This window comes from Mirounga leonina, unplaced genomic scaffold, assembly GCF_011800145.1.
Source record: "Mirounga leonina isolate KUSES-001 unplaced genomic scaffold, KU_Mleo_1.0 Mir_91, whole genome shotgun sequence".
Lineage (NCBI taxonomy): Eukaryota > Metazoa > Chordata > Mammalia > Carnivora > Phocidae > Mirounga > Mirounga leonina.
The window spans coordinates 39,299,416-39,440,832 of record NW_023270839.1 but is presented as its reverse complement, the minus strand read 5'-3'; the positions used below and the strand labels follow the sequence as shown (position 1 = coordinate 39,440,832).

Sequence of the window (141,417 nt, the reverse complement as noted above, 5' to 3'; positions counted from 1 at the left end):
ACCAGACTCTACATTTAGTTCTGATGTAAACATGAATTCTTGACATGAAACATCACATGCTTTTATTTCAGGGTTAACCTCCATTTCAGCTAATCATGGGAGAGATTAAAGTCTCTCCTGATTATAACTGGTTTAGAAGTACAGTTCCCCTTAAAAAGGTATGTATGGTTTTACTACACCTCTTATTTGCAAAATCTTGTGTTGTTTTTGTTTGTGACTGAGATGTTATGCCTTAGTAGTGTTTGAGAGTAAAGGTTATTGCCAAGTATCATGACTGTGGGTTGCAGAGCATAAAGTTCACCTCTTTGTCAAGTGCAATCAATTTTTGAGACTCATTCAAGAGTAAAAGTGGGTATAACTATACTCATTATTTTATAATTGCTTTTCTGTATCCAAGCAAGCAGGAATATGTGTACTCTGTTTAGTGGAAAGCTTGCAGTAACAGCAATTACATAGTAAGTGCAGTCAGATTCTGTTATAAAGCCTTTTCCTGTTCCTCGGATTTAAGATTTACATTGGGCCACGTTATAGGTCCTCTGTTTGCAATGGTAGTCATCTTCAGGAAACCTTATTTGCCTGGGATGTCCAAAACCCTAAGCACTTGTATTGAAGTTTGACTGTTGACTCTGAGTCCCTAATTAATTGCAAATGTTTGGGGATCACACTAGACAAAAGCTAGTTAAGCCACAGAGCAAAATCTTTGCTGGTCCCTTTGCAGAAGTATGAGAGTACTATGATCTGAAAATCTTCTATGTCTCTGTTATTACCATTTTGTCAGAGTAGACATCTGTGGAAGTACCATGCAGGTTTGAATTAATAACAGAACTATTCTCCATATAGAATTTGAGATACAGTTCTCCAAGTATACACACAATATCTGCTATGTAACTGGCAGTGTTGTAGGAAGTCCCCAGATACCTTATTTAATTCTTCCAACGGATTAATAAAGTGGGTAGTAATGCCCATTTCACAAATGAGAAAACCGAGGTCCAGAGAGGTTAACATGTTAAAGGTCACACAGCCTAGTGGGATCTGGATTATAATCAAATTAATCTGGCTTCAAAACCAGAAGTACTTGACTGCTTACCAAAAGGAGCCTCCCTTCCTTCTTGTTCCCTGGGAAACACTGCCCATGCTAAAAGATAATTGGCTCCGGGGATCCCTCTACCTTGTCCCATCTCCTCAAGTAACTCATGTGAGCTCCTCTTGACGCGCTCACTTTCTCAGCAAGCTGATCACCAGACCCAAAACAACCCAAACTTATCGAAATGTTCTTAGAAGTAGTTACAGCAAGTAGTTTCATTGATGTAACTTTCTCCAGCGGTCAGGTCTGGTGCCGGAGTCATGATAAGTTTGCTTGAAATTTTGTGGTGCTAGATTTTAAATTATCAAAGAGATACTGTGTCTTCAAAATTATCAAATAGAATTTTGACATTTGCCATTCAGAGAACTCTGAGAATATTGAAGTGATAAACTTATTCCAAATGGATTATTGAAATAATTTCCTAGAAAATTTTAGAGATCTGAATATCTTATCTCATATGAATGTTATTACTACAAGATTGGGATTTACTGTGTGTACTGTCAAAAGCCATTAAGAGATTTTTACCACAATCATAGCAAAAACAAACAAACAACCCCAAAAAACAATGAAAAGCAAAGTTGTGAGTGGCAAAATACAAAGGGCAAAAACGTGAGTGTGAGATATTATCGTCATCATCCGTGACCTGGGGAAGGCCAAAAGGGAATTGTTAGGGTCCTCTGGACTTTACCTTGCCCCATTTGTCTGCTCCCAGTGATGCCCATGATCCCAGTGTGTTGCCATCTGCAGTGATACATGGGCCCACAGCACTGCCAGCTAGGAACCCTCAGAAAATAGAACCTGGAGGCCTTGAATTTTGTAATGTAAAAGTAGGATAAATATTGATTTGCATTGGCAAAAGTTCAGGCAGTTAATGGACTTTTTCAAATCCCACCAAAAAGTCAGCCAAAGAAAACAAAAAGTAAACGATCATGCAGTGAATAATACTAATATCTAACACTCACTGAACACAAAATATCTGTCAGACTCAGCGCTGAGCACTTGACTTGTCTCAGCTCATTTAATGCTCTTTTTTTTTTCCCTGTTGGGTTAAGAACCACTAGTTCAGGAAGGTTTCTGAGGACCTTCCTGCTCCCTACTGTCTTTTCCCAAGAAAGCCAGTTTTTCCCTGTGCCCACCCCCCCCACCCCTGACTGGTTTGAAACATTCTTTCAGGACAGGGACACCTATGGCTGCCGAGTCCTTCCTCTCTAGCAGAAGTCTCCCCCTTAGAGGCGTGGTCTGGATCAGGTTCCAGAAGCATCTCCTGAGTGGTACCGTCTTTCCCTAGTTTGTCCGAGAGCCTGGAGTCTTTCCCCTCTGGACAGTGCTGGAGAATGACTCTGCAGATGGCCTCCTCCCCACACACAGCCAGACATATGGGGGAGAAATAAGATGCCATATACAGAGTTTACTGTTTAATGGTAAACAAAATAGGCTTCATAGAATCATGGATGGAAAAGAAAATTAAAACCTGATTTAAAAAAAAAAAAAAAAAGCAGCTCTTTGGAAGAGTATGAAGCAATTCTGTGTAATATGTTAGCACTGAAGAGGGAAAAAGAGACCAAGGCAGTTTATTATACATGCTAGTCTGGTGTGATCCCCAGGGTACCCTGTAACACAACCAAGGCAGTGGCATTAAAATTGTCAGAGAAATTATAGTGTAAAGTAACAATATAAAACCAAATCCATAAGGTTTTCCATTTTTTTTCTTACAACTTTCCCTCCAGATTATCGTGGATGATGATGATAGTAAAATATGGTCGCTGTATGATGCAGGCCCCAGAAATATCAGGTGTCCTCTGATATTTCTTCCCCCTGTCAGTGGAACTGCAGATGTATTTTTCCGGCAGATTTTGGCTTTGACTGGATGGGGTTACCGGGTTATAGCTGTAAGTATTATTGATTCAGTATGACAGTTTGAGTCCACATCTCGTGGGGGTTTTTGTATGTGTGTGCTTCTGTTTCTGATTAACTATAGTAATGGCTTTTTTTTTTTTTTTAATTGAAGGAAGATACTGTTTTCCTTTTTTTGAATGTGAAATGAAACCTTTTGAAGGAGGGCGGCACAGTACACGGACATACAGAGAAGCAGAGGGGACAGACCTCTGTGGAAACCTCTGTGCCCCGCTTTTATGTACATTCTATTTAAGTCTGAACAGTAGGAAGCACTGGCCTTGTTTACAGATAAGGAAATGGAGGTCCAGGCCATTTGGGGGATCGTGGCGGGTCATGGCCACGAGGTGGTGGACGGAGAACAGGCCTGAGTCTTCTGACTCCATTTCCCTTCCTAGTTCATTACTCCGATGCCTCCAGGGGAGCTGAATGTGCACTATTTACCCAGCAAAGGGGTCTGCTAACCCTCAGGTGACTGAAAGCTTGCTTTAATGTAAGTCTTCAACAGTTGAGATGAGGTTTATTAATTATAATGCCCATACGCTCAGCACTTGGTTAAGAAGTTTTTTGTTTCTAATTGTTATTTTATTACTGAGTTTGAACTACATCTAGTTTCCCGTTGATCATTCTCGAGTCTCTTCTGGGAGAACAGTGTAGGCGAGGAAGGCACTGTTTTGACTAGTTTTGTGGCATACTCCGACTGTGTAACAGTGAAGGCTGGTCTCCTAACTTCCCAGGAAGGAGAGACTCTTTGGCTTTGAGCTGGCAGTTGTTTCTGGAAGCTGGAATAGTAACACCTAAACAGGTCTCCCTGTGGGAGTATTGCTGTTACTATTTTATTTACTGTCTGAAGGAGAGAAAACTCGGACCAGATCTCTTCTCTTGGAAGGTAACTGAGAATTCTACTGGGTTTACCACCAACTAGGGCCACACAAAACAAATCCCAGTTCTTCCTCCGGACAGCCCTTTGGAGAAAACTAGCTATGATCAGCACCGCCTGCTGCCTTCCCCCAAGGTCTTTTCTTCTCTGGCAAAATTCTCCACATTCTTTCATCATTCCTCATGGTGTGTTTTGAGTCTCTGCAACATAATCCTGCCTTGTTCTGGGTTTTTATAAATTCCTCTTGATGGACAGCATTTCAGGAGAGCAAAATGGCAACCACACTCATCCCAGTCCTCTGCAGCCTAGGACACGATAGTACCTTTCCTGGTGGCCACTGTTAATCAGCCGGGCACAGGGAGACTGAGTGGCCACAGGCGTCTCTCCCACTGGAGAGCACTGTCTGAAGCTGACTATGCTTATTACTCCAAACTGGAAGGTCATGATGGCTTGGCCTTTGGGATGGAAATTCTTCTTGCCCTCAAGCTGCTTGACGTGGGATTTCCTAATTTCATTAGCTAGAGAATGAATAAAGAAAAGGCCAGGTGTGCCTGGCTGGCTCAGTCAGTGGAGCGTGTGACTCTTGATATCGGGGTTGTGGGTTGAGCCCCATGCTGGGTGTAGAGATTACTTAAAAATAAAATCTTTAAAAAAATGAAGGGCGCCTGGGTGGCTCAGATGGTTAAGCATCTGCCTTTCAGCTCAGGTTTTAGTCCCAGGATCGAGCCCCATGTCGGCCTCTCAGCTCAGCAGGGAGTCTGCTTCTCCCTCTCCCTCTGCCTCTTCCCCTACTTGTGCTCACTCTCTCTCAAATAAATAAATAATCTTAAAAAAAATTTTTTTAAATGAAATAAAGTAGAAAAGGCCAATAGTGTCTTCAAAGTTATTTTGTCCTTATGCGCCTAACTCCATGAAATTTTAAAACTTATTAGATACTTGTTAGTATCTCACAGTTAAAAGGCTTAGGCCCTTTTCTCATTTAAATTTTTATTGTGATAACTATAGATTCACATGCAGTTGTCAAAAAATAATACAGAGATATCCCTTTTATTCTTTGCCCAGTTTCTCCCAGTGGTAACATTTTACAAAACTATAGTAGGATATCATAACCAGGGTATTCATATTAATACAATCCACTGATCTTATTCAGATTTCCAGTTTTACTTGTACTCAGTTGTATATGTATGTGTGTGTGTCTGTGTGTTAAGTGGTATACAATTTTATCACCTATCTAGGGCATAGATATCTGTAAATTAAAGGCTTCATAAAAATATCTTCTTGGGGCACCTGGGTGGCTCAGTCGCTAAGCATCTGTCTTTGGCTCAGGTCATGATCTGTGAGTCCTGGGATCAAGCCCCATATGGGTATGGGGCTCCGTGCTCCGCATTGACTGGGGAGTCTGCTTCTCCCTCTCCCTCTGCATGCTTTTCCCCCTGCTTGTGCTCTCTCTGTGTCAAATAAATATAAAAAAAATCTTAAATAAATAAATTTAAAATAAAATTGAAAAATATAGCATCTTCTTTCTTTTCTATCATCTGACTCAAATTCTCAAATTTTCTGCTAGGGAGAGGCTGTTGTTCTCCATCCTGTCAGAATAGTGGAATCTTATCCACAAATGAAATTTTTAATAGTAAAAGTAACATAATTACATCAAATCTAAAATTATGCTATTATATACATGGCAGTATCTATTCCAGCGATTTGTTAATGACAAAATGAATCTAAGTGCTTAAAACAACCAGCCTGTCAGGCAGCTTTTACTTATTATTAAAGAGAGGGGAATTCTTAGGTGACAAGCTAGAATCCCCTCAAAAGGAGTTAGTGACTTGCGTTTCTTTTTCTCCTCTTCATCAGCATTCATAGGCTACTTAGGGTCAAGCACCATACTTTTTTGGTCACAAATAAAAGTACAAGAAATCAGATAGAATGACTACTAAGTCAATTAAAAAAGAAGAACAATTTTATTGAACACTCCCTTCAAGTCATGCTGCCAAAAAGAGAGGGAATTCTCCCTAGACAGAATTTTATTTAGAGCCATAATTTATAATTAAGTTGGATTTAAGGGCAAACAGTATTTCTTTACTTGGAAGGGTTCGGCCCTATTCATCCATGAACCTCAGAGTTTCTTAGCTATTTGGAAAGGAAATAGATGTGAATTGAAATTGTTATTCACATAATATCACTAGTATGCTATTCTTTTTTTAAATTGGTCTGTTAGGTAAAATGTGAATTTTAAAGTTTAGAAGAAGGTGAGAGCTTATTTTCACATAGTTTGAATAAGGAGCAGAGCTTGAGCAAATGAGAAATGCTATTATGGGAGTCCTAAATTTTTCATATATATATTGTTATTAATTGATTGTTATTATTTCAGTTGCAGTATCCAGTTTATTGGGACCATCTCGAATTCTGTGACGGATTCAGAAAACTTTTAGACCATTTACAACTGGATAAAGTGAGTCCCCTAAAACTAATTATTTAAATGTGATTTTAAGGCAACATTTACATTGTAAAGGCTGGTGTTGTCTTTTTGTTTTTTAAAAGATAGTTTTTTGGAGATATAATTCACATACCATACAATTTACCCTTTTAAAGTGTGTGAGTATGGTTTTTAATATATTCACAGATAGGTGCAACCATCACCACAGTCAACTTTAGGACATTTTTTTTCACCGCAAAAAGAAACCCCATTTCGTTAGCAGTCACTCCTCACCCTTCCTCCCACTGGCCTTGGCAACTTACTCTGCTTTCTGCCTGTGTGAATGTACCCTTTCTGGGTATTTTATATAAATGGAATCATGCAATATTCATCTTTTCTAACTGACTAATTTAGTGTAATGTTTGCATGGATCATCTAAGTAGTAGCCTCTATCAGTACTTCGTGTTCCTCTTTATGGTCTGATACTATCCCATTGTATAGGTGTACCACATTTTATTTAGCCATTTGTCAGTTGATGCACGTTTGGATTGTTGCCATTGTTTGGCTATTAGAAATAACACTGCTCTGAACATTCATGTACAAGTTTTTGTGTGGACATACGTTTTTGGTTCTCTTGCGTATGTACCTAGGAGTAGAATTACCAAATCATAGTTTTCTTAAACATAAATTATGGGACACTTGGGTGGCTCAGTTGGTTAAGCATCTGCCTTCGGCTCAGGTCATGATCCCGGGGTCCTGGGATCAAGCCCCATATCGGCTGCCTGTTCAGCGGGGATCCTGCTTCTCCCTCTCCCTCTGCCTGCCGTTCCCCCTGCTTGTGCGCGCTCGCTCTCTGACAAATAAATAAATAAAATCTTAAAAAAAATTCTTCAAAAAAAAAATTAAGTGGTTTCATTTTCTAGTGCAATCTGTAGATAATATTTTTTTTATTAAAGATTTTATTTATTTGACAGAGCGAGAGAGAGGGAACACAAGCAGGGAAAGTGGGAGACGGAAAGGCAGACTCCCCGCCGAGCAGGGATCCCAGTGTGGGGCTTGATCCCAGGACCCTGAGATTATGACCTGAGCCAAAGGCAGACGCTTAACGACTGAGCCACCTAGGCACCCTGATAATATTTTTTTTTAACTTGTATTTGTATACACAAATTGTTTTCTTGACAGGATGTATATAAATTGTATTTAATTACAATATTTCCTATATGTTGAACTGCTGTAGATACTTCATCTAATGACTAGTGATGACATTATATTCTGTGGTTGGTGATAACTAAAACAACTTTTTGGGGGGGTATTTATGTTCAGGATTGATTATTTTAGTATCCTTCTTATATGTGTTTGCAATTAGGTTCATCTTTTTGGGGCTTCTTTGGGAGGCTTTTTGGCTCAGAAATTTGCTGAGTATACACACAAATCTCCCAGAGTCCATTCCCTCATCCTCTGCAATTCCTTCAGTGACACCTCTATCTTCAACCAAACTTGGACTGCAAACAGGTAAGAATGTAAACATTTGGTCAAAATTATGATTTTTGCTTTGTGGAATTTTTAAAATGTTGACTTTTGGGGTTTTTTTTGTTGTTGCGCTAAGGAGCAGGGGGTAGGGGTTATATCTGCTTCTATCTTCTGAAACTACCCTGGCTTTTAAAATTAGAAACAATCAGGGGCGCCTGGGTGGCTCAGTTGGTTAAGCGGCTGCCTTCGGCTCAGGTTATGATCCCAGATTCCTGGGATGGAGCCCCACATCGGGCTCCCTGCTCCGTGGGGAGCCTGCTTCTCCCTCTGCCTCTGTCTCTCTCTCTCTCTCTGTCTCTCATGAATAAATAAATAAAATCTTTAAAAAAAAAAAAAGAACATTTAGTCTGTCAGCAGACGTTTTGCACATCATGACACGTTAACAGTAGTCAGCTTCCAGAATGATGGAAATGGTGGAACGCTCTGTGGGGCAGCCAGTGGGGTGCTTGTTTCCTTTGAGCCATCCTCTCATTGAAGATACCATTTTAAGTAGTTCGATCAGTATCTAATAGTACCTTAAAGCTGACTTAATGTGGTTTCTTTCATTGCTAGCGAGGCTAGGCCCTACCCTAAAATATAGGATAAACATGAGTAAACATACCTGTATGATCAAGCTGATTTTCACAGAATGCTATAGGTAAACATTGTTGCCATGGTTTTCACATCTCTTTAAAATTGTAGGGGCACTTGGCTGGCTCATTTGATAAACCGTGCGACTCTTTATTTCTGGGTCATGAGTTTGAGCCCCACATTGGGCGTATAGCTTACTTAAAAAAAAAAAAAATTGTACTCTGTTCTTTTTAAACGCTTCTCCTGATGTTCCCTCAGTAGTTTGCTGAGCAATTGTGCAACAATACATTAGCTACAAATAGTTCATGTCCAGACAAGGCACTAAAGCTCATTGATTATTTTTGATGATTTTAATGTTGTTTTAATTGTCAGAAGCCAAGACTGCTCCTACTTTGTGCTCCTCCTGCATGTGAGCTGCATTTTCCCAGTTATCTGAGTGCTTGCTACATGCCACACATTGAGGCTGCAGGGGCAGGCAAAGCCAGCAGGGTCTGCCTGTTGGCTACAGAGGGTACCTCGGCGGCATCACCTTGAGAAGACAGGGAAGCTGTAGGGGGCGGGATGGAGAAAAGTAATGAAAGGTGACCAGCTGTCCTTGTGAGGGAAGCTCAACTTCCAACAAACATCCCGTGGAGAACACGCATCAGAAGGTAGTCTGCTCCTTTTATAAGTCATTTTCAGCATAGGTTTAGAGAAAGTAGTTTTTACCCTACATAATGGCTCTCAACATTTGTAATTAATGGAATAAATACCAACTAAAAATCACATATAGAAATTCATAGATTGAATTGCTTTGAATTAGCCCAGTTGAATCTACTAGTAGCAAACTTTGGGAGGTACGATAACTCTTTCATTTTGCTGTTTTGAAATATCAGTCATTCAAAGGTGATATAAACCTGAAGGTTGACAACATCTTAAGTTTTCAGTTTTCTTTCTTTCTTTCTTTTTTTAAGATTTATTTACTTATTTTAGAGGGCAGGGAGGGGGAGAGGGAGAAGGAGAATCTCCAGCAGACTCCCTGCTGAGCACAGAGCCCAAGGCGGGGCTGGATCCCACAACCCTGAGATTGTGACCTGAGCCAAAATCAAGAGCTGGCCACTTAACTGACTGAGCCACACAGGTGCCCCAAGTTTTCAGTTTTCTAAAGGAAATAGTTTAGCCATTGGAAATAAGGCCAGTTGGGGTGCCTGGGTGGCTCAGTCGTTAAGCGTCTGCCTTCGGCTCAGATCGTGATCCCACGGTCCTGGGATCGAGCCCCAAATCAGGCTCCCTGCTTGGCGGGAAGCCTGCTTCTCCCTCTCCCACTCCCCCCCTCCTTGTGTTCCCTCTCTCGCTGTGTCTCTGTCAAATAAATAAATAAATAAAATTAAAAAAAAAAAAGGAAATAAGGCCAGTTAGTTAAAAAAAAAAAAAATCTTAGAATTATCAAAATGTCTACCTTGGTAAAGATATTTGAAATACTGCTTTATAATTATTCTAAATTCTCAAATAAAACACTAATCATATTAAACCATAACTCTTTGGGAGCACGGGAAAATATATATAAAAACAAGATGCTTCAAGAACAGCTTTTTGAAAGAAGAGACTAGGTCTTTTTATCTTTAGATCCTAAGTACCAGCTAATACAAAGCTTCAGTATCAAATGAATATTCGCTATTTTTGTGTAGTCTTACAGATTTAAACGATCAGGTCTTTGTTTTACAGCTTTTGGCTGATGCCATCATTTATGCTCAAAAAAATTGTTCTCGGAAACTTTTCATCTGGCCCAGTGGACCCTATGATGGCTGATGCTATTGATTTTATGGTGGACAGGGTAAGGATCATGGCATTGGAATGGGGACACCTTGTACTAGGAATTTTCATGTCTCCTTGGTTCCTGATGATATATCTGTCTCATTGAGTATGTATTAGAGATGTTTGTTAAGATGTTTCCATATTTACTTTAATATGCCCAACAGATGTTACTGCTGGTAAGTAATTCATCAGAATCACTTAGGGGGAGCTTTTAAAAATACAGATTCCAGGAACACCTGGCTGGCTCAGCTGGTAGAACGTATGACTCTTAATCTCGGGGTCATGAGTTCAAGCCCCACGTTGGGAGCAGAGCCTACATTAAAAAAAAAAAATACGGATTCCAAGCCCTCACCAGCTCATTGAACTGGAATCCCTGGGCATTGGGTATGGGTATTCGTATTTTTACTCTACAGACTTCCCTCTCCTTCTCCCCGAGGGGAGTCTGAAGTAGCAGGTCTGCAGACTTACATTTAGGGGCAATGGGACTAGATGATTTTTTCGAGGTCTCTTTCAGCTCCAGAATCTCTTAAAATGTTGATCTGTCGCTGTGGGGCTTTGGGAAGTGGCTTGCTGCCCACAGGCACCTGGTTGAAGAGGCAGCTCAGGGTGAGGGCTATTGAATGCCCCAGAAAAGAACAACGCCACCAGCTGGGAGGCCCAGTGCTAGGCTCTCAGATACATTGTATTTCCTCACTGGTGATCTGGCCCACCACACATGCCACTTTTATAAGTGCAGATATTATCTGTGGATTTAATATAAATGTGAGGCACAAAATGAACTCGTGAACTTTGCCTTTGTTTTTTCCTGCAGCTGGAAAGTTTGGGTCAGAGTGAACTGGCTTCAAGACTTACCCTGAACTGTCAAAATTCTTACGTGGAACCTCATAAGATTCGGGACATCCCTGTGACCATTATGGATGTAAGCTTCCTTTTAAGTAAAATAGATGCTTTACCTTTTTAAATGTATATTTCAAGAGCTTCCTCATAATTATTATAAAATTTTTCAGTGCGCCTCTTCAAATGCTGCCTTGGATTTTTTTTTTTTTTTACAGCCGCTCCCCCCTCCGCCCAGCTTTTTCAGTTCTAAAACAATCAGTTTATTGCTTGTCCCATATTTTCCCTGGTAGGAATAACACCATTGAAATCAGAATAAACATAAACAGGGCGCCTGGGTGGCTCAGTTGGTTAAGCAACTGCCTTCGGCTCAGGTCATGATCCTGGAGTCCCGGGATCGAGTCCCGCATCGGGCTCCCTGCTTGGCAGGGAGTCTGCTTCTCCCTCTGACCCTCCCGCCTCTCATGCTCTCTGTCTCTCATTCTCTCTCTCGCAAATAAATGAATAAAATCTTAAAAAAAAAAAACAGAATAAACATAAACAAACATGGTAGTCCTCATCCATTTTGATGTATTTTGCTATTGTCATCACCAGAGATTGCACTTTAGCTATTACACAGCTGTGCAGCAAAGAAAAGTTGCCTCACGGGGGGCAGAGAATCAAGAATTCCATAAAGTCTAATTAGCACAGAAGCTTGCTGCTTATATTTTTGAGTTGTGGTAAAATACACATAACAAAATTTACCATTTTAACCATATCTCAGTGTACAGCTCAGTGGCATGAAGTACATTTACAGTGTTGTGAAACTGTCACCACCATCCATTTCCAGAACTTTCCATCATCCCAGCCTGAAACTCTGTACCCATTAAACCCTAGCTCACCAGTCCCTCCTCCTCCCAGACCCTGGTGACCAACATTATACTTTCTGTCTCCATGTATTTGACTATTCTATGCACCTCATGTCAGTGGAATCCCATAATATTTGTACGTCTGTGTCTGGCTTATTTCACTTAGCAGAATGTCTTCAAAGTTTATTCATGTTGTAGCATGTATTAAAGGCTGACTGATATTCTGTTATAGTGCATACCACATTTTATTTATCCAGTAATCTGTTGATGGGCATTTGGGTTATTCCACCTTTTGGCTATTATGAATCATTCTGCTCTGAGTATTGGTGTACAGATACCTGTTTGAGTATCCACTTTCACTTCTTTTGGGTCCATACCTAGAAGGGAAATTGCCGAGCCATATGGTGATTCTGTGTTTGACTTTTTGCAGAACCAGATAGCATCTTCCACAGCAGCTGTACCATTTTACGTTCCCACCAGCAGTGCCCGAGGGTTCCAGTCATTCCGTATCCTCCCCAACACTTGTTATTTCCTGTTTGTTGACAATGGCCATTCTAACGGATGCACAGTGGTATTTCATTGTGGTTTTGGCTTATTTTTTTAAATCATATAACTATTTTGCCTCATAAATGGATGTATTGCTAAAATCAACATATTTTTAAGAATTGATTTTTGTCAGGAAATTATCCATTACAAGCACGTAAATAATAACTTCTCATCCTCCACTGTAATCTCTCTACATTTCGACATTTACCATGACACAGAACGAGCTTTTCAGTGCTCCTGGTAAAATATTTGGTCCTCACAGTGCATTTGCACTGCTTGCCCATCTTTCAAAGCTGAGCGCACCACTTGGGTACATGGTCACTGAAAACTGTGTATAAGCTTTAGCACGTTGGAGATGCTTTTTGTGTGTGTGTGTGTGTGCTTCGTTTTAAAAATTACTTTTTGTAAACTTGTTTGTATGTGTGCAAACATAAGTTTATGTGGGCATTAAAAGATGTCTAGAATTATATACTCCAAACTGCTAACAGTGGCTCCCGCAGGGAAGGATCTGGACTTTTTCTTACACTCTTGAAAAGTTTTTTTTGGATTTTTTTTTTCACTGAGCATATACCACTTACGTAACTGTTTTTAAGTAATAATAAAATGTAAAAAAATAAATAAAAGTTCTTTTGGGATTTCAGTGATTTTTTTTTAATTAATTGGCATTCATTATTAATATTCTTTTAATTTAGTTAGCTATGTTTGAGGAGAAAAAATTCATGATAGACTTTGTCCCCTAGTGAATGCAAGAGACATTTGACAACAAAATCCGTAGCTTATGTTGGAGTTAGAAGTCACCAGGATGAGCAGGAGATGGCCCAGGCCGGCCAGGGGCTCAGCGGTGTCTCTTCACAAGCAAGAAATGCTTTGGGAGGCCCTTTCCACAATGTGCAAAGAACAGATTAAAATACCGGTAGGCTTCAGCTTTGTGTTTTTTTTAAAGGTATTTGACCAGAGTGCACTTTCAACTGAAGCTAAAGAAGAAATGTACAAACTGTATCCTAATGCCCGGAGGGCTCACCTTAAAACAGGAGGCAATTTCCCATACCTGTGCAGAAGTGCAGAGGTGAATCTTTATGTACAGGTAAGTCCCAGCTTGGAAGCCAGAGCACTTTGAACCCGAAGTGTACGGTTTGAAACATAAAGCTGCTTTTTTTTTTTTTTTTTGGTGGTGGAATAAGAGACCTACAGAATTCTCTGTAGGAATGAGGCCTTCACTTGAAAAAGATGGTTTACGTTAATAATTTATAGCAGAATTCAAGTGGGTATATTAGAGACAGTCAAGTGACTCTGTGCCTACCATCTCTTTTCTAAGAACAGCAGGCCCACACCCGAACGTACTGAAGTAGCCACGTCCTGTGATGTGACCTTGCCTCCTGGATACAGTGAATTCAATCAGAGCAGGACACCTTCATGAAGCAACTTCCTGATCCATTTTTAATGCATTAAAAAACACATGCAGGGGCAGGCACCTGGCTGGCTCGGTCAGAAGAGCATGCAACTCCCGATCTTGGGGTTGTGAGTTCAAGCCCATGTCGAGTATAGAGATTACTTAAATAAATAAAACTTAAAAAAAAAAAAAAAAAGCACACACACACGCAAAAACTAACAAAAACTGCCACTTCATCCTCTACCCAAATGGATATTAAAATAGCAGTGAGAGGGGCACCTGGGTGGCTCAGGCGTTAAGCGTCTGCCTTCGGCTCGGGTCATGATCCCAGAGTCCTGGGATCGAGCCCCGCATCGGGCTCCCTGCTCGGCAGGAAGCCTGCTTCTCCCTCTCCCGCTCCCCCTGCTTGTGTTCCCTCTCTCACTGTGTCTCTCTCTATCAAATAAATAAAATCTTTAAAAAAATAAAATTAGGGCGCCTGGGTGGCTCAGTTGGTTAAGCGACTGCCTTCGGCTCAGGTCATGATCCTGGAGTCCCGGGATCGAGTCCCGCATCGGGCTCCCTGCTCGGCGGGGAGTCTGCTTCTCCCTCTGACCCTCCTCCCTCTCATGCTCTCTGTCTCTCATTCTCTCTCTCGCAAATAAATAAATAAAATCTTTAAAAAAAAATTAAATTAAATTAAATTAAAAAAAATAAAATAGCAGTGAGAAATTATTGCTTTGGCAGTTTGGCAAGAAGTATCAAGAGCTTCAAAAACCAGTCACGTCCTTTGGTCCTGCCATCCGTTTGTGGCAGTGATCCTAAGGAGAGGACCCTAAATTCAAAAAAACTTGATGCAGGGAGACAGTCATCATGGTCTCACTCAGAACCGCAGAGGATGGGAAGGACCTGAGTCGCAGCAGCAAAGCAGGAGGGTAAACACCTACTCACAGAGCAGCATGCCTCCCTTTAAGATGTTCATGAAGAGTTTGTACGAACTTGGAGAGACCTGTCACACAGTAAATAGGGAGCAAAGATCCCAAATTGTGGTTTTTCAAAATACTTCTTTGGCTTTCCTGTGTTTTCCAGTTTTTCTCTAATCAGTCTGTGTCACTCTGTAATTTTAGAAGTATAAAACATTTATATGCTGTCGTGGCATTTAAAATAACGACTCTGTGTTTCTGCAGATCCATTTGCTACAATTCCATGGAACCAAATACGCGGCCATTGACCCGTCGATGGTCAGCGCTGAGGAACTGGAGGTGCAGAAAGGCAGCCTCAGCATCAGTCAGGAGGAGCAGTAGCTGAGGCGTTGCCTGTTGATAACGAGCGGGCCAGAGAGTTCTTGTCCAGTCAGCAGCGTGAGCGCCCGCCCGGCGGCCCCTCTGCTCCGTTGTCGGGTTCACCGGTTATCACTGTGTTTGGAAGTAGGACTGATTGTCATCTCTGTGACAGGCGGCAGCTCTTCTGAACCAGTGTAACTGTTCCCCCTTCGGTTTTTTTTTTTAGCTTTCGAATTTGAGGAAGTACTTTTGAAGACTCCCATTTTAAGAATTGTGAAAATTTTGCTACCAAAAGTCTTCTCACCACTGTGTTCTTAAGAGAATGTTGATTTCTGAGGTTTGGGATTTTGTGGGGGTTTTTTTTTTTTTTTCCTTTTCTTTCCTCCTTTCTTTCTTGTTACGTTATTTGCTGTAAATGCTGCACATCCAGATTGTGTATCAGAAGGACATTGGTTATGTTGATGCTTTCTTGGTTGTAACTGTTACCAAGTGCCAAGGCTGTCTGTCACCCCACCGTTTGCTCTCCTGCAAAATCAACTACTTCTAATTTCTGGGTAAGCAGATCATTTTCAGTTTTATCTGTTGTCTTTCTAGCCATTACAGTCATTTGGAATAAAAACTCAATTTCAGTGAGTGGCTTTGGTGATTATTGTAGTTGCCCAACTGGGCTACATAGACATAGGACTTTCTGAGAAGCAGACCATGGTGTCGTTGGCCAATTCTTTGTGACATTAGGTAAGTTACTTAATCTCACTAAAGTGCAGTTTGCTCCTTGTAAAGTAACAGTAGCTCTTATTTATTGAGCTGTTAGTATGTGCCAAGCACTTTTCATACCTTCTTGTCTCCCCCTCAGTGGGAATATCTCTTAAATCTCTTTTAAACTGTAAATTCCTATTTTTTTTTTCTTGCCATTAATTTGTTGAAGAAACAGGCTCATTTGCTCTACAGAATTCCCCACAGTCTGGATTTGGCTGATTGCAGCCTCACAGTGTCCTTTAACTTGTTTCTATGTCCCTGGTATTTCCCATAAACTGGTAGTTACATCTGGAGGTCAGTCAGGTTCAAATTCAGTCTTTTGGGTGAGAACACTTCATAGGCAGAGCTGTGTGCTTCCCACTGGGTCAGCTTGGGAGGCACGTAACATCTGGTTGTCCCTGAATCGTGAAGATGGCTGGGTGGGGTCAGGCACTGTCAGCCAGATCCAGCCAGTGCTGATCTCTGCACAGATGCACTGTGTCCTTAGAGGGTGCAGAGCAGTGACAGTAACTCTAATTTTTATCATTCCATTTATTAACTAGAGTTCTCTGATTTTTTTTTTTTAAGTCTTCCCCTCCCCAACTATTTGGTTTCTCTGAGGTACAGTTTAGACCAAAAAATCAGCATCAATGCTTCTTTCCCTTTAAGTTTTCAGAACATTGAGTTAGCCATGCTCTTTCTGATTTCATCCCCACCACAGCCCTGATTAAGCTGATTTTACAGGGGAGGTCATGGAGGCTGGGAGCGGCCAAGAGGGGAAGGGCGGAGCTGGGATGCCAACTTGAGTCTGACCATCCCTAAAAGCAGCAGGGGTCTTTCCACATAGGCCAGTGTCTGCTCTGACTGCCTTGTGCCTCAAGAACAGTCGGGAGTTATGGAAACACCTGGAAGCCGTGAAGGTAGAGCTTAATGTTTTTAACTGTTAGCATCTGAGGCTACTTCTCAACCAATGGGGAGCTCCTGTGGGCTGGGCCGGGCTGCACATGGTCAGCAGCCCCTTCTTCACCTGGCACAGCAATGGACTGTGGGACTGCCCTCTGCTTTCTCTTCACATTCTCCCTGTGTGAGCCACTTCCCCCTGACAGCTTGAACTACTCCCTGGCTCTATGCCCCGATGACTGCCATTTCCAGCCCCGACTGATTTTTCAGCTGCCCTTGAATGCCTAACAGGCCTATCAGGCCAGCCTTCCACAGGCACACCTATGTCCCCACTGCCCAAACCTGCCCCTTCTCTCCTAAACCGTCATCTCTGTTCCCAGGATCACTGTTCCCCAGATTCCTCAGCTAGAAACTCAGCCATCTTGGACCCCACCCCCATCCCCACATCTCAGGCTGAAGCAGGTACCGAGATGAAACTTTGGGAGCAAGGTGGTTATTTAGGATCAAAGGAAAGAGGTTGTGGAAGGAAGCCGATTGGGCATGGGAGAAGCTGAGCTATGACAGGCCTGACCAAGCACCAGCGGACCATGTAGCGGGCTCTGGAGCTAGGAGTGCCCGTTGGAATAGTCTCATCGGAGGCTGAAAGAGCGAGGCCCTCCTGCCCCTCCAGCTCATCTCTCCTCCTCCTTGCATGCTTCCTTCGTTCCAATCACACCATTCCCCAAACAGATCCATCTCCACACCACTGTGCATTGCACAGACTGTGCTTTTTGCTTGGAATGTGCTTTCCCCACTTCTGTCTTCTCTCTGAGCTTCTCAGACCTTCCTTCCCTTCCTCTTTCCCTTCCTCCTTCCCCTCCCCAAGGAAGAACAAATCCCACAGTTCTCGGTACACACCCATCCTAGCACCAACCACATGACAGTACCTTATTGGTGTCCCAGTTCCTCCGCCCCCCAACATCACAAGCTCCCAGAGGGCAGGAACTGTGGCTACTCAGCTCTGTACCCCGGCTCCCAGCAGACTACCTGGCACAGAAGACACTCAGGAAATACGGACTGGCCATGGTGAGTTGAGTGGTACGGTTACACAGAACCAATCCACAACAGCTTGTCTGACTTGAAATTTTGCCATACGTCTCCCAAACGAAACAAATATTGAATGCAAAAGATGAATTTCAGCATTTCAATTTTATTTAAGAACTTGCTTTTTTTGTCTCAAAAAAAATACAAAATTAACTTTGCAGAATTCATCCAAATAAATGGTCTAAGTCCCATGTGGTACAAAATACATTTCCTAAATGGAATAAATGGAAGAGAAGTTTCTCCCCCCACTCCACAAAGCACATGCAAGGGTGCCTGGGTGGCTCAGTCAGTTGAGCATCCGACTCTTGATCTCAGCCCAGGTCTTGATCTCAGGTCATGACTTCAAGCCCCACTCTGGGCATGGAGCCTACTTAAGAAAATGAAAAACAAAAAATACAAAACCACAGCATATGCAGAGAAAGGGCACGGAGGTCTGCGTGCTGCACTGGGGGTCTGAATCTGGCTGTGAACGCTGAGGCCTCAGGCCTACCTACAGGTTACTGCCTGTAAAACAGGTTCGTTTCAAAGCCTCCTTTTCTTTCTTTTCATAAGTTCTAGGTGGTTTCTAAAAATTATTAATAGGAACAGTTAAAAAAAAAACCTCTGAGCAGATAGCACAGAGTTCTCGTGCACCCCTCTGCACCCCTCTGCACGACACGGTTTCTGCTACATTTATTTGCATTCGTATTAGTATGGCGTTTGCAGGTTTATCTGCAGGATAAATTCCTCCTGGTGGGACTGCTGGGTCAGAGGGCAAATGCATTTGTCATTTGGGCAGACGGAATGGCAGCTGCCTTTCAGAGGACTGCACCACCGTCAGCTCCCCCCGGCCCTGTGTGATGGCTGAAGCCCCTTTCAGCTCTAACAGCTTTTATTCTGTCCGCCTCCCAGGACTCAGGCCCAGCGGGTAACTCTGTAGGGAGTTTTTCTAAGACATGGGCTCCTAAACTGGCCACAGAGAGCTGTGCCACATGCGGGAGAGCTCAAATTAGAGCTTGGGGGCAGAACGTCCAGGCTATTATCCTGCGCAGATAGCCACCACATCTGTGAAACCACAGGGAAGCTTCCAGAGTCGCAGCTTCCTGGAGCCACGCTCTCGCCAGCGCAGCCGAGCCCTGGAGCAGCCCGTGCTGACCTAGCACCCGAAAGCAAAGCTCCACACCAGCTGAGCAGCCCAGTATGCTTGCCCCTTGCCACAGAAGCCTATTTAACTTTTTTTTTTCTTTTTAAAGATTTTATTTACTTATTTGACACAGAGAGACACAGCGAGAGAGGGAACACAAGCAGGGGGAGTGGGAGAGGGAGAAGCAGGCTTTCCGCCGAGCAGGGAGCCTGATGCGGGGCTCGATCCCAGGACCCTGGGACCATGACCTGAGCCGAAGGCAGACGCTTAATGACTGAGCCACCCAGGTGCCCCAACTTATTTAAATTTCTAATCATTCAAATTAAACTACACATTTGGTTCCTCGGTCCCACTAGCCACACTTCAAGTACCCAGCAGCCAGAGGTGGCTAGGGGTAAATGTATTGGATAGCACAGATCGGGAACATTCCCATCACCACAGAAAGTTCTGTCAGATGGTGCTGTTTTGGAGAGGTGACCCTCTGTATGGGGCTAGTAAAACGAAGAATGACAACTAAATGTAAGGTGTGTGGTCCTGGACTGGATCCTGGTCCAGAAAAAGGACTCGGATGAACGGCTCAACTGACAAAATCGGAATCAGGTCTGAAGAGCAGTTAAGAGTACGGTATCAGTGTTAACTTCCTGGTCTTGAAAATTAGGCTGTGATTGTGTAAGATGTTAGTATTTGGGGAAGCTGTATGGTGAAGCGTATTCAGAAATTCTTTGTACTGGTTCCGCAATGTTTAAGTCTGAAAGGATTTCAAAATAAAATTTTTAAAATTGAAAAAAAAAATCCTAAAACAAGAGAGGAAAAAACAGTGTGTGCCTCCTGGAACTGTCACGGCGTACAAATAAGCTTGGGGACAGAAAGAGCTGTGGAGTGAGCGCAGCGCTCATTAAAAGCCAGTGAGTGGGTGACGGGCGGGCGGTTTGGTCAGTGCCGCTGGAGAGACAGGAGTGCGGGGTTTGGCACCTGACCGCAACAGCCGATTGGCTGCTTTATCCATCCTGGGCCTCAGCGTCCTCTTTGAAGAGATGGCCCTTGCATCTCAGGGGACTGCTGTGAGGCTCTGAGAGCTGTAAAGGACCCCACCTGTGGGAAGGGATTACCTGCAAAACCCAGACCGACCCTTGGGGAAGAGACCGCAAGCAGCGGGAGGTCTGTTACGGCGATTTTTTTTTTTTTAAAGATTTTATTTATTTATTCGAGAGAGAGAGTGAGAGAGAGAAAGAGCACAAGAGGGGGGAGTGGGAGAAGCAGACTCCCCGCCGAGCAGGGAGCCCGATGCGGGACTCGATCCAGGGACTCCAGGATCATGACCTGAGCTGAAGGCAGTCGCTTAACCAACTGAGCCACCCAGGCGCCCCGGCGATTTTTTTTTTAAAAAGCCCTTAAGTGGTGGTCGTCTTCTGTTCAGTGGCCCCCACTCTGAGGCCCCATGCCCCTGAAGGTCTGGCCCCTCTGGTTACATGGCCGTGCACCTGCTGGGGGCCCTCGGGTCAGCATTTGCTTTCTTCCTGACGCTTTCTGCAAGAGAGAAGAATCCTATTGCTTCGTGTTGCCGTGGTTCTGCCTCACCGGGCTGGTTTTTTGTTTTAATTGCCTGCCAGTGTTTGTGCTAGAAGAAGATAGAATGATATTTAAGACCATTTTGGAAAAAGAAAAAAGTCCCTGATTCCTCCCCTGTGAAATGAGTGTTTTCCCACCTTCCCTGCAGCAGCTGTGAGTTCCCCACCACACAGGGGCTCGCCTTCCTCCTCTCTAGGACATGCTAGCCACGTTTTCACGGTTAGTGCCACAGAGCCTTCATTACTACTGCTGACCACCTGAGACCCTGTCCTGTGCCCCATAATGCACCACGCCAGTGGACGTCACAGTATTTAAGCCTCTTTCAGCATGAGCTGATTTTGTTTTTAATGAGGGAATCGTACTGAACGTTTTATCTCGCTTGCCTGATAGTTCCACAGGGTGCTCAGAATCTCAAACCAGGCTTTTGGAATGGACAGACTCAAAAGGTTGTGATGGCCTCAGAAATGTGATTTATTTGCCAGATCGAACTGGTTCAACTCCTATTAAGCCAGTTCTAGCCCATATGTCTTACTGTTTGTGGAAAAGAAGTCTGCAGGCTGTTCCAGCCTTATTCCAAGCTAGGAAAAAAAAAAAAAAGAAGAATCAAAGTACAGAGGGCCAGCAAGGAGAAGACAACAGCATCAGTGGCTTTGTGGCTGTGAAGGCTGTAGGATCACCTGGGCCAGCACCCTCAGGGCACAGGTGGGGAAATGGGGGCCAGGAGGCACTGGTTTGCCCAGGGCTCTGCCCAAATTCCAGTAGACAAGGCTAGGACCAGGAACCTGGAAGGTTCAGAGCCAGCACCACAGCATTGTGGTCTGAGCAGACCTTCAGGGGCTCTGTCACATTCCAGGGGGGCCAGTGCTGCCCTGAGCAGGGGACACTTACCAGCTAGGTCCCTCCTGTCAATGGCCACGAGGCTCTCAAACAGTGCTTTGCTGGGGTTCTCACCGGCTGTGGCCACACCATGCAGCCAGATGAGCAGCATCCGGTGGCCGTGCTCCTGGTAGCTCTTGGTGCCTGAGGACCACGAGGGGAGAAAGAGAAGGAGCCAACCGAGCCCACCTTGGCAGAGTCAGCTCTAAGCTGCCCTGCACCACCTCCTGCACATGCCCAGGTGGGAAAGAGCCAGGCCCTTCTCCAAGGTGCTGTGGAGCTCAGCCCAGAGATAGGGAGAGGAGGGAAGGGACAGGCTCGGATGGGGTTGGGGTGGAGGTTTTGTGTTGGGGACTCTAGAACTTCCCCTGCCCCAGGCTTTCTCCTGAGCATCCACCATGCATCCTGTTGGTGTTGCTCTGAAGACAGAATTGGCACTCACTGTTGTGATCCCATGTCGCACAGGACTATTCCCTGCATCTCTGGCTACTCACAATAATCTGTGCCTTGCCTGCTAGTGGTCCTATTTTACAGATGAGAAAACCGGCTTAGTGCACAACAGAAGTGGTCATGTTCTTTCCCCTGCGCCGGTGGTTCTCAGCTGTAAGTGCTCACTGGAAACCCCCGGGAAGCCGTCCAAAAAATACTGACACCTGGGTCCCATTCCCTCCCTAGAGATTCCAACCTACTTGGGTCTGGGCGCAGCCTGCGCACTGAGCGGTGTTAAGGCTTCCCAGGTGATTCCAACGTACGGCCATGATCTTCAGTGTGGGAGGAGGGGTGAACTTGTTACTACACTCCTAGGTAGGTCTCCTCTCCCAGCCACTGCGTCCTCTGACTTTCTGGCCCCCTCCGGGCCCTCAGCAGGCACTTCCTCATGGGGCTGCCCTTGGCAGAGCGGTTTCATTTGGCCCATTTATTCACTGTCCCTTGCCTCCAGCCCCGTAATTTACCCGTGCTCCTTTGTCCTCTCTGAAAGTTCTTATCTGACACAGAGGTTACGTTTGGAGTCCCTGCTCTATTCCACTAACTGGTGTACATATTTTTCTGCCAGGTATCTCTCTATGCTAATTATTTGAGCTTTATAAAAGGTTGAGTCTGGTTGGATTAGATCCTCTTCACTTTCCCCCGCAGAATATTCATTTAAATAGTCCCCCTTTGGGGTGCCTGGGTGGCTCAATCAGTTAAGTGGCTGCCTTCAGCTCAGGTCATGGTCTGGGGTCCTGGGATCGAGTCCAGCATCAGGCTCCCTGCTCAGCGGGGAGTCTGCTTCTTCCTCTCCCTCTGCCCCCCAACCCCAGCTCATGCTGTCTCTCTCGTGCTCTCTCATATGCGCTCTCTCTCAAGTAAATAAAATCTTTAAACATTCCCTCTTTATTCTTTCAAGTGAACTCTAGAATCCTTTAGTCAAGTTTCAAAAATCTGTTTTGATTTGATTAAAACCGAACCAGGGGCACCTGGGGTGGCTCAGTCAGTTAAGCATCCAACTCTTGGTTTCGGCTCAGGTCATGATCTCAGGGTCATGATCTTGGGGTTGTAGGATCGAGCCCAACGTTGGGCTCCAAGCTCAGTGAGGAGTCTGCTTGGGATTCTCTCTCCCTCTCACCCTGCCTGCCACTTGTTCTCTCTCTCTAAAATAAATCTTTTTTTTTTTTGAAGATTTTATTTATTTGACAGAGAGACAACAAGAGAGAGAACACAAGCAGGGGGGAGTAGGAGAGGGAGAAGCAGGCTTCCCGCCGAGCAGAGAGCCCGATGCGGGGCTCGATCCCAGGACCCTGGGATCATGACCTGAGCTGAAGGCAGACGCTTAACGACTGAGGCACCCAGGCGCCCCCTAAAATAAATAAAATAAATAAATAAATAATCTTTTTAAAAAATCAAATTTTTAAACTAGTTTGGGAAAAACCAATGTCTACCTGACACTTTTTCTAGCCAGGAATATAGAATGTCATTCCACCTACCCAAGTCTTTTTTTTAGAGTTGAATTTTTATTTTATTCATATGCCATTCATATTTTTTAGAAACTATTGCAAATGGAATAGCTTTTCAAAAAGCTATTGATGGTACACAAGAATACCATGGTATCTGTATATTTTATCATATTTAGCCATTTCACTGAATTATTGAGTTTTTCAGTTGATTCTTCTGGACTTCCTGTGTATAGGATTATAGCATCTGAAGTTAATAAATCTCTCTCTTCCTTTCTAATATTTACAGTCCTTATTTCTGTTTCTGTTTTCTGCCTTAGTACCAGGGACCTTTTTTTTTTTAATTTTATTTATTTGAGAGGAGAGAGAGAGAGCATAAGCATGGGGGGCGGGGGGCAGAGGGAGAGAGTGAAGCAGATTCCCTGCAAGCAGGGAGCCCGATGTGAGCCTCGATCCAAGATCCCACCCTGGGACCATGACCTGAGCTGAAGGCAGATGCTTAACCGACGGGGCCAACATTTCCAAGCAGATACTAAATAATGGTGGCAATAGAGGGTCCTCTCCTTTTTATAGGGAGTGCCTTTAGTTTGGTGTGTGAATGATTGGTATCAGCTTGGGCTAATTCATGAAGAATGTGAAGTTTACAGGTCACTGGGGAGGGAGAGGCAGAGGGCACGGCCTGAGCAAAGGCCTGGAAGGATGGAGAGGCATGTGGGATGTTGCCGATGGCATGTGGCTTGCTGTGATCAGGCTGTGGGTTGCAGGGCTTTCCCCCCAGAAACACAGAAAGCCTAATATACAGTGGCCCCACCTCTCCACCCACTGGTCGCTCTGGGGTGGGGAGAGGCAGGGCGGTACCTGTCCACGGCTGCTCGATGGCGTGGACGTGGGCCTCAGTGAACTCCCAACAATATGCGAGCTTCTTCCACTCATGAGGCCGCAGGTCCCTTGAGGCCAGTCGCCACAGCACACAGGAGAATTGCCGCCCTTCCTGCCGATGGTCCTGCTTAAAGGTCAAGTTCTTCCCACAGCAATCCCTGGGGTCCCTGAGCCAGAGGTGATCCTGTGGAACAGATCCCCAAAGTGCAGCTGCCGCCTGGGGGGAAATCCCTGCCAGGCTCTCCCTTGGGAGTCTGGATGGGGCTCTGGCAGGCATCCAGGCCTGGGGCTTCATGTCTGCTACTCTGGTTTCTCACTCTGTGCCTTGCTTGGACTTCCGGAACCCCAGCAGCTCACACTCCACCTAGATTGCCTTTTCTCACCTGCCTGTCCCTCAACCCCATTGCCACAGTCCAAAGATCACCCACAGGCCACCTCTTCCAGGAAGGCTTCCCAATTCCTCTCTTTTCTCTGTGTTCTTACAGCGCAAGTGTCAGCAGAAGGACTCAGCGGCTCTGGCTAACACCAGTCAAGCCAAGGATCAGGCACTAACTAGATTTGCTGAATCCCAACAAGTAGTGAAGGGCAGGATTACAGAATTTCTATGCAAAGCAGGTGATAAAATGAGAAGTTACAAAAGAATTATGTGATAGCATAAGTTAAACCCACAAAAGCCTAAGTAAGCCCCTCTAAAGAATGTGGATACAGAGTTCTGGGTCTTAAAAAAGCTCGGGTGAGTTCTGGCATCCGCAGCTGCAAATCTTACATCCTGGTCAACAGTGTCTGGCTGATCACCTTGATGTGATGACCAGGGAGACTGGCTCTCACCTGGGGAGGTTCCCCAACAGTGTTCCCAGCTGCATCTGTATATTGGGATCATCTGGGAGCTTTAAGAACCACCGATGCTTGGGGCACCTGGCTGGCTCAGTTGGTAGAGCATGAGACTCTTGATCTTGGGGGTGTGAGTTTGAGCCCCTCATTGGGTGTAGAGATTAATTTAAAAAATAAAATCTTTAAAAAAAATCTTTAAAAATAGAATCTTTAAGGCACCTCGGTGGCTCAGTTGGTTAAGCCTCTGCCTTTGGCTCAGGTCATGATCTCAGGGTCCTGGGATCGAGCCCCACATCGGGCTCCTTGCTCAGGGTGGAGTCTGCTTCTCCCTCTCCCTCTGCCTGTGCTTTCTCTCTTTCTCTCTCTGTCAAATAAATAAAATCTTTAAAAAATAAGTAAAAATAAAAAACAAGGGGCGCCTGGGTGGCTCAGTCGTTAAGAGTTTGCCTTCAGCTCAGGTCATGATCCCAGGGTCCTGGGATCGAGCCCCGCATCGGGCTCCCTGCTCGGCAGGAAGCCTGCTTCTCCCTCTCCCACTCCCCCGCTTGTGTTCCCTCTCTTTCTCTCTGTCAAATAAATAAATTTTTAAAAAAATAAATAAAAAACAAAACTACCAATGCTTGGATCCGTACACCAGAGATTTGGATTGAATTAGCCTGGGGATGGGAGGGAGGTTTGTGATTCTAACTGCGCCGCTGCCTTAGCGTTGAGAACTTTTAAAGTCTGAGGTGTTAGAATTAAGCACAGAGATGAATCAGTTCATCAAGTTCTTGGTATTAATATTTTCGGGTTACATTTAGGAGTAACCTGTTGTATGCAAAGGAGCTGTAATGTTTCTGCGAATCTAGCATGTCCGTGAAAGAGCAGATCTTATGATTCCTATTGAAATTTGTAATTAATCAATTGATTTTGAAATAGTGATTTTTTTGAGCGGTACCAGAGAAGCTTACTAAGTTTGCAAACAATATTGGAATGTTTAAGATATTTGAGATTCACTTTATAGGTTTAATTTACCAGATTTTACTAGGATAGTTTAAGAATTTACGGGGCGCCTGGGTGGCTCAGTCAGTTAAGCGTCCAACTGTTGACTTGGGCTCAAGTCATGATCTTAGGGTTGTGGGATCGAGCCCAGTGGCCTGCTTGAGATTCTCTCTCTTCCTCTCCCTCTGCCCCCACCTCCCTCTTAAAAAAAAAAAAAAGGAAGGAACGTGCTTAAAAAAACTATCAAATTTAATTATTCAGTTTAAAATGTCTAAGATAGTTCAAACATGGGTCCAAAGATTAATTAAAAGGCTTCCTTGAAAGTGGAAATTCCTAAGATTCCTAAAAAAATACCAGTTGTCTAAATGGGATAAGGTTTATAAAATGAATTTATAAGTTTAAGGAAAACTAGGTGGTTTTTTTTAAAGATTTTATTTATTTAAGAGAGTGAGCAAGAGAGAGAGAGAGCACATGCACGAGCAGGGGCAGAGGGAGAGGGAGAAGCAGACTCCCCACTGAGCAGGGAGCCTGATGCGGGGTTCAATCCCAGGACCCTAGGATCATGGATCGTGACCCCAGCGGAAGGCAGACACTTAACCGACTGAGCCACCCAGGTGCCCCAAGGAAAAGTAGGTTTTAAAATTTGTAATAAATTATTTTTAAAACTGAAGTAAATGCAAAAATTATTTTCTGTGTATAAAAACAACCTCAAAGACATCAAAAAACTCCCCACCGACCCCCATTTGCTGACGATTGGAATAGTATGGCCTTACATCTGCTTCTCTTCCTCCCCAATTCCTCAGCAAGCATCACTAATCAATCCCAGCACAGTTTCCTTCTGGGCTCAGAAAGTTGCCTGAATACAACACCCCCAGCAGCAATTCCAGTCACCTGGAGACGGCAGTAAGCTGAAACCAACTTGCCATCTCTTTCTTCATGCACGCAGGCATGCACCCATGCATCCATCAACCAGGAGCTCTAACAGCATCCCGTACTATGTCCACAATGGCATGGACTCCGGGCTGCCTTGCTGCAGTGTGGCTGGGTGCTCACTCATCTCTAGATGCTCACAGACAAGCCTCGTGGTAGGTAAGGCACGGATTATCACCCCGTTGGAAAGTGGGCGGGGCTGAATTGGTCAGGGCTGGGGTTCAAAGCCAGCCCCACCCCTAGCCAAGGCCACTGCCTCTGCAACACGGACAGACCTCGTGCAGGGTGTCAGTACCTTCTCCCACGTGTAGAGGCGATCAGCCTTTATGATCATGTCCACCAGGCTGATGTGGTTGCTGCGAGCGGCCACCGCCAGGGCAGTTTTCCCTTGCTGCAAGGAAGAAGTAAGAAGGGTGGCCTCTAGCATCAGCTGCAAACGCTCCTGCCCCCAAGAAAGCGGTTTCCAGCAGTCTACACTGGAGAGCAGAAAGGTTTTTCTGGGCATGACGAGGGGCGTGGGAGGCACAGGTAGAATGAGGCAATAATTCCAGCAACCGCCTCTTGTTTAGAATTTAGGAAGTCTTAGAGCGTATGAAGCCCAGCCTGCATAACTCAACAACACCTGTGAAATAGCAAGACATGGCCTGCTTCTCAGATGAAACCAGAGCCCAGAGAAGGGGACTGGGTTCATCAGGTCATGTCTGCCCACCCCACCCAGGCCCTTTGCTCCAGGCCTCCCGCACAGGGCTGGCCTTAATCCCCAGGCACGTGCAGGGAGTTAGGAAGTTCCTCTTTGCACCTGGCCGGCTGCCCTGGGGCCCAGGTCAAGGCAGGGAGCCCCTCCCAGGTCTAGTCTCAGGGCCTATTCCTGCCCTCAACTCTTCCACACACCATCCCAAGGACTGGGCCACATGTCCAAGCCCCTTCCCCTCATGAGCCTGTGACCTCCTTAGCCTTATTCCAAGTCCTCAGGTCATCTGGACTCTCCGGCCACCTGAGGGAGTAGCCACCCCAGAGGCACAAAGAGCCGGGAAGCTTCCCCACCCCTGACCCACAAGTAGGGGGCTGTGGGACAGTGATGTACCGCTCCTCGACTCCTTCTCCCCCTGGCCACCTGGCGACTCAAGGAGCTCGAAGTCTGAGGGACCATGAAACAGAAGGCAACCACCTCACAGTTCTAGACCAGCAGGAGGGCAGGCCAAGTCCTAAGGGACCTGAGGGGAGGAAGGGGAAGGTGATGGAGGGGCAGGAAGGCTTCCTGGTGGAGGCTGCATCTGAGCTAGTATACACAGGCTGGGAAGCCTTGAACAGTCTGAGAGCAGGAGACTTGTAGTAGGGTCTCTGGCAAAGAGGGAGCCATGAAAACTTGAAAGGGAGGCTGGTTGGGAGGTACCTTATCTCTCAGGTTTAAGTTAACCCCCGCGATGAGGAGCATCTCCGCTATGTCCTGCCTGGCGTGCTCAGCAGCAAGGTGGAGGGGTGTCTGCTGCCTCTGGGGAAGAAGCCAAGGGGTCAGGGGAGTAGAAAAGCATGTACAAGTGTCCCAAGGCTCAAAGCCAGGACAGGTCCAAGGTGGGTCCACTCCTAACTGGGCCTTAACAAGTTTATCTAAAAGTTATGGAAGAGAGTAAGCTGGGTTTAGTCATAAACACAATACCAGAGAAAACTTGGTAAAAACAAAAAAGCAGAAAGAACAAAGGAAAAAAATACCACTTGCTAGCTAAGTCAACCTCTGTAACAATCCTAATATATTTCTTCTAGTCATTAATGTAGAGTGCTTTTGATTTGTTGGTTTTACAGGAGATCTTCCCATATATACATTTTGCATCCATTTTTTCTACCTAACATGTCCATATATTACGACAAACACCATTTTTCACAGCTCCATAGTAATCTACGTCTAGCCCATAAGCTACCTGATCACTTCTTTATTATTAAATATTTGGGCCATTTGCAAATTGAAGATTGATAAGCAATGCTGCAATAAATATCTTTGTGCATGAGCTTTTAATGTAGTTCTTGAGGCTCAATGCATTAAAGTGCAAAGTGATCATTTTGAAGGTATATGCTGTATCCTGCCAAGTTGCTTTCCACCACTCGTGGTTGTAGGTACGGGCACTGAGGGCTCTGTGGTCAAGGGGAGGATTGTGGGGATGGGGAATTCAAAGGGCTCCTGACTGAGCACAACTGCAGGACTCAGAGGCTTCTTGTGACACAAGACTGCCCCACTCACCCCTGTCCTGGGAATTTTCCTAAAGGAAAAGAAAAATCAATGAAAGGAAACGGTGGAATGTAGGAAGATGTTTACTGCAGTGTTATCCGGACCATGGTAACAACCTGGAAACCACCAAAATGTTCAAAATAGAGGAATGGTTGGTAAAATGATGTTACCTTCAACGAATATTCACACAGCTTTTTTATAAACTAAAAAAGTAATTTCTCAACTCCGAGCCATGCTAGGAGATGGCAGCCAAGCCCTGCCAGCCTGGGAGGGTGCCCAGAGGTTCCCTGGGGCCCAGACGGTTTCTGCAACCACTTACATTGTCGGTGGCATCCAGGTCACTGCCGGCGTTGATGAGAAGCTGGACCAAGGCAGGGAAGTGGTGCTTCACAGCCAGGTGCAGAGGAGAGGCGCCCTGCTGGGGGAGGAGATACATGGATCATTCACTGGGTCCCTCCCAGGACTGCCCAGAACAGGTTGGTAGGTTGGTGCTGGGGGATGGACGTAGGGAGGTGTATGGAGATATAGTGCTTCTAGGTTTGGCCCTTTTCTTTTTTTTAAGATTTTATTTATTTGAGAGAGAGAGCGAGCACAAGCAGGGGGAGCGGCAGGCAGAGGGAGAGGGAGAAGCAGGCTCCCCGCTGAGCAGGGAGCGTGATGCGGGGCTCGATCCCAGGACCCTGGGGTCATGACCCGAGCCTTCTGCCTTCGGGTCATGATTTAAGTGTCAGTTAGACACTTAACTGACTGAGCCACCCAGGTGCCCCAAGTTTGGCCCTTCTTGCTCTTCAGAGGACATGGGTGGCTCGAGGAATCTATAACCCCGAAGGCTGAAACCCTGGAGTTTCTGTATCCTCAAGGTGGTTGGAAGCCTGAGACCCAAGTTTGAGACCTTGCTATCCCAGGAACTATGTGACTGTGGGCAAGTCATTTCCCTTCTCTGCTACTCTTCATCTAATAAGTGATGTTTCCTGAGGTCCCTTCTAGTAACACTTTAAAATTCTCTAATATCTCATTGAATCCACACATGAACCTAGGTAGGGTATATAGGAATGGTGTTATTAGTATTTTCATCTTACAAACAGGAACACTGAGGTTCAGAAGACAGAAGGGACTTGCCCGGTAGCTAATAAGAACCTTGTGTTATTGGGAGTTTCTCCCCTGAGCACCTAGGCAGGTGCCTGATTACTGTTTATGCATGAAAAGAATAAATGAGAATCAGCCGGGACCAGAACAGAGACCTCACAAGTCCAACACACAACCAAGGCCTCGCTCAAGGCTGGAAGACTCCTTCATCAATGGTCCCCTCATAAACCCCCTTGGCCACCTGACAAAGTGGAGATACTGCTACAGCATCCTTCTCACTTGGTGATACAGTGACACAAATATAGTGGAATAGTACAAAGTCAATAAAATCAATGGTGGAAAAACACCCTCATATATTGAGTATAAAAAGATTACAGAATACACACACACAACAAAAATGTCTTCTACCAATGTCTATTAGTTTGGGCCAGAAAATTTAAAAAATAAATAAAAAGGTGTATGATATTGGAAAAGAAGATTTAAACTATATGATTATTTGTAGGCAATGTGATCGTATATCTAGACAGGTTAAAAAAGTTATTACCCCCCCCAAAAAAAACCCTAGTAAAATTAATTAAAAGTCATATAGAAGATAAAACCCAAGTCAATAGCATTGTTGTTTTGAATGTCTACAAGAAATGACATATTTTTTATTTTATTTTATTTTTTAAAGATTTTTATTTATTTGACAGAGAGAGAGACAGCGAGAGAGGGAACACAAGCAGGGGGAGTGGGAGAGGGAGAAGCGGACTCCCTGCTGAGCAGGGAGCCTGATGCGGGGCTCGATCCCAGGACCCTGGGATCATGACCTGAGCCGAAGGCAGATGCTTAATGACTGAGCCACCCAGGTGCCCCAAAATGACATATTTTTTAAAAGATATCCTCTTCGTGACAGTCAAAATTATAAAGTATCTATGAAGAGTATAATTGTTAATGGACATATCAAAGGCAAACTAAAAGCCATATAACATCACTGAGGGATGGAAAAGAAGACAAAGAAATAGACTTCATGCTCCTAGTGAAAAATTAGTATAAAGATGACCATTTTCTCCTACATTATTTACAAGTTTAATGTAATCCCAAACCCAAATTTCTATAAATGCCAAAAAGGATTCTGAAACACATCCAGAAAAAAATTTTTAAACCCAGGGAAAACTACCCTAAGAATTTCAACAGAGTCCTCAGATCAGTGCTGGACGACTGTGAAATCAAAATCCGGCCAGGAAAAGGTGTGCTGTGCCAGTGAATGGGGAGAGACTGAAAATGGCTCAAACGCATGACTCAGGTGAGCCTGGAAACTTGTCAGAACTACAAGGACCGTCTTTCCAGAAAGAAAGCAGCAGGCTATGGAGATAAAATAAGCGAACACACTGGATCTAGCCTCGGTCGTCCTGGAAACACATCTGGGGGAATGTGGTCAGAAAGGGGAGTGGAAAGAGAGCAAGTATGGCTTTTAGTTGTTTTACATTTTATTTATAAAAACCAAAAGAACCAAAAAGTACACAAGGTACCTAGTGAAAAGCCTTCTTCCACCCCCATCACCCATCTGCTCATATTCCCCACTGCTAAACCCCACTGGTAATCTTTTTTTCTTTAAGATTTTATTTATTTATTTATTTATTTATTTATTTATTTATTTGTCAGAGAGAGAGAATAAGCAGCGGGAGTGGCAGGCAGAGGGAGAAGCAGGCTCCCCGCTGAGCAGGGGGGCCCCGATGTGGGACTCAATCCCAGGACCCTGGGATGAGGACCTGAGCCAAAGGCAGAGGCTTAACCAACTGAACCACCCAGGTGCTGCCCACCCCACCCCCCCACCACTGACACTGGTAATCTTGACTGTTGCTATTATGTGTATCCTTCCAGGGATGCTTAAATTTTTTTTTAAAGAAGAACCTTAAATTAAAGTTTTATTTTGAGGTAATTATAGGCTCACATGCAGTTAAAAAATAATGCAGAGAGCTCTGGTGTATCCTTTACCCACTTCCCCCCAGGGGTAACATCTTACAAAACCCTGGTACAGGGGCACCTGGGTGGTGCAGTAGGTGAAGCATCCCACTCTTGATTTCTGCTCAGGTCATGATCTCAGGATCCTGGGATCGAGCCCCGAGTTGGGCTCCATGCTCAGTGCAGAGTTTGCTTCTCTCTCCCCACTCTGTCCCTCTCCCCTGCAGGCTCGCCCTATCTCTCTCTCTAAAATAAAATAAATAAATCTTAAAAACAACAACAACCCTGGTAAAATATCCCAAGCAGGATAATGACTCTGATAACATCCACTGTCTTATCCCGATCCCCCCAGCTTCACTTGTCGTCGTTTGTACACGTGTGTGTTTAGTTCTATGCCATTTTATCACATGTGCATGTTCGTGTACCCACTGCACAGCAAAGATACAGAACCGTTCCCTCACGAGGATCCCTTGTGTTGTTTTTTTATAATTCTCTCCTCTCTCCACGTCCCTATCACTAACCCCCAGCAAACACTAATCTGCTCTCCCTCTCTATTGTGTCATTTCGAGAATGTTCTATAAGCAGAACCATACAATATGTAACTTCACAGACTGGTTTTTTCACTCAACATTATTCCCTTGAGATTCATCCAAGTTGTTGCATGCACCAGTAGTTTCTTCTCATTGCTGAGTTGTATGAGTTGGATGTACCACAGTTTCTCTTACCATTCACGTTTCAAAGGACATCTGGGTTGTTTCCAGGTTTGGCCTATTATGAATAAAGGTGCTATGAAAATTCAGGTACAGGTTTTTGTGCGAATGGATGTTCTCACTTCTCTGGGGGAAAAGGCCGAGAGTGCAATTGCTAGGTCACAGGGTAACTGCATGTTCAGTTTTTCGAATAACTCCAAAGCTGTTTTCCAGAATGGTTGTACCATTTTATATTCGCACCAGCAATGTAAGAGTGATCCAGTTTCTCCACAACCTTGCCAACACCTGGTGTCATCCCTATTTTTTATTTTAATCATTCTGATAGGCGTGTAGTGATATCTCTTTGTGGTTTTAACTTGCACTTCCCTAATGGCTAATGATGTTGAATGTCTTTTCATACCCTTATTTGTCATCTGTATATTCTCGTCAGTGAAATGTCTATTCAGGTGTTTTCTCCATTTTCTAATTTTTTTTTTACTGTAGAGCTTTGAGGTGAGGTTTTTTTTTTTAATCTATTCTGCGGTGAATTTTATTGAATTCATAGGGCGCATTCCTTCATGAAAAATAATTTTTAAAAAAAGTTGTACAGGCATGCTTTGTGAGACAAACCGGTGAGATGAAGCCTGCTCAGACCGGACCAGAGCAGACACCAGCCCACACCACAGCCCACATGATGGTGCTTTTATTCAATACAAACAAACAGCAACAATGATAATAGGATGAGACCATAAATGCATGGAAACTTTCTGGGACTCCTGGCTAGGCTCTGACCAATCTATCATTCTTTTCTTACCAGCCAGGTAAACAACCGAGCTCATCTGCTAAGGCCAAAAATTTCAAAGCTCTTAATCCAGTTAGAAATGACTACAACTGAGGACCTTTTCTCTGGCTAGCTGGCTTCCCCAATTCAGAGTTGTTAGCAGGTCAATTTCAGCATCACAGAAAGTCTCCTCCAGCTGGCTGTACCACGTACTGGTGACAAGGAGAGCTTTAACGTGTTCTGTGCTCAGGCTGCTGGGCCTCCGGACAGCTTGTGTCCTTCTGTGCACCTTGGTTCTGAGCATTCTGAGACTTGGTCAGCTACAGATAAAAGGGACCTACCAGCCCGTTCAGAGGCATGTTGTCAACAAGATAATCCATCACATCATCTAAATACTCCATTTTCTGCAGCCTGCCCCTTGTGGGAAGTGAGGAGGCCATCAAACACTTCCTTAAAGGAGGCAGTATTGCAGAACCCTGAGTAGATGTCACCAGCCATCACCCCCAAGGGACTGGCCTGATCTTGGATGTTCTGCAGTAACCTTTGGACATTGGACAGCAGAGTGTGGCACGTGGTCTGCAGCTGCTGAGTCAGGTGGCGGGCAATAGCAAGAGGACGTGACTCAAAGTGCTCAGCACAGTGGGACTCATCTGTATCATCATAGCCAATGCTCTTCCACTCCACCCAGGAGAGACAGAACATATCCTGAGCACCTTGAATTTTCTGGTTGGCACTTTGCACATTCTTCCTGGCAAATTCGATCGGATTAGCAGTGGAATGGAGCTGAGAAATGGTCTCTTGGCTTTTTTGCTTGGCTTCTTTAACCTTGCTGAGAGCCTGCTGGTAGACACATGAGCAGAGCTTGGTAGACAGGGATCCCAGTCTAATGTAATAACTTGGCTTCTGAACTGTATCAAATCCTTCAACTTTTTTTGCTTCTTTTTCTATTCTTTCTCAGTGAGAGGGAGGTACTGGTCCACCAACAACTCTGATTTGGTGAGCGCATTTTCTACTCCACTGCTCACCATCTGCACCATTCGACCTCCCAAGACTGTGTTAATGCTGCCATTGACCATAGACTTGGTCTTCTCCATGCTGCCTGTCACCACTCCTTTGGTCTTGTCCATCACCCCAGTGATGGTGCTGGCCATGGAATCCTTGGCCCCGGTCACAGTAGTGTCACAGTATCTTTTGCCCCGGTCATAACACCTCTGGCATTGGCAACAACTTTGTTTGTTGGCTGATTCAGAATAGGCAGTTTCTCCTCAACCCTGTCTAGCCCCTTACAAGCATAGGTATTGGCAACCTCAATTTGTGGCTCTAGCTTCTGGATGATGGGCAGAGCACTGGTCACAGCCACGGAAGTGATGGTCTTCACACCCTTCTTTGCCATCTTGCACACCAACTTCAAGAGTAGATTTAGTTTGTAAGAAACTGCGAGACTGTCTTCCAAAGTGGCTGTACCATTTTGCATTCTATTCCCAGCAGCAATGAATGAGAGTTCCTGCTGCTCTGCATCCTCATCAGTATTTGGTGTTGTCTGTGTTTTGGCTTTTGGCCATTCTAATAGGTGTGTACATCATGGTGTTTTTATGGAGACCTTCTTTACTTTGTGTCATTGCAAGATACTCCAGATTCCTCCTATATATTTCCTGCCCCAGTCCTAGAAGTTTCTCCAAGAGCCCTGGTACTTTTGGTGGAGAATGCTCATCTTGTTTTTTTCACATAACTACAGCATTAAGATCTATTCATATATTTGTTTAAAAACTTCCCCAATTTGGAACTCTCTTGTACTGTTGGTGGGAATGCAAACTGGTGCAGCCACGTAGAAAACAGTATGGAGGTTCCTTAAAAAATTAAAAATGGAACTGCCCTACAACCCAGCAATTGTACTACTAGGTATTTACCCAAAGAATACAAAAATACTAATTCAAAGGGATACATGCACCCTGATATTTATAGCAGCATTATCTACAATAGCCAAATTATGGAAGTAGCCCATGTCCATCGATTGATGAATGGATAAACTATATATATATATATATATATATATATATACATATATACATATATATCTCACATCTTCTATATAAAATGGAATACTACTCAGCCATAAGAAAGAATGAAATCTTGCCTCAGCAATGACATGGATGGAGCTAGAGAGTATTAAGTTAAACAAAATAAGTCTGTCAGAGAAAGACAAATATCATGACTCCTAGAAGTAGATTTGCTTCGTCAAAGGGCCCATGCATTTGCACTTTGTTATACATATTGCGAAAATTGCTCTGTTGTATGGTTGTACCAATTTATGCTGGCTCCAGTAATATATGATGGTGCCTACTTCCCCACAGCTTTGTCAACACATTTGGCAAAACTTTGGGATTTGTACCAATCTGATGAGTGGATGTATGTCCAGGTAGTATCAATTCACATTTCTCTTAAGAGTCATCTGTATTTCTTTTCTATAAAAATGTCTGTTCATATCCTTTGGCCATTTTTCTCGTGGGTTGTTTTTTATGTTGTAATAATTTGCACAAACTCTTATATATTAGAAAGACTCAGTTCTTTATCTTTGAATCTGGTTTGTCATTTACCTTTTGACTTGGCTTATAGTCTCTTTTGCCAGGCAAAATGTTTTTATTATTTATATAATCAAGTTTAGCAGTCTTTTATGGTATGTGGATTTAGGACAACTCCCGTACCCCTTTTCTCTTTCAGAGTGTTCTTAGCTATTTTGAACTTCAATTGTTTAAGAAAAAAAAAAAAGATAAATGGGGCACCAGGCTGGCTCAATTGGTAGAGCATGCAACTCAATCTTAGAGTCGTGAGTTTGAGCCCCATGTTGGGTGTAGAGCTCACTTTAAAAAAGATAAATAGATAAAACAAAAAACCTGTTTTTATTACACCTATGAGCCACACCTTGCAGCAATCTGAAAGGACAAAGGAGTGCAGGGCATCTGCACAAATTTTAGGTTTGTTCTAGCTCTGTGAAAAAGGGCTCTTGGTACTTTGATACAGATTGCATTAAATCTGTAGATTGCTTTGTGTACTATGGACATTTTAATATTTGTTCTTCCAACCCATGAGCATGGGATGTCTTTCCATTTCTTTGCATCATCTTGAACTTCTTTCATCAGTGTTCTATAGTTTTCAGAGTACAGGTCTTTCACCTCTTTGGTTAAGTTTATTCCTAGATAATTTTATTGTTTTTGGTGCAATTGTAGATGGGATTTTTTTTCTTTCTTTTTTAAGATTTCATTTATTTATTTGAGAGAAAGAGAGAGCGAGCATGGGAAGAGGCAGAGGGAGAAGGAGAAGCAGACTCTCCGCTGAACAGGGAGCCGGATGTGAGGCTCCATCCCAGGACCCTGAGATCATGACCTGAGCTGAAGGCAGATGCTTAACTGACTGAGCCACCCAGGTGCCCCTGGGATTGTTTTCTTAATTTCACTTTCTGCTGTTTCATTATTAGTGTATAGGAATGCAACAGATTTCTGTACATCAGTTTTATATCCTGCAACTTTACTGAATTCATGTATCAGTTCTAGTGGTTTTTTGGTGGAATCTTTAGGGTTTTCTATATATAATATTATGTCATCTGCAAATAATGACAGCTTTACTTCTTCCTTACCAATTTGGATGCCTTTTATTTCTTTATGCTCTCTAATTGCTGTGGCTAGGACTTCCAGTACTGTGTTGAATAAAAGTGGTGAGAGTGGACATCCTTGTCTTGTTCCTGATCTTAGTGGAAAAGCTCTCAGTTTTTCTCCATTGAGTATGATGTTGGCTGTGGGTTTTTCATATAAAGCCTTTATTATGTTGAGATATGTTCCCTCTAGACCTACTCTGCAGAGGGTTTTTATCATGAATGGATGTTGTAGTTTATCAAATGCTTTTTCCACATCTATTGAAATAATCATATGGTTTTTATCCTTTCTCTTATTGATGTGATGTGAGATTGTTCTCTTAACTTCACTTTCTGCTGTTTCATTATTAGTATACAGGAATGCACAAGATTTCTGTACATTGATTTTGTATCCTTAAGTTGATTTTTTAATTAAAAAAAATACTTTAAATTTCAGCTGGAAAAATAAACATGTGAGAATATAAAAGGATAAAAGATTATACTAACAGACTAGGATATTTAAGAAGACTAGCTTTATATGACTTTAAAACAAATTACAAGGCAACAATAATTAAAATAATATGGTACTAGCTCAAGATTAGACATAAAACTTACTGAAAGAGAATCACTTGCCCAGACATAGAGCACATCATATACCAAAATGTGAATATGTGATAAAGGAAAGAATGAAAAAGTACTTAAGAGAAGTTATAATTATTTAATAAATGCACTTGACATAGAAATATTTAAAATATTGGGGGGAATCTATTGAGTAATATATCACACCATATACAAAAAAATATACTGTAGGAGGATTAAAGAGTTAAACATCAAAAATCAAATTGTAACTAGAAGATTCCTAAATTAAAATTCAAAATTTGCATCAATACCTGTGATTACACATTTACATCTTTAGCATGTTGAAAAGTTCTAAGAGTAAGCAACATATATTATGATCCAAGAGTAATAACCTCAAAGAAACTGGTTAAGGAAAAACCACATCAACGTAGACAAAGGATAGGAAGAAATAACTCACAATAGAAGAACCTCAACTAGAAAAATTATTGGGAAAATTTCAGGGTCAATAGTAATCAAAGAGATTGAAAATAAAACAATAACAAAGAATCATTTAACTATAAAATTTATAGAAAATGTTAATACGTAATATTGGTGAAAGGTCACTCATAAATTACTGGGGGCTATCATAAAAATGTTTTTACCACCTGACCCAGAAATCCTCTTTGGAGAATTCATATATAATGCAAAAGACATACAAAGTTACAGGCCATAAAGATGTTCATAAATCATTATTTAGCCTGGCAAAGTCAGAAAAAACTTAAATACCTGATAGTTGAGGAACTGTTAAGTGTGATGTAGTCACCGAACCACATCTGGTATTAAAAATGGTTGCTAGAAAAACTAGCAACATTTGATACCTGAGCTGGATAGAGTCTCCACTGGACCCGAATCAAAATTCTGATGTCTTGATGGTTAAAAACAAATAAGCATCCCCCTTTCCAGAATTCCGCCTTAGCTTGGATTCTTTCTAGCTAGAGGTGCTACTACACATACGAAGAAAACTGGAAGGGAATACAGAAAGATCATTGCTTTACCAGGGTGCTGGGATTAGGGATGCCTTTTTTCTCCATATTCCAATGAACTGTGCTATATTGTTCTTACAATAATTTAAAATATAGTGCTTATTTAAGAAATGACCTCTTAAAAAACAAACAAAAAAACAAAAAAAAAAACAAAAGAAATGACCTGTTTCTAATTTAAACAATAGATAGTTCCTCATTTATATAATGGGAATAATAATAGCACCTAAAGATAAAGAAACAAAGGCCCAACGAGGTCCAAACAACTTGCCCAAGGTCATTCAGTATATGAACGGCAGTGCCAGGCCTCAAAGCCAGGTTGTCTGACAAAGTACATGCCTTAACCACAAGGATATACTGTCTCCTGTGAGTGCACCACAACATAACAAGAAAAAATGAACAACCAAGAGGCTAGATCTGTGATATAAAAGACCATCACTAAGTCCCAATGGATAAATGAGTGGAGAACACGAGCGAATAATTTGCTTGGGAGAAAATGCAGCTTGTTTGCTAAGCCTGTTCTAGCTAGAAACTTATCTGATCCTCCCTCACGCTAGCTACCAGGTCCTCCAGTCCTGGCCCTCATGCCAACCCCAGGGGCCCAAAGCACCCATCTCTCCCTGCTGTGCTTCATCAGCGAGGTCATGGGGACTTTGCAGTGGGGACCCCCTTTCAACCCAGGCCCCCACACTTACATGATCAGCCACATTGGTGTGGCCTCCTGCATGGATGAGGGCCCGGGCCACGTCCTCAGAGCCACAGAGGACTGCGTAGTGGAGGCAGCTCTGTTTTTTCTAGAAAGAAACAGGCATCAGTGCCATGTCCTGAAAGCCCCTCACAGTGGGGCTTTGGGATCCATTATTCCATTTGTGTCTCACAACCCCCGGGACAATTACCCCTTGAACCCTGAGGCTGGAGAAATCAATTGCCTTGCCCAGGCCTGGTGATGAGTAAAAGGAGCTCACTGTGGTCCTGGCTTTTCCATGCCTCCTGTCACAAACTCCAGAACATATATCAAAGCCTGCACAATTCCTAGGCTGGTAAAGACACGTAGAGTATACTCTGAGGTTTTCAAAGAGAGGAATAAATAAGATTTGCTAGCACAGAGCAAACCCCACCTGGCACGCACTGCCCCACTAGATCTGGTCTCAGCACATCCGGGCAGGAGCTGGGCAGCACCAGGGCAAGGCTTCATCCCGATGGGCCTTCTAAGTGCCCTCCTTCAATCCAAGGGCACCCCCGGTCAAACAACGATCTCACATGTGATACCCCCTCCCCCTAACTCTGCCAGGCAGACCTCTCTAGGCAATCAGGGGTCCCAGACTGCCCAGACTGTTCCCCCAGGACTTTCAGTTTTAAAACCAGGACGGTATGGGGTAAACTGGGACGAGCTGGTCACCCTCCCAAAGTCCTATCTGAACTGAGTACACAGGGTGAGTCGGAACCAGTCCACCTCCCAATGGCAAATGTACTCCCTTTGGGTTAGCCCCCACTCCAGAGACCCTGTGAGGGGTGGGGGTGTCCAGGTAGAATGTGCCCACTACCAGAAACCTCAAGCCAAGGCAAGAGCACAAGGCCCAGTGCAGTGGGCAGCTCTAGCCCTGCCAATGACCACCAGCTGGACACGATCTCCCCAGTCCCTAAACTCCTATGCTGCTGCTGCTGGGGAGATGGCCTTGACATTTCACTTCTTGTGCCCCCTTCCAGTCCTGAGCACTGTGCTGGGCACAGAGACACGGTTGCTGCCCAAAGAGCAACACTGTGCCGATGGAAGGACCTAGCTGGGTGCCCTGGGGCAGCTGCTTCCACCCTCTGGGTGGGCCTTGGTGTCATCCCGACACCCTGGGGAAGAAGCAAGGTGTACCTGCTAGGGGAGTTCTGCAAATTAAGTGTTTTGTGACTTATAAAGTATTATTCACATCGAAGGGGGGGGCGGTTAACATTGATATTATTATTGAATTTACGTTTGTCATTTTGCTACTTATTTTCTGTATGTCTCCTGTCTTTTTTGTTCTTCGGTTTCTCCTTGGTTGCCTTCTTTTGTGTTAAATATTTCTAGCATACTATTTTAATTCCTGGGCTTTTTCACTATTTTTGCTAGCATATTTTATTTATTATTATTGCTTTATTATTGAAATTTAGAACAAATAGAGAATTCCAGACCCTGAAGCCATGCAATCAGCCAAGACAGATTATTTGTCATTGATCTAAAAGTAAAAAGCCAAACAAAACAAAAACGCCAACTCCCTAAGTCCACAACGCCCCTTTTTCCAGGACACGGAGAGAATTTCCAGTGGCTGACTTAAGGAGTCAGTAGTGAGAGAGAGAAGAGGCCTGCCCCAGGCTCCAGCTCCGGGGGCTGGTGGGGCTCCTGCACAGACTGGGCAAACCTTCCAGGCCATGAGCTCTGCAGTCCGGGGAATAGGCTTTTCAGACTCAGCTTTGCTTCTTGCCAGCTTGTGACCCGCGAAAGTCACTGAATCTCTCTAAGCTTCCGTTTCTTCATCGGTATAACAGGGGTAATTTTTCTGAAGGGCTTGTTATAAAGGGGACTCATGAACTACCAAGCACCCCGCAATAAGAAGACACCAACAGGTGGTGAGCTCCTAGCACGTCCCAGGCCCTGGGAGGAGTATTTACTCTTCACAGCACTGTAAAAACATGACTACGTAGCATCCCCCTATTATAGTTGGAAAATGAAGCTCAGAGAATTTAAGTGACTTGGCCTCGGTCACAGAGCCCCGCAGTGGAGAAGCCAAGACCAGACCCCAGGCCTGCTGCCTGAGGGCCCCTATTCACACACGTTCAGGAATCACTGTGGCCGCTACCGTGGGCACGGTTAGAGTTAGGCCTCAGAAGCCAAGGGCAGACATCCGTCCCGGGGGAGGACTGACTACCTGGGTGAGGGCGTTCACACAGCTCCCGGCCTCAAGAAGGAGCTGTACACAGTCAGGGTGGACACCTTCAGCCGCCACGTGCAGGGCAGTCAGACCTTCCTGAAACACATGGGGAGAGGTCTGAGGATGGCAGGGAGGCTGAGGCCAGACCCTGAGGGGAGAGGGACCCCTCCCGCTAGGGCTCCAGGGCTCTGGGAGCTCTCCATGGCCATGCTACTGAGGACAATAACCTGCATCATTATCTGTGGTTCCCTGAGCCCCATACCTGATTTTCTCACATTGAGGAGCATGTGGTACATTGACTCCCACCTCCACAGCCCTGCTCACGTTCTCCCCCTCCAAGCTGCCTCACCCCCTGCTCTCTGTCTATTCCTTCTTACTCCAGGAAGCCTCTAGCAGGGAAAAATCAGGCTGCACCTCGGGCCGTCCGTTCCTCGAAAGCAGGGAGCGAGCGAGCATCTCTGCATCCTCTCGGTGATGACTCACCGCGTTCTGCTCCTCCAGGTCCAGCCTGATGTCCACGAGCCGTCGCAGCACAGCCAGGTGGCCCTGGCCGGCAGCCAGGTGAAGGGCCGTGTTCCCCTCCTGCAGGCAGAAGGGCTCCCGAGGGGCCGGTAGAATCATAGACCCTTCAAGGCCCTGGGGACCTGCTGGAAATGCCCCTCATTGTATAGACATGGAAGCTGAGGTCCAGAGAGGGGAAGTGACACATCGGGGGTCACAGAGCGAGTCGACGAAAAACTGCAGCCCCAAACCCTGGGCCAATGTCTCCCTGCCTGTGAGAACTGTGCCCCAAACTACAACCAGGGGCACTTCCAAGGGCCAAGTCCTGGTCTTTCCTCACACTTGAAGGCAGACACAATACTTGGGGGGAGAAACAATCCCTACTTTCCATGCCCCTGTCCAAAGCCAGTCCCTCTTTGAGCCATCCTCAATCCATCCCCTTCCCTTGCTCAAGGCCACAGCTCCAAGGACTCTCCTTGGCACTCAGGTTGTGCCCGGGCAGCCAGCTGCATGGCCCAATTCAAGATGGTAGCTTCTCATTGAATAGTGCGGTCGCGCTGACCATACTACTTAAAACCACAACTCTGGGGACGCCCGGGTGGCTCAGTGGGTTAAGCGTCTGTCTTTGGCTCAGGTCGTGATCTCGGGGTCCTGGGATCAAGCCCTGTGTTGGGCTCCCTGATCAGTGGGGAGCCTGCTTCTCCCTCTCCCTCTGCCCCTCCCCCTGCTTGTGCTCTCACTCACGCGTGTGCTCTCTCTCTCTAATAATAAAATCTTAAAATAAAACAAAACTGCAGTTCCCACCCTCTGTCCTCCTAATCCCCTGATCTTGCTGGACTTTTCTTTCTCTTTTCCCCCATAGCACTGATAACACACTATCATTTGCTTGTATACTATGCTTATTATTTATTGTCTGACTCGTCCTGCTAGAACATAAACACCTCAAGGGCAGGGATTTCTGTCTGTTTTTGTTCTCCAATGTTTCCTCAAGTGCCTAGAATAAGGCCTGGGGCACATGGCAGACATTCAATAAAATATTTGTTCAGTGAGTAAATACTGTGATGGAGAGATTGACATGTGTCTCCTGGAACTTGAGAACCACAGGGCTGGTAATTGTCTCACACTTGAGAAGTCTAAAGGTGACTTGTGTCACTGTGGCTCCCCTGGGTGTGGCAAAGGGCACGCTGTTCTTTGTATCAGAAGTGGCTCTTGCCAAGGGCAGCCTTATGGGGTTGTCCTTAAAGGGATCTTTCTGCAGGGGCATCTGTGTGGCTCAGTCAGTTAAGCATCCGACTTTTGATTTCAGCTCAGGGCATGATCTCAGGGTCATGAGATCAAGACCCATATCAGGCTCCGTGCTTGGCGGGGAGTCTGCTTCTCCATCTCCCTCTGCTCCTCTAAAAATAAATAAATCTTTTTTTTTTTGTAAGGGAATCTTTCTGCAGAGGACAAGTGCATGGTGAAGGGGCCCCAGCAAAGAGGAGGAGAGCTGGAAGGGGCCAGCCAGAAAAGTATGTCTCTCAGGAAGAACCACACGTGGAGAACCAGAGCAGGGGCCCCTGAGGGAACCCACAAAGGCATCATCAGAAGGGACAAGCCAGCTTCAGCCATTCATCACGCCCAGAAGGGCTCTGGGATATATCTAGCTACACCAGTCATGGGGGCTTCTAGCTCAAGGTCTTTTCCTCTGCCCTAGCCTGTCTCAGCACCTTCCTGAGGAAGGAATCAAGACATGCACATCAGACCAGAACTCTTAAGGGCCCAGTGAGGGGGTGAACAAATACCAATGCCAAAGTGGTACTTAAAGCAGCTATAGACATACCTCCCCTCATGAGAACTCCACACATACATAAAACAACTATATCCTATGGGATCGAAGGTGAAACATTTAAATTTCTTCTATGATCATTACCACGTTGCATTAATAAATAAAAGTTAAGTTTAAAAAAATCCCCTCGGGGCGCCTGGGTGGCTCAGTCGTTAAGCGTCTGCCTTCGGCTCAGGTCATGATCCCAGGGTCCTGGGATCGAGCCCCACATCGGGCTCCCTGCTCAGCCAGGAGCCTGCTTCTCCCTCTTCCACGCCCCCTGCTTGTGTTTCCTCTCTAGCTGTCTCTCTCTGTGTGTCAAATAAATAAATCTTTAAAAAAAAAAATAAAAAAATAAAAAAATCCCCTCAATGACAACAACAAAATGTCCCCTGAACAGCCTTGTTTGCTTCTTGCCCACCGTCTCTGCAAATGTGCGCACAGCTCCCTACAGCTGCTGCCGGCCCGGGCCGGGCTGGGGGAGGGGGTGGCCACGGTGTGAAGTCTGTGTTCCAGGAGACACAAAGGAAGTGGTGAACCATGGGGGCCAATATGTGCCCCCAAGTAGCAGGGCTGTGAAGACAGGGGCAGGGTTTTGTTTTCCCTCTGGGTTATAAATATCCACCTATTGCTCTTTTTTTTTTTTTTCAAGATTTTATTTATTTATTTGACAGAAAGAGAGAAAGCGCACGCACAAGCAGAGGGAGTGGCAGGCAGAGGGAGAGGGAGAAGCAGGCTTCCTGCCGAGCAGGGAGCCGGATGCGGGGCTCGATCCTAGGACCCCGAGATCATGACCTGAGCTGAAGGCAGACACTTAACTAACTGAGCCACCCAGGCGTCCCACACACATCTTGCTCTTTGAAGGTGCAGGTGGCACAGCCCCCCTAACAGAGCAACTCTCACTCTATCTGGGCGGGTAGGGGGCTCAGAGGCAGGAGAGCTGGACAGAAGGAGGCCATGGCATTGGGCTCAGTGTCCTCGCCCCTCCTCCTGTGAGGATGCCCAGGCTCTCTATCTCTGGGACGCCTTGTCAGCAGCCCCCTCGATATTCCCAGGGGATTTAATCACTCCCTCTGGACTCTCAAAGCCTCCCTAACATCACAACACCTGTGGCGTGCCCTGTGTTGTCACAGGACCATCTTAGCAGGCTGTGGGGTCCTAGCAGGCGTCAGACCTTTAACGGCACTGGGTCTTGAAAAGCATATTATTATGCCTCCTGCCCAAATGAAATTCAAAACGAAAACATCTTTCACCTGAAAATACAAAACTTAACAGGGGCATGCAAGTTTTTTAAAAAAGAATTTTTTATTTATTCATTTGAGAGAGAGTGAGTGAGAGCACAAGCAGGGGGGAGGGGCAAAGGGAAAGGGAGAAGCAAACTCCCCGCTGAGCAGGGAGCCCAAAACAGGGCTAGATCCCAGGACCCCGGGATATCGACCCGAGGCAAAGGCAGACACTTAACTGACTGAGCCACCCAGGTGCCAATAGGGTCATGCAATTTTAAAAGCTTCTTTCTAGAATTTCTGACTGCAAGATTCTGGGTAAGCTCATCAAAGCTGGGCTTTGCTTGTTTTCCAGTTTTGGTGTTCCTGCCCTCCTGGCACCCTGAATACAATCGTGTTTTAACCTCCGAGGTAGAAGCACCCTGGCAGGAGCTGTCCTTCACTCTCTGTACTCCCACAGTTCTTGGCCCACATCCTACACAGTCTAGTCCAGAGCATGACCTGTTCAGCCCATTTCCAGAATGAAGGAAATCAGCCTGATCTGATTCTCAGGACCAAAAGGATGAGTGTAGACAGGTGGATTCGGTGCAAACCCCAAGGGCTTAGTGCCCCAGGAGGCAGCTTGAAGAGAGGGAGCTGCCCAGGGCTGGGCATCAGGTTGCTGGTTCCAAACCCAGCCCAACCTTTGTCTTGCTGTGTGACCCTGGCTAAAGCATCCCCCTCTCTGGACCTCCAATCTATAAAATGAGAAGGTTGATTGGTCCTCAATGAAGGACACTTCCAGTTCTAATACCCTGTGTGCATTTGCCTGTCACTAGCTTATAAACAGAACTCCTCTATCCTGGCCAAGAACATTAATCAGAAGATTAATAATGGAGTCTGTCCCTTTACTGGAAGTGTTGTTTAGAATTTGCTGCAACATACTTGCCTAATGATTCACAATGGCCCACTGAAATGAGTCATTTTCAGGGTAGTCCCCTCAGGCCCAGCCCTCACCTCTCCTCAGATTGATGAAATCCTGCTTGAAGCTCTCCACCCTGAACCAACTGTTCCCTCCTCCGGGCTCTCATCCCACTTTTGCCATGACCATAGCAGATGACTAAATGACAAAGAGTAAATAACCAGCGGGTGCGTGGCCACCCGCCCCCCCAACTCTTCCTCTCACCTGAAACAACAGACAACCCCAAGGGCATCACAGTCCTGCTCAAACCCATTCCAGGCAGCACCACCAGCCAACAGACTTGCCATCCCAGCTCCCCACACCTGATCACAGCTTTCTACTAGGGTGGCAGCTCGGGTTCCTTGGCTGAAAAACTGTCTTGGATATCTTTGAGCTCCTCACGCGCAGCACGGGACAGGCCCATAGCGTGTGCTTGAAAAATGGCTGCAGGATGAATATCCAACCCTCTCTGTCCTTGAGCCGCCTGCCCTTCCAACATCCTGGAGTCAGAAGTAGGCACAGGTCAGCTGCCAGAGAGCGCCCACCCCGGTCAGGAGCCCAGAGCTTGGACCTCCCCTGGGACCCAGTTACAGTACCTTGTCTTTCACACTGTGGTCACAGCCAGAGCCCACAAGGAAGTCCAGAGCATCCAGCTGCCCGTGTTCAGCAGCCCGATGGAACGCCGTCCTTCCCAGCTGACCGGGGAGGGGAAGAAAGTGACCCTTCTGTACTGTGTAGGAGGCACGTCCACACTGCCCACCTAGCCAACCACTCAGGGCTTGCAGGGGCCTCTCCTGCCCCAGTAACTCTCCCTTCCCCTCGTCCTACCACCTTACCTGGAAAGCCTAGACCCAACTTTCCAACAAGACCCACGGGGTGGGTTCCTCCCCTACTGAAATCCTTCTGTGGCTCCCTGCTGTCTACTGAATAAAGGACAGATTCCTGAGGCTTGAGGTCGATGGAGATTTCCATGAGGGGCTCCCAACATGGCCCTGGCTCTCACTCCCAAAATTCCAGTCCATCTGAACTCACATGCAAAGGGCCTTTTTCACCTCTAAAGCTCTGACAATGCTCTTCTCTCTATTTACAAAATCTCCCTGCTTTCCAATCTTACCAACAAAATCCAGGTCACTCACTAAATGCCACCTCATCCAGGAAGCAGAAAGCAATAGCTCCCGTCTCTAACCTATCTAGTTAGTCCTCATCAGAACCTCTCTGAGGGAACTGACCATTTTCCTCCTATGTCCCGCTCATTTGTGCTCTAACACCCTTTCTAGGCCAGCAGTTCCCTGAGGTGGGGTCCAGTCTGCACTACTCACAGCTCAAAGGATGCACTCAAGGAATGGGCAAGAGTGGCCCCAGGAGCCCCAAACCCAATGGGAAGGACAAGCAGCCTCAAGGCCACTCTCACCTTGTCAGCATGGTCCAGGGGCACATCCTCCAGGTCCTCCATTATGAACGCCAGCACCGGCACGTGGCCTTTTTGGGCTGCACAGTGTAATAAGGTCAGGCCGTCCTGGAAACGAGGTGGTAGACCAGGGTGGTCCCTACAGTCTATGAAGGGGGGCCCTTCTCACACCCTGGCTGTCTCCCAAACGGTGAGTGTTTGCAATCCAGAACACAGCTTTCCCACGGAAACAACACAGTATGTAAATGGGGATGGACCCCTGAGCCACCCACGGGTGCCCCACTCAGCCTTAGAGGGGCTGGTGGGAGTCAGGATGCCAGAGTTCAAATCCCAGCTCCAGCATTGATCAGCAATGCAGTGTGGTCTTGACCAAGTTATGTGTACCTTCATGAGCCTCCATTTTCTCCTAGGTCAAACCAGGATAACCCCTGACTACCTCAGTTGGTGGCTGAGGGGGCATCACCTACAGGAAGTCTTTTTATACGCTGAAAAATAACTCAGGATGTAAGGTGAGGTTGTATAGCACTGACAGTCCCCAGAATACCCCTCACAGGACATTATTACAAGGTTACAACATCTGCTTGCCTTGATACGGCCCCAGATGAGAAAAGAGGTGACTAAGTGCCCAGGATCTGTCTCTAGGAGGTCACCTCCTAAGCTTCCAGGGAGGGCTGAGAGCTGATGGAATCTACAGAGACGAGGTGTTAAAAAAGGAGAAAGTAGACTCACAATGGAGTCACTTGTGCTAAGGCCCACCCACATCACCAAATCGACACTTAATATCTAACCCAACTGCAACTTCAGCCTCTCCCAGATAAGTAATCTTAACCAGTCAGTCTTTAATTTCCTGGTCAACACTAGGGAGGAAATCCACCTGACAGACACCCCCACTGGCCCCCAAAGGAAGGTGATCTTGCCTAAAACAATCCACTCTTTGCTAGGGTAACTTCCTTGCCCCACTGTCTTTTGCCTATAAAAGTCTTTCATTTTGTACAGCTCCCCAGAGCTCCTTTCTATTTGCTAGATGGGATGCTGCCCAATTCATGAATCATTGAATAAAGCAATTAGATCTTTAAATTTACTCACTTGAATTTTGTTCTTTAACAGAGGGTAAGTGGCCAGGGTGGGAAGAGGTGTAGGCTGGAAGAAGGTCTCTTGGCCCCAGAAGCAATATTTAAGTGAGGGACGTTTGCAAATCCTATGTTTACAGCCCAGAGCTTCTACCAAGGCCTTGCATTATAGCTGGAGTGTTTGGAGTCTTGTTTTTCAAATAGATTGCAACCATCGATGGGTCATAAAAATCAATATATTGAATGATGTTGTACATCTTGACAGTAGTTTGGATTACACTGGAGTAAAATTTGTCAAATCTCAGTGAATATAAACTTAAGATTTTTGTATGTCATTTTAGATAAAGAAATTGAATTCTAGTAAATATTATGCATGCTGAAGTATTTATTTATTTATTTATTTATTTATTTATTTATTTATTTATTTTTTATTTTTTTAAAGATTTTATTTACTTATTTGACAGAGAGAGACAGCGAGAGAGGGAACACAAGCAGGGGGAGTGGGAGAGGGAGAAGCAGGCTTCCCGCGGAGCAGGGAGCCCGATGCAGGGCTCGATCCCAGGACCCTGGGATCATGACCGGAGCCGAAGGCAGACGCTTAACGACTGAGCCACCCAGGCGCCCCCATGCTGAAGTATTTAGAGGGAAGTATAGTGATGTCTGTAATTTATTTTGAAATGCTTCCAAAATTTATAAAGAACTCTAAAAGCTCATTAATGAGCTATTAAACAACTCAATTAAAAAATCATTTGGACACAAGGAAGATATATGGATGGCAAATAAGCACATAAAAAGATACCTAACATCATTAGTCATTACTGAAATGCAAATTAAAACTACAAAGAGTTTCTAACAATAGAGTATGGAAAGGGGAAAAATGCTAACATTCCAGTGGAGAAACCTGGCCGACACCACTTTATCCACGTGATTAAGTGTGAAATTATGGTTTATAATAAGAAATATGTATTTGGTCTTCATCCTATTTCTGTTAACAGAGCTCCTAAAACCCTTGGTATTTTCTAAGTGTACAGAGTGATTAAGGTGTCTATTGTTATGTTAATTTGGTGACAAGGGAAGCCCAAGATAACCTGAAGATGGGGGCTGGTTGCCTGGGAAACCAACTCAATTAGAGGGTTAGAACTTTCAGTCCCACCCCCTGACCTCCAGGGAGGGGAGAGAGGCTGGAGGTTGAGTCAATCACCAATGACCAAGGATTTAATCTATCAAGTCTATGAAATGAAGCCTCCATAAAAATGCAAAAGGACAGCATTGGGAGAACTTGCAGGTTGGTGAACAAGAATGCATCCACGTGCCGGGTCCCACGCTCCACAAGGACAAAAGTTCCTTTGTTGGGGACCTCACCCTATGTGTCTCTTCATCTGGCTATTGATTTGTGTCCTTTAATATCCTTTGGAATAAATTTGTGATCTAGTGAGTAAACTGGTTTCCTGAGTTCTGTGAACCCCTCTAGCAAATTAACCAACCTTAAGGAGGAGGTCGTGGGAACCTCTGATTTATAGCCAGTCGGTCAGAAGCCCAGGTGATAGCGTGGACTTGGGATTGGCTTCTGAAATGGGGGTGGTCTTGTGGGACTGAGCCCTTAACCAGTGGAATCTGATGATATCTCCAGGCAGATAGTGTTGGAATTGGGTTAAATTTGTGGGATACCCAGTCAGTGTCCATGGAGAATTGAACTAATTGCTTGTGATATGGAAAAAACACACACATTAGAATTGGTGTCAGAACTGGATCAAGGTAACATCACCAGTGACAGGCCATATTGGTATTGATAAAGTTAATTCTTATATTGAGACCTACAAAATAGAGGCTGCCCCAGTGACCTGGCCCAGGTCACAAATCTAATCCTACCTCTGGGGCACCTGGGGGGCTCAGTCAGTTAAGCGTCTGCCTTCAGCTCAGGTCATGATCTCAGGGTCCTGGGATCGAGCCCTGCTTCGGGCTCCCTGCTCAGCTCAACTTCTCCCTCTCCCTCTGCTCCTCTCCCCTGCTCATGTTCTCTCTTTCTCTCAAATAAATACATATATATACATATATGTATATATGTGTGTGTGTGTGTGTGTGTATATATATGTATAAACCTACCTCAGCCTGCACTTACAGGAAACCTAACATACGCCAATGACAACCTAACATACACTCAGCCGTACTAACTCCCCCTACCCTAGAAAACAGGACCCGCTAGCCTTACAAGGAAATCCCCCTCCCTAGCAGCCAATCCTGCCATTTCTGTTGTTGCTTTGGGGGGCTCTACAAAATTTGCTCTTGCCCCAAATCCCTCCAGAAGAGTGCTCAACTACTTTGAAGGGCTGTAGTCCCTCAATCCAGGAAAGGTTTTCTTTTGAATAAAGGACATCAAACTCACGACTAAACTATTTGCATTTTGGGGGCTCCTGGCTGGCTCAGTTGGTAGAGCATGTGACTCTTGATCTTGGGGTCATGAGTTGGAGCCCCACGTTGGGCACAGAGTTTACTTACTTAATTAATTAAATTGTTTTTGTTTTGTCATTGCATAGTGTCCTATGCCCCCTGATAGGAGTCAGTGAAGGGCGCTGACCCCCGAAAAGGTAAGCCGCCAGTGCAGAGAAGCCCAGCACTCTGACTCACTGGTGCTTCCTCCCTCATACCACAGAGCACCCCAATGAGCAGTGAGGGAGCGCCAGGCTCCCTAACGTGCCAGGCACTGAGCCAGATACTTGATAGACAGCACTGAGCTGCTCCCTCAACTCAGAGGTGAGTACTAGCATCCCCATTTTCCAAGGTGAAAATTGAGGCTCAGGATGCTTAAGTAATTTGCCCAAGGTCCCAGGACCAGAACTTTGCTCCTTCCACCCCACTGCACCACAAGGGAGGCAGGGCCGAGGGGGAGGTGGGAGGAGGCCCCAGCCTCTGTCTCCTTAAATCTTCTAACCACCTTCTGGGGTGTTACTTTGATTCCTCTTGTGTGAATAAGGAGGCTGCCCAGAGGGCTAGCGACTGTCCCAACATGACAGAGTGGTAAAGGGTCAGGGGCACCAAAAGAAAGAGGCTTTTAATGCCGACGGGAGAGGCACCCCAGCACTTCTCCCGGCCCCAGTGGAAACAGCTAGCATCCCAACTTCACAGGGCTGAGTTCAGCTGGGGCTTCTGGAGGGTTCTCAGAAGGCAAGGCAAGCTGGGACAGCAGAGCCACGTGGGGAGTAAGACGGGGCAGAGCTGGGGGTAGATGGCAGAGGTGGGGGCACACCAGTGCAGCAGGGCCAAGGAAACAGAGAGGGCAGGGGCTTGGGGAGCAAGGGGGCTGCCAGCTGAGGCCTTACCTTGTTCTCACAGTGGATCTTGGCCCCAGAGTTGACCAGGATCTGGAGGATCCGTAAGTGGCCAAACCAGGCAGACAGGAGAAGCGCGTTCATCCCAAACTGGGGGAGAGGACACAGGGAGGAGGGGAGGTGAATGTGAGCAGGTGTGGCTGTGCCACCTGGGCCCATGTCTGCACTGAAAATCATACAACCATAAGGGACCATAAGTGCCACCCAGGCCAGGGAGCACCAAGGTTAAGGAATGTCAAAACCATGGCATTTTTTAATTTTTAATTTTTTAAATTTTTAAAAAAATATTTTATTTATTGGGATGCCTGGGTGGCTCAGTCAGTTAAGCGTCTGCCTTCAGCTCAGGTCATGATCCTAGGGTCCTGGGATCAAGTCCCACATACGGCTCTTTGCTCAGTGCAGAGCCTGCTTCTCCCTCTGCTCCCTCCCCCACCCCTACCCCTGCTTATGCACTCTCTCTCTCTGACAAATAAACAGAATCTTAAAAAAAAAAAAAAAGACATTTTTATTTATTTGAGAGAGAGCACGAGTGGGGGGAAGGGGCAGGGGCAGAGGAAGAAGCAGACTCCCCACTGAGCAGGGAGCTGGACACAGAGCTCAATCCCAGGACCCTGGGATCATGACGTGAGCCGAAGGCAGACGCTTCACAGACTGAGCCACCCAAGCACCCCTCCACGGCATTTTTTTTTTTTTAAATAGAGGCTGAGACACTATTGCAAACTTTTGTTTTTGCTAAATAAAATTTAAAAATAGGGGCGCCTGGGTGGCTCAGCCAGTTGAGCATCCAAGTCTTGATTTCTGCTCAGGTCATGATCTCCTGGGTCATGAGACTGGCCCCACATCAGGCTGGGCGTGGAGCCTGCTTGGGCTTCTCTCTCTCCCTCTCCCTCTGCCCCTCCCCCACTGGTGCTGTCAATAAATAAATAAATAAATAAATATATATATATATATATATATAAAACAGCTATCATCTATTCTCCCCATCACTTAATAAAGAAGAAACATTTTGGGCGCCTGGGTGGCTCAGTTGGTTAAGCGACTGCCTTCAGCTCAGGTCATGATCCTGGAGTCCCGGGATCGAGCCTCGCATCGGGCTCCCTGCTCGGCAGGGAGCCTGCCTCTCCCTCTCCCTCTGCCTGCCTCTCTGCCTACCTGTTCTCTCTATCTCTCTGTCAAATAAATAAATAAAAATATTTATAAAAAATAAATAAATAAATAAAAAATAAAGAAGAAACATTTTAACATAAAAAATTTGGGAGGAACTAATCACAGAATATGCTCTTTCCAAATACAGCTTCATGAAAAACATACTACATTGTTCTTATTTTCTGATTTGCTATGGCTGGTGAAGACCTCATCCTGGACTTTGGGAGCCCACTGTTTGACTATCCTACAGGACAGCCTCCAGGCAGATGGCTTAAGCCTACAGACACCTCACCCCTCACAAGACATGCACTGAACTAACAACCACTGCTCACTGTTGGAAAGTCCCTCCTTCCTCTGCACTGAAATCTGCCTCCCTGTACCTTCCACCCCACCGGCGCTTTGCAGCAACTGAGAATATGTCTGGGCCCTTTTCCGATGATGGCCCAGGATGCTCTTCCTCAACATCTGTGAAGTACTGAGGGATCAAGAGAGCCCCTTCACCAACCTGTGCCTTCATGGGGTTCTGCCTATGACCCCGCACTGGGTAGAATCTCAGTGACTGTGGCCTGGCTGGCTGAGGGAGAGAATGAACACACACAGGGCAGAGTCCATGGGGAGAAGCCCATAGAAGCCTGGGAATGAAAAGGGTCAAGGCTCAGGGCTGGGGGAGCCAGAGCCTCCTGCCAGTGGGAACCCCAGGGATATTTCTGCATCCTAGTTCCAAGAACTGTCCAGGACAGAGCCCTATGGCATATCTCTCGAGACCTTCCCCCCAACAGCAGGATCTCCCTCTCTTGTCTCCCCCCACCCTTCTATTAACTAAAGTAGGCATGCCCATCAGCTTTCTTATTTTTCAAAATATATTACTATTTGCAAAGGAAACAGAAGATTTATAAAAGCACTGTCTCTTACTACCCTCCCTCATATCTTCTTTTCTCACCGATTCCCTCAAGGAAGAAATAACAAGAGCACAGTGGTGATAGTGGGGGGTCTTTGTGGGCAAAGGCCTGTTGCATGAGGTTCCAGTATTTTATCAGGAAACTCAGGCTAAGGATCCCAGACATTCTCCTTCCAGAGTCACCTCTAAATGAGGCCTAAGCAAATGCAGAGAGATAGGGCGGGAGTGGGGAGGTAGGTGTTGCTGCCCCACGCCCAGCCCCAGCTTGTCATCAAGCTCCCCTTCATGCTGGGGCCTGGGAGCAGAGAGAGGCCAGGGCAAAGAACGGTATTTCCGTGAAAGGTATATCTCTGCAGGGAAGTTCGTAATTCTTTAAAATTTTTTAAATTTAGACTCTTAAATGTACCCCTGTCAAATGTCATTGGTAGACCCAGTTCTTTGCCAAACCTATAGAAATGATTTTGTAGACGCTGTTATTCTTCAGCGCTCTCTCTCAGCAACGTGTTGCCTGCCAATTTGTTAAGTGAGACTGTTAGTCTTTTTTTTTTTTTTTTTTTTAAGATTTATCTATTTATTTGAGAGAGAGAGCACGCACGCAGGCAGAAAAGACAGAGGGAGAAAGAGTCCTAAGCTGACTCCCTGCTGAGCACAGCCCGCTGCAGGGTCCGACCCGGGGCGATCTCACCACCCTGAGATCAGACCTGAGCGGAAACCAAGAGTTGGTTGCTTAACTTACTGCGCCACCCAGGAGCCCCAGACTGTTAGCCTTCACTCACGTCTCTGGTTAAAATGTTAGCGAGGGCAGAGCCTTGTGTCATATCATGAGAGACCTACCTCCTGATGATTTTATTAATAAGTCCTTTATCAATCCATCCAATTATCTGTTCTACAGCCCATATCTCTCCCTGTTCATATGGTATCATGAGGGACTGAAAAGGCTCTCTGAGAACTAAAATAACTCTTGAAAATGGAGAGATTTTACGGCTGTACAAGGGAAAACTGGGATCAGTACAGTGGCACTGGCCCCTGAAGATGGATTCCCTGTCCACCCTGCACCCTGTGTTTGCATGTCAGGGCCACCTCCACAAGGACAGCGGACTCAGACCCAGAGAGAGCTCTGGGCTCCTCCCCCGCCCTGGGACAGACAGACAGACAGACATGCACACAGGCACAGGGCGCCTGTAAGAGCGGCCCCATCCCGCATCCTCATCGTCCACAGCAACCTCGTGCTCCAGCAGCAGCTGGACAGCTGGCTCGTGCCCGGCGCCTGCAGCCCAGTGCAGGGCCACCCTGCCCACCTGCCGGGAGGGAGAGGAGGGCTTGGGGCGCCAGCTGCCTGCCTGGCCCACCTCCCCTCCCCGCCTCCCCATCTCCCCAGCCGCAGGACAGCTGGTCTGGTGGTGACAAGCGGGCGGGACCCGAGCCCCACTCAGGCCCCCTCCTCCTCCTCCACAAGGCAGCAGCTGAAACGAACGTAGTCAAACACCATGACTAGACCCATCTGTCCCCCACCTAAAACTTCACAGCTTCCCACTGCTCTTGGGACAAACTCCTCACCCTGGGCCCTGCCCACCAAGACTCAGAAATGCCAGACTACTCCCCCTCGCCCTGTCTTTGTTCCTGCTGGACAGCCACCTGTCAGAGGACTACTGTCCTAGTTCTTGAGGGCCCCTGACTGCCTGGGTTCTGTCCCCTCCTTCCTTCAGAACGGGCTGAAGGGGCCGATCCCTCACCCCGTCGTCGGACCACCCTGGAAGTTCATCATGGTCTTTGGCCTCCACACATCTGAGCAGGCCTGGGGGAATCCTGCCTCCTCTGACCCATGAACCATAGTTTTTAGCTTCCCAGGGGACAACGAAAGGGAACACTAATTTTCTGTGTGGTCTTTCTTCCTTGGAATTTCTGCCCCTACTGTCCCCTCTGCCTGTCTTCACCTGACAAAAATGCCACTTCCTCGAGAAGCCTTCCCTGACTGCTGCAGGGAGGACGGGCCCCCTCTGACCTCCACATGCTCTCAGCTTATCACAGTGGGAATGAACTGTTTGTGAGACACTCTGTTTGTCTTCTCCCTAACCAGCCAATCAGCTCCAGAGCGTAGGGACCATATCTGCCATGGGCTCTGCTCTGTCCCCAGCACCTAGCACAGTGCTGGCAAAGGGGAAGCCCCTTAGAAATACTGAATGAATGAATGAATGAATGAATGAATGAATGAATGAATGAGATGAGTAAATGACAGAATCTGGCATTAGTATCCTACTACATCCTTTAAGTCCCTGCTTCCTTGCAAGTGTTTGTCCAGTGGAGACTGAGGCTTCAGTTATGAATAAAATGCTGTGTGACCTAAGGTGACTTGCTATCCCCATCTGTGCCTATCTGGATCTATAAATAGGATCGACATTTCCTGCCTCCCTCACCTCTCCAGGGGTGAGGGAGGACCAGCAGGAAGCAGGTGGAGGAGTGTTCTGAAAACCAAGCTGCACCAGACACACCTGAGAATTCCTGTTACTATCACTGAGCCCCAGACAGGCTCGGAAGACGCAAGTCACAGACCTGTCATGTCATCCCAGACAGAGCAGCCTCTGCAACAGTCAGGAATCCTACATCCAACCCCTTCAGCCTCCACTGACCTCCCATCCAGGCTGGCATCTCCTCTAAGACAAGCCTGGCAGCCAGAAGCCCCAAGGTAGAGAGAAGCTACCCTGCATGGTACCCAGGCCTATCGCCAGTGTCCCCCATTAGAGGGAATGGCTTTTCTCTCTGTCTCCTCCAGCAGGGCTATGGACCACCCCATCTGTGGCTTTTTTTGAGGCCTGATCGATGAGCTAGGTCTGCCTCCCTACCTGGTCTTTGAGTCCCCGGAGACTTGCCTAGGCCCACAACAGTTTTACACACTCAGTGGGCGATCAGAAAACTAAGCTAAATTGCTTCCTCATGCATGCTCAGCCTCTCTTGTTCTGGCCTCTCATGGTCTCCAACCCCTGGACTTCTGACCACAAGCACCACTCAGTCTTTGTCCCTCCAGGCTTCTGTTCCTCTCTGTCCATCTGTCAGCCTCTGACTCCTGGCCTTCGACCCCCTGCCCTCCTGACTCTAACCTTTGTTACTTGGGTGTGCCTTTCAGATGCGTGACAGGAGTGAAGAGTATGAGCTCTCAAATTGCCCAAGCCTGGCTGGGAATTCCAACCCTGACCTCGGACAAGACCACAGAGACCTCGAGACAACGTGGACAATCTAAGCCTCCCCCAAGTGAACACATGCAAATGCTCCTGCCCTGGGCTCCATGAACTGTCCCTCCCATGTGTGGGTGTCACCGTGGCTGGCACCATCCCTATCCAAGCCTGCAAGCCTCCCGATTTGGAAGAGCCCCTTGACGAACGTGGTTTCTGGCCCTGACGTTGACTCTCCTCTCGATCAGTTCCTTCATCCTCCCGATGTTGTTCCGTCGGGCGGCCTCATGGAGCTGCCTCTCCAGAGGAAGCACTAAGGGCAGAAAAGGGGATGCTGGATGAGGGGGAGGGCCCTCACACTGCATGAGGAGGAGAGGTGAACAGCTCCTCCCTGCCCTGAATGTCTCGCAGGAAGGGACTCTTCCAGCTCGGACTGGTCGTGGGGATGCCTCTCCTCCCTTTGGAGGTTGGGAACTTCCCCAGACAAGCTGCTTTTCTTCACTAACTCACCACTAGTCCACACGACCAGGCCTTAGCAAAACCCTAAAGATGGGACAGCATGGGCAAGACTGTCCACGGTTGCCAGGTGTGTGCCCGTCATGGCCCTCAGAGGTCCCCCATCATCCAGTTTTTCATGACCCCAAGAGCAGCTCTTGAGGAAGGGATGGAATTCATTCCGACTGGAGTTGATAACTACCTTTCCCATGGCTTTGTCCAGTGAAGAAGGCAGCCAGGAGTTACTGAGCCACCTAATTCATCAGGCTCAGCCAAGGCCAGAGGCACATTCACCTGGCTTCTTTGTCCTTGTCCCTCCATCTCTTCTCCCTTCAACCCCAATCCTAACCAGCTGTCACCTCCCAGCTGTGGGGCCCACCCTGATTTTCCTTCTCTCAGGGCTCCTCTTGCCTCAACACTGCATCATTATCTCAGACTAGAGGGAGCTCTGAGGCCTGCCAGGAGGACCCAGGCCCGGTGACGTGGTCCAGGGCTCATCTCACCAGACCCCCACGCTGCTGTCATCCTGACTGCACTTGGCTTGTAAGGATGTCTGGTGTCCTTGGCTGAACCACAAGCTCCCTGGGGGCCCTGGCTACACCTGACCTTTGTTGATCCACCCACAGCTCACAGCAGGCCCAAAGCTGGACCTAGGGAGGGATCCATAAAACTCTGCTTCCATGAGTGACACATATCAGACTAATAGATACCCATCCCTCCCCCAGAAAGGTTTAGACACACTAGCACAAGGCACGAGCATTTGCTGGCCCTTTGCATGGTCATTACAGGGCAGATAATCTGTGGTCTAATTGCTGCCAAACCCACATCCTGTGTGTTTGGTCCAATGTGAATGTCCAGATCCAGCCCCTTTGTATATCCAGGGACAGGTGGCCAGTGTTTGGGCAGGGAACGCTAGGATGAGTTCAGGTGACAGACAGGCCTGCCATCCGTTTACTTTCCAGATATAGAAGAGGGTCCTGGGCTTTCCAGGGCCTTATAGATACAACCTAGGGACCTCGGAGCTGCTGCCCCAGGGCAATCACATGGCCCTGGGTTCAACTCTGGCGAGTCACTTCCAGGACTCCAGGCCACGTGACTTAATTATCCTGTGCTTCAGTTCCCTCATCTGCAAAATGGGGAACGTGAGCCGCCCTGTAGGGTTACAGTAATGATTAGATATAAGATATGAAAAGCCCCTAGCATGGTATCTAGCAAATAGTGCCAGCATCATCATCACTATTATTCCTATAAGGCAAAGGGTAATAAATTCTGGTGCCCCTCCAGGTGGGGCCTCCTTCACTCAGGGCCCTCTAAGCCCATGAAATACCAACCAAGGACAGCACCCTCCCTATCCACCTCCTTGCATTGTTTTGCTCCATAGCACCCCTCACCACAGACATATGCTATACTTACATATTTATTACGTTCATTGATCTGCTTCCCCCATTAGAAGCCCATGACAGGGGAGATTTTTGTCTGATTTGTTAACTGCTGTATCCCCAAATTCAGGCCCTGGCACACATTTGTTGAATGAACAAGTGATATACAAATCATTAAATCTCTTCAGGGGCCTTTGAACTATAAGATGCTGTCCGAATTAAGACTCATTAGTCCCCTGGAAAATCAAACCACAAGCTCAGGCAAATGGAAAGAGGCACTGAGGGGGAGGCAGCTTCAGGTCAATATTGCACGGGAGGAGGGGGAAACACCACCTTCCAAGTGCGGTCTCCACTGCTAGTTCCACCCTTTCCAATCTCCAAAGGGGGTGCCTTTCCTATAGGTGAGGAGAGGGCTGTTCTGGAAGAACCCCTCTCGGATCTCAAACATCTCCAGGAACCACTGAGTCCCAAGCTTTTGTTTCCTTAACCTCTTGGCTGAACGACACCAAGATCCAGGCTCAGGAAAAAGAGCTGGCACTTCAGGGGAGCTTAGAGAAGCTGGGGTTCTTGTACCCACTCTGCCACTTTCTAGCAGCAGGATCCCCGGCTAGCCATGTACCCCTTGGAGGCCTCAGTTTCTTCGGTTCTAAAAAGCAGGGGGGTGAAGAAAGTTATCTGTAGCGATCCCTTCCAGCTCTGACTCCCTTTCTCTCAGCTGAAGCCTAGAAGTGGCCTGGTTTGTGTAGGCAAACAGGCACCAGTGTGAGTGGGAGCAAGCAGACCCTGCAAGGCACCAGTGAAATCAAGCCCAATCTCATCTCTTCCATCCACCTCAACCCATGCATCCTCTTTCTGTCCACAAATACACACTGTACCCTAGCCTTGGAGACCTTCCCCATGCTGCCTCCTCTGCCCAGAATTCCCTCCCACACACCCCAATGCTCCATTGCTGCACATTCTTTAAGGGCCAGCTCAAGAGATCCTCTGACCCAGGCAGAACCCTGCACCCTTTGAAACAGCACCTTAATAGAGCCCCTCACCGCCCCCCACTCATCCCAGTGAGGGCACTGGCACAATCCTTCTCTCCCCTCTCCCAGGGAGTGCAGCGAAAACCTATCAGGTTGGCTGATGCCCACACGAGGCCCTGGCCCTGAGCACACTCCATGAGGAATGCTCGGCCGTGCGCTCATCCCACCTGCGGCACACCCCAGTTCCTCTCCTCTGGGTTTCAGTTTCCCCATCCGGTACAGTCTTCATTCCCCACCCAACCTCAACATTCTGGGAGAGCGGGGGCCTTCAGCATTTCTACCACTTAAAGGCGTGTGACCTTGGGTAACTTATTTAACCATCCTGTGCCTCAGCTTTCTCTTCTGCAAAATGGCGATATCAATAGATCCTACCCACAGGGCGTCTGTGAAGATCAACTAACATTCCTGTCCTGGCTCAGCCTGGCACACAAATTAAGTACCCAATACAGGATCGCATAACCCTCTTATTCGCATCAACATCTAGCCAATGTCTCCGCGGCGGCAGCTCCCTGCTTCCCGGACCCGTGGCGCCGCCGAGTCACGGAAGCGCGGCCAAAGTGCGCCCTGGCCCGGCGCGCGTTCCTCTGGACGCCACAAAGCCCACGACCGAGGCGGCCGCGCGGACAGCGCCAGCCTCAGGCTCGGTCGCCCCGGCAGGAGTGCGGGAATCCTCGGGGCTCTGCCCACGCCCGCCCCCAGGCCCCGCGGCGCGGCGGACTCACGGCCGTCGGTCTCCCACGCCAGGGCCTCCTCCACGCCGCCGCTCCGCAGCCCGGGGACGCGCTTCTGTCCGCCTGGGCGCGGCGCCGCGAGCCGAGGGGAGGGGCGCTGAGCCGGGGTCTGGGCGCGGGGGCTACCGGGAGCGCCGGGCTGCGCGCGGCAGCCGCTGCTCCAGACCCTTGGGTCCCGCCTGGGCCCTGGAGCACGATGTGGGCGCAGCTGCTGCAGCCTCCCCCCAGTCCCCGACCAGGCTGCAGGAGCCTGCCCACGGCTCCGCGCCTTTCACCCCCGAGGCCGGCGGGTCGGGTCGGGGCCACTCCGGGCTCTGCAGGTCCCCGGTGGGCGTGTCTCCCCAGGAGCTGTCCCAGCCTCCTCGGCCCGTGACCTTCGTGTAAGGCCTCCCGCAGGCTCCACTCTCGGGACTCCGGAGCCTGCTCAGCTGCCCCCAGACGCCTAAAGTCAGACTCCAAAGCCTTGGGCAGGCATTTAAGGAACAGACACCTCAGCAAGCCTGTAAGCATATGAAGAGATGGTGAGATTTATTCATGATCAGAAAAATACAAGTTAAAATGACGATGAGATATCACACCAATTGGACTGGCAAAATTATAAAGATAGACAATGCCAAATCTTGGCGGCGAATGCGGAGCCGTCACAGCCAGGTGGATTGCTGGTGGGAGTAGCTTGGGGCAGCCATTCTGGAAAACAGTCTGGTAGTAATGAGGGAAACTGAACGCAGCGAACTTCAAACTTAGAGTGCAGCTCTTTCCCCTCCAGTCTCAGAAAAGGACATGTAAAAGGGTGTTCCTTGCTGCCTTGTTGTTTCATGGTTGCTGGGAGTTGGAGGTGACTTGAGCATTGGGGGAGTGGATGGGTAAAATGTGGGACTATGCAACTAGAGAAACGAGGAACCAGGATGTGGCTTGGGGATTGGGTGGGGGCTAGGGGAGCAGGCCCTGAAAGAATTCACCCAAGGCAGAACAAAAGAGAGAGAACTTTATTGGATACACTGCAAGGACAACAAAGGGGAGACTGCCACAAGATGGTGGCAAGGGACCAGAGTTATAGGGTGGAGTGAGGAGGTATGGGAACATACGGAATTTTCCCTTTTTTGGTAACTGTGCCTGGTTTAAAGTAGCCCATTGGTGCATTAGGGCTATTTGGAGGTGGGTCACTTAATGAGCCTGTTTGTATTCAGCTTGGTGGTCACTGGGGGCCCTTTTGCCTTGCTCAAGATTCCATTGCCCAAGCCTGCTACCTAAAAGCAACCTCTACAACCAGGTGTATTCACAACAAGGATTCAAACGCCCAGTGCTGAGCTGAAAAAGTACAACAACCCAGTGAGATCTATAACACAACATCAATAAATGCATGCACACAGGACAACAGAGATTGCAAAGACACAAACAAAAAGATACACATTAAACATATCAGGGGCGCCTGGATGCCTTTAGTCATTAAGCGTCTGCCTTTAGCTCAGGTCATGATCCCAGGATTCTGGGATGGAGCCCCACATCCGGCTCCCTGCTCAGCGGGGAGCATGCTTCTCCCTCTCAAACTCCCCCTGCTTGTGTTCCTTCTCTCGCTGTCTCTCTCTGTCAAATACATACATTAAAAAAATAAATAATTAATTTAAAAAAAGAATAAAAAAACCATATCAGAATGGGTTGCACTTCAGACCCCTGGGGGCTGTCCATGTCTTCTTCTCTTCTTTGCCTTTAGATTTAAGGATAGTGGAGTCCCAGGCATCTCTACCCCCAAGACAAGGAGCTATTACTAGTTCTCTGGGATCAGAGAAGGAAGAATATTTTTCAGTCATTAGTGTAAATTCAAGAAGACTTCCTTCCCTGGAAGAGGAAGTATTTGGGAAGACCTTTGAAAAAAATAACATAGGGCGCCTGGGTGGCTCAGTTGGTAAAGCGACTGCCTTCGGCTCAGGTCATGATCCTGGAGTCCTGGGATCGAGTCCCGCATCGGGCTCCCTGCTCGGTGGGGAGTCTGCTTCTCCCTCTGACCCTCCTCCCTCTCATGCTCACTGTCTCTCATTCTCTCTGTCTCAAATAAATAAATAAAATCTTTAAAAAAAAAAAAAAAGAAAAAAAGAACATAATGATAATAGCTAACACTTAATGAGCCTCAAGCTAAGCACTTTGTGTGGATTATCTCATTTTGTCCCCCAAACCACCCTACATGAAATGGGCATGACCATTTTATGGAGGATGAATTGAAGCACAAGAGGGTAAATAACTCTCCCTACCTCACATGGGTAAGTGGTGGAGCCAGGGTTCTAACCCAGGTGGTCTGATTCAAGAGCCAGAGCATAAGCATTTGGCAGGTGGAGGGGACTCTGCTGGAGTCAAAGCCACAGACAGCAGGCAGTGTCTCTGCCTAAGCCCTGCACCCGGATGGATGCAGAGGTGCCGGGGAGCAGTTGGCTGGCATAACTGCCCACCTGCCACCCAAGATGCCATAGCCCTGGGCCAGCGGAACAAAGTGGCTGCTACTTCGCCTCTCAGTTAGGATGCTCACATCTTGGGATACACAGTGGAGAATGAAGGGGCACAGGAAACCATAATCAGGACTTCAGTTTTTACAGGATGACTGGGAGGCAGTAGAAAAATTGCATTTTTATTTTTTTATTTTTTATTTTTAAAGATTTTATTTATTTATTTATTTATTTGAGAAAGAGAGAATGAGAGAGAGCACATGAGAGCGGGGAGGGTCAGAGGGAGAAGCAGACTCCCTGCCGAGCAGGGAGCCCGATGCGGGACTCGATTCTGGGACTCCAGGATCATGACCTGAGCCAAAGGCAGTCGCCCAACCAACTGAGCCACCCAGGTGCCCGAAAAATTGCATTTTTATTAAAACAACCGTGGTTCAATGAACAAGGGAGTAAGATGCAAAATCCAGTGGGCCACTTTGGACAAGGCCCCAGAGGCTTGGGTGTGCACACTGCTTTATCTTGGGGGATATTTGGAGGGAGATATTTGGGGGGACCAAACCCTGGCTCTGCCTTTTTCCTGTCCCTGATGGTATGTAGAGCCCATTTTCACCCTGCTTCTCTAGCCCTCAACCTCAAACCCCTCCCCCCCAACTCACTCACTCGCTCGCTCACTCTGAAGATCCCCAGGTCATTCTCAAAGAAGACAGTACTCAGTTCCACACACACATGCTGCCTCCATCCCTTTAGCATTAGGGACTGTGGGGTAGGGGGACAGAAGAGATAAATCAGAGACCATCACAGTTGACAGGGATGGAGAGAGAGCCTGAGAGCACAGTGCTGGGGCTTGGGGTAGGGCATGTGGGGTGGTTCCAGGACCTGTATGAGTGTGTGTGACAGAGGGACATGATTGACCTTAACACCCACTAGAAACAATGAGGAAATATCAAAGTGATGGAAAACTTGGTTTGACTGTGGAAAAATAAAGTCAATTATACTCATTTATGAGCTCTACATATCGTTTTAGCCTATTAATTTTGTAGCTTAGTAATGATGCACATCATTTCAAATGTCTTTTTTTTTTTTTCAATCCTCATGTAGCTGGGACCCAAGGGTGCAAGAGCACTTGGCTCCAGAGGTCCCAAGCCTACCAGGTTCGGCCCCTGGCTACTGACAAAATCCAGAGGCAGAGAAATGAGTGGTGGTGAAACCAGAAAGGAATTTATTTCAGTGCAGCCAACACCTGGAAGGCCACGGACTAGCATCTAAAGACCATCTCCAAAGTGCTGAGAATATCTGTAGGTTTATATAAGGAAATGTGGGGCAAAGGTTGGTGGGTACGTGCAGGTGGGCAGTAAAGGTCAGGTCAATCATTGTCTTGGCGTCAGTCACGGGAGGCTTGCAGGCATCAGGGCAGTCCTATTGCTTCAGGGGGTGGTAGTTTCGGTTCCCATCACAGGATGCTTTGCCCACAGGGTCTTTTGTCTGAGTTAAGAGATGAGAAGAACCTAATCAACAAATCAATCAATCAAGAACAGATCGAGTCAAATGGAGGTAGCTGAAGCCCTCTTTCACTGGGGGAGGGAAAAACAATAAAATGAAACTTGCTAAATTTCTTTCAGTAGAATGAAATTTCCCCTGGCCTGCCTCAGGGCCTTTGCACTTGCCGTTTCCTTGTCCACAATTAGCTCTTTGTCATTTTTGGACTGGCTTAAGTGTCCATCCCTACCCACATTGCCCCTATCACAGCAGCCTTTGCCTCTGGAGCAGTCACAATCTGTAATTCTGGGACACACAAATAACACTGGGTCTACCTATTCCTATTCATAGCTCATTGCTCTGTCATTTCATGCTCAAATGGTACACCAGACTAGTTTATTATTCGCTCTATGTTTATGTATATTTGAAATTTTCTATAGTAATTTTTTTTACAAAACTCCTATTTCTTAGATAAGGCAACTATGGTAAAATATTAATATGTGGTACTATTCTTTCAACTTCTCTGTAGGTTTGAAATTTTTCTAAGTAAAAATTAGGAGAAAAAAAAATCTGGGCGCCTGCATGGCTCAGTCGGTTAAGCGTCTGCCTTCGGCTCAGTTCATGATCCCAGGGTCCTGGGATCGAGTCCCACATCTGACTCCCTGCTCAGCGAGAGTCTGCTTCTCCCTCTACCCTTCCCTCCCCTGCTCATGATCTCTTTCTCTCTCTCTCTCACTCTCTCTCTCTAATAGATAAATAAAATCTTAAAAAAAAAAAAAAAGAGGGAGAGAGAAAAAATCATCTCTTTGTCTTGATCCTCTTGCCTCAGGGAGCTGCCTCACAGCACAGACCTTGGGTGCCCAGGGTCCATTCTGAGTAGCTCTTTGGGACTGAGAGAAATGTTATGGTCCCAGACCACCAAATGGAGCAGTCCCCAAACCCAGCAAGGTCAGAGCTAGGAGTAAAACCTAAGAGTATCTGGACTCCTTGCAAGTGTTGTTTGGGGTACTTGGAACTTCAAACCTACACGTTCAGGGTTTCCATCAACTAAGGGAGTCATGTGCCTTGTTTGTCATTTTTACAGGAAAGAGGGTGGGACAAGGAAGTTATTAGCGAAAGAAAGGAAAGGATTGTTCCAGGCAAGGAGAGGGCCCATGTGACAGATTACCTCATTGGTGCTGACCAGAAAATCCCTGACTGACTTTAACTGAGATTATGTTTCTGGGGGAGGTTCAAACTGCACTTAGGTTAGGTGTTCAGCTCCTGTTTGGTGACTTGGCCTAGCGTAAGTGACAAGTGACACCATCTTGGGCCTGTGGTTTTCTTTTTTAACAATCTGAACTTTCCTGAATTCCCTGTCACTTTAAAAAATAAAGACTTGCATTATTTTTCAAGGCGTTGGACCCTAGGTCTGAGCTGTGAGGCCTCTCGCTGAAGCAAAAGGAAAAGACAAAGAGATGATTTTTTTTTTCTTTCATGTTTTACTTAGAAAAATTTCAAACCTACAGAAAAGTTGAAAGAATAGTATCACATAATAATATTTTCCCATATTTGCCTTATCTAAGAGATAGGAATTTTGTAAAAAAAATTATAGAAAATTTCAAATATAAATAAAAGTAGAGCAAATAAGATGATGAATCCCATATACCTATCATCCAGTTTCAGCTGTCAATCCTAGTTAACTTCCTTCTCTCCCCTGCATTATTTTTTTTTTTTAAGATTTTATTTATTTATTTGACAGAGAGAGACACAGCGAGAGAGGGAACACAAGCAGGGGGAGTGGGAGAGGGAGAAGCAGGCTTCCCGCGGAGCAGGGAGCCCGATGCGGGGCTCGATCCCAGGACCCTGGGATCATGACCTGAGCCAAAGGCAGACGCTTAACGACTGAGCCACCCAGGCGCCCCTGCCCTGCATTATTTTGAAGTAAATTCATGAATACCCATATTCAGTGTGTTTAATCCACTGAAGTTATTTTCCTTACTGATGCTCAAATTATGTCCTTTTTGGCCAAACTGGAGCCTAAACCCTTTTACCTCAACCACAGTAGTCTTTAACAGCTGCTTCCCAGCTTCTGGTGTGACAAGATACTCCAGATTGATCCAGCACATTCCCAGCACCAGACCTAGAATCAGCCATTTCTAGACCCAAGGAGTCTTTGGTCCTTTTATCGGGAAAGATACTGAGAGACCACAGTCTGGGCTCTAGGGATGATCATTGCTACTGGGTTGGTCTTATTTCTAGGACCCTCCAGTGGATAGAGCTAGGAAATGTTTCATTTGTTTGTTTCCTGATAAAATGCATCAAGAGTTCATACTCAAGACTGAATGAATATAAGCTCAAATTCAAGACAACAGGGTTTTACCTAATGTTATCAAAATTACATCTGTATTTTCTTTATCCCATGGTGGAAGTCCCACTTCTCAGTGACTCCAACATAATTCCTCATTCACTTTAACCATAATACACTCACAACAGTCTCAGAATAACAATTCCAACATAAAAACCAACAACATGGTTCCTGAACAGGTTTAAGTATTTTTAAAAGTTTGTCTTGTTGGGGCACCTGGCTGGGTCAGTCCATAGAGTGCGCAACTCATGATCTCACGATTGTGAGTTTGAGCCCCATGGTGAGTGAAGAGTTTACTTAAAAAGGGGGGGGCGCTGGGTGGCTCAGTTCGTCCAACTCTTGATCCCAGCTCAGGTGTTGATCTCAGGATCTTGAGTTCAAGCCTCGTGTTGGGCTCTGTGCCAGCCGTGAAGCCTACTTAAAAAAAAAAAAAAAAAGGTTTTGTCATTTGGATATATCCCACTAGGGGCATATAATCACATTACTGTTTTGAAGTCACTTGGAATAGTTCCTCTCTGTGTAGTCATGCCACCAACTCAACATGCATAGGTTTGGGGAAAAAATCATAGGTTTGTTTCATTTTTGCTTTTTTAAATGTTAATTTTTAAAAATAATTATGTAAAATATTTATAGTTTCAAAGTCAAGTTTCTGAAGGTTGTCACAGTCAGTTGTCATAGCCCAGCAGCTTCCAGCTGGTTCTTGCTCTCCTTCATTCATATCTAGCTTTTCTTCAGATCTGATGACCCTACTGACCAACAGCAGCCCCAGGCTACCATAGATGCTCAGAGGCAGGCCCAGAGGCATCCTCTGTGTAAAGGAGACAGCTTCCTAGAGACCTCCCTGCAGCTTCCCCTGTGGTTCCATTTGGGTGGCTGGACATACTTGGTTTCTCAGATTGACTGGCTAGTGAATCCTCTGTTCCCCCAACTCCTCTTGCAGTCACTGTCTTCACTAGCTCCTTCCACAATTGTGCAAAGCAAATTACTAAGATAAAGCCCCCATCCTATAATCTCAGAGTGATTCTGCTCTCCAACTGAATCCTGACTGACACAATATCTTTTCTATTGTTGTTGCTTACCCTTATATTGTTTAATTCAATCATATATATGTATATGTAACATGACATAGATATGTATTTTCCCTTTCCTATAATAGCATATTACACACAATTGCTCACCTTGCCTTTTTTTATATTATTAGATTTTTTTTTTAATTTATTTGACAGAGAGACTGAGAGCGCAAGTAGGCAGAGCGGCAGGCAGAGGGAGAGGGAGAAGCAGGCTCCCCGCTGAGCAGGGAGCCCGACGCGGGGCTCCGTCCCAGGACGCTGGGATCATGACCTGAGCCGAAGGCAGACACTTAACTGACTGAGCCACCCAGGCGCCCCTCACCTTGCCTTTTTTTTTATAACAGTTTTATTGAGATATAAGACACTGTACAATTCACGCATGTAAGTGTACAATTCAATGGTTTTTAGTATTGATCAGAGTTGTATTATCATCACCATTAAATTTTAGAACATTTTCATCACCCAAAAAAAGAAACTCCATACCTTTTTTTTTTTTAAAGATTTTATTTATTCATTCAAGGCACAGAGATACAGAGAGAGAGAGCACGAGCAGGTGGAGAGGCAGAGGGAGAGGCAGAGGGAGAGGCAGGCTCCCTGCTGAGCCAGGAGCCAGACATGGGGCTCGATCCTAGGACCCTGGGATCATGACCCGAGCCGAAGGCAGATGCTTAACCATCTGAGCCACCCAGGTGCCCCAGAGACTCCATACCTTTTTAGCTCTCACTACCCCACCTCTGCCACCACAGCCCCAGTGGTTAGGCAACCACTAATCTACCTTCTGTCTCTACAGATTTGCCTACTGTGGACACCCACATTGCTTTACTCACAGAAGAACCCACCGGGTGATCTCTCTGCAATGGTATGTTGTGATCTTGTTCCTTTTGCGGCCTCAGGGTCCTCCATTGTGTGGCTTAGGCAACCAGTCCCTTCTGATGGACACGTGCCCTATTTCCAATCTTTGGCTATTACAATAGAGTTACGATGAATAGCCTTGTGCATATGTATCATTTGGCATTTTTTTTACCAGTGCAACTGTGGGGTCTGTTCTTAGAAGCGGGTTTGCTCTGTTGAAGGGTAAATGCACATGTGATTTTGCTAGCGATTGCCAAATCCCCTCCACAGAATCTGTACTGTTTTGCACTTCATCAGCAATGTATGAGAGTGCCTATTTCCTCACAGCTTTCCCAACAGAACATGCTGTCAAACTCGGATTTTTACCAATCTGATAGGTAAAAAATGGTAACTCAGTGTAATTTTTAAAAAAGATTTTATTTATTTATTTGACAGAGAGAGAGAGCATGAGCAGGGGGAGGGGCAGAAGGAGAAGGAGAAGCAGAGCAGAGAGCCCAATGTGGGGCTCAGTGTAATTTTAATTTGCATTTCTGTCATTAGGAGCAAAGTTGGTGATCTTGTCTATGTTTAAAAACCATTTTCATTGTTTTTCTGAGAACAATCTATTCTTATTTCTAGCTCATTTTCTTTATGATTGCTGACCTTTTTCTTAGAAGAATTTTTTTTAAGATTTTATTTATTTGAGGCGCCTGGGTGGCTCGGTTAAGCGACTGCCTTCGGCTCAGGTCATGATGCTGGAGTCCCGGGATCGAGTCCCGCATCGGGCTCCCTGCTCGGCAGGGAGTCTGCTTCTCCCTCTGACCCTCCCCCTCTCATGCTCTCTCTCTCTTTCATTCTCACTCTCAAATAAATAAATAAAATCTTAAAAAAAAAAGATTTTATTTATTTATTTGACAGAGAGACACAGCAAGAGAGGGAACACAAGCAGGGGGATGCGAGAGGGAGAAGCAGGCTTCCCACCAAGCAGAGAGCCATATGGGGGCTCAATCCCAGGACCCCAGGATCATGACCTGAGCCGAAGGCAGACCCTTAACCGACTGAGCCACCCAGGCGCCCCCTTAAAAGAATTTTGAAACAACTTTTATTTCTTGTCTTACTCATGAAGTAATGTTTGTTCATTACCAAAGAAAATTTAAAATACAGACAAGAAAAAACATACCCATGATTCATATACCCTGAGATGACACTGGGAATCACTCCCTATATATTATGTTAGCCTCTTTCTCTTTCTTTCTTTCTTTCTTTCCTATAGTTGAGTATAGCTGACACACAATGTTACATTAGTTTCAGATGAACAACATCACGACTGGACAAGTTTAGACAGCTTATAAAATTATGCTGTGCTCACCACAAGTGTAGCTACCATAGCTAACCCCATTCCTTTTTTTTTTTTAGAAAGATTTTATTTATTTATTTATTTATTTATTTATTTATTTATTTATTTGAGAGAAAATGAGAGTGAGAGAGCACACACAGGGGGAACGGCAGAGGGAGAGGGAGAAGCGGGTTCCCTGCTGCGGGATTTGATCCCAGGACCCCGGGATCATGACCTGAGCCCAAGGCAGACCCTTAACCTACTGAGCCACCCAGGCACCCCCTATTCTTTTTTTTTTTTTAAGATTTTATTTATTTATTTGAGAAAGAGAGAGAGAGAGAAAGCGCATGCACAAGCAGTGGGGAGAGGTAGAGGAAGAGGGAGAAGCAGCCTCCCTGCTCAGTGGGGATCATACCTGAGCCCAAGGCAGATGCTTAATAGACTGAGCCACCCAGGTGCCCCAGCTAGCCCCATTCTAACAAAAGGAAAAAAAGATACACACACACACACACACACACAATGGCAAAATATTTACTGGTCATGTGCCAGCACTTGGAAGCCAGAGGCTGCACAGGTCTCTCTGCTTAGAGCATCAGCCCTTTAGGGGAGAGAGGCCTGGGATGCCTGGAGAAGGGCCGGAAGGGGAATGGCAGAAGGTTCTGACCAAGTAGGGTCAGGAGAGGCCAGTGTGCAGCCCCTGGAGAGGTCCCAGTACCGAGTGGGTAGCTTGAGTGTTGCTTACCAGGAGGGGAAGGGTAGGGGAAACAGCCCCAGCACAGGGCTAGGACTGAGCTCCAGCCCTGTTCTGCAGTGCCCAGCCATGTGACCCTGGAAAAGTGTCTCCCCATCTCTTCACAAGGAAGTAGGCCTGGATGGTCTTAGTTCCCTGCCCATGAAAGCATTATACTAAGACGGGATGAATAATTCATTAGAGGAAGAAAGCATTGATTAACGACCCAAAGGAAGGCAGGGCTGTTTTATTTTTCAGGCCTCTGGGCACCCCCCTAAACTGACAAACCTTGGACCCCACCCACACTGCCCAACACTTGTGTACTCATGTCTTCCTGAGTCTAGTCCCAGTTCTGCCACTCTCTAGCTGTGTGACTCTGGGCAAATCACTAAATCTCAATTTCTTCATCTATGGATGATACTTTGTTATAGGGTCATTTCAAAATGCCTCAAGCAGTCCCCGGACACAGCGAGTGACTCATTATGGTGGTAATTATTACCTGCCACCTATCCCGCTGAATCATCTTGCCAACCCTGTGAGGCAAGAACTAGTGAATCTATGCTCCACTTTACAGAGGAGGCAAGTGAAGTGCAGAGAGGTTAACGACTCGCCCAGGGACACACTGCAAACAGGAGAGTTGAGAGTGGAATCCGGCCATGCCTCTCTTGGAAGGCGAACTCCGTGGTCCACGTGGCGCTGCAGTCTGCGTCCCCTGGGGCACCCCGACTCTAGGGTGCGCTCGCTCGCCGAGAAGAAAAGCGTTTGGCGGGGAAACCTCAAAAAACAGCGCAAGCAGGCACGGGGGTGCGGAGGAGCCGGACCAGAGAGAGGCATGCAGCGGCTGCTCACGCCGCTTCTCCAGCTGCGCAGCGTCTCAGTTCCCGAGGTCGACACACGGGGGAGCCAGAGCCGGCCAAGAGCTGCCGGCGGGAAATACCGTAATTGCCTCAGTTGTGCGCACAGTAGTCCGCCGCCACCGCGGGCGCAAGCGTCACGGAAGCCGGAGGAGCGTGAGGAGCGAGCCGCCGGGGATTACCGACCGTATTCCGACCTGAGGTTGGCTCGGTCCGGCCGCCGCGGCGGAGGCTCCGCGCGGAGAGGCGGTGTCCCGCCCGCGGGCTCCGGGTCTCTCGGAGCTGGTCCTCCACGCCGGCTTCCTGCCGCTCTGTTTTCTGAGGTTTTCCCCAGAAGCGCGGCGCAGGTCGTTGACCGCCAGGCAAGGACTTGGCCCCTGGGGGGCAGGGTGACGTGCATTTGAAACACTGCAGCTCGGACGGAGCAAATGCTTCACCCAGAACTTCCAAAGGCCTGATTTCCCAGAGGAGTTTGCCTGGAGGAGGGCGGGGATGACCCCGAGTTGTGGGCCAGGAGGTGAGGCAGCGCCGTGTGGACGAGGCCGCAGAGCGGGTCAGGGTGCCACCTAGACCCGTGGGGTCTGCGCCCCAGCCTCTGTGAGAAGCCACGGGCAGTATCCAGAAGCAGTGCCCCGGGCTCTGCAGGGCTCTGCCCGCCCAGGCGGCGTGGCTCAGGGTGGGGGCAGGAGGGGCTGGGGCTGGGGCTGGGGCTGGGGGAAGGATAGGGGAAGCACAGCGAAGAGAGAGGAAAAGGGAAGCGAAGAGCGCAGAGGTGGAGCTGGGCAAGACTTTCATTCTCCAGGCCTCAGTTTCCTCATCTGGAAGGTGGAGATAATAATACCACTTAATGCTAAGGGCTACCGTGAGCATTCAATGAGTCAGTGTTCTAGAAAATGCTCTGGAACCAATGCAAAGGCTAGGCAGGAAACCTCCTCTACGGAGGCCTTCCTGATTGTCTCAGACCCCAATGCTGCTGTCTCCTGGGGGCTCCCAGAGCCCATGGTCCAGCCTTCTGTGCCAGCCCTGTAGCCTTGATGGGGTGACTGTTTATTTTGCAGTTTATTTTGCAGCTACCCCTCCCCCCCACACACACAGGATACCACTTTGCACCCCCCATCCCTACCAGACTGAGTTTTTCAAGGCAGACATGGTGCTTGATTCATCACTATATTAATTCAAAAACAAGGCCAGATAATACTTTTGTTCATCTAAAGTTCATCTAAAAAAAATAATAAGTACAAAGAGACAGAGTTGTGAAAACAAATGCAGTGGGGGTGGGGGATGGGACCAGATATTGAAACAATTTGACCAGAGCTATCAGAATTTTTTTAAGTGTATATATACTTTATCCTCAACTCCATTTTGAAGAATCTGCACCACAGAAATAATAGCAGTGCTAGGGCAAAGATAAATGTGCAAGGACATTTGCTGCAGTGTTGTTTGCAACTGTAGGAAAGAACTGGAAACAACTCGAGTCCACCAGTAGGGGTTGGTGATCATTTTACAATATATGTAAATCAAAGTTTAAGGCCTTAAACTTTTTTTTTAAGATTTTATTTATGTGTCAGAGAGAGAGAGAGGGAGAGAGCACAGGAGTGGCAGGTAGAGGGAGAAGCAGGTTCCCTGCTGAGCAAGGAGCCCAACTCAGGACTCGATCCCAGGACCCCGGGATCATGACCCGAGCCAAAGGCAGACGCTCAACTGACTGAGCAACCCAGGCCTCCCTGTATGCCTTAAACTTATACAATGATGTATGTCAGTTATTTCTCAATAAATCTGGAAAAATTAGAGGATGATGAAATAAATTGAAGTACAGCCATACAAGGCAATACTGAGCAGTAGTTAAAAAAAGAAATGAATGGGTCTGTAAGCGCTGAGGTAGGAAGAATGTCTAAGAGATAGCAAGAAAAAGAACAATAAGTATAGTGTGAGTCCATTTCTCTGAAAACATTCTCCCACAGCTACCTTCCAGTCTTTGTCAAATCTCCCTTGTCCGTCTCAGGATGGCAATCTGGCAGATCCTTTGTTTTGCAGCCCCTTAAGGATATTAAAAGTCTGCTCCAACCCAATTTAAATTCAAGTTCTTTGCATCTCCAAAGTACATATAGCACAGATCCATACCAGGCTTATCATTTTAACACATTTATTTCCCACCATGGCCCTCTGAAAGAGGTGCTATGATTATCATCCTCAATTTACAGATAAGGAAATTATAGGACAGAGAGGTTAAACAGTTTTCCCAAAGTCACACAGATCACAGATGGCAGAACCAGTGTCAGAATCCATGCTCTTAACCACTCTGTGTGTCACTCTAGGCTCATAGGACTACAGATGGTACTTTTTCTTGGTTCAGGCTTTCCCTAGGTACAGTATATATCATTAATTAGATATACTAGCCTTTCTGCTGATGAGGGACAGATGGATTGTTTCCAGCGTCGTGCTATCTATCACAAACATTGCTGCAATGAACTTCTTTGGTCAGGTGTTTTTGTGCACTGTGCAAACATTTGGTAGGTTAGATTCATAGAGGTCAAATTGCTGGGTCAAAGGATAAATTTAAATTTGGATAGCTGTTCTAGATACCTATTGCTATATGGCAAACCACCCCCAAATGCAATGTTTAAAACCACCATTTTATCTTATTCACAATTTTGCAGGTGAGGAATTCAGAAAGGGCTCAGCTGGATGGTTTGTCTTTCCTTCTCTGCCAAGCCGGCTTCATCACTCACATGACAAGGCCTTAGCACTTCTTGACCTCTCTCTGCAAATGATGTCATATCCTCCAGGGCTCCCCCACATGGTTTGGGCTTCTCACAACAGGTCATTGCAGTTCAGGTAAGAGGCAGAGCGTTGAATCTGCTGGGCAAGTTAAGGGATATGCTTGGAACTGAAACAGTATCACTTTTGCTAGATTTTATTGACCAGAGAACTTAAAGACCAGCCCAAATTCAAAGGAAGGGATCACCGACCTCCTCTCTCTAGGGGAGAAGTGTCAAAGAATTTGTGACCACCTTTACTCCACCACAGTAGCTGTTTTCAAAATTGCCTTCCAATATGCTGGTCAATTTACATTCCCGCAGTGTTTGAGGTTGTCTCCCCACACCCTCACCAACACTATACGTTGTAAAACATTTCATTGGTGCCAATCTAGCAGTTGAAAATGGCATTTCATTGTTATTTTGTTATATGTTTCTTTCATTATGAGTGAAGGTGAGCATCTTTTCATGTATTTACTGTTCATCTGGAATTTTTCTTTCCTTGTGAATTGCCCATTGACTTCTAAAATGTATATATTAAGGAAATTAGCTCTTTGTCTGACATTCTGTTACAAATAGTTTTCCCAGTATGTGGCCTTTTGACTTTGTTTTTTAATAATTTTCTCCATTCGGGTTAAAAAAAAATTTTTTTTTATGTGTTCAAATAATCAGTCTTTTACTTTAAGACTTCTGGGTTTTGTGTGGTGTGTTCCTTCCTTTTTTCAGAATTTTCCTGCTAGTTTCAAATGTTTATTTTTCCAGAGGAAGATTAATATCATTTTCTGAGGCTCCCTCCCCAATCTTGTTGGTATTTGGATTGAAATAGCTTTCAGTTGATAAACCCCTTAGAGAAAATGCACAACTTTACAATTGGAGGGCAGGGGTGGTCATCACCTTGTTTTGAGTCTTCTCTTCTGTAGGACATTGAGGCTTATTGAGGGGTGGCAGTACCATCTCAGGGAGGCCCCAGTACCCCAGGCACCTGTGGGGGAGGGAGCCCAAGAGCCCAGCAAGGGCCACCCTGAGGTCAGGTAGGCCCTGCATAGGCCTGTCCCTGGGAACCCAAGGCTTGGCCAAGGGAGGCCTAGAATAGAACCCAAAGCTACAACTCTGGACCTACATGCAGGGTGAGTTCAGGCCTCCCTAAAGGAAACATTCCTTGGAGGCCCAGAAGAGGGGCCAGATGTTTCCTCAAAGAGCCGATTCATGAAGTAGGAGATTTCACAGAGCAGCGCCTTGTTCAAGAAACCAAGTAGTAAGGCCTTTGCCAAGGACAATCCTACTGGTCTCAACATCACAGCCTTGGGGAGAGGCAGGGATCTGCTCTGGAAACCACAGGTACGGATGGTGGCTCTGAGCACAGGCCTTCAGGCTTGCCTTCCCAACCCTCCTGGTCTCCACTGGCTTTTCTCTAACCCCGTAGCCTCAGATAGCAGCATCCAGCACCCCCTTACCCAGGCAGGGGCCCAGAAGCTTGCCCAGAGGCACCCAGGGAGACTGAGTGGGCACTCATGCATTCCGGGATCATTTGTTGAGTGCCTGCTATGTGCCAGTCTGTGTCCTTGGGATGCATTAGACCAAAATTCCTGCCCTTCTGGAGCTGATAGACATAAAATAACTGTGGTGAAAATGTAAAATGTCAGGAGATAAGTGCCACGGAAGATAAGAGAGCGAAGTAAAAGGACTTGGGGGCTGGGGGTGGGAGAGCGGAGAAGGTAGTCGGTGTTTCTGGGGAGCATCCATTTGCCCTCCAGCCTGGCTCACCAGTGGGGGTACAGGAAAGCCGGCAAGGAAAGCAAGGTGCTCATTCCCCTGGCTCCTTCTCTGAAGGGTCACAGCCCCTGTCTGGGGACCTTCTCCCACAATAGTCTCTTTCCTGTTTTCAGCAGCCATTTCCTTCCCTCCCCCTCAAGCCTGGGAGTAGTAAAGGTGCCCCATGCCCCCACACCTGGGCATTGCACTCTCCCTTGGGGTGTCCTTACATCCCATTCACACCTTTGTGAATAGTCCTCGGATAATCCTAATTGGAGTGCTATATTCTGCTGGAACACTGAGAAATACAGTGGCATTTGAGCAGGCTGAAAGACAGGAAGGCGGTTTGCCATGTAGATACCTAAGGGAAGAGTGTTCTGGGCAGAGGGGATTACCAGTGCAAAGGCCTGGAGAGGGGAAGGTATGTCTGAACTTTTTTTTTTTTTAAGATTTATTTGTTTATTAGAGAGAGAATGAGCGGGTGGAGGGGCAGAGGGAGAATCTTCAAGCAGACTCCCTGCTCAGCAGGGAGTCCGACATGGGTCTCGATCTCGTCACCCTGAGATCGTGACCTGAGCCGAAATCAAGAGTCGGATACTCAACCACCTGAGCCACTCAGGCGCCCTGGTGTGTCTGAACATTTTGAAGAAAAGCAAGAAGCCAGAGTGGATGGAGCAGAGGGAAGGGCAGTAGAGTAGCACATGGTATCAAAGAGGTGTGTATTGGGAGGCAGGGCCACTGGAGGCCCCGACTGGGGAGACACTGTTCTTAAACACTATTGTTCTGGCTGCTGTGTGGAGAACCAGCTATGGGGGGTCAGGGATGGAAACAGAGAGGCCAGTGACGGGACTACTGCAGTATGCCGGGTGGCTGAGATGGCAGTAGGGAAGAAATGAACCCATAGGATTTGCTAACGGGTTAGATGTGGGGTGCGAGAACAAGGAGGCAAGGATGCTTCAAGGTTTCTGGCCTGTGGATTTAGCAGGGCTGCTAGGTTTCTTATGGCTTCCCTGCATCCATCCAGCCTAGCCTTCCCATGCTATCCCCCTGGGGGCTGCAGACCCATCTCTTCTAGGGCACGCCTACTGGCCTGGTAGCCACTTCCAGGAGGGGTCCTTGAGCAGGTCTCAGCCCCCTCTACTTGGTACCATCTCTCTGCTGGTCCTTGGTCCAAGGTTAGGAGTGGATTCTGCCCCTGGGGCACTGGGAACAGAGGCAAAGCCAGATCCCAAGAGGCAGCCCCAGTGAGTTGACTGTTGCCCCTTTAGTGACATGCTTTCTGGGGTACTCCCAGATCCAGTCTTCAGCCTGGGCCCTGTGGGTCAACCAGACCTGAAAATGACCTCCTTCTTCTTCCATCACTCTCTCAGCTGGCTTCCTCTCAGGCTCCAGGCCTCTGCGGGGCCGTTTGAGTCCTCAAGTGAAGAGCCTGCCGAGGGGTAGCCCAACCCTTCCTCAGGGACTTTGTCAGCCTTGGCCCCTCCTGCTGGACCAGGTCTTTCAGAATTCTGGTTTGGAGGGCCTCCTCTCACAGCATCCTGTGGGGTCACTTGGCGAGGCTCTCACTGCCCCAGCCACTGGATACCAGCTGAGTGCCTTCTGGACCAGCCAGGCCTGGCCTCCATTGATAACAGCACCACCATATAGACTTCCCCTGAGCCGGCTCCATGCTGAGCTCTCCTCCAGCCTATCCACCCAAGTCAGCTGGGGTCCATCTAGCACAGATGGCTGGTTGTAAGAGTGGGTTCTGGGGTGTACACTCTCCCACTCATCTGCATCTGGGCCTTGGGCAGTCACCCAACTCTCCAAGCCTCCATTCCCTAAGCTGACCTCCTGGTGTCCCTTCCACATTGGTGATCCTCATAAGTACTTTCTGAACAAGTTACTGAATGCAATGTGCTTAACACATGCATGACCCACAGTACGTACTCAGTAAAAGTCAGCTATTTAAATCATCCCCATCTCCAGATGAAGAAACTGAGGCTCAGAGAGGAATGGAACTTGTCCAGGGCCACAAGACTGGGAAATGGTGGAGCCAGTTTCCCCTGTGTCCTGACCCATCCATCTACCCTCACCCCTGCATTTGTCCCCTTCTTCCCTGCTGCTGTGAGGCCAGCACAGGGTACGTGTCAGCCCACGAGGAAACAAATGGAGAAGCCAGGAGCTTACACTCTGAGAATCCCTAGAGGAGGGGAGGCACCTGTCTTCATGGGAGATACAAAGATGAATTAAACACAATCTCAGCGCACAAGGGGCTGCCCAGTCTGGAGCTGGGAGCCACAGTGCTCCAGAAGCAGCATCCTTCCCTACATAGAGGATCCAGGAAACCTCCGTGGAGGGGTGACACCTGAGTTTCAGGGGCACAACTGGCTCGTTGAATCATACAAGTCACAAGAAATGGTGACCACACAATCTGAATTTTTAAAGACAGTCCACGTTTTAACCATTCTGTCCCATTTTTGGGTAAAGCATCAAGCACCCCAAAGAATCCAATATGGTAGCACCAAATTGACTTCTCACAACCAGGTAGGTTACAAAAATCCATATTACTTCACATGTCCTAAGCTTAACTTGGGGAAATAGGGCCAGGTACACAGATGCCACCTTTCCCAGCTTCATGGGTGTGTGTATGTCCACAAAGACACTAACACCAGCCAAAGCTAAGGGTCACCCACTCTCGGGTCATCCAGTGACTCACTGGCTTGAGTAGGCACCCACTGCCTGCTCCAGCAATGATCCAAACCCCAGCACTGGGCACTGTAATGTCTGGAGGGGCTGTGTGAATCCTCAGAGAAAACAGACTCTTGCCGTGTATACTTCTTGTCAGGATCAGGGGCAAGGCCTGGTATAGGCAACACAAGATTTTGGCTAGAGTGTCTCTGACCAGGGCTGCTGCCCAGATACAGTGGCTTTGCTCCCTCAGCACAGCTTTGCAACCTTAGCATTTTGCTTTTCAGGTTGACTCCTGCCAGGACTTTTGGTTTCAGTTTCTGAGAGCCAAGAAACAAGTCCTGCCCTTTTCCCTCTGCTGTCCTTCACACTCTCCCTCCTCCTCCTCTGTCTCTGCCCTTCCTTCCCTTTCCCTCCCTGGTGAGAAATGGCCCCCTGGTCCCCAGCTCTGTGAGAAAGGATAAGGAAAAGAGGGGAGGGGAGGGGATAGAGAAGTGAAGAGAATCACCAGAGAACTTGCTCCATTTTCAGGGCTGCTCACAGTTGTGCAAACTCTGCACTGTACAACTCTAGGGGACGCAGTCACCTTGATGCCACCAAAGTTTGCATAATTAGCGCACTTTTCAGGAAGATCACGGTAAAGTGTCCTGGGAAGAGGCATTTTTTTCCCCTGAATTGTCTGAAGTGCTTCAAGTGGAATTGAAAGGGCTGAATGTATTTTGACTCGGATTCCCCCAGAAGCCCCAAGCTATCGCCTGTCCCACAAGCCATCCCCAAGTCCTTGCACTCTAACCCACTTGTCCCTCACTGCTCAATTTCTCAGCTGGGCTAGAGCTCCAGTGAGAGACTGGTTCAAAATAGGAGGGCCAGTCACCTCTAGGGCAATCCGTGGACCCCAAACAAAACTCTTCCTTTCTAGGCCTCAGTTACCCCACCTGTAATATGTGTAGTGGGCAAAATGATCAATAACGGGCCCTCCAGATTGAACATCTTGAGTTTGTGCCTGGGAAGCAGATAAGTTACAGTTGAATTCAGCCTCAGGGTCCCCTTTACCCAGGGAGAAGGAGGTAATTGTTCCCCTGCCTGCAAGCAGAGCACTGGAGGATTCTTCCACTGTGGAATGATGGTGGGAGCCCCATGATGTCACACAGAGAGGCTGTGTCCCCGAACCTCTCTAAACCTCAGTTTCCTCCCCAGTGAAATGGGGGTGTTAATACTCACCTTGCAAGTGGCTGTGAAGAATAAAGGGAATACTATGTGCAGTGGTGCTGGCAAGAGAAGGTGCTCAGAGGGTAGAGGAGAAGGCCCTGGAGCCCTAACTGAGGCTAGGCCTGGCCACTGCCTGAGCTCAGGCTCCAGGGCAGGAAACCTACCTGGTTTCCTTTGGGCCCGATAGGCCACCCCCTATCCTTCCTCTACTGTGGGCTACCCCACCCCACCCCTTGCATGACCACACTTCCGGCTGTATGCTTAGGGACTGCACAGCTCTGCAGGAACCCCCAAAAGCCCAAACCCCTTAGCTTGGCCTGCAGGCCCCACCCTCTGCCCTACCACTTCTGCTGCTCACCAGCAACCTTGAGTTACCTGACACCCCCAAACAAGCCGCATTGTCACATCCCCAAGCCTTTCCCCATGCTCTGTCCCTTCCATGTCACATGTGTGCCTCCTCCCCTCTCCATGCCTCACAAGAGAGCTAAATCCCACTCATTGTTTAGAGGCCAGCTCAAATGTCACCCACTCTGGGAAGCCTTTCCCTGTCCTTCCAGTAAAGAAAATAATCACCCTTCCTGTTGGCTCCATCAGCCCAGGACTCCGTTAGGAGTGCTGTGGGGCTGAGTCAGTCGTGTCCCTACGGAGCCTCAGTGCCCTCATCTATTAAATGGAGGCAAATCACCTATTCCCAAGGGGGACGGTGTTGGAGGACTTCAATAGAAGGGGACACATGAAGCCCCTAAGCATAGTGTGGGCATGCAGTCCATGCCCAATAAACCCTAGCTGACCCTTCAATTCCAGCCCCCCAACCCTGCAGAGAGCGGGAAGGGTGGGGCAGGCATCCTTTCCATCCATTTATTCCAGCTCTTTTCAATGGGTCCTCAGGTTCCCGCCCAGGGACGCAGCCAGCCCACCGTTCATTGGAGGCCAACAATGATTGACAGGCTCCAAACCCAATGATTGACCTAGTCCTTCCTGGAGCAGGTGGCCCACCCTACTGCCCTCTTTAGAGCCACTGTCTAAGGAAGGCAGAGGCCAGGAGTAATGCGGGGGGGGGGGGGGGGGGGGGGAAGGGCGCGCGGAGAGGTCTGATTTCCATGGGTCGCCTTAAGTCGGCCTGTGCAGCCTGACCACCCCACTGATGACTCAGGTCTACTCCCCACCCTTCCCCTTCAGGAAGAGGCCCTGTCATAATCGTAGTTGTGCTACCTAAAAATAGCTTCAGTTCACAGATGCTACATGAACACCAGGCCTTTCCACTCAGGGAAGAGGAAGGCTGGTTCCCCAGTGCACTCCCCCCTCAGCCCCTCTTCAAAAACAGATCCTCTGGGGTGGAGTCCTAACCCTTCAGCAGCTGCTTCCTCCCCCGCGCTTTGGTGCTGAAGGCTTTTTGCTGCTTTGCAATCAGCTTCTCACATGCTCTCATTGGTCCTTTACATCAGAGAGATGGGGCAGGGCAGCAGAGGTTATTGTACCCATTTTGCAGATGCAGAAAACCAGACCAAGGGAGGGGAGGTGACTTGCCCACGATCACACAGTGAGCTGGTTGTGGAGCTGAGGTATGGGCACCTGACTCCTCCTACAGTATTCTTTCTGCCCCAGCATATGTCTCCTCCTCAGAAAATGCGGCGGTCACAACCAAGGCAAAAAGAGAAAGGGGAGGAGAGAAAGGCTGGACGGAGCACAGATTTGAGAAGCAAGACATTCTTTTTTTTTTTTTTTTCAAAGATTTTATTTATTTATTTGAGAGAGAGAATGATCCTGACTCCAGGATCATGACCTGAGCCGAAGGCAGTCGCTTAACCAACTGAGCCACCCAGGCGCCCGAGAAGCAAGACATTCTTGCGACAGATATTTGTGAAGCTTCTACTATGTGCCAGGCACCATACTGGGCACTAGCGATATAGCAGGGAGCAGAGAGTCTACTTCCTGCCCCCATGGAGCTCTACAGTTTGATGGAATGAGAGTTAACATTCACTGGGCATGTTCTTTGTACCAGATGCTTTACAAAGCACTTTTACATGGGATATATAATTTAATTCTCACTAGCATACCCATAAGGTAGCATATTGGACATTTGTCATTTATGTTGGCCACTCAGCATCTGAAATCCCTTCCTATGTGTGGGGTATTCTTCACTTGTGAGGAAGAGCCCAGCTTCCACCACTGAGACTAAATATGCCAGATGCCCCCTTTCCCAGCCTCCCGTGCAGCCTGAGGCTGGACGTGTGACCAACCTGGCCAATTAGCACAACCACCCCAGACTCCTTGTTGAGGCAGTGACTGTACGGATCCATCATGGCCGTCAGTTAAGGACAACAGGAGCCCCGTCTGGTTTCCAGAGGCACCAACAGCCATTCATGGGGCGGAGTCCCTCACTCACTGCTGGTGGAGCCAGTGTCTATACCCAGTGGCAGCGGGTAGTGCTGTCCCTCCAGCTGTGAGGAGAGACTGAACATTGGAGCTAGTGGAGAAAGGAGAAAATCCTGCCCTGCCCGCAGGGGGGTATTCCTGCTGCTTCCCCCCAGAGCAAGTGGGTGGGGCAGAACCTAGAAATGGCAGGGAGTCGGGAGCGGGGGTGAGACTTGCTCTGAGGCCTTCCAGCCTGAGTCCAGTGGTGTGGGCTGGGGTGGAAGGGGGCACTGGCTGGTCTCAGAAGCCTCTACCTTGTGGCTGCATAATCATCCCTGCCTGAATCCCTGGAGAGCCCCCGTCTGTTCTCAGGCTGCTCTTTTCTCCCACTCACCCTCCTTACCATCCCACAGATCCAGGCCTGGTTCTAGACCTTTGACCTCTTCCTGGACACCTGTAACAGCTCCTCCTTGGTCCCCCTGCCTCAGCTTTGCGTCCTTGTGTCCACTCATACCACCCTTCATCCTGGAGTCAGGGTGAGCCTCTGGGACACAGGACTCACGGAGTCACATCTTTCCTTAAGCACCCGCCAGGGTATCCTCACCCACAAATGCCATGCCTGGCACTCAAGGCCCTTAAACCCCCTGACTATGCACATCAATCCTCCAGCCCCGTCCCAGAGCTTGGCCCCACACCTCTCTGTCCAGTCATCCCTACTCCATTGCCACTGTGCCCCGCCCTGCCCCTTGCACTTTCTTGCACTGCTTTTGCTTGTGCCGTTCCTCCGCTAGGAATGCCCTTCCCCATCCCCTCTACTCATCTAATAAAATCTCATTCATTCTTAAAGCAGCTTCAAATGCCAACTCATCCATGAAGCTTCCCTCAACCCCACCTTGACTCCTAGTACGAGTATTGATTCCTTTATTTTGTCGAGGAGAAGTTCTGTGGTATTTTATAGTTGCTACTGGCTGGATCAGGTACTTTGATGTGAATGAAGAAAGCTGTGCCTGTGGGACCAAGAACCTGGGCTCTTGGTCAGACAGACCCAGGTTCAAATCTAGGCTTTGCCGTTTACATGCTGGGCCAGTTCACCTCTCCAAGCCCCTTTTCTTCAGCTTCATTGGGCCCCCATGACAAATTAGTGGTTTCCATGTCAGTCTGCCCTGTGAACTATGAGCAGCCCCTCCAGGCCCAAGATCGTCTGGGGCATGGGGGCCTTTGCTATCCAGTGAAGCCCCCTCCGGTCTCTATGTCTCAGCTCCCCCACTTTCAAATCCACTTTCCACTCTAGAAGCATGAAACAGGTCAGAGCAGGACAAAGTGAGAGCCTCCAGTTGGGCATCTCATGCACCCAGGGAGAAGTGCATAAGTGTGCCCCATCTGTGTGCCTAGATGCTGACAAGTACAGCTGTGTACAAATTTGGGGGTGTGTGTGTATGTGGGGATACATGTGCTTGTCCCTGTGTATGTGTATAGCTGCTGTGGTTGTCAGTTCAGAGCAAAAAAGCCCACACTTCCTGTTAAGAATCAATTAGAGCATTTTTACAGAAGCCCCACGTCTCCCCGGAAGTGTCATCAGAGTTAGGGGAAGAGAGGCGGGAAGGCAGGGCAGGAGGTTGGGAGCAGAGGGCAGGACTCCTAGGTTCTTGTCTCATTCTGCTGCCTAGTCATTGCATGACCCTAAACGAGTCACTGTACCTCTCTGGGCCTCAGTTTCCCTTTCTGTAAAAGGATGGGGGATTAAACTAGGTAATCTCTGAACCCTCCTACTCCCTCATTTTTGGGGACCCAGATTAGCATCCAGAGTATACTCTTCAGGGGAGACACCACTCACAATCCAGATATCCCACCGAGCATATCCCTCACTCTGTTGATCTAACCCTTCCCAGGCCATCCTTGGAAACACCTAGACTCTTCCTTGTGGTTCTATCAGGGAGGGGACAGGAAGGAAGTTTCCAGTGGGAAGGGCTTAGTGGCAACCAGTCTCCCACCCTCATCAGTAACTTCCTCTCGGCCCCCATCCCCAGCCTACCCTACTCCCTCCCAGTTCCCACATCCTCAACCAGAAGAGAAACAAATTAGTTCCTCGATAGGAAAAGGCAGGAGTCCCTGCCCTTTCCACCCACCCCATCTACACTGGGTGAGAATACATGGGAAAGAGTCTGGTTTCACAGTCAATGCTGGCCCCCTCGTTTTACAGATAAGAAAACCCATAGACGGAGAGGGTCAGTGACTTGCTCAAGGCATACAAGTGAGATAGTGGCAGTGCCAGACTGACCCCAGCTTCCCACAGGCCTTTCCGTACCATCAGGCTGCCCCTCCATGAATGAGGCTCCCTAACTAATTCTCATTTCCACTGAGGGTAGAGCACAAGAACAGGAGCATACACTGCAGCGTAGGGACTTGGAGTAGATGCCAGGAAGCACTTCTCTACCTAGAACTGGTAGACCTGGACGGGTGCCAGAGTAACACCTCCTCCCAGCCATGCCTTCAGAGTAGGCTACTCTGGAATGCAGTAGGTCCTTGTGGTTAGGGAGATGGCTCGAGAGACCGGGTTTCCTGCTTAAATTATCTTTGCAAGGAAGGGGGGCAAGATTGCAGAAGGAGGGAGAAAGTTACTTTGGCCAGGTCCCATGTTCAGTGCTCACACCCATGCCCATGACAGCTGTAGGAGAGAGGATCTTCGCTATATAGATCAGGAAACTGAAGCTCAGAGAAGTTAAGTGACTTTCCCAAAGTCATACAGTTAGAAAGTACATTTGATCCTTGGACAACGCAGGGGTTAGGGGTGCGAACCACCCTGGCTCAGCTGAAAATCTAAGTGTAACTTTCGATTCCCCTAAAATTTAACTACTGATAGTGTACTGTTGATCTGAGTGAATCCTTACTGATAGCATAAACACATATTTTGTACGTTATATGTAGCATACACTGTATTCTTACAATAAAGTGAGCTAAAGAAAATGTTTTTAAGAAAATCATAGGGAAGAGAAAATGGATTTACAGTACTGTACTGCGTAAAAAAAAAAAAAAAAAAATCTGAATGTAAATGGACCCACACAGTTCAAACCTATGTTGTTCAAGGGTTCATAGGACCTATGTATGGTACGGCCTCAAAATCTTTGTTCTTTCCACTAAATGATTTCCCAAAACATGGACCACAAGATGAATTTTAAAATATAGTCCATTAGGGGCATTTAGGTGATACGTATGTGAACTGTTTTTTTTTTTTTTTCTTTTAATAATGTATTAATCCAAATGTAAATCAGGAAAAATAAATCAGCTCATCAAACTCAATATTTCACAGATATTATTGCTTGGAAATAGGCTGAAAAATTGTTTTTGTTTACTTTTTGATGCCCTTCACCCATTTCTCCCCATCCCTCCAACTTCTGGCAACCACCAATGTCTTCTCTATTTCTAAGAGCTTGGGGGTTTTTTGTTTTTGTTTTTGTTTTTTAGATTCCACATGTAAGAGAGGTCCTATGATTTCGTCTTTCTCTCTCTGACTTACTTCACTTAGCGTAATGCCCTTGAGGTCCATCCATGTTGTTGCAAATGGCAAGATTTCATTCCTTTTTTTTTTTTTCCGGCTTGGCAAGCAATGGTTTATTAAGGAGACTTACAGAGAGAAGTCTTAGGTGGCAGCAAGATGAGTAGATCTTTGCTGATTTCATTCCTTTTTGTGCCTGAATAATATTCTATTGTATACATATACTACAGTTTCTTTATCCATTCATCCATCAATGGACACTTAAGTTGTTTTCATCTTGGCTATTATAAATAACGCTGCAGTGAACATGGGAGTACAGATATCCTTTCAGATTAGTGTTTTCTTTTTTTTTTTTTAAGATTTTATTTATTTATTTGAGAGAGAGAGAGCACAAGTGGGGTGAAGGTAGAAGGAGAAGCAGACTCTCTGCTGAGCAGGGAGCCTGAAGCGGGACTCGATCCCGGGACCCTGGGATCATGACCTGAGCCCAAGGCAGATGCTTAAACAACTGAGCCACCCAGGCACCCTCAAATTATTGTTTTCATTTTCTTCAGATAAATACCCAGAAGTGGAACGGCTGGATCATATGGTAATTCTATTTTCAATTTTTTGAGGAACTGCCCTACTGTTTTCCATAGCAGTTGCACCAATTTACATTCCCACCCACAGTACCACAAAGATTCTCTTTTCTCCACACCCTCATCAACACTTATTTCTTGTCTTTTTGACACTAGCCATTCTAACAAGTGTGAGGTAGTATTCCCTTGTGGTTCTGATTTGCATTTCCCTGATGGTTAGTGATGCTGAGCCTCTTCTCCATGTACCTGTTGGTCTTCTGAATATCTTCTTTGGAGAAATACATATTCAGATTTTCTTTTCTTTTTTTTAAGATTTTATTTATTTGACAGAGAGAGAAACAGCAAGAGAGGGAACACAAGCAGGGGGAGTGGGAGGGAGAGAAGCAGGCTTTCCGCCAAGCAGGGAGCCCGGTGTGGGGCTCCATCCCAGGACCCTGGGACCATTACCCAAGCTGAAGGCAGATGCCCAATGACTGAGCCACCCGGGTGCCCCCCTTTTTTTCTTTATGTATTTTAGACATTAATCCCTTATCAGATAAATGGTTGGGGGCAAATATTTTCTCCTATTCGGTACATAGCCTTTTTATTTTGTTGATAGTTTTCTTTGCTGTGCAGAAGCTTTTTAGTTTGATATAGTTCCACTTGTTTATTTTTCCTTTTGTTACTTTTGCTGTCAGATTCAAAAAACCACGCCAAGACGTATGTCAAGGGGCTTGTGGCCTATGTTTTCTTGTAAGAATTTTATGGTTCCAGGTCTTATATTCAAGTCTCTAATCTATTTTTTTTTTAAACATTTTATTTATTTATTTGACAGAGAGAGAGATAGCGAGAGCAGTAACACAAGCAGGGGGAATGGGAGAGGGAGAAGCAGGCTTCTTGCCGAGCAGGGAGCCCGATGTGGGACTCGATCCCAGGACCCTGGGATCATGACCTGAGCTGAAGGCAGATGCTTAACGACTGAGCCACCCAGGCGCCCTCTAATCTATTTTGAGTTAATTTTTGTATATACGTTAAGATGGTGGTCCAGTTTCATTCTTTTGTATTCTGTCATCCAGCTTTCCTGACACATTATTGAAGAGACTGTCCTTTCCCCATTATACATTCTTGCCTCCTTTGCCATATATGTAGGTTTATTTCTAGGCTCTCTATTCTGTTCCATTGATCTATATGTCTTTTCTTTTGTTTTGTTTTTTAAATATTTTATTTATTTATTTATTTATTTATTTATTTATTTATTTATTTGACAGAGAGAGAGACAGCAAGAGAGGGAACACAAGCAGGGGAAGTGGGAGAGGGAGAAGCAGGCTTCCCACTGAGCAGGGGAGCTCGATGCGGGGCTCGATCCCAGGACCCTGACCTGAGCCAAAGGCAGACGCTTAATGACTGAGCCACCCAGGCACCCCTATGTGTGTGTTTTATGCCAATACCATACTGTTTTAATTATTATAGTTTTGTAATAGAGTTTAAAATCAGCCTGCAGCTTTGTTCTTTGTTCTTCTTTCTTCTTTCTCTACACTAAATTTTGAAAAGGAATTAAAGATTTAAAGAAAAATATTAAATGGAGGGGCACATGGGTGGATCGAGCCCCACGTCGGGCTCCCTGCTCAGTGGGAAGCCTGCTTCTCCCTCTCCCACTCCATCTGCTTGTGTGCCCTCTCTAGCTGTGTCTCTCTCTGTCAAATAAACAAAATCTTTTAAAATATATATATTAAATGGAAAATAGTTAAAGTAACAAAAATCTGGAAAATGATGCGTGAATGGCTGGAGCTTTAGAAACCGTGCTTGAAAGCCCCTGGTCAGAGGCAGTGAATATGGGTCCCTGCCTGGCCACCCTCATTGGCAAATACATGAGTGACCCCTAAGGGTGGCGTCCCCGTCCAGACCTTGGAGCCATGCAGCCCTGGGCCCAGGTGTGTGTGGACGGCCCAGTTCATCCTGAGTAGCGCCAGTCCCAGGGAGATGTGAGATGGGGAAGGGGATGGTCCAAGCTTCTGGGGAAGGAGGCAGACAGGAAGAAGTATGAGATGCAGCCATGGGGCACCTGGAGTCAGCTCTGAGGAGAGACTGAAGCTCTCCACGTGGCCTGCCCTGTGTGGGTGTCCCTTCCTCCCTCAGTTTTAGGTCCTCATTTTGGGTCCCGGTTCCTACTCTCCTCTGTCTGTATCAGTTTCAGCCTTGCTCACTGTCTGAGGAGCCATCCAGGCAAGAGGGAAACTCTGGGCCTCTTTCAAGAGGCAACTCCATCCCTGGGCGCTCCCTCCTGGTCCTGGCCAAGGGAGTCAGTTCCATACGGCTGAACATCAGGCCTGACAGCTGGCCAGCCTCCAGGGCCCAGGGGACTGAGGGAGGATGCCAAACCCAGAGAAGGCCTGCCTGGCTGACCCTGAAGTCTGGGGTCAGTCCCACAGGGGCAGGTCATCAAGAAGGTCAAGTATGCTCACTCCAAGGCTGACACACAAGAACCCCCGGGGCAGCAGGGCAGCATTTTCCCGGTCAGGAGGAAGCCCTGTTAGGGGGGGCTGGGGAGGAGCTCCATTTTCCTTCAGCCCCTTGCCATTCTCACTCTTGGGTCTGCCCAGCCTGCCTTCATCACTTGTAGCCTATTCCCTCAGGATTGGAATACTGAATGATCATATTCGTCAATAAACATTTCTAGGGCGCCTGGGTGGCTCAGTTGGTTAGGCGACTGCCTTCGGCTCAGGTCATGATCCTGGAGTCCCGGGATCGAGTCCCGCATCGGGCTCCCTGCTCGGCAGGGAGTCTGCTTCTCCCTCTGACCTTCCTCCCTCTCATGCTCTCTGTCTCTCATTCTCTCTCTCAAATAAATAAATAAAATCTTTTAAAAAAATAATAAATAAATAAACATTTCTAGGGTGTTTCCCCCACAAAGCTCTGGGCCGAGTGTTCTTCACATGGGATTTTACTGAATCTTCACAACAACAATGAGGGTAGATCCTGTTATTATCCCCAGATGATAAACTGAGTCTCAGACAAGGGAGCTGTCTTGCCCAAAGCCAAACAAAGGGCAAGTAAGAGCCAGGATTCAATCTGATTCTGAACCTGTGCTGATTCCCTCATCCCTGTGAAGGGAGAGCTCACCACTGGAAAAGAAGTCAGTTCTTCAACTTAGACTTGATCTCCAACTTAAATCCAAAGGCCACCCACTGGGAAAGCCATCCTTGAAGCTTTATCTCTGTCCTCTACCTTAGTGAGTTGATGACCATTGTGACCTTAGCACCATAAATGTTTTCCCCATCAACATCTCATTTAATCCATGCCAACAAGGGCAGATAGGATGCCCATTTTACAGCTGAGGAAACCAAGACCCAGGGAAGGGTGACGATGGGTCCTACAGTGCCCTAGACAACACTACGACCCTCCCCTCTTTTGGGTCTGCCATTCCATCCACACCACCAGCCCCTCTCTCTCAGGACCTGTCTCCCAGAGCACATTTTGATAGGAGGGAGAGGAGTCAGCAGGAGGAACCAAGGTCCCGGAGAGGGAGGGTGATGAAGGGGATAAGTGGGTTGTAAGGAGAGAGAAGAGACTATCTGGGCATTTGGGCCAACCTGATTGCAAACCTCGCGCCTTTGCTAGGCTTCCAGAGCTGCCTGCAGGAATGTAAGGGCCACCCTTTGTGAAAGCAAGACAGCCGTCCTACGTCCTCTCCCCCACAGCTCTCCCACTCGCAGTGTATTCTCTAGCCCAAAGACCTCCAGTTCCTTAACCATTCCTCTCAGGACACTGTCTAATTATGGTGAATGTACATGGAGAGGAAGAAGAACGTGTAGAAGCCTCAGGGCTGTTTCAGTTAAGTTAAACAGTGTAAGAGCCTGTTCTGGGGGGAAAGATGTTTCTGCTAATGGACTGTTAGAAGCATTCAACTGGAGAGCCATGGATTGCTCACTGTCCAGTGATGGTGGGGAGTTGAATTTCACTTGATTAAGTAAAATAACCAGATCGGCATTCAGCTTTCTAATGTAACTGGAAAATAGTCTTTAAAAAAATCAGGATCCACTTTTTATTTTTTTTTAATATTTTATTTATTTACTTATTTGAGAGAGTGAGGAAGCACAAGCTGGCGGGGAGGGACAGAGGAAGAGGGAGAAGCAGGCTCCCCGCTGAGAAGAGAGCCTGACTTGGGGCTCGGTCCAAGGACCCCAGGATCATGACCCCAGCCAAAGGCAGATGCTTAACTGACTGAGCCACCCAGGTGCCCCCAGGATCCATTTTTTAAATGGAAGTGTCTCCCACATATTTCAGGGCCAGCCTAGGTCAGAGGCTCTTAACCTTTGTGTATGTGCCATAGCCTCCTTTGTCATCTGGTGAGGCCTAGAGACCCCATCTCAGAATAATGTTAAATGTACACAATAAAATAACATAGGATTATAAAGGAAACCAACTAAATTAAAATGTGTTTATCAAAAATAAAAAAATTTTTGATGTAGAAATAGTGCTTCCAGTTGAGGCATGAAATATCAAGATCTAGCAATAGGTCTAATAACTACTGTAATTTTGAAATAGTGATGAACATAAACCATATTTTGAAATATCTGTAATTCTATCAGTGACACCATCACAGGTCCTGCCTACATGGCTGTGGTTTGTTGCCACATCACCGTAGAGAAAAAATTCAGGTAGAGGTCAGTGAAAATAAAGATGTATTTTTTTTCTCTTCCAAATATTTAGATTCCCTGAATTCTATTCTTAGATCTTTGGGGATCCCACAGACCTCAGATTAAGAATTCCTGGTCTAGTTCTATCTTTTATTTTATTTTTTTCTATCTTGTATTTTATAGCATGTATATGTAATTGTATCTAACGTAGTTTTTAAAACCTGATTGAATTTACAAATAAAGTGCCTTGCAGGTAGTAGGTCTTAGTAAAGGAGGGTCTCCTGGGGCTTCTGCTGTGGTTACTCTGCTCAGCATTCTTCTGGAGAAAGTAGAGCCTCTGTTTGCTCACCCAGAAGGTGGAGCTCCCAGGACTACATGGAGACACTGTGCCCCAGATGCCTGCAGACGGCTCAGCCCTGAGCCAGGCCTTCCCCCACCCGAATGACTTTTGTGCCCCTACTCAGGCTGATGCCACTCAGCAGGAGAGGAACCAAGTTAGGTCTGGGGTTATTTTGACCGGCTTTCAACCCTGGGGAAGCTCCGGCCTCCCAGGCACTCTGAGGCCGGTCAAGGCCTTCTGCACCCAGGGCCCAGAGCCGCCTGCATCATGGGAATCCCCCGGAAGCCCTTAGGCGCCTGTTTCCCCTCTTGACTCATTCGTGTGAAGGAGGGGCACAGTCACGAGCCAGCGTGACTAGGTCAGCACTGACAGGCTCACAAGACACTTGGCTGGGAATCAGGCCACAGACATCAGCGGTGAGCTGGGAGGCCTGCAGAGCCCAGGGAACAAACAGAAGCCTAGAGGAGATGCCCACTCCAGCCCCTCGGGCCTCAGGAAGTGGCCCAGCCAGGACACAGGCTCTGACTCCCCAGAGCTCATCCCCCCACTCCTCCTACCCCTTGCTGGCCCACCCTTCCCCCTGCCCAAATTGTCAGCGCCCTGGGGGACTTGTGCCCATCCGTGTGGCCCAGGTCTGCCACCGTCTTCCCCTGCTCCAGAACATTTCCCCCTCATCCTTTCCTTTCTGCTTCCTAATCAAAACCCAGCTGTTCAAATGACAAAAAATTAAAAAAAAACAAAAAACAGTTGTTTTGTGTCCCTTCAGCCTCTGCTCTCTAGGACAATTCCCAGTTATGTGAGGTACATGGAATTTGGAATCAAAGATCCGTATTGTGGGCGCCTGGGTGGCTCAGTCGTTAAGCGTCTGCCTTCGGCTCAGGTCATGATCCCAGGGTCCTGGGATCGAGTCCCACATCGGGCTCTCTGCTCTGCGGGAAGCCTGCTTCTCCCTCTCCCACTCCCCCTGCTTGTGTTCCTGCTCTCGCTATGTCTCTGTCTGTCAAATAAATAAACAAAATCTTTAAAAAAAAAAAAAAATCCGTATTGAAATATTGGTGCTGATTAGCTACAAAGTCCCCTGCCTCTCTGAGCCTCATCCTGTGTCCTCATCTCCTCCATGGACAAGTTTAAATGGTTGCCCATGTGTAAATTCATAGCTGTTATGAGAATCAAAAACGTTTTTAGATCTGAAATCACTTCATAAACTGTAAAGCGCTTTCATAGCTATAATACAGGGCTCATGGCTGACAAGTTGCGTCAGCCGGGTCTTTCTGGAGAAACGACACAAAGGAATGGCTTAGTGGTGGTGTTTGGTGGAGAGATCCACCTAACCAGAGGGCCCTGCCCCATGTTCCTACCCTTCCCTGAAATCATATCTCAACACAGGCCCTTGTAGGCAGAGTCTGATCTGGAATATGGGTAGGAGTTTGAAAACTCCCACGGAATGACCACCACCCCCCAACCCAAGACAGGAAATGGACTAAGTAGGTGTTGGGTTGATACAGACTTGTTTCTGCTTTAGATGTGATTCACCCAGTTTGTCTCAACCATTGTTGAGGGGAGAGGCGATGGAAGGATAAAACATCTGTTTCTGAGGAGGAAAGCTGGGGGGGTGCAGAGCCCGTGTGGCTCACAGGAAGGCATTTTCAAACCGTTTGTTGGCTTGGGGGCCTGGAGTGTGATCTGCTAGGGAATCTTGCAGGGGTTTAGCCCCCAGAAGGCCTGGATCCCAGACCCTGCTAAACCACACCCAAACTGTGTGCCCATGGTCATCTCTGGGCCTACATTTCCTGTCTGTACAAGGCCTGTGATAATCCCCAAGTCAGCAGAATTATCTGAGCATTCATGGGTTCACAAGACAGTTGGGTTGCAAGGGAAGGTGCCCACCCGCCCAGCCTCCCAGTGTTCGCAGCCTCAATGTGCGCCCCCCCGCCAACACCCAGCACAGCACTTCTCTGGGCCTCCAACATGTCTGTCTCCCTGTTGGGCTGATTCCTATGAGCGAGAGAGCAGCGCTTTTTCATCCTATACTTGCATTCACTGTGCACACAGGCCTCATGGAGGCAGGGAGGGCAGTGCACCTGTGATGACTATTCCAGAACTCACACTGCAGCAGGGCCAGATGCCCAGGAAGGCCCCTTCCTCCCTGTGGGGCCAGGATCGCATGTCTACATTGGTGTTGTTTTCAGAGATCTCATTTAGCGTTCCCCCTCTGGGATCACAGAAAACCTCAGGCCCAGCCAGCAGTTGCCCCAGTGTCTGGGACTGTTCCATCAGTGCCCTTTCTCCTCCTTTGGGGCCAGTCTGATTCAAACCCCAGCTCTGCTGCTGACTAGCTATACCCTTGGGCAACTCACTTAACCATTCTGTGCCTGAGTTTTCTCTTCTGTAAAATGGGAATAATAATTCAATCTACTGCTGGGTAGATGTATATTCAGCTTGATAAGAAATGTCAAATTTGTTTTCTGAGGGGGTTATACCAATTTATATCCCCAATAACTGCCTAAGAGATGTTATGGCCCATATCCCCTTCTACCTCTGTATTGTCAAACTTTGAAACTTTTGCCAGCCAAGGTGGATGTAACATGGTATTCATTATGGTGCTTGTTTGCATTTCTCTGAGTGCTAATGGGGCTGGGTATGCCTTCATATGTTTATTAGCCATATATATTTTCCCTTCAGTCAAATGTCTATTCGTATCTTCAGTTCATTTTTCTCTTGTATTGTTTATCTTTTTGTTTAACTGATTTGTAGGAGTTCTCTATCTTTTCCTATATATTCTTTTTTTTTTTTTTAAAGATTTTATTTATTCATTTGACAGAGAGAGAGAGACACAGCGAGAAAGGAAACACAAGCAGGGGGAGTGGGAGAGGGAGAAGCAGGCTTACCGCGGAGCAGAGAGCCCGATGCGGGGCTCAATCCCAGGACCCTGGGACCATGACCTGAGCCGAAGGCAGACGCTTAATGACTGAGCCACCCAGGCACCCCTATGTTCTTTTTTTTTTAAAGATTTATTGATTTATTTTGAGAGAGAGAGTGTGTGCAAGCAGGAGGAGGGGGAGAGGGAGAGGGAGAGAGAGAATCCCAAGCAGACTCCCAGCTGAGCAGGGATTCCGACACAGGGCTCGATCCCACAACCTTGAGATCATGACCCGAGCCTAAATCTAGAGCCAGAGGCTTAACTGACTGAGCCCCCAGGCATCCCTTCCTATATATTCTTAATACTAATCCTTTGGTTATATAAAATAATTTCTCTTCTCCCAGTTTGTCTTTTCACTTTATTCAAGATGTCTTTTGATGAGAAGTTCTTCATTGTAACAAAGCAAAATATCAGAAAGATACCATTATTTTTTCTAAAGGTTTTCAGGTTTAACTTTGCAGTTCTTGATCCATCACTCCAATCTAGAGTATGTGGTGTGAGTTAGGAGTTTTGTCTTTTTCTAAGGATAACTGAATTTTCTAGGTGGAACAGTCTTAGAGCCAGTCTTTGTCTTTTTCTTTTCCTGGAGCCAATCTTAACTGATTTTGAGGGGGCCGGGAGGGAGGGCCCAGCTGAAGTCTGACTGACACAGAATTCCATCTTAGCCTGACCAAGGACTTCCTGAGGGACTCACATCCAAGGAGTCTAGAGACAAAAAGAGTCACACTGCATCTTTGCCCACGTAGCCCCTGCCTGAGCTCGGCATGAACTATTTTATTAATAGGCGTAACATACGCCTACAGCAAATAATAATACTGAACGATAACAATTCAAATAGTATGAAAAGTATCAAAAGTTAAATTCTCCCACCTCCAGAACCACTGCCCAGAGGTACCACTGTAGTAGTGATTTTTACTTTTTGTGACTTCTCTCCCTGACTGCAGATAGTATGTTTAATGTCTTTGTTTCTTGATGTATCCAGCCTAGAATAACTCTATTCATTGTCTGCTGGGGGAAAAAAAAGTTCGTTTCCTTACATCTGCCCCATCTCTCCTCCGTCCTCACCCCATTCTCAGTATTTGACTTTGTAAAACTGATGCTAAAGTTGATGCTAGTTCCTCAGTTGCTGCCACGGCTGTATCTCAGGAAGCCCAGCCCTGTGAGGTTGCCGCCCCACACCAGGAGGACGTGGGGAAGGACATCCCATCACCCCATTTCCTGATCGCAGCCATCAGCACTGAACTGGACAGAAGGAAAACAGCCTTTTGGGGCTCTTGCCAACAAGGGTGAACATGAAAAGACTGGGCCCATTTCCTGAGTGGCGGGAGAGCCCTGGGAGAGCGGGAGAAGAATGTTGCTCATGGATTCCAGCTGGTTGACCCTCCTCTGTGACCTTGGGCAAGTCTCGTCCCTGGTCCCTTCATCTGTAAAATGCAGGTTCCTGAGGTGGCTCCCACTGCAGACTCTGCATGCTAAGAATTAGAGTGGTGGCGGGGCGCCTGGGTGGCTCAGTCGTTAAGCGTCTGCCTTTGGCTCAGGTCATGATCCCGGGGTCCTGGGATCGAGCCCCACATTGGGCTCTCTGCTCCGCAGGAAGCTTGCTTCTCCCTCTCCCACTCCCCCTGCTTGTGTTCCCTCTCTCGCTGTGTCTCTCTCTGTCAAATAAATAAATAAAATAAATAAATAAAAATTTTTTAAAATCTTAAAAAAAAAAAAGAATTAGAGTGATGGCTCGGGGAAGGACTTTCTGATGAGGAGAAGCGAGGCTCTCCTGAGAGACAGTGTGATGATACAATGATGAGAGGAGCAGCTACTATTTCCTGAGTGCCCCCCGTGGGCCAGGCACTATCCGGATGAATCCTCACAACTCTCAGCTGGGCATTATTCTTCTCATTGAACAGATGAGGAAACTGAGGAGCTGAGAGGTCAGGCAACTTGTCAGAGGTCATGCGGCAGAAGGTCTGTGCCACCAATCAAATCCATCACCAGTCCCGTTGAAGAACTCAGATATTTGAAAATGCTGAAAACCTCCAGAGTCCCTCTGGGCCTCCAGAAACAGGTTGGAAGGTAGGAGCTTAACCCTTCCTGAGCTTGTGGAGACCCTGCCTCCCAGACCCATTGTAGGGATTGACCCTAGCCCAGGTCCAGTGGGCCATTCTCAGACCAATTCCTTTCAGGGAGCCTTTTATAGCCAGATAAGAGTGGGTGTTGTTTGGCCTGGGGGAGACCTTTGCTCACCCGCAGTAAGGACCCCAACAGTTCAGACTGGCTTGGGGACTATTCTTTCCCCTAGCCCTCCCCAGAGACAGAGCTGTTCACACTCTCCCCCACCACCATCCCACTGATAGGCATTCTCTCGGCTGTACCATGTCTCAGGGACCTTGGGGACCCACAGGCCTCAGCCTCAGCATGGCCTGGCATTGGCCCCAGCTGGGGCAGGTCTGCTTCCCTTCAGACCCAAGGCTACAGTCCGGGAAGGAAATGAAGGTGGGAGGGGCCCAGAAATGCTGACTTGGTTGGAAGGCTGCCTGGGAGGGAGGAAGCACAGAAAGGCCCAGCCCAGCGCTATGGGCAAAGCCAAAAAAGCCGCCCTGGCATCTCTGCAGATTCAGGGCCAGGGGCCTCTCCTTGACCACCCAGCCCTGGCTTGTGGCCAGGAGGCTGGGGGAAAGGTCTAACTGTATCACACTATAAATAAGGGACTGAACTAGAGTCTGGCCATGGGGGGCCAGACTATGGAGCTTTTTCCCCCACTAGCGGCCAAGTCGGTGGCTGGTGGGCAAAGAAATGCCCATGTGTTAAATAAGCCCCTTCCCTCAGAATCCTCCCCTCAGAGTTCCCTCTGCACTTCGGAGCCCAATATAAAGAAATGAATGAAACAAAGAGGCACAAACAAAACAAAGCTTCTTTCCTTTTCTGTGAGGGCAGGAGCCCCTCCAAGCTGGGGCAAATATAACAACCCCCCCCACAAAAAAAACCAAACAAACCCCCAGAGCCTAGGTCTGAGCTGCTGAACTCCCCTAATATTGTGGCCTGCCCAGGACAGGTGTCTTGTGTGGCCACAAGTGACTAGTCCCCTCACTCTTCATGCTGTCCTGGTTACAGCAATGAGACTAGAAATTGTCCATGTAGGCCAGGGCTTCTCAAACTCAGCACCGCTGATATCTTAGGCCAAATGTTGTGGAGGTTGTCCTATGCATTATGGGACGTTTAGCAGCATCCCTGGCCTCCACCCTCCTAACCGTGACAAAAATACCTCCAGATGTTGCCAAATGTCCCCTGGAGGACAACATGGCCCCCCATTGAGAAATGCTGCTCTAGAGATCCATTCTTTCCTTTTTCTTTGGTAATAGGACTTCTGATTTCCAGTTGGCACACGGTCACCAGGAAGAATGACCAAGAAACTGAAAGATCATCCTTGCAGCTAGGTGTGGCCATTTGATTAAAATCTGGCCAATGAGAGGTCGGCAGAAGTGCAACTTCCAGGAAGTGTCTCTGAAGGGAAGGCGTGTGTCCTTATGACCCCATCTCCCTTCCCAGCAGTTAGAGTACAAGTGATGCGACAGGAGCTGAGTTGCTTAGAAATCATGAAGTAGGAGTCAAGTGATAAGATGGCAGAACAGTAAGAGAGGAGGAGGTCCTAAGTGACCTTGGAGCTGCTGTAATAGGGATGGACTCTACTGCTGGACTTGACTCACATGAGAGAAAACTAGTGTCACTGTTATCTTGGCCTAACTCCCCTGGGGCCTAGATTTTGGCCTCTGATGAACTCTCCTGACACCATGGCCTCTTGTCAGTCACACTCAAATCTAATCCTACAACATCTAAGATAAACTTTGCCATACTTGCGACTTCAATCACCCACTGTCTAGATGACCACGATCTTCAGATTTGCTCCAGCTCAGTTCTGGTAGTTCACTGGACCTCTCACACAGTTGCCATCCTCTCCCCAACCTGTCTTTCCCCCCAGGGCTCCCCATCTCAGGAAAGGGTGCCTCCATAGCCCAACACCCTGTAAGTCATCGATTTCCCTCCCTCCCACTCCAGACTTCCACATCCACGAGACCCCAAACCCCCCATTCTACCTCCTAGAAAGATTCTACTCCTCTACTCTACTTCCCGTGGCACGGTCCCAGCTCAAGCCCTGACCCCTCTACACCTTGTCCATTGCCACCTCCTAATTGGTCTCCCTGCCTCCAGTCTCCACCCCACAGCCTTTGTCTGCCCTCTTTAAAACCCACCCATGACTCCCCTTGGTCTCTAGGACAAAGTCCAAGCTTTCCGAGTGAACATCACAACCTTCTGCCTTCTGCACCGCCCCCATCTCCCAGGCCTCCACCCCTCCCTCAGCACCTCCTCCTACAGGATACTACACAAAGAATTTGCTTTAGCAAAGGCTATTTTCCTTCTGTCCACCTGCTATTCCCTGTCTCAAATGCCCTCCCCAATTCCTCTGTTTGGTATTACTCTTCCTTCAAGGTGCAGACAAAAGTCACCTCCATGAGGACTTGTCTGATTCCCTCAGCAAGAGAAGCCTGTTGAGCTCTTTTCTGTGCTGCCACAGAATGTGCCCATCTAACAAAGCTTATCCCACTATGCTCACCGAGGGGGGGCTGTCAGTCTGTCTGTCTGTCTCTCCTGACTGGCAGCGAGCAACCTGGGGAAGGATCCCATTTTCTTGGAATCCATAGCACCTAATCTAAAGTAGGTGCCCAACACACAATACTGTTACCCATTTACTAAGCCCCTACTATGTGTCAGGCCCTGAGCTGGATGCTTTATATAAATTGTCTAGTTTTATCCTCAAAATCACCCTGCTGGGAGAGATGAGACTGAGATTCAGAGAGGCTGAGCAGCTGCTTCAGGTCACAGTAATCGTGCACAGCAGTGTCAGAGACAGATTCGCCAGCTGCCATACTTGGTTCTCCATTGGCCTAGGGCTTCACCCCCCTGCCAACCCCAGATGTGGTCTCCAGGGAAGCACCAAACCCCACAGCTAGCCAGAACTGGGTGTAGAGCAAGTCCTTTGTCCTTTTATTCAGTTAACATGTTGGGATTTCTTTTTTTTTATTTCTTTTTTATTTTTTTTATTTATTTATTTGAGAGAGAGAATGAGAGACAGAGAGCATGAGAAGGAGGAAGGTCAGAGGGAGAAGCAGACTCCCTGCTGAGCAGGGAGCCCGATGCGGGACTCGATCCCAGGACTCCAGGATCATGACCTGAGCCGAAGGCAGTCGCTTAACCAACTGAGCCACCCAGGCGCCCTGACATTTAACTTTTAACTAATATTTACTTTGCTCAAATCTATATAATTTTTTTTTTAAAGATTTTATTTATTTATTTGAGAGAGAGAGCACATGAGAAGGGTTAGGGTCAGAGGAAGAAGCAGACTCCCTGCCGAGCAGGGAGCCCGATGCGGGACTCGATCCCGGGACTCCAGGATCATGACCTGAGCCGAAGGCAGTCGCTTAACCAACTGAGCTACCCAGGCACCCACATGTTGGGATTTCTTAAAAAAGAAACTTTTAATAGGAAACCAAGGGAGAGCCCCTCCTCCCAATTTAAATATGTGATATACACATATATACATATATATGTGTACACACACACATATTTTAACACAACTGACGGGCAAGTTCAGGTCCTCCCACTGAGCTGTTACTTCCTCCTCTCTAAACTCAGTGGGACGGACTAGATGGTCTCAAGATCCTTGTCAGTCCGGATATCCTGTGATTCCATGGTTAGCTTCTCAGGTGGATAGTTGGCTGGTGATTTTGTTGAGGAGGACAGCACCCTAAGGACACAGCTATGGGAAGAAGGGAATAGGGTTATGCTGTGCTGCAAGCAGACCAGCCCCCTCCCCTTTATGACTTGATCTGAGGGGGCCAAGGGGAGAGAGAGACTTGCCCAAGAGCCTCCTCCAGGCCCCTTTCCCAGGCCCTGAGATAGCACTGACCAGTCTGAAGACTGGTCCTGCTGGGCTTTCAAGGGTCCTCTCCCCTTCAAGGGTTGGGCCTTCAAGGGTCCTGTTGGGCCTTCAAGGGTCCTGTCCCCTCCCTTGGCCTCAGTTTGCACATCTTCGCTTCCCTGGGCCGCTGGCTGTGGCCTCCCCCCTCCAGCCAGTGGGACCCTCTGGAAAGCCTCTCACAGCGCAACACAGGAAGAGGAGAGGGGAGGCTGTGGGCGAGTTCCTGCGGAGGCTCAAGCTCAGCTGAGCTGTTGGAGCCTGTCATTTCCCTTCCTCCGCCCACCCAGCTGGGAGGCAGAAAAGTTTCATCACAGCTGAGTTGTTGTCCTTATAAGGGAAGGGCCTCCGGAGCCTCTCACTTGGGCCATGGCTGGCTGGTGGAGAGCCTGGCCAGCCTGGGGTATCCTCCAGGCACCAGCAAAGGTGGGGATGCCCCAAGCCTCAGGTCTGCCAGAGGTTCCCTGGGCTCAGCATCCATCTGAAGTCAGACTCTCCAGAGAAAAAGCAGGAAGCCCATGGTGGCCCCAGGCCAGGACCCCAGGGGGTCAAATCCCAGGTCCTGGCACTAACTTGTGGTCTCCTGGGCAAGTTGTTTTAAACTTCAGTTTACTAACCTGTAAATGGAGTGAACATAAATACATCTGCCTCATGAGGCCACTGTGGTGACGATGGGAGGTCAATGTAGGCCTGCCAAATAGGATGTGCCCTGTGAGGCCAGGCCATTGGGGTTTATTAAACATTATCTATGAGGCAGGCCACGGGCTAAGTGTTCCACAGTAACCCTGTGAAGAAGGAAGAATTAGCCTATTTTATAGACAGGAAAAACTGAGGCAGTTTGCCTAAGGTCACTCATTCATGGCTGGGCTTGAATCTAGATGTGTCTGCCTCTGAATCTAAAGTCATGGTTTTTTCTGCTTATACCCTGCTACTTCCTCCAGGATTTTTTTCCTTTAATAAAATTATGACAACAGGGAGGAATGTTTACCATCATCTCTCTACCATCTCCTCCCACCTCCCCCGCAGACCCTCCTCATAACCTCCACCTAAGTGAGTGTATGTGGCCTTTTCTGACAGCCAAGTCTCCTATTTCTGACATGTCTTGTGTCAGGGATACGAGAGTAAAGGTTGGAAGGCAGGAAGACAGGACTTGGAGTTGGGACAAAACACAATAGCTCCAGAAAGACACAGAGAGCTTCCAGGGCCCAGGCTCAGGTGGGGGCAGAGGGAGAGGCAATCCAGATGCTACCCATCGCCCCAACAATCCCTCCTTCTCTGTCCTGGGTCTTGTCAGAATGTGGCCACCTTGTGGTTTGTAAAACCGTGAATTGTAACTACCCACAGCACTTCAGGCCATTGAGATACTGCGGCCAGTAGTCCAAAAAAAAAAAAAAGGCCTCCTCTTCTCCACACAGGCCCCCAGCCCCCAAGACCAGAGGGAAGATTCTCACCATATCCTTCCTCAGCCCTGTGGCTGGCTACTAAGACCTTCCCCACAGCTGCCCTCTCCAAGGTGGCCTTCCAGAGGGGACCTCATTCTTGGGCCAGGGTCGGGGGACACCCTTACCAATAAAGGAGTTCTTCTCCCTTACCTTGGTTCCTTCTCAGAGATAAGGGACCTGTGAAGATGAAGTGATTCACCTAGGGTCCCCCAGCTCTACAGGCCACTCACTCGGTATGGCTGTGACACAGAGGCCAGTGGCAGGGGAATTCAGGCAGGTCATTGCCAGGCAATAGGCCCTGGTCAGGTGCTTCCTGTTATGTTGGCCACCAGCCCTGTCCAGCAGCCCTCACAGGAGGAAGGGAGTCAGCCGTTGGGGAGCCCAGCAGTACTTTTTCACATCAGGGGTAGGGACATTGTACATCTCCTTTTCATTGGTGAGTAAACTAGAGGCTAAGACTCACCAAGGTCTCTCAATGGGACTTGAACCTTGGCAGTTTGAATTGGATCTCTGTACACTGGCCCAGGGGCTTCCAAAGGGCACTCAGCGAAGCCCTGGGATCCTGCTGAGATGTATTAGGGGTGTGGTAGGCAGGGCCCAGGCTCACCCCCAACCAGGACAGGCTCTGAGGTTAAAGTAACAGCTGGAATCATTTTGAACCATCATAGGAAACACCTGTTCAGGCAAGAATCATCAATGAATACCAAATCTACAGGGAAATTTTGATGAGGTGAAACGTATTTGTGCAGTCTTAAAATATCTCCCAGATTGTTTATAGTTGCAAGAGAAAAAATCGTAAGTATACAATAGAAAAATCAGACACCTTGACCAGGAGGTCAAAATTGACATCACCAATGAGGGATGAATGAAGGTCATACGTCTCCGGATGTGATGTCCTGAAAAGGACCTACTATCACCTATGCAGTTTTCTGGCTGAGAATCCATAACCTCAATCTAATTATGAGGAAACCTCACAGTGACAAACCCCAAGTGAGGAATGTTCTATTAAAAAGGGTGGGGGTGCCTGGGTGGATCAGTTGGTTGAGTGCCTGACTCATTTTTGGCTCGGGTCATGATCTTGGGGTAGTAGGATGGAGCCCTACATTGGGCTCTGTGCTCAGTGGGGAGTCTGCTTGAGATTCTCTCTCCTTCTTTCTCTAAAATAAATATTTTTAAAAGGGGGAAGGGGGAGGAAGGGCTGTATTCTTCAAATGTATCCACATCATGACAGATAAAGGCTGTGGAAACATTTCAGATTAAAGGAGACTAGAGAGACATGTAATATTTAAGCCTACACTGAAGGAAAAATATGAGATTATTGAGTCAAATGACAAAACTGGAGTAAGAGCAATAATAAGTATACCAGTGTTAAATTTTCTGAAGTTGATAACTGTATTATGGTTACATGAAAGAATATACTTACTCTTAGGAAATGCTCAGTGAAGTATTTAGGGATAAGGGACCATGAAAACGAATTTCTCAATGATTCAGAAAATAATTACATTTGTTAAAGATAGCACTCAGAAGATAAACCAATGGGTCAATCTGATAAAGAACACGTAGGTACTCTTTGTACTGTTCTTATTCTTGCAACTTTTCTGTTCCAAATAATCTCTAAAAATTGAAAAGCATTGTTCCTTATGACACTTAGCTCCCAGCCTGTAGAAATAATGTAGGCAGGGGTGGGGAGGGGGTAAAACTGGAGGGCCTCGCTGAGTTTAGCAAAGATGGGACCCAGCCTATGGGAGGGGAGCCCTAGAATGAAGCTTGAAGGACCAGTGATGCCACTGACCAACGACGGCCTACCCTCTGCTTCCTTGAGGCCAGCCCTGGAGCTCGTCCCCACACCAACAAACAGGCTTGCGGCAGAGAAGTTCCATAAAAAGGGATTTATTGCCAAACTTCAAGAAAGGTGCTTCATGACAGAAGACATGGAATGCCATCCTCCTCAAGGAGGCAGGCAAGGCATCCCCTGCATATTCCCCATCCTTCTACCCCTCCCGTTGAAGCTAGCTTTCCCCTTGGGGCCCAGGCCACCACGGCATGGGGAGCCCAGAGGGACCAATGACATTAGATCACTGAGATGGCCCCAGAGGTACTTGCTCAATCTGGTCATTTATCAGAGGAGGAAACTGAGGCTCTAGTCCCTGGAAACAGGTGACTTGGCTAAAGCCCCAGCCAGCCCAGGCTGCTGGTGGGGGAAAGCTGTTCCCCAAGAGAAACCTGCAGGGGGCCATATGATGTGGGCAGCCGATGACGTCCTCGCTCTCATACTGAAGGCAGATGGACAGGCAGACTGTGGCATGGGAACCTAGTTTTGTCCATGGAGTGTAGTTTGAGGAGGCCAGTGGGGGCTCATGAGTCAGGACATTGCTGTTCACCTCCACCCTGCCCGGGACAGGCTGCAGAGTAGACATCTGCCCCTCTTGATCCCTGGCCACTACCCTCAAGAATAAAGTAGAAGTACAGTAAAGAAGACACTGACCTGCACTGGCAGGTCTCAGTGGGCACGACTGGTGATGGGGCAGTGGACAGAAAGGCCGGGGCATGCAGCTGTGACCCTCCCTTCTCCTCGTTCAGTAAATAAAAGTGCACATGCAGAAACCCCCTGAGCAGACCTGTCAGAAGCTGCTCCCACTCCTACAGGCCCCAGGGAGAGTGGCTGTGGCCCTCAGGGGGCTCTGCACCTAGACGGAGACTGGATGTGTTCCCAGAGTCAGGGACAACTGTGGGGGGATTGGGGGAGGGGGATGGGATGGAGAGGCCCAGGCTGCAAGCATGGACCAGGAAAGGGACAGAAGAAAATACCCCTCCCGCTAGGAAGTTGAGAGGGGCAGTCCCTCTGAGGCCTGAGCCAGAGGGGTGGGGGGGTGGGGAACAAGGAAAAGGGAAGTTATTTCAGGCCCAACATACCCCCATCGGCATTCAAACAAACGATTGGGATATTGGATTTGTTTGGGTTGAGGAGGAACCAGAGACCCAGATATAAATCCCATCTGGGGAGGCACAGAAGTTGAGGTGGCTTCTCTTCTGAAGGTTGATTTATAATGAAGTATATACAGGATTTTCTGATGTTGATATCAGAGCCATTCTCGGGCTCACCCCTACAGGAAATGTGCAAGGCTGGACACAGGCTGGTCCAAGGGTAGAGACTAGACTAGGAGACCCTTCGAGTTCCTCCTCCAACCTGGAGTCCTCCAATCACAGCTCACCAGAGGGGAAGGCCTGCAGAATAGGAAACAGCCCCAGAGAGAGCCACACATCCAATGGCTTTCTCACACAGCTGCCTCCCACCTGCCTGCACAGGCCCTAGCTGGATTCCAGGTCTCACTCAGCTAAGGGAAGAATCTAGAGCTTAGACCCAAGGCCTTGGCAGCTACTTGCAGTAGGTGGGTGGGAGGGTTGGTTATGGCTCGGAGCTGCCTCTGCCATAAGGCTCTCTGCCCGGGAACATCTGGATGTGGGAGCTGCGGGGGGGGGGGGGGGGGGGGGGGGGGGGTGGGGGGGGGGGGGGGGGGGGGCCGGGGGGGGGGGGGGGGGGGGGGGGGGGGGGGGGGGGGGGGGGGGGGGGGGGGGGGGGGGGGGGCTCAGCTGTGCTCTATTCAGAAGTCAGGAATGTAAACTACTGGGGGTGGGAAGCAGAGATGATGTCACCCCCAGAAACCCCAAGTGCCGTGCTAAAGCCCTGGGGCAGTTCAGAACAACCATGCAAGCAACCAAGTGTGTGCTCCCAGCCCAAGTCCAAAGCCCAGAGCCTGGGCCAGATAGCCAAATAGTGGCCTTGGGTGGCACATGGCCGCACTGGCCAGGGCAGGGCGGAAAGGATGCCAGGAATCTCTGCAGGTCCTGGCCATACCCACAACATGCCTGATGGCCCTTCTGCAGCCTGAGCAGAAGCATGTTTCTTGGCAGGGTTGGGCAATGATGGACTGGGCGGGCTAGGAGGGACCATGCCCTGGCCCGGCAGACCCTAGGGTGCACTTCTCCTGTAGAGGGTCACCAGCTCCTTCCGCTTCTCCTGTAGCCCAGGTGATTCCTGGCTCAGCTCTTCCAGATCTCTGATTTCCTGTAGGACTTGGGTGGCCTGCCTCAGCTGCTCCACAGCCTGGCTGAGCAGTGTCTCAGCGCTTACGGGGGCCGGCTCACTGTCCAGCACCTTGTTCAACAGTTTCTCTGTCTGTTCTGAGGCCACCTTCACCTCCAGCTGGGCCCGATACAGCCGTTCTCCAGGCTGCCGTGGACGCTGGGGGCCTTCCCCAAGCAGGTCCCCCAGGGAGGAGCAGCGGGGATGGAAATGAGATGGCAGGTCCCAGCGGGGCAGTGCTGTGGATGTTGTTGCATCCTCTGGGGGAGTTTCTGGGATGCCCGAGGCCTGGGGTGGCTGGATGGGCTCGGGACTGTCATCCATGCCATTCACTGAGATCTCTGCTGGATCTGGGGCAGAGGTCTCAGAGGTCTCAGGACTCTGGGCTGGCCCAGAAGTCCCCATCCCACTCATGGAGGTTCTCAGTTTCTCTGATAAGATCTTGGGTGGGGGTGTAGGGGGCTTCCCACCCTCCTTGGGCAGAGCCTCAGGAGTCTCAGAGCGGGGCACCTGGAGTTCTGTACTCTCAAAGTCAGGGGGATCCTTGGGGTTGGCGTTCTCCCAGCTCACTTTCAGTTTGTCAGGCAGGACCCTGTTGGAGGGCTGCTCAGAGCCACTGTCCTCCTGCACTGGAGTCTCCGAGTCCTCTCGGCTCCCAGGGTGGGGCTCAGACCTTGCTGAGATAGGGGCTAGGGCTCCCTCCCCAGCAGGGGTCTCCACGCTGTCACCAAGGCTGGTCGTCTCAGGCGCTGGGGAAGGCTTGGTAGGAGGCATAGGGGGCTTGAGTGTCTCCCGGGGCTGGGCTGCACTGATATCATTGCTGGGGGCAAACACCGGTGGCCCGCTATCTGGAACTTCGAGGTCGAGGCGCAAAAGCCCATCAGAAGCTGCGTTGGCTACCTGGTAGGGGACAGTATATGGGCGTTATCTTGGATGACTGGCATTTGGGTCAGATGTGGGTCAGCCCCCCACTCTCTGCCCTGGCTTCCAAGGCCACATGATTAGAAGCTAAAATGATACTCTGATGAATCCTCTCCTCTCCCTCATTCCCACAGAACTCCCTGTTTTGGAATCACAGGCCAGGAAGTCAGAGCCTAGTCCTCTTGGTGCCCCCCAGCCTGTGAAAGAGACTGCTTTTTAGTGGCAACTATACTGGCCTGGGCAGCAGAGGACATGGTTCCAGCCCTGTTTCTGACCCCTTTCTGGCTGTCTGGCCTTGGAGGATCCCATCTGTGCAACCACCCACTCAGCGGGGAAATGGGACCAGGACTCAAGCATGGTCTCCCGAGTTGTCTCGAGCCCACTCACTTCTGCTTCCCCTCCCTCGAGACTGCTGTCTGATGTGCCAGCTTCACACCCAGCCCTCCAGCCCAGATCTCTGCGGCCTTTGCCTGTCCAGCTGCTCAGCAGCCAGTGCCTCCTCTCCTCATGCCGTCAGATGTGGCCCCAGACCACAGCTGACCGCCAGAGGAGGACAGCCACCAAGTAGGCAGCTGCCCCCCCACCTGGCCCTAGGGACCCACAGGGACACCCAGCAGCCCCACAGTGATGGAGACCCTCCCAGGGAGCCTCAGAGGCCCTGGAGCAGGGCTGGGCAGGAGGCCTCTCCCAAGGTCCCTCATGGTAGGCGTCTTGGCTGGGATCCCCACTCCCTTTTACCATGCACACAGGTATCTGGCCAACACATACGCTCACTCAGTCACTGGGACATGAGTGCCTCCCTGAATTCTTCTCAGGGGGTCTCTCCCTCCAAGGCCAGCCCTCCCCCAACACCTAACCCTCCCCTCAAGCATTCCCTTTCTCTCTGGCCACGTCAGTCTTTCCTTCTGCAGGCTTTATTCCCTCGGCTGACAGGCATGAACAGGCTGTCTCATTTCAAAAACAAACTCTCCAGTGACCTTGGCCCCTTCTCTTCTCCCTCTTCCCTACCATGGTCCCCTTCCCTCTGGCAACCCCAGCTCTGTACCCCTTGACAAACCTAAGCCAACTCCTTCTCTGAGAAAATTTATGCAGTAAATGTCACCACCTGCCTCTTTCCCCAGTCCTGCCTTTGTGACTTGTGGCTGCCAACCTGGCTGATAATCCCACATCCTGTGCCCTTCTCTCTCTCCAGATGTGCCATTTGCCTCTTTGGCTTCCTCTTCCTTGGCTCTCTACTGCCCGCCCCCCACTCCCCAAATGTAGCATTTGCTAAGATTCTTTCCTAGCCTCCAAAATCTTTCCCCGCCAACATCCACCCCCATCAGCAACACTGGTCTGAAAAAGGGCTCTTCCCTTACCCCTCACCCTGCCCATAACTTCTCCCAAATTCCCTGTCCCCAGGGCCTCCATTCACCCAGTCGGCAGGCTTGGGTCTACGTCTGGACCACCCTCCCCTCTGTCTGGAAGGCTTCCCCTAGCACCGTATTCAGTGGCAAGCCCAGATGGCTCTTGCTTCCGAGTGTCTCTCCCATTGTCCCCTCCCTTTTCATCCCCTCCTGGAGTCTGGAGGGCCCACCTCCTCCCTCTTCTTAGCTCCTTGCCTTTCCCTCCCTTAACCCAACCCACCATACCCTGGGCCTCAACTGACCTCTGGAACACACCCTCCCATGCATTGTTCCCAGCTCCAACAATCAAGGCCTCCACAATTTCTTCCCATCAACAAACCTTCCTAGACCCATCTCCCCATCAAAGGGACTTGGTACACTCCAAAACTCTCCTGTCTCAGCTCAAATCATTCCCTCGGCCAGGGCCTCCCTCACATCAAGTCTGCCAACTGAAACCCTTCCCATCCTTCAAGGGTTGGTTCGAATGCCAATGGGCCCTCCACAGTCTCTCCTGCCCGGCCTCTCAGAGCCCTCCTCTGTACAGAAGTTAGATACAACTCTGCTTGGAGCAGTCTGCGGACAGGTCTTTTCTCTAGGTGGAAGCTGAGTTCTGAGAGGCAGGGACTAGCCTCAGAGTCTCAGTTTCCCTCAGGTACCGACTCTGGATAAGGCCAGTGTGCAGACTCAACAAGCAAAGCAGGCATATCCCCCGCCCCCCCCCCACCCCGAGCACATATAACACTCTGCATACCACTCAGGAAGCCCCAACTCCAAGAGTCCTCAGGAAAAAGATGGCCCCAAGCTTGGCTGCCACCCTAATGAGCTAGGATCCCAGGCTCAAATGACCTCCTACCTGTCTGAGCCAGGGGGCAAAGTCTTACCTCCTTCAGGTGGACTCTTGTAGGTGGCCGGCGCCGCTGGCCCCCACGCACCCGGTCCCGTGTCACATGCTCTAGGGCACAGCTCTTGTCCACTTTCACCTGGGAAGAAGGAACAAGGTCAGTGCCCACCAGGGAGAGGAAGAAATGCCCAGGCATTAACCCGACTCAGAGGCAGGGTCTACACCTACATCTTCCCTGTAAAGGGGCAGGGCCCTACCACTGGCCCTCTCTTTGAGGCATCTCCCTGTGTCTGGACTTCTGCTTTTCTCCCTGTCCCTACACTGCCTTTGTCATCCCTCTCTGCCTCAGTCTTCCTGCCTGGATATGGGCTACCAGCCCTCACCCTTCAGTCTACTGCAAATATATATAAGCAGCCCTGAGGCTGCTGTTATGCTTAGCTGGGGGAGCAGGGAGAAGGCAGCCCATGATCCCCTGGTGCCTGGCTTCCAGAAAATGGCCCCAGTCACTCTCCCAGATCCCTTGGAAAAGAAAAAAGCCCAGGAAAGAGCAGGGCCTCTGCCCCTTTGGGCCAGGGTGTCTAGAGGAGGGCATATCCTCTCTGATGGTAAGGAAAGATGGAGTACCTGGGAAGCCAAAGTAAATAAGACTCTGAACCCCAGTGCAGCCTGTCCTTGATGGGGAATGTAGCTAAGACTCTTTAACCCTCAGGTCAGGCTCAAGGTCAGACCCACCCTGGATGGGGGCAGGGGCGAGGTTCAACAGTCCCTGTTCCTGACTGCTCCACCAAGACTGGGCTGACAGCCAGCCCACATTTCTGTGGCCTCCAACACCCATGATATGTCCCATCACCCCTCACCCATGAAATGGGGATATTTTCTCCAGCTAATAAAGGGCTGAGCATAACGCAAGTCTCATAAAACATGACACAGGAGTCATGGCTGTGAGTCAGGAGACCTGGGTGTTAAGAGGGACTTACTTGGGAAGATTCCTTCCCTCAGGTCTTAGTCTTCTGCAATCCAAGGGGTCAGTTTAGGTGGCCCCCAGGTCCATTTTAACCCAAATAGCTATGAATCCATGATGTCAAAGATAAATCCTCCCTAGGAGATCTGGGCCCATGGGATACCCGGCCTACTGCAAGCCTGATCACAGCCATTGTTGCCACAGGTCATACTATATAGTACAGGGGGCTGGCTGGTCATTGCCGACAGATGGGGAGGCCCAAGGCCAGAGCCAGCCTGGCCTGGACTTGACTGAAAGCTCTCAGCTTGGCCCCCCAGACCTCTCTGGCCTGGGCCCACTGGCTGTTTTCAGCTGAGGCTGGGTTGGAAAGGCTGCATGGCTGCCACTAGTTAAATTCTACTCTATCACTTACTTTTTAATTTAAAACAAATTAATTTACTGACACCTCAGTTTCTTCATCCTTAAAATGGATACACTACCACCTACTCTGAGGGTTGCTATGAATATTACTAACAATAGTAGATGTCCCAGTGTTTGTAGCAGTGACATAATCAAGGGGTTGTCTGAGGTGGGGCAGGGGATCCTCTCTGAGATCACACATGATGGGAAAGGGGACACAGATCCATCCACAGGACTGCATCGTACCTCATCGAAAGCCTTATTCTTGCCTCGGTTGATCCCTTCATTGAGGGCTTTGATCCAGGATTCCTTCTCCTCTCCACTGGTTGCTTGAAATTTGATGTCGCTGACCTGCAGGGGACATGGATAGGGTGGATGTTTAACAGAATTCACATTTGGGGTCTTAAGGAAGCTTCCCATCCCAGATCACAAAGTCTGCCCTGGCACAGCTGGCCAGGAGCAAACTGAAATGACCCCCACAACAGATCTGACACGGGCTTCGGGGGATGGGAGGGGACAGATCCAGCAGAGAAGGGGCCGGCTCTCAGCATGATGCGGCCCGAGATCTGGATTAGAATCCACCTTGCCCTGTGGAAAGAGCCAAGATCTGGTCTTACTCCATTTGGCTTCCCCAGACAGCTGCCTGTTTTCTCCATAAAGTGGAGTTATCCCAGTGTACATCCACACCAGGCTGAGTACAGTGACAGAGGTGACAGGTGTGACAGCTGTCCATCGGTGAAGACCCCCTGAACCAGGGCCACATGCAGCTCTCCAGGGGCCCCCCACTCAGCCCTGGCCAAGTGAAAAAGTCCCAGGGTCTCCTTTCTGGCCTTGAATCATAGACTATACATGAGAAAGGGACCTGGGAGTCAATTCCAACCCCCTCATCGTACAGATGAGGAAACAGAGGCTCACAGATGGGATGGGACTTGGCCAAGGTGACCTAAAGTAATCCCAAGACTCCTGATTCTACACCCCACCCCACCCCAGGGGTCCCTCTCATCTCAGGCAGGAGCTCCCAGCTCGTACATGAGAATCAGAGAGGGGCACCTGGCTGGCTCAGTGGGTGGAGCGTAAGACTCTTGATCTCAGGGTTGTGAGGTGTTTTTTTGTTTGTTTGTTTGTTTTTAAGATTTTATTTATTTGTCAGAGAGACAGAAAGAGTGAACGCACACAAGCAGGGGGAGTGGCATGCAGAGGGGGAGCCCGATGCGGGACTCGATCCCAGGCCCGTGGGATCGTGACCTGAGCCAAAGGCAGATGCTTAACGACTGAGCCACCCAGGTGTCCCTCAGGGTTGTGAGTCTGAGCCCCACGTTGGGTGTAGAGATTACGTAAAAATAAAAATTTAAATCTTAAAAAAAAAAAAAAAAGAATTAAAGGGCAGCTTAGAGAGACCACTCCCTGTCAGGCTCCAAGGTCAGACAGGAAATGGTAGAAGTAGCAAGGCCACACAAACTGAGGGGCCATTTTACACAGTGGGTATCATAGCAGTAGGGCCTCTGAATTGGACAGAACACTGCTTACAGCTGGCTGACCTTGAGTCTCAGTTCCCTCATCTGTAAAAGGTCAAGACCGCCACAACCTGCCTCATGGAGCTGTGTAGATCAAATATGTACCTAAAGTGTTGAATCTGGAGCTGGGCACAGAGTGAGTGCTCAGTAACAGGAATTATCACTGCTGCCTTCCTTCTGACAAAACAGTCCCAGTTTCCTCATCTGGATAAGGGGATCATGCCTACCCCAAAGCAATGCTGAGGGAATTAAACACGACTAAAGCCAGGGTCCCGCACACAGTAGGTATTCAGTAAATAGTTATTGAATGAATGAGCCAATAAATGAATGAACTGGCCCACAGTTCCTTCCCTTGCCCCGTTTTTGGGCCACTGCCCACTCTGACCTCAAGACGCCCCAGTTCTTGGTCAGGCGGGTCGCCAGCCTGCCCATCCCCCACCCTGGTGTTAGACAGCGCCTTCCCTCCTGCCACCCTCCACGTTATGTAACACCACAGTCCGCCTGGCCCCTGCAGCATCCTCGTTATATAACTTCCTCCTGGCTGCCGCCTCCTTCTCCTCATACAGAGCCCTGGGTCCCACCCACCTCCCCATGCCAGGCACAGCCAAATGCTCATTTGCATGACCAGGGTAAATTCAATCCTGGCAGCAGATCTGCAGTTAAGTCAGAAACCCCAGGGCACCTTGGCAACTGCCTCTTAGCCCAGCCATCAGGGCTGCAGGGGGTCAGGGAGGGACAGCGGCTACATCCAGGCTCTGCAAGGGCCCACCCAACCCTGTGACGGGGGCTGCCAGAAAGGCGGCCCAAGGCCAGCCCCTTGGAGCCCAGCTGCTCCTCCTTCTCGCAGGCCCCGAGATGGTGGGGCCCCTGCTTAGTGCAGGATTTAGCATGCCGGAGAGCTGCAGAGGCATATACTTGAACTCGGCCGCAGGTGGAGCAAGAGCAGGGCAGAGAAAGAGCACTGGCCTGGGAGTCCAGCTCAAAGCGTTCTATTCCCACCAGTCCACCATGCACAGGCCTATGCACTACTCGGGGCCTCAATGGGACAAGATCAGAACCACTGTGCCCAACCCAAGCCACAGTCTTTCCCCACGTGCCAGCCCACCTGAGGCAGGCTCGGGGGTTGGAGGGGGGTCAACTTCTGTTCTCTTCTGCTCCCTGTGAGGGAGGAGCCCTCAGGAAGACCTACATACTAGCCAAAGGGATTCCCTGGGAGAGCAAATACATGGTTAAATGGGACCCAGTCCCACTCTAAGCAACCTTGTTATCCTGGCTGAATGAGCCAGGCGTCCCGCAAGGGGGATCAGAATGGGGACAAGTGGAATACCAAGAAGTTGTTCCTCTTGCCCCACTCCTGGCCCTGTGTCCTGAAGAGCCACAGGCCGCACAGGTCCCTCTCAAGCCCTTCCAAGAAGCCCCAGGGGCACAGGCACTGCTAGGAGTTTCACACCTAACAGGACTGGCCACAGAATAGGCCCACATGACCTGGGAAAGCGGGGAGGACAAAATGGCAGGGAGGAAAAAGTGGGAGGGGGAGAGAGGCAGCAGGAAAGAGGAACGGGCCAAGCTGGCCGAGACCAGCAGGGCAGCAAGGCCCAGCTAGGCCACCCTGCTTCCTGGCAGTGTCCGCCTGTGACCTCATGGCAAGGGCGTGGGGATGGGAGGCAGGGGGAGAGGGACATGCAAGACACTGGAGTCTTTGTTTATTTGATTAGAGGGGGGGAAAAAAGGCGGCCTCAGGACCAGACAGCCAGGGTCATGTGACCTCCTGGCCGGCTGGCGGCCTCACTGAGGATGGGGAACACCCAGGGCGATAGGAAAGGAGGGTGAGAGGACGAGAGGGACATGGTGCTTTGGGCGGTTCACTATCTGACTTCTGGAGAGCCCCGCTCTCTGTATGAGTTCCTCAGGTGGTGAGAGTCAGGGGAGTGGAACCGGATGTGCTTTCCTCCCACCATCTTGCAGCCCCCAATACTTGCTCCGTAGCCCCATCTCCCCGACTTATCATCCTGTTCCCAGAGTCACCCAGAGCCAACCTGAACTCTTGGCAGGACTGAGGGATGGAAGAGAGGGTGTTGGCCAAAGCAGCTAAGAATGCAGCTGTACAAACAGGCCTCTCTGAAGGTGATGGCCCCCCCTGAGCTGGGCCTGACCCGCCTAAGCACACCATCAGCTGATTGTCAGAGCTGGGGAAAGGCCCACAGAACAGCACTGACAGAGGACAGAGAAGCATGGCCCTATCCCCCCACATCCACATAAGCTCACTCAGAGACACACAAAGCCCCAGACAGACCCATGGTCAGGTGAACACTCACCTGCATATAAAGCGGTACACACACACACATGCCAGACCTCTACACATAATGTGCTCTGCATGTCACTCATTCACACACACACGACAATGACTGCTCAGAGAGAAAAGTAGGTCTCCAGAACAGGGAGGGGGCTGACAGGACTGAAAGACCAAAATATGGCTCTCCTCTTCCTAAGAGCCCTAAGCAGCAGATGTCAAGTGAAACCTGGGTCCAGCCCCATGAACTGTCACAGCACCATAAACCTGGACTCATCCCCCAATTCCCAGAGTTCCACAGTTGCCTCTGTGCCCCACCGACTGTGTCCAACTGTGAAGTTGGACAAAGGGTTAGTGAGTTACAGTTCACAGCCTCCTGCAGAGCCAAGAGCCCTGGGGATCAGAGGATTTAGGCTCCTGATCCTTAAAGCTAGGGGAGAACAGAATGGCCTCCAGCAGGCCCAGACCAGATGCTCCCCAAGCCCCAGCCTCTGTGACTCAGCCTCACTCTGAGAGGCTCCACGTGACGTGCAGGGGCTGGGGTGAGGCGTGGCCCAGCTGCAGATGGGCGCGAGCTGGAGAGGTGCTGTACACGCCCGTCTCAAATCGGAACTTCCTCCTGACATCTGTGAAACCATACCATTCATCAGCACCCAGCCAGACTCCCTACCAGAGAAATGTGGTGCACACAGCAAACCTCACCGGCACGCACAGCGTGTCCCAGGCGAAGAACCTCCCGGCAAGAGACCCTCTCCAGCTTCAGCCAAGAAGGGGAAAGTGCAAAGGGAGGAAAGGTGGGGGGCTGCAGGTCTCTGAGCACTGAGTCCAGGATGGAGGCAGGAGGGGTGGCCCACCCACAAAGGCCTGAGATGAAGTGGAGGTCACAGCCTTCCTCCGCCCCAGACAACATCAGGGTACTGCAGGCCTGGCGAGCTGAAGGCCTCATTCCCAGCTTTTCTGTCTCAGCGCTGCGCCTCATGTGTCCAGGGTGTAGGGGCAGGCCAAGGGCCCCACCTCAAACTACAGCCTGGGAAGGAGGCCCCAGAGCCTAGAAGGGGAGAGGGGACCAGACCTCTCAGCAGAGCCCTAAATGCATCAACCAGGGGCTGAGGAGACTCCAGGCCAAAATGCATAAAAGGTCCAACCTGTGGCAGCCCCTGGGTCTGAGCCTCAGCCACACTCCAGAGATCCTCCAGAGGCTATATCCAGGGGCCCAGCCTGCCTTTGAGAGCCTTCCGGGGGTGATCTTCCCAAACTAACCCAGGCCTGGAGGGAGGTCAGGCAGCAGTGGGCATAGCCCTACCTTGTTCCCTGGGGATCGCTGTAGGATAAATCGGTGTTTCCGCTTGAGGAGGGCACGAAGGTCCTGGCACTTCTCATAGCTGCCCAGCTCCACTGTCTCCACACACTTCTGCTCGTCCTGGGGAGGGAGATAGAGGGGACATGAATTGGTGAGAGCCAGACACATCCAGATCCTCAAACACCCAGGTCCCACCTCAGACCCTGATCTCAGTCAGTGAGGGCATCACTCGGTCAGAAGGCAACCTTGGGCTGCCAATCAATCACCAAGATGTGGTATTCGACCCCAGCAAGTAGATAGTGTTCAGTCCATGCTGACTGGAAGGATGCCTTCAAGGCTCAGCATCCACATGAGAAATGGGGCACCCAGCCCGGAGGTGGGTAGCAGGGCCAACTCAAATGCCTAAGGCCAAAGGAGGAAACAGCAGAAGCTGAGCCTGCTCAGAGATTTGTGGAAGAGGCAGTCTAGAAGAGGGAGCAGGATGTCACAAAATGAAAGAAAAAAAAAGAAAAGGCTTTCCAGGCAGAGCCACAGAGGGAAGTGTGAACTAGGCACATTTGGGCTGCATACCCTACTTTACCACAATGATCCTGAACTGACTTCCCCACTTGGCATCTTCCTCCGCTGACCCCTGGCTAGGTGGAAAGGCCACTTTCCATGGCCTGCACAATGGAGAGGGCAAGAATTCCTTCAAAAGCGATCCCCCCACTAACCTGCCACCCTGAGGCCTTGTCACTAAGAAGACAGAGGCCAGCCTTTTCTAGGCCACCCCTGGACACTGGCTGGGCTGCCTTCCTGCCCACCAGCCCTGGCACTGGAGTATTTTCTCCATGTGGGCTCTACCCACCAGCTGCCTTTCCAGCAAGCTGCCTGGGACAAGCTCCCCACTCAGGAGTGGTCAATTCCTTCCTCTTCCAAGGGAGTCCCAGCTGGAACAACTTCTCAGTGTGCTGCATTCTCACCCTTGAGTATCCAGGGATGAAGAAGCAAGCCCTGGGGGGGGTGGGAGTTGGAGGGGAGAGCTGCCCTATAGGCTGGCCAACAAGTTAAGGACATGCTTGCTCTTAGACCTCACTCAGAGAGCCAGCAAGAGAACCCACCAAGCATGCCTAGGTGCTCTGCAGTTTTTGGTGGAATATCTGAGAGGCAGTGACTCAATGTTTGCAGAGGAAATGCCCTGATTTCCCTCCATGATAATCTGCATATGTTAAGAACCCCTGACACTTAGCAAGCACTTTTGCTTCTCTGATTCTCCTGAGCCTCTAAATCATCCTGAAAGCTTAGAGCCCCAGTATTTGCCTCACAGTATACAGGAAGAGAATGAGGCCTGAGGCGAACTGATTTGCCCAAGGGGCACAGACACAAATGTAAGGGGCAGGGCCAAATGCAAAGCTACTTCCTGCCTCCCAGGCCAGAGCTCTTTCTAGCACACCACACTCCTTCCAGCCACAGTCAGAGGCTTGGTGATCAATGCCTTAGCAACAGGTCACACTCTGTCTCAGTGGTCCTCCAAGTGTGGTACCTGGGTCAGCAGCAGCAACATCACCTGAGAACTTGTTAGAAATGCAAGTTCTCAGATCCCATCCCCACTGAATCATAACCGTAGGAGAATGGGCCTAACAGTCTGATGATTAACAAGCACTTCAGGTGATTCTGATGTATGCAAAAGTTTGAAAACCTCTGCTCTACACCAGAGCTTCTCAACCATGATAGCACCTGGGAGCTTTAAAAACCCCAATGCCCAGGCAACATCTCAGACCAGTTTCATCAGGACCTGTGAGGAATGGAGCCCAGGCGTCTATATTTTTCAAAGGAGATGACTGTAATAGCAAAGGGCAGTAACCACTGACCTGCTCTCTGTTTGGGCCATCTGGGGAAAGATGGCAAGGGTGGCCTGATCTTTCCCATCCAGGTTCAGTTAAAATGTCTTTTCCAATTTTTGCTTCCAAGCATCTCTTTCCAACCCCTAGTCTCCAGTCTTTCCAAGTTCCTCCACTCCACACACATTCAACAAGGGCTAGTAAGACCCACCTGCTCCAGGAAGCTCCCCTGCCACACCCCCAAGCCTGAGCTTTGGTGCTCTCTCGCTCCTCTGAGGTCCCCCATCCACAGAGCACCTGCCAGGCACACGCACCGTACAAGGTGCTAGGGGCACCCAGCCATGGGGAAGAACAGTCCTGACTCCCTGCTAGGCATCTCTCTCTACCCTGTGCTGCATATTTGTCTGGTTCCCCCTACAGCGCCCTACCGAAAGGCAGCCCTCAAGAGGGACACACATAGGACTAGTTTGCTGGACTGAACGCCTGACCCAGGGTGAGACTCCAGAAGGTCCCCTCCTACCTGCAACCAGAGAAAGGAAGCTGCCTGGGGAAGGATGCCCAGTCCCGGAGACAGCAGCTCACCTGCCCCATGTGCGCAGGCCTCCCTCAACTGGACACCTACTGGCCCAAACACACTCTCTTCCATCTGGGAACAAAAAGTCAGTCCATCCCCACCACCCAGCTCTCCCCAGGGTTGCCTGACCTGGGTCTCCTCTCCACCCGAAACGCTGAATCATCTGGCCCTTCTGCAGCTCAGAAAAATGGATAAACCAGCAGGCACTGGGCGGGGGCAGCATTTTTTGAATGTCAGCCTCACTGACAGCAAAGAAACAGCCAAGAGCCATTTGCACTCGCCTAGTTCCTGACATCAGAAAGAGGAATTGAACTCATAAGCATTTCTCAATTCCTGCTCCTGGGCCAACCTTCCCTACCCCCAAGTGCGAAGTTCTTGAAACTGCATGGAGGTTTTTAATAGTGACTTTTTTTAAAAGCCTGATTTATATGTTTCATGTTTGTGGGATGTGAAATCCTTCCTGCTTCCCAGTTGTGGCCAGATGTGGAGAGAGCGCCCAGGACAAGTCCGGCAGTGCCTGACAGGCTGACAGCTTGGGGGCTTGTCATTCAACTCCTATGGCAGCTGGGACCGAAGGAAGCTGTGACAACTGCCTTTATTTATAAAAATATCCCCCTGCTGCCCTGCAGCACATCCTAATTTGGTGACAGCAGCAGTAAGGAACATCTGGGGGGCTGTCTGCATATTTCACTCCCTTGTCTTCCTCCAGCTGCTTCTCTGACACCCCGACTCCATGAGCCTGGGGACTCGGACAGGAAAGGCAAGGTGCTTCACAAAGGCAGTTCCGCTAAACAGTCAGATCTGGTGCCCAACCTTTCTTGGCCTGGGACAGTTATGAATTTGCCAAGATAACCTGAGGGATGCTGAGAAAGGATGGTGGGGAACAGGCAGGATCCCTCTTCTTCTGCCTCCAGGCCAGTTCTGCCCCATGTATTCCATCTGTCAAAGGCACGCAGTGAGAGCCCATTTTCCATGGACGGGCCTTCTGGTGGCCTTAATCCCAGAACACAAACGGCAGCTACAAGTAAAAGCCACCTTTTCTCCTCAGATCTTCCCCCAGAGCTTTATCAACTCTTACTTAACACACAATCTTAACATCCTTGGTTGTCCAAGTTCCTAGCCTGCTGAAATGAAAAGAGGCGCAAGCCTGAAGTGGGCAGCTGTGAGGATTATGAGAGGCACACGGACAGCAGAAGTGGCAACTGGCGCTTGATGTTAAAGCAAAAAGAAAAGCTGAAAAGTACAGTCTGGCAGGATGGAAGAGTCTGATAAGAGGTGACTCAGAGCCACCACAGAAAGACTCACTTTTAGTCCCAACACCTTCTGTTGAAGAAGGTAGAGAATATTCAACATATTTTAGTGGATTTCCACCAAAAATAAGTTTTTAGAGTTTACCTGCCAGAATCTATGGGTGGAAAGAGCTCTGGATTTGGTCTGGGTCCCAACTCCGCCATTCACTGAGATGCCGACCAGTCATTGGCCCCCTAGGGCCTCAGTATCTTCCTCTGGGACATGATGACACTCTCATGGGACTACTAACGAGCCTCATACAAGAGATATGGAAAACCCCAAACAAGCATGAGCACAAAATATTTCTATTCTCATTGCTGAATGGAATAAGCTTTAGCTTTCTGGAACATTCACTTATATGGCATCTAGCCCAATGACAAGGAGTTACAGTTAAGTGTACACTGAGGAGACACACACGTCCCTGTGCACATACACTTCAAAGAGCCCCTCATCCAGGAGTCCTAGACTTGCACCTAGAGGTATTGTCCCCACACCACGAAGACCCAGAGAAGATCAGGCACTCGCCCAAGGAGTCAGGTCTCAAACCAAATCCAGTTACACAGCATGTCAAGAGTGGAGCAAGTGTTCCTACGCCAGTTCTGGGATCCTCTTGCTGGCCTGGGCTGCCATCCCTTTGCCCCCGCCCCCAGCACCCCCAACCTCAGGGCCAGGTGCGTCTTTACCTCGTTCTCGTAGACCAGCAGCTGGGCCTGGCAGAGGAGGAGATACCGGTCTTTCCAAAGCCCCAGGAGGCCACCACTGCTCTTCTTGATCCAGCCAGCTTTGTCTGCCCTCCGTGCTCCCCGAGGTTTCTCGCCCCCTTCCTTCACACCCTGTAAGATAGCACCAGGACATGCCATGAGGGCTGCTGCCATGGGGCCACACTGTCCAATGGCTGCACGAGGGATGTGTCCCTCTATTGGGTACCTCCTCATATCCTCCCACATGAGCTTCCCCACAACCCCCAAGGCAGATATCCTTAATCCAATGTCAGAAAGAACAGGAATAGGGGCGACTGGGTGGCTCAGTTGGTTAAGCGTCTGCCTTCGGCTCGGGTCATGATCCCAGGGTCCTGGGATCGAGCCCCGCGTCGGGCTCCCTGCTCAGTGGGGAGCCTGCTTCTCTCTCTCCCTCTGCCCCTCCCCCTGCTTATGCGTGCTCTCTCAAATAAATAAAATCTTAAAAAAAAAAAAAAACAGGAATAACAATAGCAACAACAATAATAATAGCAACAATAATAATAATAGGCCTCTCAATACTGAGCCACCAGATTATGTTTTACACACATCATCCCACTTAACACATATAAGTACTCTCTGAGGTGGTAGCATCGTTATCCACAGGGTCCAGGCAAACTGAAGCTCAGAGAGAAGATGACTTGCCAGAGTCACACAGTGGGAGGGACAAGCCCAGAATTCAAACCAGGTCCCTGACCCCATGTTCTTCCAGCTCCGCCACTCTGCCTCTCATGGATTCATTCAACCAGTCAACAAACACTACACTGAGTACCTACAATGTCACGGGTGCTGGAGTAAGCAGAGAAGAATAAAAATAATGCATCTCTGTCCTCACAGAGCCGGCAATGCAGGGAAGGAGGAGCTGAACAAACACCAGACACAAATACATTAATAAGCATGAAACACTATGAAGGGAACAGTGAAGGGGGCGGGAAGAAGAGGGGAGTGAGAGACGACAGTGGGGGACCTGGCTGAGGTCTGGGTGGCCCAGGAAGGCATCCCAGCGGAGAGGACATTCAGGCAGGAGCAGAAGGATGGGAGGAAGCAGGCAGGTGGTGGTCATCTGCCTCTCCCCCGCTGCCCTCCAAGAGAACCCATTCTGCAGCCCGTTTCCTGCCCCAAAGCGGGACGTCCTCTGCTCTTAGCACCACCACAGGCCAGGACTTGGGGACGGCCATCCACCTGGCAAGGGCTCCAAGGATTCTGCCTTAACCACAGGCTGGTACAAGAGGTAAACCTCTTGTTTGAGTCCTCTTCTCGGACATAGGCAGCCACCCTGGAGCCTCTAGGACAGCCGCGGCCATCTCGTGGCCTCGATTATCTGCTTAGGTAGCTGGCTGTCAGGTACATGCCTATCAGATGGGGTCGTATTTACCTCTGGTCCCCAGAACCTAGCACTGTTCCTTTACACATAATGGATGTTCAAGAGATATCTGTGAGGGGCGCCTGGGTGGCTCAGTTGGTTAAGCGACTGCCTTCGGCTCAGGTCATGATCCTGGAGTCCTGGGATCGAGTCCCGCATCGGGCTCCCGGCTCAGCGGCGAGCCTGCTTCTCCCTCTGACCTTCTCCCCTCTCATGTGCTCTCTCTCATTCTCTCTCTCTCAAATAAATAAATAAAATCTTTAAAAAAAAAAAAAAGAGATATCTGTGAAAGGAAAATAAAAATACACCAATTTACTAACCACTTTGCTTCAGTGACTGGTGCCCACAGCAGTGAGTGTGAAGGGGAGGGTAGAAGAGGGGAGGTCAAGAGCATGTCAAATCTAGTGGATGCTAGAAGGAAATTGCACTGACTAATTTTGACTACTTTATAATTTACATAAAGTTCAGAAAAGGGGCCCCAGTTAAAAGGAGCACGCCTCTCCCCAGGGATACCCTGTGGCCACAGCTGCCTTTGGAAGGACAAGCCTGGGTAGAAGTGTGGTGAGCTGTCAGGGGCTGGGCAGGGCACTGCCTCCTTGCTCTCTATCCTGGCAGGGGAGCCCCAGCCTGGTTCTCACTGTGGCCTCGCCCCTCTGAACTGCACACTCTCGTGGTTGAGAGTCAGCTTTGAAGCCCAAGTCACACAGACCGGAGGCAAGCCACTTAATCGCTCTAAGCCTTAGTTTCTTCATCTAAGAAATGGAGATATACCAGAAGTTGCAAGGATTTTAACTCCACGGGGGCAAGGATTTTTGCTTTCTAGGCCCCAGGGCCTAGACAGCATCTGGCATACAGTAGGTGCTCAATAAATGTTGAATGAAGACACGGCATATAAAGCAGTGCCTAGAACACCCTAAACTTAGGAATCGGTAGCTATCATTGTCACTGTTGTCACTGGCATTCCCTCTGGCTCTCAGGGACCCTTTCCCCAGGCCTGGTTTAGAATTTAGGAGAAGGCCTTTCTTGGCTTAGCTGCTGGGCTTCAGTACCCCAGAAGCTCCAGGAATGTGGGGTGCCCCTCATCATCTCTCCCTAACTTGTAGAAGGCATGAAGAATGGGGAAGTGAGATGGTCCCAAAGGGTCTTCCTGGATGGAGGAATGAGGAAGTGGGAGACTTGCCTATGGGCCAGTTATGAGCCACCCTGACCAGGGAAAGAGGGGACTTCAGCACCCTTCGACCCTTTCACATCCCATCACGCACCACCCCCAGCACCAGAGACCCTGTGTTCAGCACCCATTAGCTACATGACCAGCAGGGGCCTCATCCCCCTCAGTGAGCCCTACAGGCTGGCCTGGGCCCAGGGCTAGAAGAGCAGTGGGAGATGGGAAACCCCATCCCACACTTCACACCTCTCCATCAGCAACTACAGTACTGTTGGCCACCTCCTAGGCCTGCAGACTCTCGGTCTCTCTCAAAGCAGTAGGGACTGCAGAACGTGAAGCTACTGCCCCGTCTCCCACTGCTGAGCTCCAAGCTTGCCTCCTGCTTTTCAGGGGCCCACACACCACCCCATGGGATCGCACACCCCTTTCTAAACTCTCTCCCTTTGTGACCTCCCCTGCCTGCCTCACCCACTGTCTGACATGTGAAAACTTCCTGTCAGCTGGAAGCTCCCGAGGGGCAAGACTGGAAGCTTGTGCCTTAACCACTGTCCTCTCAGGGTGTAGCAGAGAGAACAGTGCCCAGTGAACACCATGACTGAGTGAGCTAAAGAAGCAAGTCCAGGGCCTTCAGGGATGGGTGGGAACAGGATGGAATTGAGGAGAGAAGTTACTTTGGGGATGGGGGGAGTGACAATTGAGGGGCTGGAGGGGGCATGAACCAAAGCCCAGGGAAGGGTCTTCTTGTCAGGAATCAGCCTCAGCAACAGCCTCCCAAAAGGGAGGCCTGGCTGGAGGCCAGAGTCCTGCTTGCCTGCCACCCTCCACTCTGCCCCTCTCCCTGCCCCTCAGACACTCCTACCAAGGGGCCTGGCTATGCCCCAGTAAGTTTTAATAAGTGGCCCCTCCCCTTGGCAGGGCTCACAGGGGAGGTTTTGTCTTGCTCAGCCCAGTTTCTCGGCCTCCTCTCCTCTTATTGACCAGCTGACCACTGTTCTTCCTGTTTCGCCCTCTCTCTTCCTACCCATCCTCACTCAGACCCTTCCCTGCCCACTGTGAGCAGCTCCTGAGGCACCCCTGAGCACCAGCCTGACTCCCCTTTGCCTGAGGTGGGGGGAATCTCTGGGTCATTCCTTTAAGAAAAGAAAAAGATGGGCGCCTGGGTGGCTCAGTTGGTTAAGCGGCTGCCTTCGGCTCAGGTCATGATCCCGGGGTCCTGGGATCGAGTCCCACATCGGGCTCCTGGCTCAGCAGGGAGCCTGCTTCTCCCTCTGACCCTCTCCTCTCTCATGCTATTTCTCTCTCGCTCGCTCTCTAATAAATAAATAAATAAAATCTTTAAAAAGAAAAAGATGCCAGGTCATCCTAACCCTGTGCACAGAAGGGAACAGGTGGAAAGCCACAACACAGGCATGATAGAGAGACAGAAACGAGCAGAAGAAACCTTGATGGCACCTCACATCACAGGGAGCTTATCACCTTTACCCTTGGACTAAACACAATGATATGCTGACCAGACTCTTCTAAGAACCCACCGTGTCAGAGGCTGGGATAGGGTAACCAGAGAGGAAGCACACACAGGCTCTGCCCAGAGGGAACTTCCGATCTAATGAGGGCAACACAGACCCTGCACAGGGAGTCTTCAGTGTGGAGGTGGGGAGGGCATCCCCTGCTTTCGAGGGCCCCAGCCTTTTGGGAGAACACAGGACCTACCCAGAGGGAAACCTCAGCCCTAGCTCTCTGGTGGGGTAAGGGCTTGGAGTTAGTTTGGGAAGCCCTTGGAGAAGCTAAGGTTTTAGTAGGAGAGTGAGAAAGGAAAGAGACACACACCTTGACCCAGAGGAGAAGGAAGGACATGTAGGGTCTTTGAGACCCCTTCACTATTGAATGAGAAAGTACAGCCCAGAAAGGGCAAGAGATTAGCTCAAGGTCACAAAAACAGGACTGGGACAGGACACTGCCCTGCCTCTGTCTAGATGGATATGGGCAAATGGGCAGCCTGGAGACCCTAGAGGCTGAGTCAGGGAAAAGCATGACTATGAGAGGGAAGGGTTGGGGGGGGCAGGACCCCAGGGCAGAGACAGGAAAGAAAGCCTAGGTTTGGGGTTTTTAACCTTACTCCAGTGGCAGCAACAATATCCCATGATATTTGCAGCTTTCACAGCTTTTGCATGTATATCAATCACATTTGTGGATTGCCCACCTCCCTCATTTTATGGATGGGGAAACTGAGGCCCTGAGAACTCAAGTGGACAAATGCCCAGTGCCCAGACCTGCACTTCTTCACTAAGCCTCAGACTGAGGAGGACTACCAAGCTATTGCAGAGAGGAGGCCACTGAAGCTGAGGGGGCTTGGCACCAGGGTAGTTGGGGCACAGGGAGAAAGCTCTAAGCTAGGGGGAGGGCTAAAAAACAGCCATGTGAGGGGATGAGGTCAGCCTGAGGTCATGGGGCAAAGCAGGTGACTATGATCTAAGAGGTGTTTTAGAGAAATAAAGATGGGCACTGAGACCTACAGAAAAGAAAAGTGATTAGAAGAAATGGGAGGAAAAGAATTAGGGATGCCTAAGGGCAGGAAGGAAATAGGGAGCCCCTGGCTGTGTGGGGAGGAGGTGGGCAAGACCTTAGACGGCTCAGGTATGTGGGGAGCTCTTGGCAAATGGGAGTCAGTTTAAGTGGCAATGCTAGCAACTCAGAACCAGACGGAGCACAGGGCTGGGCTGGGCTGGGCTGGCCACGAGACAAACCATTGGCCCAGGAGGCCCCAGGAGAACTTCCCTTAATTGGGGGCCAGAGCAGATCAGGAGATGGAGTAATCCTGTCCCACATCCTCTGGGAGAAGGGGAGGGGCCACAACCGGACAGTCCAACCCTCACAGCAGGGGCCTAGAGTGGGGGAGGGCAGCCCCACCCCTGTCAGCAAGAAACCACAGCAAATCAGTGGCCTGACTTTGCCCCCTACTTCCACCCACTCTGAGAGAAGAGGACACAATCACACAAGACCTGGGGAGAAGGCCAAGCCCTATATTTTATAGAAGAGGAAATGCAGGCTGAGAGGGGAAGTGACTTATCTACCATCCCACAGAAATGCAGGGCCTGGCCCTGACAGACAGTGGCCCCGGGAAGTAGGGAGCTGGACACTGAAGGGAACACAGACAGCCTGGTCCACCAAGGACTCCCCAGCTGGCCAGGGTTGCCCCAAGAGTGAAGGGTTCATCTTTCCTCTCCACCCACCGCAACAGACACCTCCTCTTCCCTTGGGCTGGGACGGGCAAAAGCTGAGACCTCCCTCAGGGGACAAGAAGCAAGGTCCTTGAGACTCAGCAGATCCTGGCTCTAATTTATTCATTCCACAGGTATACATTAAGTGCTCACTGTGTGCTTCCAAGATGGGGCTGCTGGGAGAACTGAATTTGCAAGTCAAGGGTAGGGGTCACTGAGTGCCTGATCCTACTCCAGACCAATAGGGTCCTGAGGGGGAAGAGGGAAGCTCAAGGGGCACTGCTGGTCCAGTCTCCCAGCTCCGCCAGGGAGTTGGCCCTCCCAGGGAGGTGGGGAAGGCAGGGGCCAGGATCAGCCCCTATTCGGGCCTGACTCCGGAGCAAGGGAGAGGGTAGGGGAAAGAGGATCACAGGGACTTATAGAGGGGAGAAAAACACAACTCCTCCAGTTTTCACCACCAGACACGGTCACGACCTCAAGATTCCTTGAGAAAGGGACTCCGAAACCCACAGACTCCCCCCACACACACTTGGGTCTACCTCCTCAGGATCAGACCTGGCCAGCACGGGGTGTCAACGGTAACCGCGTTCAAGCCCAGTAACCCAAGCCACTTTCAGCGAGTCGTTAACTGACCAGAGCCTTAGTCTCTCTGTCAATCCAATGGGAACAGTAACCACCGCGATGCCCACAGTTGGTGAGAGAAGACAGGAGATAACGAAGAAGGGTGGGTCTGCGAAGTGCGGGACGCGGAACCCTAGCCCCAGCTCCATCTGCCTGGGCTCTGCCTGGGGGGAATGGGGGTGGGGTAGCGGTTGGGTGTCGGCAGTCCGGCGGGAGAGGGGCTGGTTGGAACAAGGGCCTGAGCCTGCGACCCCAACAAAAGTGAGGGGCTCAAGACCCCAGCCCCCGCCCCCCGCCTGGCCCGGACCTCACCTCCTCCTCCATCGCGAGTCCGCTGAAGTCCCGCCGCTCCGCCGCTCACTCCGCGCACCGCGCGGGCTCCGCCACCTCCATCCACAGCCGCCCGGGCGGCGGCTCTCTGCGTTCTGTCCCGCGGGCCGCCGGGGGCCCAAGAAACTTCGGGGGGGCGGGGTTGGGGGCGGGGAGAAGCTTCCGGGGGCCAAGGGGCGGGGCCCGGGGAAAGAAATAGCGGGGCTGGGAGGCCCGGGCCCCGGCGGGAAACGGGGGGGCGGGGCCGGGGCTGGGGGCGGAGCCTGGGCGGGGCCGGGCGTGAGTTAGGGGACTGGACGGAGGAGCCGGAACGGAGGAAGGGGGAGGGACAGGGCGGAAAGAGGTTTCCCCGACCCGCTGAGGGAGAGGACTGGGAGGGGACAGAGGGTGCGGGGGACAGGGCGGAGAGAGGGAGAGGGGGCTTCCGGCCAGAGGCGGACGGGAGGGACGCGGGCGGAGGGCGGGACCGGGGTGGGGCAGGACCAGCGAGCGCCCGAGGCGCTGGCGGCTTGCGCCTTTGAGGTTTCCAGACCCGAGAGGGCTAGGGTTGCGGGTCTGGCCCACGCGGTCCTGGGCGGCCCAGAGATGGCACCAAGAGGCTCCGCCTCTTTCCTCCCCGACGCTGGGGCAGTGGCGACAACCTGGTCCCCTTCTCCCAGGAATCTCTTCGAAGGGCCGGGCCTGGACCTCGCGTCCGGTCCCGGTAATCGGGTAACGGGAAGACTTGGGGCTGGGAATCTGGACTTCGGGGTCCCTTGGGGGGGAGGGAGGGTTACCGCTAGTTCTCAGGGGTTCCCAAATGCAGTGTTCTCCTGCCGTCGTTGGACATTGCACAGAGCTGTTCTCCCTGGTTCCTATAATCTGAGGGTCACCCTCCACCTCCCACCCCTACGCAGCGGTGATCTTGCAGCCTCGACAGCCTTGCTGGAAGTGGAGTGTTAACACCGTGCGCCCTCATTTTACATTTGGAGAAACAGAGGCCCTGAGAGAGAAAGTGACTGGCTACATCCCAGCCTCCAGCACAATCCCTGCCCCTTCCCTCGCAGCTCTTCTAGCCAACCCTGCCCAAGTTTGCTTCCGCAGGAAGAATTAAGTGTATTGGGATCAATAGTGACCTCCTTTGGCTCTGGCTGCTATAGCAGCAGCTGCACCAGTTGATCAAGTTCCCCTTTCACTGCCTTCTGCTGGTCCTCAGGCCCCTAAGCCACTTATAGCCCTGCATGGAAAAGGGTAGCCTGGGGCCCAAGCAGGAGGAAGATGGGGGCCTACTTTTTCTTTATGCCTGGGCCTGGGTTCCTTCATCTTAAAAGATCTGAGAAAGTCAATGTATGTGGCAACCTCTTGCAGCCACCCCATGGTTTTAGTCCCTCAGTATGGTTTATACTGGTTTACTCCCTCTCCAGTGCTGGGCACCTCATGCCTGAGGACTCAGAAGATCCTGTATCTGGAAACTGAGATTCCACCTGCAGGAGACCAGAGACGCTGGGGAATTCATGTTGTTGCACAAAAGAGCTCATGCTGGGGTGGGGTAAGGTCAGTTTTCACATCCAGCAAGCTCCGTCACTTTTGGGAGTGAGCCACTGACAGCCACTTTGGCATCAGTTTCCCCATCCCAGCCCATGCTGGCCTCTAGTTGTTGCCTCCACACCAGTGTATTCATTCAACCCAAATATTTTATTCGCCTTAATTGTTTGTCAGTCTTTACACTAATGGCTGGAAGATAATGGCCCGGTCCTCTATCAGGAGAGAAAGACATGTAAACAGATGAGAAACCCATATGTTAAAAGTGAGGGTAAATGTGTATGGGAAGAGCACCAAACCGGGACAAAGGGGCAAGATGGGCATTCTAGGGAGAGGGGAGAGCACAGCCGTGGCAAAGAGGCATGAAACAGTATAGTGTGCGTAGAGTCTACAGCAGGCTGGAGAAGCAGAGAGCTCAGTGTAGAAAGGGCCTTGAGGGCTGTGTTGAGAGGACTGTATTTTAACCTCAGGGCAAGGGGAAGTCATTGAAAGTTTCTGGCTATGGAAGTGATGGAGTCTGTTTTGCAGGTACACCATTTTATCAACACAAAACTTATTGAGGGCCTTGGAAGTGGGGTGCTTTCCAATACTTCATCCTGGCATTTATTCACTCAAAAGAATTTAGGGAGCCTCTGTCCTCTGTTCACTGTACTAAGCTCCTCACATGTACTTCATTTAATCTTCACGAAAGTGGATAATGACCCATGAGATAGATACAATTGTTATCTTCATTGAACAGATCTTGACTCCAAGGCTTAGACCTGTTTCAGGTCCCTGGACTGGTGAGTGGTGGTGCAAGGATTCGAACCTCGCCTGACTGCAGAGTCTGTGCTCTCTACTAAGTGTTTTGGCAGCCTTGTATGACCAGCCCACACAGATCTGGACCCTGCCTTGGAGGGCCGCAGAGCCAGTAAGAGGGCAGACAAGTCCTTAGAAGGGCTCTGAAAGAGTACACAGTGTGTGGTGGGAGCTGTTTCCCAGAGGAAGGGCTGGAATGACTGAGTGTAGGCTCCCTGCTCAGTGGGGAGTTGGCTTCTCCCTCTCCCCCTGCTTGTGCTCTCTCTCTCACTTGCTCACTCTCTCTCTCAAATAAATAAAGTCTTTAAAAAAAGACAGTAAGCGGGGAGGAGAGGTTGGGGGAAAGTGGTTAAAAGGTACAAACTTCCAGTTATAGGGTAAATAAGTACTAGGATGACTATAGTTATTACCGCTGTTATGGTATATACAGAAGATATTAGGAGAGTAGATCCTAAGAGTTCTCATCACAAGGAGAAATTTGTTTTCTTTTGTTTTTAATGGGTCTATATGAGATGGTGGATGTTAACTAAACCTACTGTGGTAATCATTTCACAATATATGTAAATATATGGATATTTCAGCTGAGACCTGAAAGATGAGACAGAGACAGCCACAAAAAGAGTGAGGTGGAAGGTATTTCTTCTTTTTTTCTTTCAAACCAATATTTTTATTATTTTTTTAAGGTTTTATTTATTTATTTGACAGAGCGAGCACAGGCAGGGGGAGCAGCAGAGGGAGAAGACGCAGACTCCCCGCTGAGCAGGGAGCCTGACGCAGGGCTCCATCCCAGGACCCTGGGATCATGACCTGAGCTGAAGGCAGATGCTCAATGGACTGAGCCACCCAGCCCCTGTTTTTTGTTTTTGTTTTTTTTAGATTTTATTTATTTATTTGACAGAGAGACACACAGAGAGAGGGAACATAAGCAGGAGGAGTGGGAGAGGGAGAAGCAGGCTCCCTCTTGAGCAGGGAGCCCGATGAGGGGCTCGATCCCAGGACCCTGGGATCATGACCTGAACCGAAAGCAGACGCTTAACGACTGAGCCACCCAGGCGCCCCCCCCCCGTTTTGTTTTTTAAAGTAAACTCTACCCCCAACTTCTGGCTTGAACTCACCACTCCGAGATCAAGTGATGTATGCTCTCCAGACTGAGCCAACCAGGCACCCTGGAGGAAGGTATTTCATGCAGAGGAAGAAAACTAGTGCAAAGACCTGGGCATAGGGATGGGCTCTGGGTGTACAAGGAGCACCAAGGAGGCCAGTGTGACAGAGACATAGTAAGGGAAGAAAGTGGTAGACTTGAGTTCACAGTGGAAGGAAGGGAGGGAGTTGGTCTCAGGCTGTGGTAAGGACTATGGATTTTATTCTAAGAGGAATTGCCTAGAGAGGCATCAAGGGCTTAAAAGTAGCAAAATGTGTTTATATGTTTGAAAACATCCTATCTGCGGCTATTTGGAGAAAGGATTGAATTGTAGGGGATTAGAGTGGAAGCCAGGAAGCCAGTGACATTAGGAGACTTCCTGCTATAATCCAGGGAGAGGAGACAGGCTGCTAGCTCTAGGTTGTGGGATGGGGATGGAGGGAATGATCCAAAATGGCAGAAACAATAGGTTTCGATAGGAGATTTGATGTGGTAAGTAAAGAAGGAATCAAGAATATGATGTAGGTTTTTTGGGGTGCCTGGGTGGCTCAATTGGCTAAGTGTCTGGCTTTGGCTTGGGTCCTGATCTCAGGATCCTGGGATCGTGCCCCATGTTGGGCTCCCTGCTCGGTGGGGAGCCTGCTTCTCCCTCTCCCGCTCCTCCTGCTTGTGCTCTCTCTCTGTCAAATAAATAAATCTTTTAAAAAAAAAAAAAAAGGAATATGATGTGGCTTTTTAACCTGAGCTACAAATGGTGGTGCATTTACTGAGATGAAGACAGGAGAAAAACAGGTTTATATGGTGTTGGAGAAGGAGATTAAAACCTGTTCCGGAGAAAGTGGGTTTGACATGCCTGCTAGGTATCTGTGTGGTGATATCAGGACAGATGGAGACAGAGTTGGAGTTCAGGGGAGAAAGGCAGGCTAGAGATACAATAGTGGGAATCAGCATGCAGCTGATAATCAAGCTATGGTATTGGAAAAGATAGAAGAAAAAGAAAAAAAGAGCCTATGGCCCTAGCGGCCTGATGGCAGCGCATCTCTTCGGGCGCCTGGGTGGCTCAGTTGGTTAAGCGACTGCCTTCGGCTCAGGTCATGATCCCGGAGTCCCTGGATCGAGTCCCACATTGGGCTCCCTGCTCGGCAGGGAGTCTGCTTCTCCCTCTGACCCTCCCCCCTCTCATGTGCTCTCTCTCATTCTCTCTCTCACAAATAAATAAAATCTTTAAAAAAAAGAAAAAAAGAGAAAGTCCTCCCACATTGAGAGGTCTCGGTGGGGAAAAGGGACTAGCAAAGAAGACCTGTATGGAGCAGTGAATAAGTACGAAGAAACAAGGGAAGTGTGTTGTGGAAAGAGAAGAGAGGATTTCAAGGAGGGAGGGTCACCTGTACCAGAGGTTTAATAAAATGAGTGTTCTCTACCTGGTGATGAATCAATGCCAGGTGAAGAAGTGCTCTGGAAGCTGGAAGACCCTTTCAGCATCTCTCCAAGACTGTCCCTGTAAGTTAGGGCTGTAAAGGCTCTTTTATTTTTTCTTAAAGATTCTATTTATTTATTAGAGAGAAAACTAGCAGGAGAGAGAGCACGAGCAGGGGGAGGAGCAGAGGGAAAGGTAAAAACAGACTCCCCACTGAGCAGGAAGCCTGACCCCGGGCTGGCTCGATCCTGAGACTCCAGGATCATGACCTGAGCAGAAGGTAGATGCTTAACCGACAGAGCCACTCAGGCACTCCTGTAAAGGCTCTTTTATATTTTATTTATTTTTTTTAAGTTTTTTTTTTTTTAAGATTTTATTTATTTATTTTGAGAGAGAGAGAATGAGAGAGAACACATGAGAGGGGATAGGGTCAGAGGGCAAAGCAGACTCCCCGCCGAGCAGGGAGCCCGATGCGGGACTCGATCCCGGGACTCCAGGATCATGACCTGAGCCGAAGACAGTCGCTTAACCAACTGAGCCACCCAGGCGCCCAAGGCTCTTTTAAATATCAAATGAGATTACGGACGAAAACGCATTTTGTAAACCGCCCAGTCCTGTACTATTAATGTCAATGTTGATTTTTATTAATGAGGCGATTATAATTGAGACCACCGGTGAAAGAGAGCACATGACTTATGGAAAGAGTTCTCGAGGAAGAAACTTCATAATGACGAAAACTCGTTCCTCCTGAGAGCTTGCGTTAAAACCAGGCTTGGGGTTAGGTGAGAGATCCAGGAGCAGTGCTGAGCTTTTCTAATTGACCCTGCCCTGGCAGCACTGAGCAGAACACCGAGGAGGGCAAAGACAGCCCAAAGCCGGAAAGGAGGAAGTCCGGCCCCAGACGTGAAACCCCTCTGGCTCCGCCTCCCTCCCCTCCACGGACCAATCAGGACCCAACTGACTGGACCGCGGCGCTGGGACGGGGAAGAGGGCGGAGCCGGTATCCAGTTATTCGTTCTATTCCTTTCACTACAAGGACTCATTGTTGCTACTCCTACAAACCACCACTTTGGCGAAATCTCTGGTAGTTTCATATAAAACTAAATGTACACCTATTCCATGATCCAGCAATTTTTTTTTAAGATTTATTTGAGAGAGAGCTCAGGGGTGAGGGGCAGAGGGAGAGGAAGAGAGAAATTTAAGCAGACTCGTGGGGCATGGAGCGAGACTTAGGGCTCCATCCCACTACCCTGAGATCACGACCTGGGTGGGAACCAAGAGTCAGAGGCTTAGTAGACTATGCCACCACTGAAGACCCAGTAATTTCTCACTGTGGTATCTATTTCTTAAAAATTAAAGCATAAGTCCATAGAAAGTCCAGATATCCATCAATAGGAAAATGGATAAACTAGTATATTCATACAATAGACTACTATTCGGCAATAAAAAGGAACCAACTACTGATAAAGCAACATGGATGAATCCCCAAGTCATTATGCTCAGTGAAAGAAACCTGTACACACAAGAATACATATTGTATAATTCCATTTATAAGAAATTTTAAAACAAACTAAATCTATGGTGAAAACAAAATCAGAGCAGAGTTGCCTAAGGATTGAGGATGGGGATTGACTAGGTAGGAAGTAACATGAGGGAACTTTCTAGGTGATGATAATGTTCTTAGAACTTCGTGCAATGAAGGAAATATCCTAAATCTGTGTTGTCCAATACGGTAGCTTCTAGCCACATGTGGCTATTGAGCATTTGAAGTATGGCCAGTGGGATTCAAAAACTGAATTTTAAATTTCATTTAATTTTAATTAATTTGAATTTAAAATTAGCCACATGTGACTAGTGGCTACCATATTGGACAGCAGAGTTTATATCCTGATAAGGGCTTGGGCTGCACTGATATTTGCATTTGTCAAAACTCTTCTCATGCTAAGCCTAAGAGTTGTACATTTCACCATATGTAAAGTTTACATTAAAAAGATAAGCATAAAAAAGAAAAGATAAGCATAGGGTTGCCTGGGTGGCTCAGCCAGTTAGCATCTGACTTCGGCTTGGGTCATGATCTCAGGGTCCTGGGATGGAGGCCCACATAGGGCTCCTCACTCACCAGGGAATCTGCTTGGCCCTCTCCCTCTGCCCCTCCCCCCACTCATGCCCTCTCTCTCTCAAATAAATAAAATATTTCTTAGATAGATAGATAAAGCATAGGGGTACCTGGCTGACTCGGTCGGTAGAGCATGCAACTCTTGATCTCAGGGTCATGAGACCTCATGCTCCACGTTGGGCATGGAGCCTACTTCAGGAAGAAAAAAAGCACAAACTAGTTAATGCTATGCATGTTGAAGTGTTTAGACGGGAAATATCCTGTTGTCTGCAACTTTAAAATGCATAACGGATTCATGAATGTTGAGATGGACAGATGACTAGACATGTGATAAATACAACAAAATATTAATTGTAGAAACTTGGTGGCGGGTATATGGATGTTCACTGTAAAATTCTTTCAACCTTTCTGTATATGTTGAAATATTTTCAGAATAAAATGTTGGGGTCACCAAGGGCTGAAAGGAGAAAGGAGTGGGGAGTTATTGTCTAATGGGTACAAACTGTGATGATGAAAATTTTCTGGAAATAGTGGTGATGGTTATGCAACATTTGAAAGTACTTCATGGCAATGAGTTGTACACTTAAAAATAGTTAAAATGGTAAATTTTATATATATTGTACTTTTTTTTTTTTAGCTCGAAAGTCACAAGAAAAACAATGTTGGGGAAAAATCCATGTGGAAGTGTCTGTGCCTTCTCTAGAGACAGTCTGGTGTACTGCAGAGAGGAAAAGGGGAAGGGAGCAGGCTGTTGGTGAGTGTGCCGGGCCCATTATAAGCAAAGAGTAATGGGAAGAGACAACAGAGGCTTTGGAAACAGACCTGGGTTCATAATCCCAGCTCTTTGACTTTTTGGCTGTGTGATTGTCCTGGTTTCTTAGTGCTATTGCTGCTCTAACAAATTACCACAAATATAGTGGCTTAAAACAACACAAATTTATTATCTTGAGTTCTGGAGGTCTGACATGTGTCCCACTGGGCCAGAATCAAGAGCTGTGTTCCTTCTATAGACTCTAATGGGCAGGAACCCACTTCCTTGCCTTTTCCAGCTTCCAGAAGCCTCTTGTATTCTATGGCTTGATTCATGGCGCTTTTCTTCATCATCGAAGCCAGCAGTAACATCTTCAAATCTTTCTCTGTTTCTCACACACATCTGTGCTTTTTTTTTTTTAACCCATTAGAATTGCTGTGTGTGTTTTTTTTAAGATTTTTAAAAAATTTATTTATTTATTTATTTATTTATTTGAAAGAGAGAGAGAGAGAAACAGCATGAGAGGGAAGAGGGTCAGAGGGAGAAGCAGGCTCCCCGCTGAGCCGGGAGCCCGATGTGGGACTCGATCCCAGGACCCTGGGATCATGACCTGAGCCGAAAGCAGTCGCTTAACCAACTGAGCCACTCAGGCACCCCCTTTTTTTTAAGATTTTATTTACTTATTTGGCAGAGAGAGGGCAGGAGAGCAGCAGAGGGAGAGGGAGAAACAGGCCCCCTGTGGAGCAGGGAGCCGGATGCAAGGCGCGATCCCAGGACACTGGGATCATGACCCAAGCCGAAGGCAGACACATAACCAACTGAACCACCCAGGCATCCCACATCTGTGATTCTTGATCACATCTCCTTCTCTGGCTCTTCTGCCTCCCTTTCCTTTATAAGAAACCCTTGTGATTCCATTGGGCCCACCCAATCAATCCAGATAATCTTTCCCCCTCAAGATCCTTAATTTCTCACATCTGCAAAATCACTTTTGCCGTGCAAGGTAACATATTCATAAATTCTGGGGATTAGAATAGGAACATCTTAGGGGGACCATCATTCTGCCTGCCACAGTGATGTTGAAAATTTCCCTATGCCACTGGGTACTCATATGTCAAGACAGCACCGAAGAGGAACGATATTTCTCCTGATTTTTTTCCTAACAGTTTTACTGTGGTATAATCCACATACCATACAATTTACCCATTTAAAGCAAACAATTCAGTGGTTTTTAACATAGTCGCAGAACTATACAATCATCACATTTTTATCTCTCACCATTTTTCTATATGAGAAAACAAAGGCTTGAGACATTAAGGAAACTTGCCTAGGGTAACCTCTAACTGGCAGGGCTGGGGCACTGCAGTGGCTGTCAGGAGCTGAGATTCCAGTCCAGGCCTGGATTCCCTTCATGAAGTTAGACTAGTTACCGGGGAGAAATGTGGTGCAGAAAACAGCAGATGCTCACACCAGGTTAGACTTGGGCTCAAGGCTTTGTTTTGCTATCTGCAAGGTATGTGACTTTTGGTAAAATCTATTGGAGCCTTGGTTTCCTCATTTGAAAAATGAGGGCAATCCAATAAATGAGGAGGCTGACTCACCTATAAGATCCCTTCCAGCTATGTAATTCCAAGCTTCAATGAGGGGGGAGAAAAGATAATTAAAAATAAATTCTCCGAGGGCGCCTGGGTGGCTCAGTTGGTTAGGCGACTGCCTTCGGCTCGGGTCATGATCCTGGAGTCCCGGGATCGAGTCCCGCATCGGGCTCCCAGCTCAGCGGGGAGTCTGCTTCTCTCTCTCTCTCATTCTCTCTCTTAAATAAATAAATAAATAAATAAATAAATAAAATTCTCCGAGCATCCAGTGCAACAAAAGGGATACGAATTCCCTGAAGACAGAGGCTCACATGCTTCCTTTGTACTCTCTGAGTACCTGGCACAGGTCTTGGAATTCCTCACCAAAGGGCCTCAGCCCGCTGGGAGACAAATCCGTAAAATGACCCTTACAGAGGCAGAGAAGGGTGGAAAGAGTAGCGGGGGGGGGGGGGGGCGGGGGGGGGGGGGCGCGGTTACGCAACGGAAGCTGCAGGCCTTGGGGTAGTCGGCCCAGGAGTGGGCAACCGCCAAGTGAAGGTAAACACGGTGGGAGGGATCAGAGGCCCCTCTTTCCAAAGGCCAAGTTGAGCCGCAGTGAGGGCTCGAGCCGAGAAAAAGTGTGTTGGAGGCATGGTTCTAAAAACCAATCTTCAAGCCGCATTGGGTGACACAACACCACGCGTTGCCGAGCTCCGCCCCCTCCCACCTCGCCCACTGGTGCACGAGATTTGGTATGCTTTTCCACCACAGTAAGACTCCTTTCACCGCCGCGCGATTAGTACCGCCCAAGCTCGGCGAGTTTGAACCCAACGAAAGACACGCCCGTTGTCACGCCCCTGTCTCTGATTGGCTGGAGAATTTAAAGATCCGGCCGGTTATAGGGTGATTTTCTACTTCTAGTATTTGAAAGTTCGTACTGCTCGAGGTTCACTAGCTGGCCGGCTCTGTTCAGCGTGTTCGTCCGAGTGCCGGTGCAAGTGAGTGTCCACGCGACCCCAGAGGTGGGAGACAGAGAGTCTGCTTTTTCAAAGGGTCTCTGCCGGGAGGGTGCAGACGAGTGGGTCAGACGGAGGAAACATAGATTCCCGAGCCCCAGGGTCCCCGGCGATTTCCCTAGCCAAATATTCTCCACCCAGTGCCCATCTTGGAGATGGGAAGAGTCAGGGCTCGGGAATCACACTAACCCTGACTCCTACCAGTCGTTGTAACCTCTCCCAGTCTGTTTCCACCTCTGCACACGGGTAATAGTGAGATTGACCTGGCAGCGTATAAACCACTGGACGTATCTGGAAGACAGAAGGTCCCCTGCTCATCTCTCCATTTGAGCTTCCCCTGCTTCCTTGGGAGAGGACTCTGAGGATTCCCTTGCCTCCCCTGGGCGTCTTGGAATCAGCCTCCTTTTTTTGTTCAGGAGCCTGCTTCCGCGGCTCTGGTCGGACAGCTGAGGGTCCCCATTCCTGGGTGCATTTGATGCTGCCCATCCACCGCTCTGGAAATTACCGTGTAGGAGAGTAAGGTCTACGTGAATTTCGGTTGGTCCCAGGTCCCTTTTGTCGTCTGCGTGACCTCTTTTTGTTCCTAGTGACAGCCTCCGTGACCCTATGTGGTCTTGACCGGGCTCCCGATTAGGTCCACTGAGTCCTCGTGACCCCTGCGCTCCGGCCTTTTTGCAGATCTGCCGGAGGCGGTGGCGATGCTGTCGGGCACCCAGGCAGCGCCGGCGGAATTGGAGGACGCGGAGCTGCGGTGCCGCGTGTCTGTGGAGGAGCTGAGCCCGGGCGGGCAGCCGCGAAAGCGCCAGGCCTTACGCACGGCGGAGCTGAGCCTGGGGCGGAATGAGCGCCGCGAGCTGCTGCTGCGGCTGCAGGCGCCTGGGCCCGCGGGCCGGCCGCGCTGCTTCCCTCTGCGGGCCGCGCGCCTCTTCACGCGCTTCGCGGCGGCCGGACGCAGCACGCTGCGGCTCCCCAGCGACGGCGTTCCCGGGGCGGGCGCTGTGCAGCTGCTGCTCTCCGACTGCCCCCCGGACCGCCTGCGACGCTTCCTGCGCACGCTGCGCCTCAAGCTGGCCGCGGCCCCCGGGCCGGGGCCGGCCTCCGCCCGCGCGCAGCTGCTTGGCCCGCGGCCCCGCGACTTCGTCACCATCAGCCCCGTGCAGCCCGAGGAGCTGCGGCGCGCGGTGGCCACGCGGGTCTCGCGCGCCACGCCCGTGAAGCGGCCGGTGGAACCCCGGGAGGGAGCCGAGCCCAGCACTGTGAGGACAGGAAAGGGGGGACGCCTCAGGGAGTGGGTGTGCCCCTGAGATGGAAGAGACCCAGGAGGCCCAAGTTTAGGGGGTTGCTGGTTAGCTCAGAGGAGATGCCCACTGGACATCTGAGTGTGACAGGGATGTGGGAAATTGTGCAGTGTTTCTCCAGAGTGCAATCCCTGAGTAAGCTAGAATAGGAAGAGGGCCCACTTCACGGTAAAAGGGAAAGTAGAGAAGGTGACTTCAGAAGAAAAAGTAGGAGGCTGTTGGGCCTGGAGAAGGAGAGGAGCTTTTGCAGAGAAGAAGTGACCAGCAGTGTCAGGGGCAGCCAACAGGTCTGAGCAGTTGCGGGGGACAAAGTCTGGAAGGTCTGACCGTGTTTATGAACTGGGGCAGGTGGATCACAGACCACAGGGGTTTGAGACTCAGCTGGGGAGAAGATGGAGATGGAGCCAGGCAGGGTTTTGCTGTGAGACAGGCAGGTTTGTGCCAGGAAGAGTAGTGAGAAGGAAGGACCTGTGAGAGAACCAGGAGATTTAGGGAAACCAGGGGAGGGAGCTGAGGGAGGATCCAGACCCACATAGTGCAGTCACCAGGGCACCAGGGATCAGTGGAGACCCAGCCTTGAGCCCTTCCTTCCTCAAGGACAGACCTGGCCCGGAGTAGTTACTGGTAAGATCTCCAGGGGAACCAAAGCTGCCCATGGGCTTCAAGGAGTGAAACCAGCAGAGAAACAAAGGGCTACCAGGCCTAGCATGGCACCCAGGCTAGGAAGCCCTGAGACAGTCCTGTCCCCCCACAGGAAGCCCCAAGGTGGCCCTTGCCTGTGAAGAGGCTGAGCTTGCCCCCCACCAAACCACAGCTTTCTCAGGAACAGGCTGCGGTGCTGAGGGTTGTCCTGAAAGGCCAGAGCATCTTCTTCACTGGGAGTGCAGGTAGTGGGGGGGCAGCGTGGGGGGTGGGGGAACAGTGATGGGGTAGGATGGAGGAGCAGGTGACCCTGACTTTACGCTCTGCCCAGGGACAGGGAAGTCTTATCTGCTGAAGCGGATCCTGGGCTCACTGCCTCCCACAGGTACTGTGGCTACTGCCAGCACTGGGGTGGCAGCCTGCCACATCGGGGGGACCACCCTCCATGCCTTTGCAGGTAAGTGGGGACCTCTAGGGCTTGAGCTGGAAGCCAGCCAGGCCTGTGAGATGGAAGAGGGGGTCCAGTGGCTAGGGTCTTAGGCTGAGTAGTGTCACTCACAGGCATCGGCTCAGGCCAGGCTCCCCTGGCGCAGTGTGTGGCCCTGGCCCAGCGGCCAGCTGTGCGCCAGGGCTGGCTGAACTGCCAGCGGCTAGTCATCGATGAGATCTCCATGGTGGAGGCGGACCTGTTTGACAAGCTGGAAGCGGTGGCCAGGTCAGTATATGCAGTAAGGGCTGGGTTCTGGTGGTTTTCCATATGGAACCTGGCCACCCCAGCTGCTAAAGGACCCCGTGCTCCTCTCCAGAGCTGTCCGGCAGCAGGACAAGCCATTTGGAGGGATCCAGCTCATCATCTGTGGGGACTTCCTGCAGCTGCCGCCTGTAACCAAGGGCTCCCAGCCCCCGAAGTTCTGCTTTCAGGTATCACTCACCCTCTGGCCCTGCCCCCCACAGGTGTCTGCTCTTCTCCCTGAAACCCCTACCCTGCCCCCACCAGGCCAAGAGCTGGAGAAGGTGTGTCCCAGTGACCCTGGAGCTGACCGAGGTGTGGAGGCAGGCCGACCAGATCTTCATCTCTCTGCTGCAGGCTGTCAGGCTGGGAAGGTGGGCCCCCGTGAACAGAGAAGGGGGGAAAGTGCTTCATGGCCCATAGAAGATGGTCATTCTCTAAGCACTGGGACCCTGCCTCCTCCAAGGTTGGGTCCGCATCACCCAGCACAGGCCCTGGCACAGACCAGATGTCAGGGAAGTATGGACACGTGGATACACGAGAAGAAATCAGAGATGTTAACACTCCTATTTCACAGATGCAGAAACAGGGGGTTCAAAGAGGTGAAGTGACTTGCCCCAAGTTCCAGCCAGTAAGTGACTGGGCTGGGATTTGAACCTGGCCTGACTCTAAAACCCAAGTTCCTCCCACTCTTAGAGAGCCAAGTGGGGTCACTTGGTGAGGGAGAGAGGTTGCAGGCACGATCCCACCCCAGCTAGGACAAAAGGTTGAAATGCCAGGACGACTCATGTGCAAGCAGGCAGGAGGCCAGGAAGACAGAAGACATGGGCCAGAGCTGGGCTTGAAAACCAGCTTGGGACAGGATCGGCGGAGGAGGTGGTGGTAGTGAGGGGCTTTCTATGCTTAGGGACCCCTGTCACAGACATATGAGGCAGGTAGGAAGGTACATTGCACACAACAGCATCTGTGGGGAACAAGAGGAAGATTGAGTGGCAGAGCAGAGAGAGATGCAGGTCTTAAGTTGTTTTCCCTTCTCCCATGTGATTTGCTGTTGCACCCAGGCTTCTCCATGTGGAGGAAGGCTTGAGATAGAAACACAGGCTAGGGGCGCCTAGCTGGCTCAGTCGGAGAAGCCTTGATCAAGCGGGTCTTGATCTTGGGGCTGGAAGTTTGAGCCCCACATTGGGTGTAGAGATTACTTAAAAAAAATATATCATTGAACATTATATCAAAAAACTCATGATGTACTATACATTGGCTAATTGAATTTAAATAAACAAACTTTAAAAAGAAAGAAAAAGAAACACAGGCTAGATTTTTGCTCCCAAGGCAGCAAGCCAGAGGCTATAAGATTGTAGCCTGGAGGCCAGTCTGATTATAGGCTACCCGTATGACAGGGTATCAACATCAGTGCCTTGTCCAGGCCCTCTGAACCTCTAGCCTGTGCTCACTCATCATATCCGACTTCCTCAGGAGCACTGGGATGGGAGGGTGGCTAGCTCCTACCTGGGGGCAGTCACAGGGAAGGGTGCCTGCTCATGATCATTCCCCATGTCTGGGGTCCGAGTGGGGAAAGGCAA

General features: G+C 48.9%; 4 protein-coding genes, 1 long non-coding RNA gene and 1 pseudogene across 7 annotated transcripts in view; 3 read left to right on the top strand and 3 right to left on the bottom strand.

The window, feature by feature from the left end:
• Positions 1 to 15,680, top strand: part of SPG21 (SPG21 abhydrolase domain containing, maspardin) — a 19,466-nt gene extending 3,786 nt beyond the window's left edge. For 2 of the 3 annotated variants that reach the window (XM_034994701.1, XM_034994702.1), the window contains exons 2-9: positions 72 to 158; positions 2,812 to 2,973; positions 6,229 to 6,309; positions 7,640 to 7,785; positions 10,078 to 10,186; positions 10,979 to 11,086; positions 13,339 to 13,479; positions 14,952 to 15,680. In XM_034994701.1, the coding sequence (XP_034850592.1) occupies positions 96 to 158; positions 2,812 to 2,973; positions 6,229 to 6,309; positions 7,640 to 7,785; positions 10,078 to 10,186; positions 10,979 to 11,086; positions 13,339 to 13,479; positions 14,952 to 15,068 (927 nt within the window). In that variant the 5' untranslated portion in view covers positions 72 to 95 and the 3' untranslated portion in view covers positions 15,069 to 15,680. The remainder of the gene's footprint in view (positions 1 to 71; positions 159 to 2,811; positions 2,974 to 6,228; positions 6,310 to 7,639; positions 7,786 to 10,077; positions 10,187 to 10,978; positions 11,087 to 13,338; positions 13,480 to 14,951) is intronic. The other variant, XM_034994703.1, reaches the window with a different exon arrangement.
• A 4,603-nt stretch (positions 15,681 to 20,283) lies between these two features.
• Positions 20,284 to 63,308, bottom strand: ANKDD1A (ankyrin repeat and death domain containing 1A). The gene is made up of 16 exons (XM_034994617.1): positions 63,290 to 63,308; positions 60,840 to 61,034; positions 57,425 to 57,528; positions 55,221 to 55,346; positions 51,996 to 52,094; positions 47,612 to 47,716; positions 46,797 to 46,895; positions 42,213 to 42,311; positions 41,727 to 41,825; positions 39,525 to 39,623; positions 29,426 to 29,524; positions 28,279 to 28,377; positions 27,181 to 27,276; positions 24,123 to 24,327; positions 21,346 to 21,477; positions 20,284 to 20,415 (listed from the first exon to the last, which is right to left on the bottom strand). The coding sequence occupies exons 1-16, from the start codon at positions 63,306 to 63,308 to the stop codon at positions 20,354 to 20,356; spliced, it is 1,737 nt and encodes a 578-aa protein (XP_034850508.1). The 3' UTR covers positions 20,284 to 20,353.
• Positions 33,837 to 38,880, bottom strand: LOC118003475 (annotated as a pseudogene).
• Positions 63,309 to 72,087: 8,779 nt separating the features above from the next.
• Positions 72,088 to 98,484, top strand: LOC118003736. Its single transcript, XR_004677398.1, has 4 exons — positions 72,088 to 72,441; positions 74,582 to 74,759; positions 96,515 to 96,680; positions 97,967 to 98,484. It is a non-coding gene; the product is annotated as an uncharacterized LOC118003736 (long non-coding RNA).
• Positions 98,485 to 105,538: 7,054 nt separating this feature from the next.
• On the bottom strand, positions 105,539 to 126,920 carry PLEKHO2 (pleckstrin homology domain containing O2). Its single transcript, XM_034994884.1, has 6 exons — positions 126,816 to 126,920; positions 120,083 to 120,232; positions 115,719 to 115,835; positions 110,858 to 110,962; positions 109,292 to 109,390; positions 105,539 to 107,004 (listed from the first exon to the last, which is right to left on the bottom strand). Exons 1-6 carry the CDS (start codon positions 126,825 to 126,827, stop codon positions 105,991 to 105,993), a joined length of 1,497 nt encoding a protein of 498 aa, XP_034850775.1. The 5' UTR covers positions 126,828 to 126,920; the 3' UTR covers positions 105,539 to 105,990.
• Positions 126,921 to 137,113: 10,193 nt separating this feature from the next.
• The window catches only part of PIF1 (PIF1 5'-to-3' DNA helicase), a 7,681-nt gene continuing 3,377 nt past the window's right edge, over positions 137,114 to 141,417 (top strand). The window contains exons 1-7 of the mRNA XM_034994212.1: positions 137,114 to 137,149; positions 137,846 to 138,423; positions 139,220 to 139,352; positions 139,439 to 139,564; positions 139,669 to 139,822; positions 139,914 to 140,028; positions 140,105 to 140,211. Of these exons, the coding sequence (XP_034850103.1) occupies positions 137,866 to 138,423; positions 139,220 to 139,352; positions 139,439 to 139,564; positions 139,669 to 139,822; positions 139,914 to 140,028; positions 140,105 to 140,211 (1,193 nt within the window). The 5' untranslated portion in view covers positions 137,114 to 137,149; positions 137,846 to 137,865. The remainder of the gene's footprint in view (positions 137,150 to 137,845; positions 138,424 to 139,219; positions 139,353 to 139,438; positions 139,565 to 139,668; positions 139,823 to 139,913; positions 140,029 to 140,104; positions 140,212 to 141,417) is intronic.

Coding starts and splice junctions, on each gene's coding strand:
- ANKDD1A (XM_034994617.1), bottom strand. Junction 47,717..51,995: donor AGATCCACTGTGAGAACAAG/GTAAGGCCTCAG, acceptor CCTCGTTTCCAG/GACGGCCTGACCTTATTACA. Junction 28,378..29,425: donor ACCTGGATGCCACCGACAAT/GTAAGTGGTTGC, acceptor CTTCTTCCCCAG/AGGCAGCAGACACCCCTCCA.
- PLEKHO2 (XM_034994884.1), bottom strand. Junction 115,836..120,082: donor TGCTGGTCTACGAGAACGAG/GTAAAGACGCAC, acceptor CTCCCTCCCCAG/GACGAGCAGAAGTGTGTGGA. Junction 110,963..115,718: donor AGCGATCCCCAGGGAACAAG/GTAGGGCTATGC, acceptor TGTCCCCTGCAG/GTCAGCGACATCAAATTTCA.